Genomic DNA, 115,945 nt, shown 5'->3' on the forward strand with positions numbered 1-115,945 from the left:
AGAGTGGATTTCAACTCTGCTCTTGCCTGTCATCATGAAAAGAAAAAAAAATGTAAAAAGAAAAAAGGCAAGAGCTGAGGTCAGGCTGAGCTAGTTGCTGCCAGAGTCACCATGGATGACTCTGCTTAACTGTTTTAAAAAAGCCTCTAAAAAAGCGCCCTCTACAGGAGGAGGCAGGAGAACAACATGCCTCACCTACGTCAGGAATTTTTAGGCTTTTAACCCTTGCTTAACTCTGCTCGAGTGATCATAAAACTCCTAAAGTCAGACTAGATGAGGCACGTCGTTCTCCTGCCTCCTCCTGTAGAGGGCACTTTTTAGAGGCTTTTTTAAACAGTTAACCACTAAGCAGAGTCATCCACGGTGACTCTGGCAGCAACTAACTCAGCCTGACCTCAGCTCTTGCCTTTTTCCTTTTACATTTTTTTTCTTTTCATGATGACAGTGGTGAAGCTCTGCCTCCCCTGCATGTCCCTGGAATTGCCAAACGCCCCTTCATTGCATTAGCAGTCCAAACTTCAACCAAACCTGGGAGCTCAGATAACCTACCGAGCCAGCTATGGCCCCTACAACAGCCAATAGGATACATGTTCTTGTAAAGGAACAGGAAGTTCAAGTGCAAAGCCCAAGAGAATGTACAATCCCCCCACCACCACTCTCAACTCCATGTGTTCAGCTGCACCAGAACTATCCATGTGGTTTTGTTTCATGATCAAACCACCTTTTCAATTAGCCTCCATGTTTCCAGTGTTTTTCTCCTGGCTTGGAATTGAACCAGGTGGATTTTTCTTCCCGCACTATGATCTTGGCAAGACTGGCCCTCTGATGTCTCAAATCTTACAATGTTGGGTGCAGGTTAAGCAGTGCTAAGCCTTGGAGGCCATTGCTCTCACCTCTAAGTGGACCACTAGACAGTGAAGAGTTGGAAGAAATGTCAGATTGTTTGGAAGAATGATTTGATCTTCTCAGAAATTAAGGCACCTGGGTAACCCACAAATTGCAGTTCCTGAATCTTTGGATAGGTACTAGGAGCTTCTAAAATGAATATGTTGTCCTAGCCTTGTTCAAAGAGTAGAATGGTATCTATGGTAGCTCCAGTGGGTTGCTGCCAGTCGGTTTTACTACCGGTTTGCAACCCATGTGCAACCCGATCATAACCCACACACAACCTGCATGCAACCCACGCGCAACCCAAACAATGTAAATTGTTCTATCCGCATGTGCAGAACAATTTACAGTGAACTGTGCATGCGCAGTCACTAAAAACCAAAATGGCAGCTACCCAGCAGCAGAAAGGGAACCGGTTCAGGGACATGGCAGGCCTGGGTCGCTGCTGGTTCTGCAACCCAGGCCTGAATTCCATCACCGGTTTGGCTGAACCAGAATTCCACCTCTGGGTAGCTTGCCTGGGAATACTCTGCATCTTGAAGTTTGAGTTGACCCATCCTAAGCAGTGTTTCTCAACCCTGGCAACTTTAAGATGTATGGACTTCAACTCCCAGAATTCCCCAGGCTGACATTGATCTGGTCTAGTGATTCACAGCTTAGGTCTGGTTGCCCTAAGGATGAGAAGAATTTAACAGCAGTTAGGCCTGCTGTTACTTTCCCAACAAGCTGTCTGGGGAATTCTGGGAGTTGAAGTCCAAACATCTGAAAACTTCCAAGATTGAGAAACACTGACCTGGAGATATTTTGACTTCTGCCAGATCCTTCCTTCCTTCCTTCCTTCCTTCCTTCCTTCCTTCCTTCCTTCCTTCCTTCCTTCCTTCCTTCCTTCCTTCCTTTCCCCAGGCATTTAGGCCTGTCATCTCAAGTCATTTGGGAGTAGGGTTGCTAATTTTTATGGTTGGCTTTATTGTGATCCTTGTAGATTGTCCAGAGCCATTTCGATGAGATGGGCGGCTGTACACATTGTTTAAACCACTATTGCTAATCTTTCCATTGGTGTCTGCCTGGTTTGTAATCTGAACCTGTTGTGTCTAGTTCAACACATATTGGTTAAAGCCAATTATGATTTATAATTAACAGAATAATAGAGTTGTAAGGGAGCTTCCAGGTCTTTTAGTCCAAGCTCTGCTTAAGCAGGAGAGCCAAATGGCTGTCCAATCTCTTCTTAAAAACCTCCAGTTTTGGAAATCCCACAATCCACAATTGTATATAAATCAAGAATTGTCCCATTTTGGAGTTACAATAAAATACAATAGCAGAGCTGGAAGGGACTTTGTAGGTCTTCTAGTCCAACCCCCTGCCTAGGCAGGAAACCCTACATCACTTCAGATAAATGGTTGTCCAATCTCTTCTTAAAGACTTCCAGTGTTGGGGCATTCACAACTTCTGGAGGCAATTTCTGTTCCACTGATTAATTGTTCTAACTGTCAGGAAATTTCTCCTCAGTTCTAAGTTGCTTCTCTCCTCGATTAGTTTCCATCCATTGCTTCTTGTTCTACCCTCAGGTGCCTTGGATAATAGTTTGACTCCCTCCTCTTTGTGGCAACCCCTGAGATATTGGAACACTGCTATCATGTCTCCCCTAGTCCTTCTTTTCATTAAACTAGACATACCCAGTTCCTGCAACTGTTCCTCATATGTTTTAGTCTCCAGTCCCCTAATCATCTTTGTTGCTCTTCTCTGCACTCTTTCTAGAGTCTCCACATCTTTTCTACATCGTGGCAACCAAAACTGAATGCAGTATTCCAAGTGTGGCCTTACCAAAAGATTATAAAGTGGTATTGACCTTCCACGTGATCTTGAGTCTATCCCTCTATGTAGCCTAGAACTGTGTTGGCTTTTTTGGCAGCTGCTGCACACTGCTGGCTCCTATTTAAGTGACTGTCTACTCCAAGATCCTTCTCACAGTTACTACAATTGAGGAAGGTACCACCTATACTGTACCTGTGCAGTACCTGTGCTACCTGATCCAGGCGTAACTGCTGTTAAATGCTTCCCATTTCTAGGACAACCAGACTTCAGCTGTGAATAACTAGACCAGATCAATGTATAAACCAGCCTGGAGAATTCTGGAGGTTGAAGTCCAGACATCTTAAAGTTGCTGAGGTTGGGAAAAACTGAATTGCCAAAAAACGATTGCCAAATCTGGTGGCCCTCCACACCACTCTTGTTATCAACATAGCTGCCTTTGTCACCAACATCACAAGGAATATCTCAGTGATGACTAATCTTTTTGCCGTTGCGTGCCGAAAGCATGCGCATGGGCGTGGAAGCACACGTCTCATAGCACATGTGTGTGTGCGCCTATATCAATAATGCAGTACGTGCATGACATCCCCCCATACCCGCCCCCCTGCACAAGCGCACAACCCCCATGCACTCCCGCTCTCTCACGCATGCACATGCACCCCCCCTGCGCCCCATTTTGGCCCTAGCAGGCCTCCATGAAGCCTCCTGGGACCAAAACAGGGCGCGAGAGGGAATCACACCCCTCGCGCCTCTCCCTACCCCTGTGCATGCGCATGTGACCCTCACCCCACACCGCATGCACAGGTTCGCCATCACAGGAATATCTTATTCATTAGATGTGCAGCCTAGAAACCCATTTCACCTCTAGCAGCGAATGTGGAGAAAGTGAAACAGATAAGGAACATAAAATAATCATCTGGGGAATGTAACATTAAAGGGATGATGCCTGACTGGTTGTTTGTTTTACAAGCTGTAAAAACACAAACTTCTTTCCTCCTTCATTCAGACTCCTCTGAAAGTACTTCATGACAAGCGCCAGCTTCCTTTTGATCTAACGATGGCATTAAGGAAGAAACGGGGAGGGGAAAACTTTTTGTAAAAAGTCCCTTTTGCTTTGCTTAGTTAGCTCAGCACCAAGGGACCCCCAGGATTTCCAGGCAATGGAGATTAATTCCTTGCTCCCTCTGGACTTTCCAGTTTCTCTAAGATCTGTTTGGGTTCCTTCTATTTCACATTTGCAAAGTGATTTTGTGCATTGGAATTTTATCTTATTTCTACTGCCCTCGGTTGGGGCTTAGTCTCAATATAAGTGTGGGGAATGAACTGTATGTGTCTCTGAATATTGGATAAGAACTTTCATTCTCCCCAACTCTTCCTACAGATACTGGGCCTAATGAGGGTCCCAACCATTCCCACTCTTTGGTAAAGCAACTTGTACCCTTCGGTAAATGTATTCAAATTCTCTAGTTAATATAGTGTAGAGCAGGGGTGTCAAACTCAAGCCCCCCGGGCCGGATCTGGCCGGTGGGTGCTTAGATCTGGCCCATGGGGCTGCCTTGGAAATAGCAAAGGACTGGCCCATGGTGCCTCTGGCAGCAAAAATGGAGCTTGGGAGAGCTGCATGCTCTCCCACTGAGCTCCATTTTCATGGCAGAGGGCTGCAGGAAGCCGTCGCAGTAGGAAATGGACATTGAGCTGGCCACGCCCCACACCCCCACTCCCGAGGTCAAACACAACCCTGATGCGGCCCTCAATGAAATTGAGTTTGGCACCCCTGGTATAGAGTTTCCTGCCCAAGCAGGGGGTTGGACTTGAAGACCTACAAGGTTCCCTTTCAACTCTGTTATTCCATTCCTGTGATGGCGAACCCATGGCACGCAGAGACTTCTCTTTGGGCACGCCAGCCGTCGCCCCACCCCAGCTCCACCACACATGTGTGCGCGTGTGTCACCAGTCAGCCAGCTAGTCTTCAGGTCTCTGTCATGCATGCCCGACGTGGGGGCGCATGTGCTGGGGGTGCTCGCATTGCATTTGGGGGATTTCTGCACCTCATTTTGGGCCTGGAAGGCTGCCTGCAGCAACCTGGAAGCAAAAAATGGGGGGTGGGTGCATGCACAGGGGTGTGGGGCCCATCTGTGTGGGGAGCTTGCATTACATTTTGGGGTTTTGTGCATGCATACCCGCCCTTTGGGCACTCGGCACCAAAAAGGTTAGCAATCCCTGTTCTATTCTATTCTAATATTTCATTTGCTCTCAGCACACTGTGTGAAGCTGGGGATATAGTTTATGACCTGTGTTTCATAGATCTGCACAATCTATGATATGCTCGACAAACTGTGGTGGTTAAAACAAAAATGGCTTAATATATTTGACTGCAAGACATGTATGTATGTGTATGTATGTGTGTGTGTGTGTGTGTGTGTGTATGTATGTATGTATGTATGTATGTATGTATGTATGTATGTATTTTGAGTCACAACCCCTGGTATGCCCAAATATTTCTGTCTGGATGGTCTCTTGTCACGAGCCGATAGACAGAGAATGGAAGTTTACTGCTTCCATTCTCTGTCTATCGGCTCGTCACAAGAGACCATCCAGACAGAAACCCAATATTTTTACTGTTGCCTTTGTTACATTTGTGTTGTATTTGTGCTGATAAATAAGCTATATAGTCTCCCTTTATTTCTTTATCAGCACAAATACAACACACACACACACACACACACACACACTCACACATGTTTTCTGAGGTTTTTGCGGGTGTTAGTATGTAGGTCTTTGGTTATTCGGGTTTTCTCCTGCGTAATATTGGAGGTGTCTTGGCGATGTTTTGACGAAGTGTCATTCGTCATCTTCAGGCTTCGTGCTTCCAGGAGCAATGTGAGATCTCGGCTGTTTCTTCCTTTTAACTGCCAGTAAGGGTTTGAGCTGATTGGATGGGAGTTTGGCTGTGTTCTGATTGGGTGGGGGTTTGTGTTTCATGTAAGGATAAGAGGGGTTTAAAGTGGCTAATGGTGCAATTGCAGTCTGGCTTCTGGTCCTTCTGAGTGTGGGCCTGGTGTCATTAATCATATATATATACACACACACACACACCAGTGGTGGGTTTCCAATCCCATTCCAACTGGTACGGTTGGGACGGGACGGTGGCGTCCTCATGGATGCGCGCAGCACGCACCTGCATTCAAGCACTCTGCGATGCTCTGGCTGCTCCATGGAGCATCGCGCAGGTGCTGTATGTGCCATGCGCCTGCGCGGAAGCGTAAAAGCCTTTAAACTCTGGTAAGGAGCTCGGGCAGGCAAGTGGGCCCTCCGGAGCACCATACTGGAAGGGTATCCGGTGCTCCGGGCTGGCTCCGGTACGCGCGTACCGGTGCGTACTTTCAGCAACCCATCACACACACACACACACACAAACACACACATTTATACAATGTTTAGAAATATACATCGTAGAGTTAAATAAGAACTAAAATACACAAGTATGTTTATTTAAGAAAGGGCTAAGCGGAGCCAGGATAATACAGAAAATATAATGCAGAATTAGTTTGCTAACATTTAAAGCGCAACCAACCAAATTGTTCCCTGGAAGTCATTAGTACAATGATTATGATTTAATAATGTTTTATTATTTTTATCATTACAGGTATTTGCACTGCAGCTACATCTAATTGCAGTTCAAGGCCAATGCTTACCACTAATTGATTATCACGAGTGCTAAGGAATTCAAGGCTGTTTGTCTTTCATCTTTCACTTTTTATGTTCCAAATAAAGTCAATGAGGTTGAGGGAACATGACTGACAAAAGGAGGTGGCTGACACCCATATCTCCTGATATAGATCAGCTCTCTTTATTTAATGTTTCTTAACCTTGGCAACTTTAAGATGTTGGGGCTTCAACTCCCAGAATTCCTCAACAACCAGGGAATTATGGAAGTTGACGTCCACACATCTTAATGTTGTCAAGTTAAGAAAGACTGCTCTGGCTCTACATCACCAATCTTGCTGCATCTTTGGGCAGCATCGTTGACTCTCTAGAGATGTATACCTCTACTTCCTACTTACCTTCACCTACCTGGTGGCACATCCTGATTGAGTACTATACAGGTGCAAAATGCCCTATCCTTTCGTGACATTTTCTTGGAAGAAATATCCATCTGGTTCAGTTCCACATGGGGAGAAAGACACTGGAAACATGGAGGCTGATTGCAAAGATGGTTTATTGATGGACAAGACCACATGGGTTTGAGGTCCTGGTGCAGCTGAACACGTGGAGTTGAGAGACAGAGGTATTTATACCCTCCCTTGGGCCTTGCCCTTGAGCTTCCTGTTCCTGTGCAATAAATGTATTCTATTGTTTGCTGTAATCAGACTCCCATGTGGTCATGTGGGGTCAGTTTGTCTGAATCAAGTTGATTCACCCAAGCCTGCTGGGTGATGCAATGAAGAGCCATTCCTATTGTGTCTTAATGGCTTTCCTGGTTTGGATCTTGAGTGAGGGCTGATCCTAGCATTCTACCTAGTTCTTCCTTTGTTCAAAATATTCTGTCTTGAATGGATTACCAAATCTGCATTTTAGTTTGGTTTGAGGGCAAGGAACTGTGGCTCTGAGTTTCGGCCTCTCAAGATTTCTCTTTCTCTCTTGGGGGAAATATAATATTCTGCCTTTTTAATATTTCCTAAAATATTTCATTCTTCTAGGAGAGGGGTGGGTGCTAACTTTGTACAATTTGATAGCAGCTAAGTCCCTAAGCCAAGGAATTAAAAGACGCTTGCTCCTGGGGAGGAAAGCTATGGCAAATCTGGATAGCATCCTAAAAAGCAGAGACATCACCCTGCCAACAAAGGTGCGTATAGTCAAGGTTATGGTTTTCCCAGTTGTAATGTATGGCTGTGAAATTGGACTATTAGAAAGGCTGAGGGCCAAAGAATTGAGGCCTTTGAACTATGGAGCTGGAGAAGACTCCTGTGAGTCCCACGGACTGCAAGGCGATCCAACCTGTCAGTCCTAGAGGAGATCAACCCTGACTGTTCTTTAGAAGATCCTGAAGATGGAACTCAAATACTTTGGCCACCTGATGAGAAGGAAGGACTCACTGGAGAAGATCCTAATGCTGGGAAAGATTGAGGGCAAAAGAAGAAAGGGACAACAGAGAATGAGGTGGCTGGATGGAGTCACCAAAGCAGCCAACATGAGCTTAAATGGACTCCAGAGAATGGTAGAAGACAGGAAGGCCTGGAGAAATGTTGTCCATGGGGTCACGATGGGTCGGACATGACTTCGCAACTTACAACAACAACAAAGTCCCTCTGAGAATAGAGAGAGCCCAGCCAAACACGGATCAATTTTACTTTGTTTTTCAGATTATCTGGTGGAACCTACTTGCAAGGACTGGGGAGGAGAAACTAAGGCTGATACACACACTGAGGCTAAGATAGACAGACAGACACACACCCACACCCACACATACACACACACAGAGATGGAGGTCAGAGACAGGACAATGACATAATGTAAGATTTTCTGCCAAATCTGATTAATCTCCTGGACGGATGAATCCAGCCCATCTCCCTGCAGGAGTTTTCGGTAAATAACCCAGAAAGTGGAAATGCCATTCGGCTGATTTTTTGATAGCCTGAAATCCAGGAAGTCAATGAACTGATGTCACTTGCTACCCTCTTCGGTTAAGGGATAAGCCCTGGCATTTAAAAAAAAGTTCCCAGCAGCTGGTTTCTGTTGACATATGATGGAGAATGTGGCAAAGGCAGTTTTGAAGAACCTTTGGCCAGAAAGGGAATAGGCCATAAGGAAAAGCCAGTTGCAAGCAATAAACCACACCTGTTGGATTTTGGTTTGCCATGCAAGTTTAGGAGCTTGGCTGGGGAAGGTGCGTGTGCGTGTGCGTGCGTGTGTGTGTGTGTGTGTGTGTGTTGGTAGTGGTGGGGAATGTCAACCCAACCTTCTATTTTTTGTCGCATTCATGAGGTGCCAAGTCTGTTCCTCCCACCTGGAGGATTTAGTTGTTCTCACCTGGATGGCCTTGTGGCACCAGGAACCTCGGCATCACCTGCTGATATTTTGCTGGGCTGCAGGACGATTAAGCAGGCGGGCATCTCCTCCTCCTTTGGGGCCAGGCCAAGAAGGGTACAGTGTTTGCTCCCCCACCCCCCCACTCCCCAGTGCCTCCCGTGTACCCGATGGAGTTGGAATAAAACTCAGGGGTGGCAGCCTGCCCAGCTCCTTCAGCAGCTCCTCTTTCTCTGCCTTCTGCAATTTCTATGCAAATAGTAACCTGATGCCAGGACGTGCGGAGAGGCCTGTAACTGGCAGCTGGTATGGCTCAACCCGGTCCAGAGTTATTTGCCCGCTCGCCCTCTCGTTTCCCCAGCTCTGATGCGCCCCATGGATTATTTCCTGCTGAGAGGGTATTTTTGCCCATTGTTAGTGAAAGTGGCATTTAAACTTTCCCTCATTTCACCATCATCCAGGAAGCCCCAGATATATAGAGAGTTGTATGAGAGCAGCAGTAGCAGCAAACTCCCCCCCCTGTCCCACTCTCATGGGGAGGAAGTGCCAGTATCTGAGTCTTGACACCATCCATAGCAATAGTGTTTCTTCCTGGAAACATTTGGACAAAAACAGTGTCAGGGTTTTGGTTGAAGGCTTGGATGTGAAATGGCTCAAAATTCAAGACTGGAAGAACTGGTGCAGGGGTGAAATTCATCAGGTTCTGACAGGTTCTGGAGAACCGGTAGTGGAAATTTTGAGTAGTTCGGAGAACCAGCAAATGCCACCTCTGGCTGGCCCTCGTAGTGTGGGGTGGAAATGGAGACTTTGCAGTATCCTTCCCCTGCCATGCCCACCAAGCCACACCACGCCCACCAAACCACGGCCACAGAACCAATAGTTAAAAAAAAATTAATTTCACCACTGATCTGGTGGCTTGAATGGCTTGAACAGCAGGCAGAAATTCAACAGGGTATTAACTGGCTGCAACAGGAAAAGCTTTCCCTGTGGGGTCCTTGCTGCTTTCTGAGCTTGGACATTTCATTACCAAACTAGGCAACATCATCAGTGCCAGTTGGGACAGGGTTTGCTCTCTCTGCCTATTCCTACTAGTGCTGATGACGTTACGTAGTTTGGTGATGAAATGTCTACGAGAAAACATCTAAGCTCGGAGAACACCAAGGACCACCACAGTTCAACCCTGAACTGCAAATATGCTCTTCTAAAGTTTTGCCTGTTGGAGATCTGCCTGTCAGGGGCAACTCACTATGTGCAGCTAGAAATGTTTGTTTGTTTGTTTGTTTGTTTGTTTGTTTGTTTGTTCGTTCGTTCGTTCATTCATTCATTCATTCATTTCATTCATTTATTGAATTTATCTGCTGCCCCTCTCATAGCAAATGACTCTGAACCGAAAGTTGTCCCCATTGTGGAGTTAACCCTGGAGGCTGATCTTTCAGTCGGGACCCAGTTCTGAGGAAAGAATCGGCTGCTTTGCAAGATAGCGATCAATCTGCCCATCCTTAGTGCAAGATGAACAGACTGGGCTCCCTGCCACTTTCACACCCTTCTGATGAATAGTTGGAGAATTTGGTGGAAATGGCAAAACTGGCTACTTTGTTTACAGAAAAGAACATAAGTACTTTTGTTTTCACATGAAAACCGCTTCTGAACTTCACGCTTGATGTGGAAATGGCTTGTTCGTAATATTATGGAAGAGTAAAAGGCTGTGATTTGATGTTAATGCCTTATTTTACTGTAACAGAGAGAGGTGGAAGTCAATGTTTCCTTTTCTTTTTTCTTTTCCCTATCTTTCCTCACTTCCCTTCCCCCCTCCCGCTCCCCTGCCATTGTTCTTCTATTAACTTTCGTACTTTGTATTTTATAATACTCTATAACTTAATTTTTAAAAATGGAAAGAAAGAAAGAAAGAAGGAAGGAAGGAAAGAAAGAAAGAAGGAAGGAAGGAAGGAAGGAAGGAAGTAAGGAAGGAAGGAAGGAAGGAAGGAAAGAAGGAAATGCAAAGGGCTAGGATTGGTTGTCGTGCGCATTTAGGTCTCAGCACCTGCCTGCAGCATCCGAAGCCAGATCCTGCCTAAGAGAACCCAATCTTGCTAAAGGAACCTGAAGCATCCCGTCCGTTTGACAGCTCGTAACTATTTGGAGGTGAAATAATCTGCCCTATGAGCTTCGTGCATAGTTTTCCTTTCTTTCTCACCTGTCCAGGAAATTCAAAGCTTTCACTAGCAGCCCCACCCTTTCTCACACGCCTTTGCATCTCTGCCGGCACCCCCCCCCCCGCTGCTCCTGTTTTAGGAGCTAGAAAGAAGAATGAGGCTATTTACCCCCCTTTCTGCAATGGGAGTGTTTTCTATCAAGGGGAGGGACCAAGGGCTGGGAAATTTCAGAGGGGATAACACCTTGGGGACTGTCTATAAAGAGCTGACTCTTGGAAACTCATGTACCAACCAAGAGCTGCCATCTCCTCCAGCAAAGGGAGCTCCCGGTCTGAAGAGAGAGGGTGGGGGAGAAGGACAGAGAGGAGGAGAAAAAGCACCTGAGCATCTTTCACTCAGAAAGTTTTTTTTTTCTTTTGGAAGAAGATATACCTTCATCCACCATTAGGGGGTGACAGATAGGAGCTGGTCTTTGCGAGGGACTCAAGACGTTGGCCAACCTGTCTTGAAAGCTAGTCATGAGTCCGTGTTTAGGTAAGTCTTCAGGATGGTCAGTTTGAGGTTGATAAATCTGTGGGGCTTGCAAATTCTTTGGGGAATGGGTGGAAAACTTTGAAGAATGTTATGATTCTGCTGTTGGGGATAGAGTTGGTATCTTTAAAGTGAGGAGTATCTATTGCGATTCCCCCCGCCCTTTGATGAAGAAGGTGAAAAACTCAGCTTTCGGTTGTATCTTTATTACTTGAGGTGTAAATTCCTGAGACAACCTGAAATATTCGGAAGTGAACCTCCCAGGTGATTCCCCATGAGGAAAAGCCTAAAATAATATGCAAAAGCATTAACAATTTGCTGCTGCACATTAACAGTATTCACCAATTTCTGGTCTCACATTTCCTAAGGATAGAGGTTGTTCCTTGTGAGACAACATGGATGGAGTGGAGTAATGAGGGAGGGTTTGCAACCATGTTGGTTTGGTCCCATCTCTGGTCTTTGTGTTGATGGGAAGGCGTCTTATTGTTGCAATCTCAAGAAGAAGATAAAAGGAAGGTTCAGGAGAACTGCAAAGATTATCAGGGCATTGCATTTGGGTGGGAAGAGGAGGCTGAGTTTTGAAGAGGACTAAGGTTTCTGAAATCAGCCTCACTGGAGTTTGGCTAAGGCCCCAAGGTTTTTCAAAAGGATGACACTTGCCTTGATGCTCCTCCATCCTTAAAACATATGAAAAATGGTTGCTAAAACAAATGAAGAACGGTTGCAGGAACAAATGAAGAACGGTTGCAGGTATGTCTATTTAATGAAAAGAAGAATTAGGGGTGACATGATAGCAGCTCTTCAGTATCTCAGGGGTTGCCAGAAAGAAGTGGGAGTCAGGCTACTCTCCAAACCACCTGAAGGTGGGATAAGAAGCAATGAATGGAAACTAATCGAGGAGAGAACCAATCTAGAACTGAAGAGAAATTTCTTGACAGTTAGAACAATTAATCAGTGGAATGACTTGCCTCCAGAAATTGTGAATGCCCCAACACTGGAAGTTTTTAAGAAGATGTTGAATAGCCATTTGTCTGAAGTAATGTAGGGCTTCCTGCCTGAGCAGAGGGTTGGACTAGAACAGGACCCCCCCAAACTTGGTAACTTTAAGACTTGTGGACTTCAACTCCCAGAGCTGGCTGGAGAATTCTGGGAGTTGAAGTCCACAAGTCTTAAAATTGCCAAGTTTCAAGACTTCTGGACTAGAAGATCTCCAAGGTCCCATCCAACTCTGTTATTCTGTTATTCCTTCTTTCTATTGGTTCATTGGCCTTCTCTGGGCACCTTCCTTTTTCTTTATGATCTTCTGGGTAGTCAAAGATGAGCCTTACTACACGCAGAAATGGACAGACTGACTCTAGAGCCCCCCAAAAAGGGTGAGACGCAATATCACGAAATCTGGGACAAATGGTACCGATGGTTAAAAATGAGGGGGAAAGGCCAGGGCAGAAAAACACAGACAAGTTAAGCATGGGAAGATATGGTATTGATAATGTGTGACAGGTAGGAATTGGATATGTATTTGTATGATGAGTAATTATGTAAAAAAAAAAAAGATCGACAGATTATATGACTGACTACACACACTTATGTAATGTATATAAAATGTAATAGTTGTAAGATCTAATCACTATGTGGGAATGTTTATGCCAGAAATGTCGCACTATGTCCAATGTTTTACAGTCTTACTGAAGAGGGCAAACACATGGGTGGCAATGGCTCATTGGTTTTTTTCTCTTCCCCCCCCTCCTCCCCAGTTACAAGCCTCTGCCTAATTTGCGCAAGCCTGGTCCACGTTGTCTTTCCTGAAAGGAATGGTTCTTCTATTAACACTGTCATCCTGCAAACCTTCAACCTCGCTTCTCACCTGAAAGGCAACAGCTCCGTCCTCCTTGAGACCTACGTAAGTCATTGATCCTGAAAGATCTGGAGACCCTGAGCAGGTTGCATAGATTTTTCCATCCATAAATGTTTTTGGGGGGAATTCCAAACCTTCCTTGGGAATTGATTCTGTTCTCAGCACCCATTGGAACCAGGAAGCCTTGCCTGGTATTTAATAGTGACATCCTCAATTGATGCTAGGGAGGCGTGGCATTCACTTACCTTCCCTACTGGTTCGCAAGTGTGAGCGTGCTCGTGCTCTCATCAGTTGCTTGTGCCATGTCAGAACATGCACACCGTCTTCCGTGCACGCGCTCAGCCTAAAAAAAGGGGCCTAAATGGGATATCGTAGAGCCAGTGTGGGTGGGCGTGTCCACCTGTCATTTCTCATTGATTGATTGATTGATTTGATTTGATTGATTTTATTATATTTATATGCTGCCCTTTTCCCCCGAAGGGGACTCAGGGCGGCTCACAATTCAAATCAGGGAAGGGGGGTACAGACAAAAAATAAAAGACGAAACATAACAATACATAATTTAAAAACACGCAACAGTCATATCATTTGAGACGGGGGCAACAGCTCTTTAGCCCCAGGCCTGTCGGAACAGCCAGGTTTTAAGGGCTTTGCGGAAGGCCTGGAGGGTGGTGAGGGTTCGAATCTCCACGGGGAGTTCGTTCCAGAGGGTCGGAGCAGCCACAGAGAAGGCTCTCCTCCGGGTAGTCGCCAGTCGGCACTGGCCGGCGGATGGAATTCGGAAGAGGCCTAATCTGTGGGATCTAATCGGTCTAGTGGAGGTGATTGGCAGCAGGCGGTCTCTCAAGTACCCAGGTCCAATACCATGAAGGGCTTTATAAGTGACGACTAGCGCCTTGAAGCGTATCCGGAGACCAATAGGCAGCCAGTGCAGCTCGCGGAGGATAGGTGTTACGTGGGTGAACCGATAGGTGTTACATGGGTGAACTCATACCAGTTCGGGTGCACCGGTCAGAACTGTTAGAATACTGCCTCTGATGCAAGGTCCAAGAGAACAGAACAGCCCCCTATCTGTATGTACAAGTAGTCCTTGACTTACAACAGTCCACTTAGTGACCGTTCAAAGTTACGACAGCAATGAAAAAAGTTACTTACAACCATTTATCTTCGTTATAAGCCTTTGCAACATCCCCATGGTCATGTGATCAAAATTCAGATGCTTGGCAACTGGTTCGTACTTATGGTAGTTGCATTGTCCCGGGGTCATGTGATCCACTTTTGCGATCTTCTGACAAGCAAAGTCAACTTAAGAACAGTTCACTTAAGAACCGGGTTACTAATTTAGCAACTGCAGTGATTCACTAAATGAATGTGGCAAGAAAAGTTGCAAAATGGGGGCAAAACTCACTTAAGAAATTTCTTACTTAGCCACATAAATGTTGGGCTCAATTGTGGTCATAAGTCGAGGACTACCTGTACTAAGTGTGTCCACCATGAATGTTAGGGCGAATTCCCTGAGTTACATCCTGCAAAATTCCTTAATAAGAAATATGAGAACATTTGAAAAATCACTGCTCAGCAATAATTGTTAAAGAAACGTTTTTAAAAAGCCTATTCTCTTCCAGGCCCATTATGCTGTTAAAAAAGAGAATTTTGGAACCAGTATTAACTATGCAAAAACAATTTCCTCCATATATTTGTATTTATTTATCCATTCATAAACCACTTCAATCGAGTGTTCAAAAGCAATAACTGTAGCCAGTACAATTGTAATAACAACGAAATGCAATAATATACTTCTTTAAAAAACGCAGTGCATAATTTAGTAAGGTTAAAGGTAAAGGTTCCCCTCACACATATGTGCTAGTTGTTCCCGACTTTAGGGGGTGGTGGTCATCTCCATTTCAAAGCTGAAGAGTCAATGCTATCTGAAGATTAAATGCCAAAGGGGCACAGAACGCTGTTACCTTCCCACCAAAGGTGGTCCCTATTTTTCTACTTGCATTTTTTTTAGTGCTTTCGAACTGCTAGATTGGCAGAAGCTGGGACAAGTAATGGGAGCTGAGGCCATTATGTGGCGCTAGGGATTCGAACTACCAAACTGCCAACCTTTCTGATTAACAAGCTCAGTGTTATAGCCACTGAGTCACTGCGTCCCCCCCTTAGAAAAATTAGAAAGTGCACATTCCTAGCATAATCAAGTTCCATGGCATCCAAGTCCTAAAGTGGAGAGAAGCAAAAGTGGAGCTTCAAAAGGTCAGGAGACCTTTGTTGTCATAGGGGTCAGATGTCCCTTTAAAGAATGCCTGCTTTTGGCCTCTTCCCATTGAAGCTCTTGATGGCAAGGGATCTCCAATTGGCATTCTGTATGCCCTTAGACTGAGTAGACATAATTCTAGAGATGGTCTGGAAGATACCAAGATCTTGAACCAGATGTAGCTTTAGGGATGATAATCAGGATATTGACTTAAACTTGAAAACATCTTGGTAATTTCCTGGTTCTTGCTGCATGACGCATAAAGAATATTCAGTATACATATGGATCACCGCATTTTGCACCTATAGGTTGATAGGCCATCTTCAAGGGCAGCCCCCTATAAAGCAAATTGTGGTAATCTACACAGGAGATGATAACTGTGTCCTGCACCAGATACTGCTAATATCAATGCATTAGCCTAAGCTGAGCAAAGGTCCTTCAGCAGTAGTGCTGAGGCCATGAGGACCTCAGGTGTCTTCTCCATGGGGTGAGCACCATCCTGTTGAGAGTCCAGGATACTTTAATCCCAGATGCAGAGGGTTTCTGAATGAATATCTACCTCATCTTGCTTGGAGTGAATCGAAGCCTTTCTTTTCAGATCCTGAGAGTCTCCAAATTTTGAGTCAATGCTTCTTCCACATCCTTCTTTTGACCCAGAATAGAGATTTATAACTGGGTATAATTTGAAGGCAGATTGGTGACACCTCACTCCATATTGGTAGATAATATCTCCAAGTAGTTGTTAAAGAGGAGCGAAGAGATGAAGGAACACCGAGGAGCACTTAAGTGGTGTCTTCTTCTCTGGCTGACAACCAGCTTGAATCTTTCACTCGGGAAGGGTGTAAAATGGCAACTTCAAGCCCCAACCTTCATAGGTGGTCGAGGAGCACATTGATCAACAGTACCAAAAGCCGCTATGAGGTATACACGATAAGGATGGTCAGAAGTCTATCATCAAAGTCAGTGTTTCTCAATCTTAGCAATTTAGGGTGTCTGGACTTCAGTTTTCAGCATTCCCCAACCAGCATGTTCTCTAGGCATCTTAAAGTTGCTAAGGTTGAGAAACACATTTTAGGTTTTGTCACAAGTCATCCATGAGGATAAGCAATGTATTTTCAGTCCTGTCTCTTGATTGAATAGTATAGGATGCCATGTGTCTAGATCAGGGGGTAGGCAACCTTAAACACTCAAAGAGCCATTTAGACCCATTTCCCACAGAAAAAAAAACCCACCGGGAGCCACAAAACCCTTCCTGTGTATGACTATACACTGAGCAACCACAAAACTAGTATATATAGTTGAATAAACATTCTGTTTTCTTCTGAAACTTTTCTTGGATTTAAACATGGTTGGCCTACCGGGGATTGAAAAGCTCAATAAATCACGTGCCAGTGGGTGTCACATATTGGCAATTGTGACGCATTCTTTGGGCAACAGGGAGCCGCAGCAGAGGGATGAAAGAGCCATATGCAGCTCCAGAGCCGTGGGTTAATGACCCCTGGTCTAGATAATCCACATGTTACTTGACTGGCCCTACCAACGTTCACTCCAAGAAGAGGTTGGGTACAAGATAGGAAAACGTTTCTTACTCTTTCTTCCATCTTTCTTTTCATCAGAAAAAGGAAGGAGAAACTAGCTCTAACATGTATTTTGATTGACAAGGAGCCATTAGGTCAAGTGCTTCACACTTGAATTATAAAAAGCAACAATCCTCCTGTAATTGCTCAATACCTACCTTTTTGTCAGGAAATAACTCCAAGAAAGGGACTGACTCAGTAGTGGTGGAGCTCACGCAACTATTCATATGTTGTTAAACCACAATTTACACTGTAATCTACTGGGCAGCTTAGAGGTTACAGTTTGGCAAACTCTGAAGTGGATTGCTGTCATCATACATTCAGCGTTGGGAGTAAACATCAGTTCCTGAGAAGTCTGTAAATTGAAATTGCATTTCTGGAGTGTTTGTGTCTAACCGCAGTGATGCCAAAATCACGAAATGCATCTTGTGCCATCAGAAAGCAGGTAGCATTCTTTTGTAGTGGTGCCCAAATGTCATGCAAAGGAATCTGAAGGATAGAGGTTGTATTGTAAGGCATATTTCGTGCTCACTTATGTGCCTTTGGAGAGGTTGCCCTATAGGGCTACCAGGACCTTAGAAACTGGTCTCCAGTCAGCCCCTACGCCCTTCCAGAGTGCCAGTAGGACGTGCAAGACCGATCTTGCCTGACACCAAAAATACTAGGGCAAAGTGTAGATCTCCCGATGATGGAATCAAGTGAAGGAATAGAATAACAGAGCTGGAAGGGACTTTGTAGGTCTTCTAGTCCAACCCTTGCCTAGGCAGGAAGCCCTATACCGTTTCAGACAAATGGCTATCCAACATCTTCTTAAAGACTTCCAGTGTTGGAGCATTCACAACTTCTGGAGGCAAATTGTTCCATTGATTAATTGTTCTAACTGTCAGGAAATTTCTCCTCAGTTCTAAGTTGCTTCTCTCCTTGATTAGTGTCCACCCATTGCTGCTTGTTCTACCCTCAAGTGCCTTGGAGAATAGTTTGACTCCCTCTTCTTTGTGGCAGCCCCTAAGATATTGAAACATTGCTATCATGTCTCCCCTAGTCCTTCTTTTCATTAAACAAGACATACCCAGTTCCTGCAACCGTTCTTCATATGTTTTAGCCTCCAGACCCCTAATCATCTTTGTTGCTCTTCTCTGCACTTTTTCTAGAGTATCCACATTTTTTTTTACATCGTGGCGACAAAAACTGAATACAGTTAGCTATGGACCAACAACCACAATTGTCCCTGAAATGTCTGTTGCTATGTGGTGTCTCACTGTCGTTGTTAAATGAGTTTTGTCCCATTTTGCAACCTTTCTTGTCACAGTTGTCAAGAGAATTTGGCTTCCCTACCATGTTTGCTTGTCAGAAGGTGACTCTGCAACTGTCATAAATATGAGTCAATTGCCAAGTGTCTTAATTTTGATCAAATGACCATGGGGTTGCAACAATGGTCATAAGTGTGAAAAATTGGCATTAGTCACTTTTTCCACTGCTGTTATAACTTTGAATAGTCCCTTAATGAATGGTTGTAAGTCAAGAAATATCTATAGGGGAAAATCCTGGATATGTTGTAGGGAAAGCAGAACCTAGGATGGGTCCTCCCCCACACCGCCTGCAAGCCTCTCACTTGAGACCCTCTTGGGGGGGAGGCGCCAGTGGTGGGATTCAAATAATTTAACAACTGGTTCTCTGCCCTAATGACCAGCTGGGTAGGTGGGGCTCAGTGGTCATGTGACTGTGTGGGCGTGGCCAACTCAACATCATTTACGTCAATGGGCGCTTTGTCTTAATTAACCGGAGAGGCAGTTTCTGAAAGCAGGGCAATAAAGATTAGGCTAGAAACAACACCAGAATGTTTCTTTCCTGCCTTCCTTACAGGATTAGCCCTGCAAAGTGGAAAACTACAAAAGGAGATTTCTTCCAACAACTGGTTCTCCGAACTGCTTAGAAAGTTAACAACTGGTTCTCCCAAATAGGTGCGGACTGGCTGAATCCCACCACTGGGGGATGCCCAAGCTCAGGAGGTGGGCCCTGGTGTGCCTTTTTGGAGAGGATTCAGCTGGGACACATCTTCAGACTTATCAGCGAGAAATATTCCTCTCAATCGAATACTGTAAATAAATGATAAATGCACATGGGAAGTTTTGCGCTTCTGGGTTGAAGACAGTTGTGGGATTCAAAATTTGTTGCTACAGGTTATATAGGTGTGGCGTAGCTTGGTGCGCATGGAGTGGCCTGGTGGGCATGGAAGGGAAAGAATCATGTAAAATCTCCATCCCCTCCCCACTCCAGGGGAAGGTTACTGCAAAATCCCCATTTCCTTCCGATCAGCTGGGACTCGGGAGGCAGAGAATAGATGGTGGAGGAGCCAGACAGAGGTGGTATTTACCAGTTCTCCAAACTACTCAAAATTTCCACTACCAGTTCTCCAGAACTGGTCAAAACCTGCTAGATACCACCTTTGGTGGAAGACTTCTGTACCCAACAGAATGCCTTCCAGGTGTGCTAAACACTCCCAGAGTTCCCAGCCAGCTCTGTCTCATTCTTGGGATGTCAAATTGGGCACAGGGCTTCCTGTCCCAGTAGCAGGAGAAAAGCGAAGTGGGGGGGGGCTTCTGCAGCCACCAGAGCCCCCTTGGGGCTACACAGCAATGTCAAACCCTTCCTGTTTGTGAGAACTTGTGGTTTTGTAGAGCAACTTCATGTTACACGATGGCTCTATGTGCTATGGGGCTCTGTCACTAGAAGCTTTCAAGAAAAGATTGCACAACCATTTGTCGAGGATAGTATTAGGACTCCTGCTTGAACAAGGGTTTGGAGTAGAAGAACTCCAAGGTCCCTTCCAGCAAAAGGAGCTTGTGAAATTCTGTGGATTCTGTGGTTTCTTCCCCAAACCCCCATAACTTTAATCTTAGACTGTCTACTGTGGACCTCACCCCATTCCTCAGAGATCTGTAAGGGGCGTGCATAAGCACACCAGCGTGCCTACTTTCCCTGTCCTTCTGTCCCCAGTTATTTGTATCCATTATTTGTATTCACAATCATGCTTATACTTCTATCTGTTATCTTATACATACTTGACAAAGTAAATAAAAATAAAAAATAAAAAAGGAACAAAGAAAAAGGGAGAAGAGAGGGAGGGAGGGAGGGAGGGAGGGAGGGAGGAAGGAAGGAAGTTCGCTCCTGGAATTGTGGGTTCTCCATCGCTGGAGATTTTCAAGAAGAGATTGTCCAGGCATTTGTCCATAATGATATAAGGACTCCTGCTTTGGACAGGGGTTGGACTAGATGACTTCTGACTTTCATCCCTAGGATTCTATGATTTTTTTTAAAAATTCAAATTAATCATGTATTAGATAACATATGTAAGTATAAACATGATTTTGAATACATGAAATGGATATGAATAAAAGAGAACATTAGGACAGGGACAGTAGGAGCAATGATGCGCTTATGCACACACCTTAAGGTTGGACTAGATGACCTCTGACTTCCAACACTAGGATTCTATGATTCTATGATCCAATTTGTTATTGCCATCAGAACCACCCAAGAAAGGCTGGTTGTCACTAGCCTATTGTTCTTGTTAGTGTGTCTTGGCTTTGCAACACGATCAGGGATGGGGGGGTGGGAGCAGAAGAGAAACCCGTTCCCCTTCCAACCCGCCACCCATTCAATTGGCATTATTTTCATCCCGCAGAGAGTGGCTGGGTGCCCAACTATTTCCCATGCCTCATTTCTTCAAGGCCTCAGATACCAGACGGAGTGAGGTCATTACAACCTTATAACCTAGGCCCAGGCAGGCAGCCAAGATGCCTCCAGTATCCCTGTTAATTGCTCAAGGTGGAACTGTGGTTGAATGGTCTGGGAAACAACTAGGTCTGTTTCTGGGTCCTTCAGCCCACCCTGCGAGGAATTTCTAAGGGATGAAGAGGCTAGGAGGCTCTCCCCAACATTACTGAGAAGTGACAAAGCAGGCATCCACATCCTGATAACTCACTTACAATATTGAAACTTTTGGAAATCCCATCCTGAAGTAGACTTTCGTGTGTGTGTGTGTGTGTGTGTGTGTGTGTGTGTGTGTGAGAGAGAGAGAGAGAGAGAGAGAGAGAGAGAGAGAGAGAGAGAGAGAGAGAGAGACAGACAGACAGAGAGACAGACAGACAGGGAAAGAGAGAGATTCTGTAGATTTTGGCCATTTTCTTGGTATCTTTCACAGACCACTTGCAACAGTTCACTTAATGACCATTCAAAGTTACAACGGCACTGAAAAAAAGCGACATAACCATTTTTCACATTTACGACCTTTGAAGCATCATGTGATCAAAATGCTTGGGAACCGGTTTACACTTATGACCGTTGCTGTGTACCAAGGTTGTGTGAATCACCTTTGGTGACCTTCTGACAAGCAAAGTCAATAGGGAAGACAGATTCACTTAACAACAAGGCTACAAGCTTATCAACTGCAGTGGTTCACTTAACAACTTGAAACTGAAATTCCTAAAGTACGCACCCCCACCCCTCCGGCCCGCATGATGTTCTCCAGCGTTGGAGAAGTGTAATGCCCATTATCCACAACCTGATACCAAGATTAGTTTTAGTCACGGTGATGTAGAAAACATGGAGACACTCTAGAAAGAGTGCAGAGAAGAGCAACAAAGAGGATTAGGGGATTGGAGGCAAAAACATATGAAGAACGGTTGCAGGAACTGTGTATGTCTAGTTTAATGAAAAGAAGGACTAAGGGAAGACATGATAGCAGTGTTCCAATATCTCAGGGGCTGCCACAAAAGAAGAGGAATTCATCCTATTCTTCAAAGCACTTGAAAGCAGGACAAGAAACAATGGGTGGAAACTAATCAAGGAGAGAAGCAACCTAGAACAAAAGAGAAATTTCCTGAGTTAGCACAATCAATCAATAGAATAAGTTGCTTCCAGAAGTTGTAAATTCTCCAACACTGGAAGTTTTAAAGAAGAGATTAGATAACCATTTGTCTGAAATGGTGTAGGTTTCCTGCCTAATCAGGGGGCTGGACTAAAAGACCTCCAAGGTCCCTTCCAACTCTGTTATTTTATTCTATTTATTCTAACAGTGGTGGCAGTAGCAAAGGTGAGTTTGCAACCATGTCGGTTTGGTCCCATCTCAGGTCTTCGTGTTGATGGGAAGGAGTGTCTCTTGTTGCAACCCCCAGAAGAAGTGATAGCAGAAGGAAGGTCAGGAGAACTGCAAATGTTATCAGGGCATTTGGGTGGGAAGAGGAGGCTGAATTTTGAAGAAGACTTAGGTTTCTGAAATCAGCCTCACTGGAGTTTGGCTAAGGCCCCAGGTCCTTCAAAAGGATGACACTTGCCTTGATGCTCCTCCATCCTTAAAACATATGGATGCTAAAACAAATGTGTTGTCATATAACTCCTTGTGTAGGTGTGGCGGTCACCCATGGCCCAGTGCATAACAGGGCATGCGCAGCCACGCTGAACCACACAGGAAAAAACAAGTCCCAAAAGATAAAACATCCTGATCAGGATATGACCATATATAGACAGAACTTCCCTTAAGCAGTAGATTAGCAATTGTAGTTTGACAGGCTGTCTTAAATCACATGCTGATTGCTCCTCCTGCCTTTGTCCTATCTCAATAAAAGGGGCTCCCAGACCCCAATCTGGGTCGCCTAATCCCGAGAAAGCTCGTGTCCGTGTCTTTTCTCAACATTGGCCTCATGGGCGAACCACGGGTACTTCACACAAATGAAGAATGGTTGCAGGAATTGGTTGTGTCTAGTTTAATGAAACATGGGGAAGTGGCTAAGACGCTGAGCTTGTCGATCAGAAACGTTGGCAGTTTTCCCGTTCGAATCCCTAGTGCTGGATAAGGAAGTGAGCTCCTGTTACATGTCCCAGCTTCTGTCAACCTAGCAGTTTGAAATCATGTAAAAACGCAAGTAGAAAAATAGGGACCACCTTGGTGGGAAGGTAACAGCCTTCAGCGTTTAGTCATGCCAGCACATGACCGTGGAGACATCTTCAGACAGCGCTGGCTCTTCAGCTTTGAAACAGAGATGAGCACCGCCCCCTAGAGTCAGGAACGACTAGCACATATGTGCAAGGCGAACCTTTACCTTTAGTTTAATGAAAAGAAGGACTAGTGGTGACATGATAGCAGCTCTCCAATATCTAAGGGGCTGCTTAGGATAGGATAGGATATGGGAGAGATACTCACTTAACAACGGTGGCAAGAAAGGTCATAAAATGGGGCAAAACACACTTAACAAATGTCTCACTTAACAACAGAAATTTTGGGCTCAATTGTGATCGTAAGTTGAGGACTACCTGTATATTAAGTTTTTCAGTCCATGCAAAGTGAGCTTAAGGGTTCTTGGGTGGTCTTTGATTGAGCATCGAACCAACTCGTATTGGCTTATTTTCAACAAGGTGACTGGATTGTACATTCTGGAATCATAGCAACTGATAGAAGACCCCCAAGGACACATGGTAAAATAGACCATAGACTATAGGCTGGTTTTATTTCTCCGGTTCTTCCCCCTTCAGCTCCATCACCGTTTCGTGCCCACTGATGTTGTTTATTTTTAAAATTAGATTTTTACCCTGCATTTTGGTTAGGCGCTCAAGGCAATGGTCCTTAGCTGTGTCTCCATAGCATCTCTTTTGATCCACAGCCACAACAGAGAGACTAGGCTGGACATAGAGAAGGAGAACAGCTCAAAGTCATCCAGTGAATGCCCATAACTGAGAATGGATTAAAATCACTGTCTCTCCAAAGACACTCCAATACTTTTAACAGCACACCAAAAGAGATAGTTCTCTTTTAAGGTTTATTTTTGGGAAGATTTTTGCTCTATTTCTAGAAAACTTTTGAGTATTCTAATAATTTCTCCCAACATTCCCTTTAGTGGGCATGGAGTAGATCATTTGGGCTTTTTCACATGCCAAACCAGTAGTAATGCTGGCAGGAATCCACCCCTGACCAACATATATTATATGACATGGACAAACAACACAGTCTAGTTTGGATGTATTCATGTACTTGGTGAGAGAAACAAATCTTGTGAGTTTACCAGATGGATGGCATAGGGAACAAAGCTGTTACAGAATCTGGTAGTCCTTCTAAAATACTTCGAAACCTCCTTCCAGAGGGGAGCAAAGGGAACAGACTGTGAAGTGGGTGTGTGGGGGTCTCTAATAATGCTTTGAGCGCTAAGCGCATAGTGCTTATAAGCAGTATAAGCAGAATCTTCTTGGTTGTCCTTTCTACTCTCTGTATGGACTTTCTACCTGAGCCACTGCTGCCACCAAACCAAACAGTGATGCAGTTTGTTTAAACGCTCTCAATTGCGCCTCTATAAAAAGTGGCCAGGACAGAAGGAGAAAGACGTGTTCTCCTCATCTGACACAGGAAATGCAGATGCTGGTTTGCATGTGTATCATGGTCACTCTTATGTTTTCTCCTGATATCTGTATCATTCTTTTTCTTCCCAGCTCAGACACCAAGGTCGTCCATTTACAGATAAAGACTTCCAAGTCCAGGGACTAAGTTATGATGGACTGCCAGTGGCTGCCATTTCTTTCCGGGAATGGCGAATCCTCGATGATCTTGAACGTCTGGACAAGAACTACAAGGCTTATACCATTATCTTAGAATTCTTGCAGTTGGTCTGGGATGATCAATTTGAACTCAACCCCACCGAAGATGGCCTTCTAAATATGCTGAAAGATACCCGGATGCAAGTCCAGGGCCTTGTTAATAATTTGACCATCATCATATCTGCCTTGAGGGCCACACCGTCACCTGTTACTGACCCTCTCACGTTGGACGTAGTTAAAACCAACACCTTTGAGAAAAAAGTTCGGGGATACGTGGTGTGTTCCACGTATAAGCAATGGATCGATCGGACCGTACGAGATTTTAATCTTCTTGTGAAGACATACCCTGTTTAAGAGCTATTCGAAGTGTTTCGGGAGGGGAAGATAATTCTTACACCCCACTGTTTCTTACACTCCATTGCAGATTTCTCAGGGAATTTAGGTGTGGGCAGAAGTCAAGTACACCATAATGGGATTAATCTGCAAACCTTTTTGCTGGGTAAACTCAAGCTTCTGTTCTGGAAAAATCCCAATGTTCAAGTTTTCAGAAGAAATCAAGAATGCTCTGAGCTAATTGGTTGCCTCTCTTGGCTGTGCATGGTGCTGATTGGCTCTCTTGTAATGTTACTAACAGTCAATTCCGGAGCAAGATTTCTAGAGGCAAGCTGTTAATTGTCCTCATTGGTATTACGTTTCTTCTTAATTCCAGCTTGCTTCTCTCTTTGATTAGTTTCCAACCATTGTTTCCTGTCCTGCCCTCCGGTACTTTGGAGAATAATTTGACCACCCTCCTCTTCATGGCAGCCCCTCAAGTACTGGAATACAACTATCATGTCACCCCAGTCCTCTTTTCTTTAGACTAGCCAAACTCAAATCTTGCAGTCATTCTTCATATATTTTAGTCTCCAGGCTTTTGATTTTCAAGGTCTCAACATATTTTTTTGCAGTATGGTGACCAAAATTGGCTGCAGTATTTCAGGTGTGGTCTTATTAGGGTTGTTAAACCAACCGATTTTTCAACATAGCCCAGTTTTGCCAAAAATGCCGGGTTTTGCCAAAAAATGTTATAAAACTTGACCATACAATTCTGCAAATGGCTATAAGTAGGTGCTGATTGCTGAGCACCTCAAATTTGGACATGTGACCACAGAGGAGATCCTGACCATTGGCACTTCAGAACCAGGTTGTAAGTATCTCTAGGGAGATCTGTCATAACTTTGAATGGTTGCTAACCAATGGTGGTAAATTGAGGACTACCTGTATTCTCTGGTTTGAGGCAAATGTGTAACAAAGTCTTTCAAACCTCTCTTTTATGCTTATGCTGACATATTTTAAGAGGGTGTTTTCAAGCTCTTTGGATGGATAGCAGAGCGGGAGAGGTTGAGTTTTATTGCTAGCCAAGTTGGCATCTGAGGTTAGAGTGATGCCAAGCATTGATAGATGCCCACATGGACAAGGATGAAGAACTTAGCACTCACACAAATACACAGGGCAGGAGTCATACCACATGTTGACAAAGCAGATGGAAGATCAATTCCATTTGCTGAATCAGCGATTCTTGGCTACTAGAAGGCTTTTGATTTCAGTGGGTTGTATAAGAAGTTGACCACATTGTGTGAATTTCCTTTGCCTTCTCTTTCCCTACTTCAGTTTCCCAAAAGTGAAAATAATGGCCTCTACTATGTGACCAGAGTCCTACCCTGCCCCTTTGCATGTAAAGCATGTTTTTAAAAAGGGGATGCGGCTTAAATCATGTCATCGTAGATGCCATCTTGACTTTTTTGACTTTTGAGGTAGGTCTTCTTTAGTCATTCTGGGAATCCTGTTTGGAGTAAAATGCAATGACTGTTTCAACAACAACAAAACAACATTAATAATATTAATAATAATAATTTATATTAAAGAGGTATTTAGATGCATTATTTATATAGTATTTAATGATAGACCACAGAAGGGGATTTTGTCTTTACTTAAGCCTTCCTTAAGTCTTTACTTAGTTGAAGATGTTTTGGTATTTTGGAGAACAGTTACCATGAGCTAAAACGGTTCCAAAAACCAGCATGTGTAATTAAAAAAAAAAGAATGAAAAAACAATGGAAAAATAAACGGCAAAATGAAGATGGTACAAGAAAACATGCTTTACATGATAATGAAGTTCTATCATTTGATGTTTGCAGCTATAGTTACTGATACCGGATAAACCTCTATGCTTGTTTCAAAGTTGATATGGATTTTATACAAAAGTGCAGGACTGAATTCTCCAGAGCAATTCATGCACAGATTTGCTATCTAGGGTTTTGTTTTTGGTTTTTTTTACATTTTAAGATTTTTGCATTTGTAGAGATGAATTGATGAATTGACTTCATGAAACAGAATTTTTAAGTAACTTAAACAAATAAAATGTTCTATTTTTGATACCTGTGCAATTCATGCACAGATTTGCTATCTAGGGTTTTGTTTTTGGTTTTTTTACATTTTAAGATTTTTGCATTTGTAGAGATGAATTGACTTCATGAAACAGAATTTTTAAGTAACTTAAACAAATAAAATGTTCTATTTTTGATACCTATGTCTCCTGTACAATCTCCCAGTGTGTGTTTTCTATATTTGTACACAAAAATTTATTTTGTATAATAAATATACACATCTTAAAATGCATGCTGTGTCTTTCTTTGGGGAAGGTTTAGGCAAATTGGGGTCTTTGGTTAAGGAGAAATAATATTGTGGGGACAATCACTTCTGGTCTGTAAGTAACTGGATTCCCACAAGGTGGCAATGGAAATTGGGTTTTTTTTAAAAAAAACGTTTTGCTGCCATCTAGAGTTAGCTGGATATTTGCATCCTATTTTTTTTCTTTCCAATGCAATGGAAGGATCTGATTGTTTCTGAACCAACCAAGATCTATTTGGTTGCTGCAGGAATTGACTGACCAGCTTGTCATCTGAGATTTACATCATGGGTTGAGAGAGAATGGGCCAAAAATCACCCAGTCATGTTTAAGGCAGGACTAGAATTCACTGACTCCTGATGATGGGCCCAAAGTCACCCAGCCAGCTTTCATACCTAAAGTGGGACTAGAACGCATACTCTCCTGGTTTCTAGTTTTGTGCCCAAAAAATCTGCCTATTATATCCTGATTCTGGTAGCTAAAATCTCAGCAAAGAGGCAGCTGAAATAATCTTGCAAAATCAACTCTACAGAGAATACAAAGAGTATTTAAGTCTGGGTGTATACATGTCACACTATGACATGTATGATTCATGTAGTTGGAATTTCATGCAGTCCAATGATTTGTGTTTGTAAATACGGATTTATGTTTTCACATTATGTACCAACTGGGCCAGTATCGCTTGTTAAATAGGACTTAAAAGGAACTAAAATTCAGTGCAGTGTTCTTTCCCGCTTGAATGTGTGATCATGAGTTTCTTAAGAATTTAGCATGATTGGAATAAAATGCAATGTTGGCTAGATAGCAGATAAATTGTGGATTAATTTATCTGTGAAAGAGGCCTTAATTGCTCATAAAGCTTGTACATTAGAGGTGGTACTCAGCAGGTTCTGACCAGTTCTGGAAAACTGGTAGCAGAAATTTAAGTAGTTTGAAGAACCGGTAAATACCACCTCTGACTGGCCCCGCCCCCATCTATTCTCTGCCTCCCGAGTCCCAGCTGATCGGGAGGAAATGGGGATTTTGCAGTAACCTTTCCCTGGAGTGGGGAGGGGATGGAGATTTTACAGTATCCTTCCCCTGCCATGGCCATCAAGCCACGACCACCAAGCCATGCACACAGAACCAGTAGAAAATTTTTTGAATCCCACCACTGTATACATTACTAATTTATTTACTTTTCACATTACTATAACAATGTGCTACATTGTCCTAGAAATGTAGTGTAAAATGTAAGGGGCAAATTAATGGATTATCGTAAATCTTTGGCCAGGATTCTGTTTATATTTGGACAGGAATCAAAACTCAGCCAAAACAGAAACCTGGAAGCAATATTCTTGTGGTTTTCATGTATGTCTTTGCTCCTGCCTGACGTGAAACCGGTTTTCCTTCATGTTCCAGCATTGCCTGAAAAAAGGATCTGCATGAGGTTGCCCCAGGATATGAATAGCTGCCTAAGAGGATCTAGAATCATAGTTTTGTGGAGTCAGAAGGAATCAGAAAGGTTATCTAGTCAATATGCAGGAACACGTGTTATGCATTAGAGAGTTATTAACCTAATTTTGCGAAGCTTCTTCTCTGATAACATTGCACTGCAATCTAGGACATACAAAACCTTTGCCAGACCAATTCTCAAATACAGCGCATCTGCCTGGAATCCACACTGTATAACAGACATGACTATAATTGAGCGAGGCCAGAGATATTTCACAAGAAGACTCCTCCACTCCTCAGCTCCCAGTAGAATACCTTATGTCACTAGGCTTGAAATTTGGGACCTGGACAAATGAGAACTACACCGCCTATGGTCTGAGCTAAGCTTAGTACACACAATTGTCTGCTACAACATCCGATCTGTCAATGACAACTTCAGCTTCAACCACAATAATACATGAGCAAACAATAGATACAAATGCAAAGTAAACCGCTCCAAACTCGACTGCAGAAAAAACGACTTTAGCGATAGAGTGTCAATGCCTGGAATGCACACCCGACTCTGTTGTTACATCCTCAAACCCCCCAAAACTGTTAGATTGGGTAAAGGAAAGGCACACTCAGGCTTAGGCAGCAACAGAAGTCAACTATGTACAGTCCAGCGAAGGTTCAGTCTGACAGCAGCCCTTTTATAGGGAGCTGTCCAGGGGTGGGTTTCAGGCGGTTCGCGGCGGTCCCCGCAAACCGGTTGGTCAGCGAACCCGAAAGTAAATAACTTCCGGGAACGCCGAAGGATCCACCCGCCCGCCTGCGTTTCTTACCCGGTTTTGACGAGTTCTGCGCTTCCACGCATGCGCAGAACGCATACAGCGCCTGCGCGATCCTCCAGGAGCAGCTGGAGCATCGCACAGGCGCTAGTACGCATGCGTGCACTGCGCGTGTGCACGAGGACGCCGCCGGCCCCGTTCCAACCAAACCGGTTGGAACGGGGCGAGAAACCCACCCCTGGAGCTGTCAGACCCTAATCAGGTTGAATCAAGTTGGAACAGAGGACCTTGGTGGAAACCATTGAAACTGATTCTGGTATCTAACAAAAACTTCAACCTTAAACTCTCCACCGTGGAGCTCACCCCATTCCTAAGAGGTCCGTAAAGGGGGCGTGCATAAGCACACCAGCATGCCTACCGTCCCTGCCCTACTGTCCTCATTTATTCGTACTCATTTCTTATGTATATACATATACCTGCTTATACTTATGTTTATATCCATACTTACACTTGTTTTCTCATACATGCTTGACAAACCAATACATTCTAAATTCTAGCCCCTGATCTCTTCGCTGGCTGCTTTTAGATGGGAGAGAAATTAACCTGCCCTTTTGACTGACCACCTGTCAATCAAAAAAGTAGGGTAATTCTCCCCCTCCCCCCCCCCGCAAAAAAATTACCCACTATTGGCAAAACGGCATTTTAACTGGTTTCGCTGGCTGGTTTGCTTTTAGCTTTGGCTCTCGTTCTTGTTTTGTCAAGTCTTTTTCGACTTAGCAAAGCTTTTGTCTTTGTTCTTAAAACTGGCGGAATGGAAATACGTCTGCCGAATCCTGCTTGCTTTCTTGTTTGCTTTCTCATTTGCTTGCTTGCTTATCTCATGGCATTTTTCTTCTTTTCTTTCTCCAGCACCACTCTAAAGGGCACTTCCTCTACCAGAGGCCAAAAGCTCATTATCCTTGAAACGAGCTGCCTCTCGTGCAGTCAGCTCTGCGTCACTTCTCAGGAAGGGAAAGGGATGCCAATGCCCTGGCAGGCCTTTGAAAGAGTTTCCCCAGACTTGGAAATAAGTATCTTTTGTTCCTGGTGGGTGTGGGAAGAGAGGGAGGGCCCAAGCATCCAGCTTTCTTTTCCTTGGAATTGAATCACCCGCTCTTGAAATGATAAATAACAACAGCAGATGTGACTGGGGACGTTTTGCATCCCTGACGGATGGAAACATGAGCGGGGTGTGGAATTCAGGAAGGTGGTCTCTGAAACCCGGACCCCCCTAAGTGGTGGCATGCGGCTTCTCCAAATGGGTTGCCGTCTTCGATTCCTTTTGCTTGCCCGCTTCACAACTGTCCCTTCTTGCCATTGCCCACTGAAAAGACTTGGCCACTGCTGCCCCCTGATGGGTGAGCCTTGGCATGTTTTATCCTCAGCTCTCCCGGCCTTGGTGGCATGGGGGGAAAAAAATATCCATTTGGTTCAGTTTCAAGCTGGAAGAAAGACACTGGACACATGGAGGCTGATTGGAAAGATGGTTTATTGATGAAGCAGAACCACATGTGATTCAGGGACAGCTGACAAAAGTGGAGTCGAGACTAGGGGTGGGTGGGTTATACCCTCTTTGGGCTTTGTATTTGAGCTTCCTGTTCCTGTGCAAGAACATGTCCTTTGATATTCTATTGGCTATTGTCAGATTCCCATGGGGTCATGTCAAGGGTGAAATTCAGCAGGTTCTGACAGGTCCTGGAGAACTGGTAGCAGAAATTTTGAGTAATTCAGAGAACCAGCAAATACACCTCTGGCTGGCTCCAGAGTGGGAAGGGAATGGGGATTTTGCAGTATCCTTCCCCTGCCACGCCTACCAAGCCACGCCCACAGAATGCGTAGTAAAAAATTTGAATTTCCCCACTTGGGTCACGTAGGGGTTTGTAAGGGTTATTGCTGTCAAGAGGAAATGCAAATCCTAGGTGTTTGTCTGAGCTAATATTGTCAACTTTTTGTTTGTTCCTTATCTGTTCCAAGGTTTGTGACTTTGAAGTTTGGACTGGTGTGGGATGATGCAATGAAGAGGATTGTGTTCTAAAAGGGTGTTGGACAATTCCATTTGTGCCTAATGGCTTTGCTGCTGTGTTGGATCTTAGGTGAGGTGCTGCTTCTCATCCTACCATTCTGGCTTTGTTTCAAAATATCCTGTCTTGAATGGATTGCCAAATCTGCATTTCTAAAAACTGGCCTCCTCAGTTTCTGCTTGGGGGGGGGCATTAAGAAAGACTTGGGGGCTGCTTCCTGCTTCTAAAAACATGTTAGTCCATTTCTCCTTTAGAGAAATATAATATCTTGCTGCCTTTTTAAATATTCCTCAAAATATTTCATTCTTCCGGGGGTAGGCGCTGACTTTCTACAGTGGCGTGGAGTTAAACTGGAAGAGAGGGGGTCCCAATTCTGCCTTTGTGGGCAGAAATTCAACAGGGGCAGCTGATGTAGTGTTAAAATGGAAAAAAAAACCACAAGTGTTCACAGATGAAGGAAACCAAAGTTCACAGGAAATCTGGAATGGATTTCATTTCCCAAAAGCCACCTGGTCTGTGTTTTTTTTGTTTTTAACCTTTTTACCTGGACTGTTTTCCAACAAATAGGTTTAACCAGGAAATAGATGAATTGAACAAATCATGAATTCCCATTTGAAGTTTTAACAGCCGTTTTTATATATTGGCTTTTCTGGGTCTGGTGTATTTTTCTCCCAGAGCAAATGTATTTATCAGATAAGGAAGAACAATGCCAAATGTATCTTGTAAATAAGCTGAAATTGTTTATCTTTGGGTTCATATAATATGCGTCAGAATTGTGCTATGGCACGGACTTCTCAAAAAATGCTACAACCAGAAGAATACTTACGTTTATTTTTATGTTCTTTTTAGATTTAGATTTAGATTTATTTTATTTGTATGCCGCCCTTCTCCGGGAAGGACTCAGGGCGGCGAACAACTCAAAAGGGGAAAGGGGAACATAGAACACAATACAATAGTTAAAAATAGCCAAGAATCACACAACCACACAGGTCGAGCGGGGAGGGGAACTCATCAACCTAACAACGGCGGAAAGAAAAATTTTAAAATGGGGCAAACTCCCTTAACAAAAGTTTCATTTAGCAACATAAACTTTGGGCTCAATTGTGGTCATAACTCGAGGCCTACCTGTGTTTATGACGGTTGGCAAGCTTCCTGATCATGTGTCCTTGGGGATGCTGCAATGGTCATAAAGGACTTTTTTTGATGCTGTTTAAGTTTGGTGACTTAAATATTCATTGTAGGTCAATGAACATTTGTGGACATTAGACGTGGATAAAACACTTGATAGTCTCTCAGAGCTGCATCCAGATATTTAGGAGACCATGTTCTTGTCCTGAATCTGGTAACACCCCTCTTTGACACAACTTGGCATTGCTACCTATGTCTAAGATTGTGATGTTTTAATTTGAGGGTAGATCAGGGGTGAAATGTTACCAGTTCGGGCCAGTTCACTGGAACCAGTAGTAAAAAATGCTACTGGTTCGCAGAACTTTAGTAAAAAAATGCTACTGGTTCGCAGAACTATTAGTAAAAAATGCTATGGGTTCACAGAACTGGTAGTAAAAATGCTACTGGTTTGCAGAACTGGTAGTAAAATGCTACAGTTTTGCAGAACCAGTAGTAAAAAATGCTATGGCTTCACAGAACTGTTAGTAAAATGCTACTGGTTAGCAGAACTGGTAGTAAAAATTGCTATGGGTCCGCAGAACCGGTAGAAAAAAATGCTATGGGCCCGCAGAACTGGTAGTAAAAAATGCAACGGGCCCACAGAACTGGTAGTAAAAAATGCTACTGGTTTGCAGAACTGGTAGTAAAAATGCTACTGGTTTGCAGAACCGGTAGTAAAAAATGCTATGGGTCCACAGAACCGGTAGTAAAAAATGCTATGGGCCCACAGAACCAGCAGTAAAAAATGCAAGGGGTTTGCAGAATTGGTAGCAAAAAATGTTACGGGTTCACAGAACTAGCAGTAAAAAATGCTATGGGTCTGCAGAACCGGTAGCAAAAACGCTATGGGTCCGCAGAACCGGTAGTAAAAAATGCTACTGGTACGCAGAACTGTTAATAAAAAATACTAAAAAAAGTTTTAAAAGAAAAGTTCCGATGATTGCATGCTGCACAGCCAAAAACGGGTGAGGGGGGGGAGGTCTGGTTTTGCTCCCAGCAGGCTTCCTGAAGGCGGGTACTGAGAAAGAAAGAAGGAAAGAGAGAGAGAGAGAGAGAGAGAGAGAGAGAGAGAGAGAGAGAGAGAGATACAGACAGACAGACAGACAGACAGAAATAGAGAGAGAAAGAAAGAAGGAAGGGAGAAAATAACAGAAAGAAAAAAAAGAAAGGAAGGGAAGGAGGGAGGGAGGGAAAAAGGAGAGGAAGGAAGAACTACAAGACTGGCCCTAAACGCAGCTTTAGAGGATAATCCAGGGCTGGAAGTGACCTGGAAGTCATCTAATCCAACCCTGCTCCAGCAGGTCATTGTTAAAGTGAGCTTTTGTCTTTTGATCCCCATTACATAGTCACAAGACTCACCAAGCTACGCCTCACCAAGCCACACCCACAGAACCGGTAGTAAAAAAAAAAGATTTCACCACTGGGGTAGGTCATTTGGCCCCGTGACCCGTCAAAACCGCGCTCGACTAAGCCGCGCCCGATTAAACCGCGTCGCTGATGTCATCAACAGGGTGACAACAGCCAGCGCGGAGAAAGAAGGGCGCTTTAAATAGCGTTTTGAAAGCAAGCCGATTCAATTTAAGGTAAGGGTTAGGTTTAGGGTTAGCTTTAGGGTTAGCTTTAGGGTTAGGTTAAGGGTTAGGGTTAGGTTAAGGGTTAGGATTAGGTTTAGGGTTAGGTTAAGGGTTAGGGTTAGGTTAAGGGTTAGGTTTAGGGTTAGGTTAAGGGTTAGGTTTAGGGTTAGGTTAAGGGTTAGGTTTAGGGTTAGGTTAAGGGTTAGGTTTAGGGTTAGGTTTAGGGTTAGGATTAGGTTTAGGGTTAGGTTAAGGGTTAGGTTTAGGGTTAGGTTTAGGGTTAGGTAAAGGGTTAGGTTTAGGGTTAGGGTTAGGTTTAGGAGGGTTAGGTTTAGGTTTAGGTGTTAATTTTAGGTTTAGCGTTTACAGCGTGCTTCTGTCTCCGTGCTGTTGTCGCCCTCTTGGTGACGTCAGCTACGCGGTTTCGTCGAGCGCGATTTAGTTGAACGCGGTTTTGTGGTGGAACCATTTGGCCCGCAAACTAGAAGCCTCTAATTCTGCAGGCAGGCATCAGAAATTAGCTTGTGCTGTAAACTAAGGTGACCAATCGTCCTTCTTTAGGGAGGACAGCCCTTCTTTTGTAAGTTCTGTCCTCCCTCGAAAAATGTCCTCCTACATGTCCTCCTTTTCAGTATTTGAAGACTAATCTGTTACGCGTTGACGTATTGGTATTAGACATGACGATTTGTCAAGGCTCGGTATAATGCGGTATAAGATGCGATTATGAGACGCATGTGCTCCGCACGGGAGACCTTGAGAGTGAGCGCCGTGCACAAGTGGCTTTGTTTACTTCTTACTGAAACACGACATGGCACATATGCATGCAGTAGACTCACGGCACTTCGGCAATTGAATGACTCACGGTAATTATTTCTTTCTCAGTGAATATTCAATTACACAGAGGTAAGTACAATTCACGTTTTATTAATTCATTCTCTATTTAATAATTTCCAAATTTGTATAATTTTATTTACAAGTTTACACAACCCTGTTGTCAACAGAAGTATAAAATAATTTAAATTTTAGTGAAGTTTATTCACGTATGTTATTAAAGTTTCATAATTAATTATGAATAATTAATTAATTTTATTTATTCACAATGTGCTTGCATCGTTCGTGTAGCTTTATATTTTATTTAAAATTTTAAATTTCATTTAAGGGATGGAAAAATCAAAAAAGAGGAAATGCCATTTCAACGATCAATTGAAAAAGGAATTTCCATTCCTCATATCAAAGAAATATGCCATTGTTTTCTGCAATATTTGCAGAGGAGAATTTTGTATTGCAGTTGGGGGCAGAGCAGCTATAACAAAACACTTGTCCACCAAAATACATAAGCAATCATTAAGCAATAACAGGTTTTTTAAAAAACTTCAAATTATTCTGAAGATGAAAAACAGCTGCAATGGAGGGAACATTTGCATTTCATACCATAATTCACAATCAAAGTTTTCGTAGTGTGGATTGTACAACTAAATTATTGAAAAAAATTTCACAATGCTAAATTTTCATGCGCCAGGACAAAATGCGAGGCTATTATTAAATCAGTATTTAAAAATTACTGTGATAAAATACTTACAGCAGACTTGAAAATTGCAGCATTTGTAACGGTTTTATCTGATGCACCAAATCATAACGAAACCAAATTGTATCCAATACTAGTAAGATATTTCAATGTTACCAAGGGTATTCAAGTAAAAAAAATTAAATTTAGAATCCACTGAGGGTGAAATTGCTGAAATTTTGTCAAACCATCTATACAGAGTAATAAATGAAAACAAATTGAAATCCAAAGTTGTTGCGCTAACAGCTGATAATACAAACACAAATTTTGGTGGGTGAAGACGCAAAGGGGTGAATAATGTGTATGTAAAATTACAAGAATTACTCCAAAAGAAAATACTAGGAATAGGTTGTAATGCACATATTTTGTCAAATGCAATCAACCCGGCGTCATGTGCCATGCCAATTGATGTAGAAGTAATAATAAATACAATTTATTTGTTTTTTAGTCATTTTACCGTTCGTTTGGCTACTTTAAAACAATTTTGTGAAGAAGCGAATGTTGAGTACAAAAACCTTTTAGGATATTCAAAAGTTAGATGGCTTGCTCTAACACCTGCTGTAGAGCGTGTTCTACAATTATTTGAGCCTCTCCGTTCATATCTTTTAAGTTTAGACAAATGTCCTAAAATCCTGGAATCGTTCTTCAATAATGAAATATCTGAGATATTAATGTATTTTGTACATAATCAAGCATCTATTTTTCACAAAACGATTCAAAAGATTGAAGGTGAACACATTTCAGCTACAGAAGTTAGTCTTATTTTGAATGACTTTATCCTTCAATATAAATCTCGATTTGAAGATAAATTTCTTCCTTTAATTATAAAAAGAAAATTGTCAGACTTAGAGGAATCAAATCCAGGCATAACGGAAAAGTTTATCAAAGTAGTGCAGAATTTTTACTAAACATGTTTTCAATATATTGAAGAACGGCCTGAAATAAACATCACGGGAAATAACAGTTTTCAATGGTGTTTTTTGACTTCATCGCAAGTATATTGGACAGATATTGAATCTTGTGTTGAGTTTTTATCTAAAGAAATGCCAGACGTTAAAATAGATGACAATAGTCTTTTTGAAGAAATTAGAAGACTGAATGTATATTTAAATTCTGAAAAATTAATACAATGGGAAAATCAACACGTTGAAATTGATAAAAGATGGGTAGATATTTTCAGCCATTTCAAAAATGAACATATTCCATGTGAAAAATTATTTATACTTGTTCAATTTACATTGTGCTGCCCTGGAACTAATGCAGCAGTTGAAAGAGTTTTTTCAATTGACAATGATTTTTGGACAAGTGAGAAATCAAGATTTAATGTTGATACTCTAGCTGCAGCACTTGTTGTTGTAGGAAGTTATCACCCAGCCCTCTCCCAGAAAAATGAAATATCCTAGGAAATATTGAAAAGGCAGAATATTTCTCTGGATGTGAAAAGAAAGAAACATGTTTTAAAAGACAGAATAGCTGCCTGTAGTTTCCTGCCCATCCCCACTTTTGTCAATGGGCCATTAAGAAGGCCAAGCTAGTCCACTTTACATAATAAAGGCTTCTCCACTGCAGCTGCAGGGGGATGGGAGTAAAAGCATGATAATATTGGGCCTTTACTCAACTGACCACATGGCATCTGAGAACTCAACCAAACTTGGATTCAAAACACAGCCTAGAGAGTTGCCCCTGCATGGCCCCATGGGCGTCTGACAACCAATCAGAATACATTTCTTACACAGGAACAGGAAACAGAGGGGTGGGACTGAACAGGTTATAAAAAGCCTAGCAACCCCCTCCCTCAGCCCTTCTCTTCTTCTCCACCAATATTAAAGCATGTGATCATCTTTTCTGTTCAGGACTCAAGCCATGTGGTCCTGTCCACCATTAAACCATCTTTCCAAGCAGCCTCCATGTCTCCAGTGTCTTTTTCCCCACTTGGAGCTGAACCCAGAAGGGCATTTCTTTCATCACCGTAAAATTCAATATGAAGGATATTTCTTGTTCAGATATTTCCAATATATTGTTAGAAGATGATACATTGACAAAAAATATTAATTCAATGGAAAAGTACTCATTTAAATAATAATCAACAGGCATGTAAGCATAATTACAATATAAAATGTTACAAATGTTTTTATTATGCATATATCATACTATAGTGTATTATTGTTGCAGTGAATAAAATATTTCTTTTATTTATGATATTTTTTCCAATTTATTTGTCCTCCTTTTCATTGTAAAAAAGTTGGTCACCTTATGTAAACAGATGTGCCCCTTGGGTGGAAAGCAATAAATATATGAAATAAGGATTGAGGAGCTGTAGTTGTGGAAGTAATTATTCAGGAACTCCATAAATCATTACAACGTTGGCTTGTAGGAGTTGACTGTAGGAGTTTAGCACCCACCCTTCTCCTAGAAAAATGAAACATTCTAGGAAATATTTAAAAAGGTAGAATTTTATATTTCCCTGGATGAGAAATGGAGAAACATGTTTTTAGGCAGGAAACAGACTCACTCTTAATAGCCCCACCCTCCTCAATAGCCCACAGCAGATGTCCTCACTTAAGAGATAAAAATATAGCTAGGTTTATTCATAGACAAATGCTCCCACCCAAGATTCAACAAAGATAGGATTAGCCCTCTACCCATCTCACCACATGGCACCTGGGAAGGTTACATCATCCAGCAAGGCTCAACCAAGCCTGGACTCAGGACAGCCTACAGAGTTGCCCCTACATGGCCCCATGGGAGTCTGACAACCAATCAGAATACAAACTCAAATTCAAAAGCCCAGAAAGTGTATAAAACTCAGGTACTCTCAGCATCTCTGCCCTGTCATGTGATCCTGTCCACCATTAAAACCATCTTTCCAAACAGCCACCATGTTTCCAGTGTCTTTCTCCCCACTTGAAAGTGAATCCAGAAGGACATTTCTTTCAACCTGACTTTAATGGTTCAAGGGCATTCAGCAGGGATGGGTTCCTGCCAGTTCTAACCTCTTCTATAGAAGAGGTTCCACAAATCTACAGCAGTGGCGGGTTGCTGCCAGTCCGCACCGGTTCTCACGAACAGGTTCGTTACCGGACCCGGAAGTAAGTTCTGGAACGTCTGCCCCAGCCCTGTCGCTCGCTCGCCCCCACCTGTCTGGAAGCCACTCCATGCTCGCTCCCCCTGCCCATCCGCACTATCCTAGCGCCACTCACCGCTCACTAATTGGCTGGCTCACCAATCGTCCCACTTCAGCTGACTGTTATCTGCAGTTCAGCGGTTCTAAACTCACTGGCTCAAGGTTGACTCAGCCTTCCATCCTTCTGAGGTGGGTGAAATGAGGACCCAGACTGTGGGGGCGATATGCTGACTCTGTAAACTGCTTAGAGAGGGCTGAAAGCCCTATGAAGCAGTATATAAGTCTAACTGCTATTGCTATTGCTATTCCTGCTTGGCTTTCTATTGCTGCCTGCCGACTCCGAGGAGGTAAGTAAGCTGCATCTAAGCGCGGGGCAGGGGGGAGCAGCCTGCCACAGCCCTGAACTATAAGCGAGTCCAGTGACCTTTTGCGGCCTTGCAAGAATCCCAGGCTCGCTTATAGCGCAGGGCCGCAGGGCCGCCAGAAAGCACAGGGGCGGGAGCTTATGCATGGCCAGCGTCCTGGACAAGTTTGATGACCTCTCAAGGCCTTTGCAAGGTCCCCAGACTTGCCCAAGATGCCAGGCCACAAAAAAGCATGGGCGCAGGAGCGAGGGCGGGGAGCTTATGAGGCATGGCCGGTCTCCTAGAACTTCCTAGGTGCGGTACGGACAGTATTTTGCGCCGGCCGCGCTGCGTCCCCAAGCCCTCCCGTGCTGCGTTCTGCTGGAGCCAGACGGCAGCGACAACAGCAGCAGGAGGAAGCCGGAGCTTGTCGAGCCGCTGTGGCGAGGCATCCCCGGAGGAGCTGAGAGCCTTGAGAGAGTGTGAGTGTGAGCAAGTTCCACCTGAGGCAAGGTGAGAAGGCGCAGGGAGGGAGCTCAGGCGGCTGCCACAAGTTTGCTGTGGAGGAAAAAAAGGTGTCTTAGAATACTTTGAATGGGCGGTTGGGGGGAGGGAGGAGAAAGGAGGTGGGGGACAGTGGGATCCTTGCTGCTTTCTGAGCTTGGTGTTTTTTTTTTTACAGACATTTCATTACCTAGTTTGGGGTAATGATCCTTCTACCCATCAGTGCTAGAAGGGAATGGGGTTGGGGGGGAAGGAGGAGAAAGGACAAAAAGGAGAAAGAGAGGGAGAAAGAGGAGGTGGGGGAATAGTGGAGTCCTTGCTGCTTTCTGAGCTTGGTGGTTTTCTTACAAACATTTCATTACCAAATTAGGTAACATCATCAGAGCTAGAAGGGAGTGGAGTTGGGGGAGAAGGAGGAGAAAGATAGGACAAAAAGGAAAAAGATAAGGAGAGAGAGGACTGTGGGGTCTTTTGGTGTTCTCTGAACTTGGTGGTTTTTAATTATTTTTAGGGAATTTTTATTTATTTATTGTTTATAGAATGTTTGTTACAAGAAATGCTATTACTTTTTGCAAATGTTTTATTTGTGATGCAATATGTTGCTTTTAAGTGTGCAGGTTGGTGCATGGTTTGTGTCTCAAGTGGCTGCTTTTCTATAGGCATGCCAGGTTGGCGCAAGGCAGCTTTGCCAGATTTTGAGTATTTCTGTGTGATACCTGGTTGTTTAGGTAATTGTGAGGTGGTTGCTGGTTCTGTGAGCTTCCTGGAACTGTCCTTTATAATTTCCCACAATGCCTTGATGGTTTTTATTCCAGTGGCTTTGTCTTTCCTGTTCTTAGGGTTAGGGAAAAAAACTGGTTTCCTCTGCAGTCTTTTGGGGGGAAATTGTTATTTTTTGGTGTTTTCCTGGCAGTGTCATTGTTTGTATGTGTGGGTGTGTAATGTTCCACAGTTATCTACACATTAATAATGATCAAGTACTAATAATATTTCCTTATACATTTTAGTGACCTTTCTTTACATAATTGGTGTTTTCTTTCATACTTTTAGATTTCTAATTGCTGTTTCTGTTAGTTAGCAATTGATAAACCAAATCCCACGTGAAAAAGTATTCGAAGTTTCCTTGATTTTAATTGTCAATTTATTTATTCCTGCACATTCTAATATTTATTCATTTTCATATCTTTGTTTTTTCCACTGTTGTGCAAACACAATTCCAACAGCTGTTAACATGTGTAAAATTAAATATGTATTTATTCCCTTTGAAATACAAGTAGTAAGTAGTAACCTACTTACCTTCTGTAAGTAGCTCTTTTATTGTTTTGTGTACTTATTTCAATCTTATTTAAGTAGTAAATGCACAAAATAATAAATTTCCTTTTTTATATCTTCTTTTTGTAGATCATCCATTGGGGCAAAGAATTCAGTGACATCGTCTTGGCCACTCCCATCCGGTTACATGATTGCCAAGCCACTCCCACCCAGTCATATGGCTGGCAAGCCACTCCCACCCAGTCACATGGCTGACAAGCCACTCCCACAAAGGAGGCCACACCCACAGAGTAGGTTCCAATTTTTTTTGAAACCCACCACTGATCTACAGTGCCATTTAGAACTGGTTCCAACTCCCTTCCCCTGCCTGTCCGCACATCATCAAGATGAAGAGCGAGAGGAGGAATTCTAGGAGTTGAAGTCCACAAGTCTTAAAGTTGTCATGTTTGAACACCCCTGGGGAATTTTTTCTAAAGGGTTAGGGGTGCAAGGATCTTGTAACTTGACAGCTTTATGACTTGCACACTTCAATGCCAGAGTTCCTGAGCCAACATGATTGGAGGAGGAATTCTGGGAGTTGAAGTCCACAAGTCTTAAAGTTGTCAAGTTTGAACACCCCTGGGTTTTTTTCCCTAAAGGGTTAGGGGTGCAAGGGTCTTGTAACTTGACAGCTTTAAGACTTGCGTGCTTCAAATGCCAGATTTTCTGAGCCAATATTTTGGTTGCTAAGCAAGAGCATTGTTAAGTGAGTTTCATCACATTTTACAAATTGGCCATGCCCACCCAGTCATATGTCTGGCAAGCCACTCCCACTGGTCACATGGCTGGCAAGCCACTCCCACAAAGCAGGCCACACCTACAGAAGAGATTCTAAAAAAATTTGAAACCTACCACTGGTATCCAGGCAATGGTAGCAACAACTATTCTTAATTGCTTTTAATTGTCTTTATATTTAATGATCAACCTGTTGATATGGGTGGCTATGAAAATCAATTAAAATAAATCACACTTAATTATGGCTTAATAAGATGTGTGAATTAGAGATTTATTAACTCTGGGTAAAACATATTTTTAAAACTCTAATTTCAAATCCAGCTTAGCTCCCAATTACTGATACAGACCTATCATTCATTGATCTTCAGCAGATGACATTGTTTGGCCTGCCCAATTGACATGAGATTTCTTAGTGGTTTTCCATCCATATAATAATAAGATTCACCTTTATGTAGCTTTTGGAGAGCTGCCAGGATTAGCTAGGTACTCTCATTTAGGTGAACTTTTCAACATAGGAGACTCTGAAACTAATTTCTGGTTATTTTATTTATACAACCATGAAGATTTCTTGACACCAGAAGAGGTTGACTTCTTAAAAGCAAGTCAATCTAGTAAATCATATGTATATTGAAGCAGAAGGAGGAGGAAAAAAGACAAAAAAACCTATACATTCTACTAAAATACATTTATTACATTTATAAATTTAAGTTTTGTTCTGTATACAATACATATATAATTAGAAAACATAGAAATAAATATTTCTTTAGCTAGGAATATACATCATAGAGGAAAGAAGCTCAATAACTGGAATTTTAGTTGAAAAAGATAAAAATTCACAATGCTAATAGTCTTGGAGGAATTTGTAAAGAATATAGCAAACATTAAAACATAAGAAAATCCTCCCAACAGATGGTACAACCCTATGTGAGAACTTATCATTAAAAGAGGATAATGCTAATGAGAAAGAACCAGTATCAGTGAAGGACCATAAACTGTTCAAGTATTTTAACATTGATGATTAGTTTCTAAATATTTGGTATTATTTAGAGCAATGTTTCTCAACCTCAACCAGTTTAAGGTGGGTAGGACTTGTAATTTCTAGCCAGCATGCTGGGGAATTTCCTATGCTGGCTGGGGAATTCTAGGAGTTGAAGCCCACACATTTTTAAGTGGCTGAGGATGAAAAACACCGATTCAGAGGGGAGAATGGACTCATTTCAGAAAATCCAAACTTAAGCAAACTACTAAAACTCTATTACCTTAGCGAGCTGAGTTTGCTCTGTATTTTAAAAGTTGACTGAATTATACTTCTGTTAGGTAAGTGTTGTGAGAGTTGTGTTGGAGAACACATAAACCAGCATACAGAGACACTGCAGTTTAAATAGGCTTTTACTTTCGTGGAAATAGAGGTATCAGAGTCCATCAAACAGTCCAAGTCATACACAGATAAGACAGTCAGTCATCAATGTATTTCAGTTAAGGGATAATCCAAATAACATAGTCCAGTAACATATAATCAGTCCGGTACCCAAAGTTTGCTAACAGTTGCAAAACTTACAATAGCTTATGGCACTTTCTAACAGCCAGCTTCCACAACACTCAGATGAGATCAGTCCAGCATCTAACGAAACAGAGAGAGAGCTAACAGTCATTCTGGCTCCCTCTTATGGCCGATTTAGGAAAACAGCAACCAATCACATTGAGGTGGCTGGATGGAGTCACTGAAGCAGTCAGCATGAGCTTAAATGGATGAGGATGGTAGAGGACAAATAAGCTAAGTTGTCCACCACACAAGGTTGATGTGTCATTTCAGAGCTTTTAAACAACTCTAAGGTGTATACAGATAGTCCCTGCCTTATGACTACTATTGGGACCAGAACAGTGGTGGGTTGCAGGCGGTACGCCCCGGTACGGGCGTACTGGAGCCTGCCCGGAGGACTGGGTACGGTTCCAGTACGGTGCTCCAGAGGGCCCATCTGCCTACCTGAGCTTCTTACCGTGCTTTAAAGCTTTTGGTGCTTATGTGCACGGCACATACAGCGTCTGCGCTATACTCTGCCAAGCAGCTGGAACATTGCGGAGGCTTGCGGAAGCATCGTTTGCATCTACAATGCATGTGCATGCCGCACGTGGGAATCCGGAACCCACCACTGGACCAGAATTTCTCTATCTAAGCAGGGCAGTTATTAAATGCATGCCAGCTGAAAAAATGCCTGCATTTTGACCATGTGACTGTGGGAATGCTGCAACAGTTATAATGTGAGGACCAGCCATAAGTCATTTTTTTCAGGAGTGTTTTAACTTAGAACAGTCACTAAACGAAATGGTTGTAAGTCAAGAATTGCCAGTAATTGTTCCAACAGCACATGTATATAGATTCTTAATTGAAAGTCCTTGTTTCCTAATCGTACTGATCTGAAAATGTGCTTTCTTTGGGTTGTTAACTTTCAGCCTGGCTTGTGTAAAATATGTTAACAGCAGGAGTGAAATTCAGCAGGTTCTGACAGGTTCTGGAGAACTGGTAGTAGAAATTTTGAGTAGTTCAGATCACCGGCAAATATCACCTCTAGCTGACCCCAGAGTGGGGTAGGAATAAAGATTTTGCAGTATCCTTCCACTGCCACGCCCACCAAGCCATGCCCATAGAACCGGTAGTAAAAAAAATTGAATTTCACCACTGGTTAACAGTTGGGCAAACCACAGCCGTGCACTCAGGTTCAATAGCTGCAACTCCCTTTTAACCTGGTTACTAAATAAACCAATTTTCTTGGACAGCACATGTAATAAGCTGACCCAAGCTAGCCAATTTGCACAACAGGGTAAGATGCAAACAAACTAGCTTAAAGCTAAGCAAGTTTGAGTACATGGTCTGACAGTAAGCATTGGATTTGAAATTGACTCAGTGGTTAAAGGTGCTGCATGTTCACATTGGATATTTTGTGTGGATTGAAGAAAATGGATAGATTAAACCAAGGGTGAAATTCAGTAGGTTCTGACAGATTCTGGAGAACAAATAGCAGAAATTTTGAGTAGTTCAGAGAACTGGAAAATACCACCTCTGTCTGGCCCCAGAGTGGGGTGGGAATAGAGATTTTGCAATATCCTTCCCCCTGGAGTGCGGTGGAAATGGAGATTTTGCAGTATCCTTCCTCTGCCATGCCCACCAAGCCACGCCCACAGAACCGGTAGTAAAAAAAAAAGAATTTCACCACTGGATTGATCCGAGCCATTTTTAGTGAAATATGGGGAGTGTGTTGTGCATCCTCCACATTTCCAGCCCTGCCACTGGCCAATGCGGAAAGAGAAGCATTTTCAGACAGGATATTTCTTAGCTAATAAGGCAATGTCCTTTTCACATCTGTTGACCCAGTCTTGAAAGAGATGGCAAATGTTGTAGCCTGTGAGTTTCATAAAGAAGGCGTCGTCAGGTTCCAGACGCTCAGCAGATACATCTGGAACTGGCGTAATGCCCAGGGAACACATGATGGATTTAAGGTTACTCGCCAGACCCAGACATTGCAGGCGTGAAGAATCGAACTGACGGTGTAATTCATCTTCCAATGGATTCAGATCCATTTGCTGGCATTTCACACTGGCTAAGTACACCGGCAAATTGGAGAAGGCGGAGGTGTTTTGCTGCAGCCGCTCCTTGTCGGTGAGACCCAGCCAATCTGCGGGAGACAGAGTTGGCAGCGGGAGTCCTGGAAAGGGCTGAATGATTGGGTTGAAATTGGGGTCACCAAAAGGTGCCCCCTGGTGATGCACCTAAAACAGAAAAAAGCCAGACCATCAGTTCTTTGAAAGAATGGATTCTTAGATCTTCAAAAAGTGATGGACACAATCTAATTAGGACTAAATTGCAAATACTGTATTTTTTGGACTATAAGACGCATCGAAGTATAAGATGCAGCAAGATTTTGAAGAGGTAATTTTTTTTAAAAAGTTTTTGCACTCTGCAAGCATCCCAAAACCTCTGCATTCCTCATTTTTGTGAAAAATGGGACATGCAGAGGCTGCAAAGTGCTTCTGGGAGCTGGGGGCAAAAATGGGCCCATTTTTTGCAAAACACGGACTTGGGGAGGCTTGTAGAGTGCTCCTGGGGGTTGGGGGCAAAAACGGCCCCCTTTTTAAAGGAAAAAAAAGGTATTCGTGGGCTTTGGGAGGCTTGTACAGTGCTCCTAGGGGCTAGGAGCCAAAACGGACTCATTTTTATGCAAAAAACAGGGCGTGCATAGACTTTAGGAGGCTTGTAGAGTGCTCCTGGGGGCTGGGCGGCAAAAATAGCCCATTTTCCGCTTATTTTTGCCCTCCCCAACCCCTAGGAGCACTTTATAGGCCTCCCAAACTCTCAGCACGTCGATTTTTGAGAAAAATGGGATGCGCAGGGGCAGGGTTTTGGGAGGTCAAAAATGCTGTATTCAGTGTATAAGAAGCACCCAGATTTTCACACTCTATTTTTTGGGGGGAAGGTGCATCTTATACTCCGAAAAATATGGTAGTCCTTGACTTATGACTACAATCAAGCCGAAAATTTATGTTGCTCAGCGAGACAGTTGCTAAGCACGTTTTGCCCCATTTTACGACCTTTCTTGCCACAGCTGTTAAGTGAATCACTGCAGTTATTAAATTAGTAATCTGGATGTTAAGTGAATCTGGCCTCCTCATTGACTTTGCTAGTTAGGAGGTCGCAAAAGGTGATCACATGACCCCTGGGAAATTACAATCATTATAAATACATGCCAATTGCCAAGTGTCCTAATTTTGATCATATGACCCATGGGGATGCTGCAGCATTCCTAAGTGTGAAAAATAGCCATAATGTCACTTTTTCCAGTGCTGTTGTAGAAAAACACACAGTCCAACAGATTACACATCTTTGTCTGAGAAACCAAGAATTATTAACAAGCTGCCTCAATAAAGTATTCAATTCAATTCTTATTCTATTCTATTCCATCCCAATGGTACTACAGCTTTTACTTGGCTTATCAAGTAAAACATTTGTTTTGAGAAAAATGCCCGGGTCCTTCGTTCAGGAGATCCAAATCATTATCAATTTGCATTGACTAAAGTCCCTTCTTCTTTTCTACCTTAGAAGCTTTCTAAATTAAATAAAATACATTTCCCTCCCCTGCTGTAGACAGAGACCCACACCTTCCATTAATTTGTTCCACTTATCTTTAGGACTCACATAGATTGACAGCAATTGTCCTGAGCTGAATTTCATGCTGAGGGTGAGCTTGTGTGTCCTTTCAATCTCTACGGCTATTTTTTGCTGGGTCCAAGAGCATTCAGAGCACATTGGCAAATCCACTGCAGAGAGAATCAAGAGGACCATTAGACCCAAGAACTAGTAAATTTGTATCAATAACACTATGCATGTTGTCCTGCTTTTTTTTTTTTGGAAGGCCACAGAATCTGCAGAAGAAAAACAGAGTAGGTGGAGAGAGTTAAGAGACAGAATAAGGAAATCAATTCATCTTAAATAATAACTCAAATTTTAGAGTACAGCATCATCAGAAGTAAGAAAGAATGAAAAGTACTATAGAGCAGTGTTTCCCAAGCTTAGCAATTCTTAGATGTATGAATTTCAAATCCCAGCAGGCTAGCTTGGGGATTCTGGGAGTTGAAGTCTAGACATACTAAAGTTGCCAAAGTTGAGAAGCACTTCTATGCAGTACAGGTAGTCCTCAACTTACAACAGTTCATTTTGTGACCATGAAGTTACAATGGCACTGAAAAGAAGCGACATGATAGTTTTTTACATGTATAAACTGTTGCAGCGTCCTCATGGTCATGTGATCAGAATTCAGATGTGTGGCAACTGACTCCTACCTATGACGGTTGCAACATCCTGGGGTCATTTGAGCCCCTTTTGCGACCTTCTGACAAACAACGTCAACGGGCCCAACATGTTTCCAACTTAACTGCATTGATTCACTTAACAACTGTGGCACAGAAGTTCATAAAATGGGGCAAAATTAACTTAACAAATGTTTCACTTAGCATAAAAAACATTGGGTTCCATTGTGATCGTAAGTCGAGGACTACCTGTATCCACCTATAATATCAATGGCACCTATCCTGTGGAAGCTCATCTTGGGGCATTTCAAAGACAAATCCAGGGGATGCCTCCTATCCGGAGTTTAAAAAAAACAACAACCTTACAACTCCCTTATAAAAAGTAGACAAAAAGGGCAGCAATATTGAAGAAGTCTGAAATAAGTTTGAGATCCAAACAGTTTTCCAGAGGCAGCCTACAGAATTGTGAAGTAATGCAATAATGCTGAAGTTGCCAGTCCCAAAAATCACTCAGGCGGTTCTCTTGCAAACTTGGCAACTGTCATTAAATAAAGATCTTGGTCGACCGTTCAGCAAATATGTTCTCAGGGCAGCATTCAAAGCTGTAAAAAAAAACAAAAAAGGGCAGCCAGGTAGAAAATTCCTGGCCTTTTTGCATGGCTGTGTTTTCAAAAGAAACTCTAAAAGTGTATTTTTTAAAATCCTGTTAAGAGATATGTTATTTTATGCCATGCAGATGTAGCTGGCATGTAAACTCTTGAAAAAAATATAGACTTAATTCTTCTCTGGTTTGGAATGTACCCTCCTTCCCATGACCTGTTGGACACACCTGTAGATTTCAGCACCTGTTTTTTCTTTTTAACTTCTGTATCAATGTTCAAGGAAAAGGATTTTGAAACTGCAGGGTGGTTAGAAGAACCAGGAATGATTGTCAAATCATTCTGAAGTATACGACACTTGCTAAATACAGGATAGAAGGAACTTCTCCACTGACTCCAGGATATCTGTAAGCTTTAAGATGGGTGGACTCCAACTCCCAGAATTCCCCATCCAGTCTTAGTATGGCTGGGGAATTCTGGGAGTTGAAATCCACCCATCTTAAAACTGGTAAGGTTGAGAAACAATGCCTAACACTAACACAAGACACAGATGGAGCGTCTTTACTTCAGAAGTTGGGAATCACGAACTTTTTAGAAGAGTTAGAATTGCAGAGAATGGAATGAAGAGTAAAGAAAAAAAGGAGGATGATTGCCAAAGATTTACAGAAGACAGATCTATCCAGTGTCTAACTATAACTAAATGAAACTTCTGTATTCAAATGCACTGTAGAAAATAAGACCAGGGAGGTATATTTTAGAACTTCTCCACTGACTCCAGGATATCCTACAGCCGCTATCATCTGGTCCAGAAGCTTCTAAAATAGTACAGAGGAGGAACTTCTGTTGCCAGCCTGTTGAAGATTATCCTTTGAATGAAGACCCAAATCCCAACTAATTCATTGTTTTCTGTGCAAAACACGGGGAAAAACTCTGAAGTTGTGCTATGAAGTTTCACCATTTTTCCCCATCTCTCAGTAGAAAAACAGAAAAGGTTGATCCTATTAATGCCATTGGCTATTCTTTTTTTAAAATTCATAAACATTTTGAATACAGTGTATTGTCAGAGCGTACCATTTACAAAAAAGCAATGAAAGAACAGATACTAATAATGATAATAATAGCGTAATAGAACTAGATTTCTCTTTATATTGGTTTATTTGTAATTCTGTTGATTATATTAGCATATTTATAATTATATAAGTATAATTTAAATAATTTATATTTAATTCATACATAGCAATAATCTTTCCTCATCTAATTTCTACTCTTATCTTTAATCACTCGTAACGTCTATTCCATGTTAAGTAATATTCTGTGTCATCTTTGTCCTTTATTTTTAATCTGTCCATTTCTGCACAATCTAATATTTTCCGAATTGCATCCTTATCTAATGGAGGGTTCTCATTTTTCCAATATTGCAGATACAAGGCCATTGGCTATTCTTGACCCTTGGATGGATGGACAAGAACATTCATTGTTCCAGACAGAAAGGTCATTACATTATCTGGAGGACCAAGTTGGAGAAAGCTGACGTGTACAAACAGCAAAAACCAATAGATTTCTCTTCCTTCTTAATCAGAGTCCAAGTCTCCCACTGAGATAATTTCTATGCAGATTGTTTTATCTAACAAAGGCAAAATTGTGCCAAGCTCCTAATCTTTCCTTAAAATGCCTCCCTTTTAAGTTCCTTCGACTTAATTCCACTAAATTGCCAACTTCAAGACACCCTTATGCAGTTTAGTATAAAGTTTTATTTTTCCCTTTCACATACATTCACAAATATACATTCTTGTAAATATTATTAATATTTTCTGTTAACTATTGACATTTATCATAATCTTCTTGCAAGTATAGTAAACACAGTTGGGGTTATTTTCTTGCCACCCTGTATTTCCATCTTGTTTTGCAACAATCCTACTCTTCATTTTTTTTCATTTCATTTTCCTTTATTTGTATGCCGCCCTTTTCCCTGGGGGGACTCAGGGCGGCTCACAATTCAAAAAGGGAGGGGGGGAAAGACAAACAGTATTCCAATAATAATTTCCATCTTCTCAACGTCTGCCTTCTCCTTTCCTCCTCTCGTTCTTTTCTTCTTCCCCTCCCTTTCCCCCCACTACTCCTCTCTTCTTCTTCTCTCTCCTACTCTTACTTCCCTCCCTTATATCCTCTGCTTTATACTTTCTTCTTTTCCCTCTTCTTCCTCCCTCCTTTCCCTTGTTGACCTTAGTTATTTTCTTTCTCTGATGGATTATGCAGTTTGGAAGGACTCAGAATCATGGGTTACTGATGTAACTCCAAAGCTTGAAGGAAACAGGTAGCAACTTTTCAGATTAACATGTTTTATTAAATGTCATAAACATAAATGTCAAAGGATTTTTCATCGGCCAGCAATATAATGGCTGCATGTGTTTTTCCTGGTTACCTGGGGAAAGATATTTGTGGAACTGAGTAGTAAAACTTCTTATATAACTTTATTTGATAACAATGTTGTCCATTCTTCCTACCCTCATTTACAAAAAAGCAAGGAAAGAAATATTAAAACACATACTAATAATGATAATAATAGCTCTGGTTTCCCTATTAGAAAAAGACACCTCAGACCAGTTTCTCAACCTTGGCAGCTTTAAGATGGGTGGACTTCAATTCCCAGAATTCCTCATCCAGCCTTGCTGTGGCTGGGGAATTCTGGGAGTAGAAGTCCACACATCTTAAAACTGGCAAGGTTGAGAAACACTGCCTACCACCGAGATGGTGGTATGCATGCCACAGGTGGCATGTGGAGCCATTTTTTAGGGCATGCAAGGCATTGCCCTGTCAGCTCCAGCATGCACATGCTGGCCAGCTGATTTCAGCCTTCATTTTCAGCTATTTTTTGCCCTCCGGAGGCGTCCCTGAAGTGTTCAGAGGGTGAAAAACAGCCCTAAGGGCAACCCAGAAATCCGTTCCTGAACTTCCGGTTTGCGTGTTGGGCCGTTTTTCGCCCTCCGGAGGGCCTCCTAGGAAGCTTCTAGAACCTGAGGAAGGTGAAAAATGGGTCCATCACGCGAGGGCGGGGCTCGCACACATAGAATTATGGGTGTGAGCACGCCCATGCATAACCCTCCCTGTGCTCCCCCCGCTTTTGGCACGCGATGGCAAAAAGGTTATCCATCGTTGGCCTAACTACAATCAAGACACAGATGGAGCGTCTTTACTTCAGAAGTTGGAAATCATGAACGTTTTAGAAGTTTTAGAACTGAAACTAGCAGAATTCTGAGCTGAGAAGCAGAGAATGGAATGAAGCAGAGAATGTTTCATTCCATTGCAGAGAATGGAATGAAGGGTTAAAAAAAAAGGAGGAAACCTTGCCAAAGGTTTCAAATAGGACACAGCAGACAGATCTATCCAGTTTCTAACTATAACTAAATGAAGCTTCTATATTCAAAAGCACTGTATCTGACTGGAATAGACATAGAAAACAAGACCAGGGAAGTATATTTGGTTGGATAAAGGAAAATCCTACATTTGCTGAATTGCTCTGCTGTTTTATCTGGAAATACCAAATCTTCTTCCTGGCTATTCTAAATGCAAATTGTACATTTTTGTGCCAGGCATTCTAACTACCAAGCAATAAATGTCTTTTAAAATTACCATCCAAGATCAATGATTAACTCCACCTTCAAGTTGAAGATGTGAGGTCACCAGAGTCTTTACATCTCTTGATCTTTGAGGCGGGGGTGGTGGAGGCAGAAAGGAAGAACGAAGAGAGCAGAACATTCCAGAAGTTGGCTTTGGACACACTGACAAAATGTTGCAATTCAACACTAGACGGAGGCAATAGGTTAGGAAAACACTGCTATTGAGGGAGAAGGCTTTTCAAACACTGAGCAAACAAAACTATCTTTTTTGGCTGTGTGAACCAGGCAATGGGAGTTAACATGTCATGTGAATCCCTAGAAGTTGGCTCCTTCATTCTTAATTCACTCTGCAGTTCCTGCGGAAACCTGAATGTACAAAAGTCTAAGAGAAGGAACAAGAGATGCTTTGTTCACTTAACATCTTAAACCATGGTTTGCTTCACAGTGCACCAGTGGGTTTAGCCTACACTAGAAATCATAAACCCAAATTTACAGAAACCAAGCAAGCAAACATATCATTTGGATTATGATATTGGGTACATCCAGGGGTGGGTTTCTCGCCCCGTTCCAACCGGTTCGGTTGGAACGGGGCGGGCGGCGTCCTCGTGCACGCGCGCGGTGCACGCATGCGTACTAGCGTCTGTGCGATGCTCCAGCTGCTCCTGGAGGATCGCGCAGGCGCTGTATGCGTCCTGCGCATGCATGGAAGCGCAGACTCGTCAAAACCGGGTAAGGAGCGCGGGCGGGCGGGTGGGCCCTTCACCGTTCCCGGAAGTTCCTAACTTCCGGGTTTGCCGACAAACCGGTTCGCGGGGACCGCCGCGAACCGGTTGAAACCCACCCCTGGTGCATCCAAATGATTATGACTGTTTTCTCAGCTCAACACTATCAAAGTTCAGAATTCTTGGGAGATAGAGGGATGATGCAAAATTTATCATTAGCAAAAAGTTTTTAATTATTTGCAGAAGAAGATTTTTTTTAAAAAGCTATGAGTTATAAAGTTTTCCAGCAACAGTGCTAGAAGTTGAATGCGATATATTACCTAGAGCCCGGCAAATTAGCGAAGATTAAATTTTTACTATAGCTGGGAAATGGAGGTAGCTCCCCTAAGGTAATCCAGCAATAATTATGACATTAGGAACAGAATCTTGAGACTTTTGTTGCACATTTGATCTACTTCATGGCTGCTAAATTATGGTTTGTTTTAGTAAACCATAAATGGTTCAGGTCTCCTCTGAATAAACTTTTGCTCCTGGTTAACAAAATATTAAGCATAAATTTAACACAAGGCTTTGCAGCTTGGTAATGTGTGTGAATGCAGCTATGGTAGTACATGAGTTATGAGTGACACACACAGAAGCCAAACATAACAATCTTACATACATGAAATACATTTCAACCCAAAAAGCAGCGGGGCCATCTTCCTGCCAGCACTTGTGTCTCACTGACCTGGATTCATCCCACCAGCAAAAGATAATTTATAACAGCCATAATCCTTATCGGTATTTGGAGCTTTGCTATTTTCAAGAAGTGACTGCATGCCCTGACGTGCTTGCAGGAAAGGTAGTGGTTCTACGGGTAAAGTCCCCCCCCCCTTCCTAAATAACTTCAGAGAGAAACCAAAGCACAGGTCTCTGTCTGTTACAAAAAGCAATTCTAACACTCCCCTCACCACCCCGAAAATTGGTTATTGTCAAACAGTATCGGGAGGGAGAGGAAAGGAGCTCAATTCCCACGACTCTGTAAAGAGAAATTGAGTACTTGGCGGTCTCTACCATGAAAAACCAGGCTGTGTAACTTCGTTGACAGTTCAATAAGTGGAAAATGCAAGCAATAGGATCCGTTAGGGAAAGAATGCTTCACTTGGTGGTTGTGTGAATTCGGCCACCGAGCTGACAGAAGGATCCAATCTCCAGTCATTTTCACCCCAAGAATTGCCTTTTTGGTGAGGTGGGTGAGCATGGTCGGTCCATCCATCCATCCATCCATCCATCCATCTCTCCCCTTTGGGTTTCCCCTTCAGCCTGCCAGACGAACAGGGAACGAAAGCGGCCGATGGGGGGGGGGGGACTCCGCCCGAGAAGGACCCATCTGCCTTCCGCTAACCCCCAGCCCGCTTCGATTCGACCTTCGCAGCGCAACCTGAGCCTTTGGGATCGCGCCGAGCCGGCGTTGGTGGCAGCAGCTGGGACCCTCGCGATGCCCTTGGAGAGGTTGTTTCCTCGTGACTTTGTTGAGCGAGCTGTTACGCTTGCTGGGCACAAGATGGGAGCCCTCCAGAACCGGGCCAACAGCGGTGGGTAAACGCGAGGTTGGTTTCGAATCCTTTTGCAACCGAATTTACGCGCCCTCCCTTCCCCGGTCCCCCTTCGTGGAGGGAAACTTGGAGACTCTGAAGAAAACTTTGGAGAAGCACCTGCTTCTCCTCGCTTTCCTCCTCCCTTCCTCCCCCACCCCGCTTTTTTTGTGGACTTTTGCCGTACCTGACAGCACTTCCATCCTGCGACCCTCCCCGGCGCCGGTTCCCGCCACTTTGTGGCTCGTCCCGTTCCTCGCCGGACCTTTTATAGCTGCTCACCACGCCCCCTGTCCTTGCGCCGGCCCGGGGCTGGGGATTCCAACAGGCTGAGGTCACCTAACAGCCTGTCTCCTGCTGGATCCGCACCGGCGCCTGTCCTTTCATCTCTTCTCCCCCGCCCCCTCACCCTCACCCTCGCCCTCACGTACACACACACACACGCACACACCTCTGCTTTGGACAGGAATGTGAGGCTTGCTTAGACGGTGGGAAAAGGGCGCCGTTGGAGAGATTTAGGAAGAAAACTGTGGCGTCGTTTCTTTGCTAGGAGGGAAATGGAAATAGTTTGTTTTATTGAGCGGTTAACTGCGGATTTAAGAATTGTGGACTATGGACTGTAAGAATTCAAAGAATGAGACAAAGGACAGGAGGAGGAGGAGGAGGAGGAGGGGGAGGAGGGGGAGGAGAAAATGTTGACAATGTAGATGGTGTAGAACAGTGATGGCGAACCTATGACACGCGTGTCAGTGCTGACACGCGTAGCCATTTGGGGTGACACGCACAGGATTTCATGCGATTCATCCTCGGCTCCTGCACGGCCGCCGAGGATGAAAGAATCTGTGCTGGAGGAACGGGGGGGGGGGACGTGTGATCTCCCCTGCCCACACTCACTTACTGTATCGCCGCCGCCCCTTTCTGAGCGCAGGGGCTGCTGGTAAGGCGTGCGTGCCGTGCGCACACACGTCATCAGCGCGGCAAGGGAGGACCCGCAGGAGAGGAGCGCGGGAACAGTGCGCGCCTCTCTCCAGTCAGGCCGGCACAGAGAGTCTACTCCTGGGACTGTCGGTTACAACCACACCACAGCAGGGAACAGCGGAGTGCCAACGGGAACTGTGAGCGCCATTAGCATTGGCTATCTATAATTCTATCTGCTGTTACTGGCCCACTGATGGAGCACCCAAAAAATAAAAAACAAAGGTTAAGTAAAGGGAGTGGTAGTGGCAGTGGCCGACCCTTTCAAGAGACATGGAGCGAGATGAATGGCATTATAGAAAAAAATGGCAAAATTATGTTTTTGTCGAAGTGACACACAACGCGAGTTATGCTCGATTTTTTGCCGATTTTTGACACACCATGCCAAAAAGGTTGCCCATCACTGGTGTAGAAGATATAGAAGACATGTAGAAGATGTAGAAGAAGCCGTAGAAGTAGAAGATGTAGAAGACATAGAAAACACAGTAGAAGATGTAGAAGAAGACGTAGAATAATATGTAGTAGAAGATGTAGTAGTAGCAGCAGCAGTAGTAGTAGAAGAAGAAGATGTAAAAGAAGACATAGAAGAAAACATAGAAGACGTAGAAGTAGGTGTAGTAGAAGATGTAGTTGTCACACACACACACACACACACACACACACACACACACACACACACACACCTTTCATCTCTTCATCTTCCCTGAGCCCGGGTAGCGTAAAGACTCAGGGAAGATGGAGGAAGAGAAGAAATACTCTGTGTGTGTGTGTGTGTGTGTGTGTGTGTGTGTATGACATTGGCAGGCCAAAGATCCAAAAGAAAAGATGGCTGCAGGCCTGACAGCAGTAACAGTAGCAGTAGCAGTAGCAGTAGCAGAAGAAAAAGAAGGAGGAGGAGGAGGAGGAGGAGGAGGAGGAGGAGGAGGAGGAGGAGAAGAAGAAGAAGAAGAAGAAGAAGAAGAAGAAGAAGAAGAAGAAGAAGAAGAAGAAGATACCGTATTTATCGGCGTATAACACGCACCGGCGTATAACACGCACCCCCCATTTTAACACAAAAATTTGAGTAAAATTTTTTTTCATTAAAAATAAATGACTTGGAAGCTCGGAACTTAATGTTGGATTAAAATTTATAACATTAGAACATGAATTATAACATTAACTCCTCTTAAAAGGCAAATATGAAATGAAAAAACACCTCTTTGAGCAAAAAAACTTAATCAGAATCACTGCTTTTTGGAAAACCAAAAACCTCTTCCTCATCTTCACTCTCTCCCTCTTTTTTCCCTTCCTTCCCCCTTCCTCTTGCCTATCAACTTCATCCTCTTTGTCTTTCTGCTCTTTCCCTCTCTTCCCCTTTTCTTCCTACCTCCTTCCTTCTCCCTCCCTTCTTCTTTTTCTTCCTTTCTTCTTCCATCTTCCTCCTCCTTCCATTCTTTCTCCTTCCATCCATCTTTTCTCCTTCCATCTTCTCCCCCCCTCCCTTCTTCTTTTCCTCCCCCCTCCCTCCTTCCTTCCTCTCCTTCCCTTTCTCACACACAGGAAGGGGAGGGGGGCTATCTAGTCGCTTTCACAGCATAATTTCTTTATCTAACTTTTAAAAAACAGTGTGCAAATCAAACGAGATTTTCGTAACCTGCGAAGCACCAAGTTATATTATGTTGTTACAAATTCGCAGCTACTCCATTCTTTCTGATAGGGAACTACATTTCCCAAGATGCCTCAGGTCCTCAAAGCGCTGAACGCAGCTTTGCAATTGACTCCAGCGAGGCCTGGCAGCCGCCGGCTGGGGTGGTTGTCAGGGCGATGCGGAGCGGACGCGCCGTTTGTTACTGCTTCCAGCAATTAAGACGGAGAAGGGAAGCGACTGAAACGGACGCTGGCCTCGCTCTCCTGCTGCGGCTTCTGTTTCAGTAGGGAAGAAAACTTCCTTTCGCTTCCCGAATTTGACTGGGTCCCGGGGCTTCTGCCGGGCGGCAGAAGCCCGGGAAGCGAAAGGAAGTTTTCTTCCCTATTGAAACAGAAGCCGCAGCAGGAGAGCAGGGCTGCTGCCGGCCGTTTCACCTTGCGCAGCGAATTTGACTGGGTCCCGGGCTTCTGCCACCCGGAGTATCGGCGTATAACACGCAGGCAGGGTTTAAGCTTGCAATTTTAGTTTTAAAACTGCGTGTTATACGCCGATAAATACGGTAATCATCTTTTTCTTATGGGGGAAAAGTTAGTCTTTCAAGTAAATTGAATTTTTTTGGGTTGGGAAGAATCAAAAAAGAAAGATGGCAATATATTTTCTCTTGTGATAGTATACTTTTATCTGTTTTCCCAATGCTAAAAATAGAAACGGAAACAGCAGGAAAAAATATATAAACTGAGTGGTTTAAACTTGGATGGGAAAACACCAAGAGGTCATGGGACACCGGTAAGTCATAAAAAAATAAATTCCTGCACAGAATATTATCTAAACCTGTCTATGCTCTCACCTTAACTGAACTTGGTAGATAATAAAATTATCTTTTTATATTGTACTCACATCCTGCCTTTCACCCACATTGCTAAAGGGATTGGAGCAATGACTCACTATATGAAAACAAGATAAAATTGCAAATCCTAATCAATAACTTTTAATATGTTACCACAAAGTGGAAAGGGACCACAAAAAGCCATTCAAGGTTTTAAAAACAACATATTTTAATGGCAGGAGGTTTTCCTAGATTGCAGCCCATTTAATTAGATGCAGGAATGTAGAATTTTATGCCCCAATAAATTCAAATGCCTTTGAAATGCCACAAAATGTTTCTATGTAGTTCACCTGTCATGCCAAGCCCTGCCTTACTCATGCCAAACTGCATTAAATAAGGTTTCACATAGCAAAATAAAGCCAAATTAAATAAATCATGTAATTCCTTATGCCTGGTGTCATCTGTGAATCTGTTCAATGATGGAGTGTGAGCCTAGCCTTCCATGGTCATGCCATATTTCTCTCATTGTATAGATCTGTGTTTCTCAACCTAGGCAACTTGAAGATGTGTGGAGTTCAACTCCCAGAATTCCCCAAGCTGGAGAATTCTGGGAGTTGAAGTCCATGTATCTTCAAATTCCCACAATTGAGACCAACATAGACACTAAATGAGAGCTGCAAACCAGCGTGGCATGACAAAACCGCGCTCGACTAAGCTGCGCCCGATTAAACCGCGCTCGACTAAGCCGCGCCCGATTAAACCGCGTCGCTGACATCATCAACAGGGTGACAACAGCGAGTGTGGAGAAAGAAGGGCGCTTTAAATAGCGCTTTGAAAGCAAGCTGATTCAACTTAAGGTAAGGGTTAGGTTTAGGGTTAGGTTTAGGGTTAGGTTAAGGGTTAGGATTAGGTTTAGGGTTAGGTTAAGGGTTAGGTTTAGGGTTAGGTTTAGGTTTAGGATTAGGTTTAGGGGGGTTAGGTTTAGGTTTAGGGGTTAATTTTAGGTTTAGCGTTTACAGCGTGCTTCTGTCTCTGCGCTGTTGTCGCCCTGTTGATGACGTCAGCTACGCGGTTTAGTCGAGCGCGGTTTAGTCGAACACGGTTTTGTGGTGGAACCCAAACCAGAGGTGGTATTCAGCCAGTTCTGATGGGTTTTGGCGACCAGTAGCAGAAATTTTGAGTAGTTTAGGGAACCGGCAAATACCACCTCTGGCTGCCTTCGCCCTCATCTATTCACGGCCTCCTGAGTCTCAGCTGATTGATGTCCCAGCTGATCGACTGGGTCTTTTGTTACCCTGCACAGGACAATGGAGCTGGAAAGCAGGTTAGTGGGGTGGGGAGAGAACGGGGATTTTTGCCCTGGAGCAGGTTGGAAATGGAGATTTTACAGTATCCTTGCCCTGGAGTGGGGTGTTTTGCATCTTGGAGCGAAGGGAAGGGGACGCGACAAACGGGTCTGCAACAGCAACCTTTATTGAGAACAGAGTGACTACGATTCAACGTGGCGTGGTTCGCGCCAAACATTTATACCCGCTGGTTTGAACGAGGAGCCAATGGGCCGTCGAGTAGCTCGACCAATCGGGGCGAGGATTGAACCGGCTCCGCCCGGGAACCAATCAGAAGGGGGGTCCTTTATCCCCGCGCTTGTACTTCCCGCGCTAGTATTCAACACCCCTCCCCCCCTAGTCAAAGAGTTCCCTAGGAAGGGCAAACATAGTCTTGTAAATAGGTGGGACGGCGACGCTCTCGTCCCGACCTTCGTAGCTCCCCGGCGGTTGTCGTCGGGGGGGGGGCGCCGGCGGAGGTGTGTCTGTGGCGGGGCGGTGAATCTGCGATGGGCCTCGTGAGATGGCGCTGGCCCCCGGCCCCGTGCCCAATGTCCATTTGTCCGGGGCGTCTCCGTGGCAACAGGAGTGTCCGACAGCGGCCCCGCGCAGTCTGGTTGGGGTGTAGGTTCAGAGTCTCGATAGGGGCTTCGAGGAAGGGAGTAGCCGGGTGAGGCGCGTCTGTCCGAAAGGTTCGTATCGGCTGGTCCCCCGTTCCCCGGGTGGAGGCGGTCCGTTGGGGGGGGGGTCATCGAGGGTGGCTCGTGCTGAGAGTGGGTGTCTGAGAGGCTCGGGCCGTCTGTTTCCGTGGGGAGGCGTCGCCTTAATTGGTCCACGTGGCGCCTCCATTGTGTTCCGTCGGCCAGACCGACCCTGAAGGAACAGGGGCCGGTCAGAGCTGTGATGGTTGCGGGAACCCACCGTGGATCCCCAGAAAAGGAGCGGGCCCATACAGGATCCCCTAACTTAAATGCGTGGGAAGGGAGGGCCCCCAGGTTGTTCGGCCGATCCCCTGCGTAAAGTGGATGGAGCCTGTCTAGGGAGGTACGCAATCTCCTACCCATCAAGAGCTCCGCGGGACTTTTATTAGTCGTTGGGCAGGGTATGGAGTGCTGGCTCAAGAGGTAAGCTGCCACTCTTTCTTGCCAGTCGCCCTGGTCCATGCGGCCCAAGGCTTCTTTGGCTGAGCGAACTGCGCGCTCCGCCCGGCCGTTACTAGCTGGGTGATAAGGGGCTGTGGCTGCGTGTCTGATTCCTTGTTCGGCCAGGAATTCTTGGAACGTGGTGGAGGTAAACTGGGGCCCATTATCTGAGACTATCACATCCGGTAACCCATGGGTGGCGAACATCTTACGAAGGGCCCTCACTGTACTCTCTGCTGTGGTGGAGGTCATGATTACCAGCTCCACCCACTTGGAGTAAGCATCGACTACTATCATGAAGTTTCGGCCGTGGAAGGGGCCGGCGAAGTCAATGTGTAAACGGGACCATGGGCCTCTAGGGATTTCCCACTCCCGGGGGGCGGCTGTGGGGGGATTCGGCCTAGAGTTTTGGCAGATCCTGCAGCGGCCTACGTAGTCTGCAATTTCTGAATCTAGCAAGGGCCACCACACATAGCTACGGGCTAAGGCTTTCATTCGCGCTATGCCTGGGTGGTTTTTGTGGAGTGCGGGCAGGATTCGTGCCCGCAGGGCTGTGGGGATCACTACCCTGTCCCCCCAGACAAGACAACCCCCGTGTAGGGCGAGTTCTGCTTGTCGTGCTTTAAATGGTCGGAATCCTTCCGCTACCTTTTCCGTGGGCCAACCCCTCAAGACCCATGAAGCTACTTGGGATAGGACGGGGTCGGCCTTTGTGCAAGCTGCGACGTCCGCGGCAGAGACGGGGAGGTCGGATTCGGCGATGGACAAAATAGAGAGAGCGGGCACGTGGGCTGTGTCCGTCTCTGGCAGGGGGCAACGGCTCAGGGCGTCTGCGTGCCCTAGCTGCTTACCCGGACGGTATAACAGCGTATACGAATACGCCGTTAGGAACTCCGTCCAGCGTGTCATGCGGGGAGACAAAATGGGGGGGGGTTGGCTTGTCGCCTGCCAGTAGCCCCAGGAGTGGCTTGTGATCCGTGACAAGGGTGAAATTCCTACCATAGAGGTAGTCATGGAACCGCTTAATGCCGGACACTGCAGCCAGGGCTTCTTTATCGATTTGGCTGTAGTTCCGCTCCGTGGAGGAGAGTGTCCGAGAATAGAAGGCTATGGGGGCCTCTGAGCTGTTCGGGAGGGCATGGCTCAGGACCGCCCCTATGCCATAGGGAGAGGCGTCGCAAGTCAGAACTAGGGGCATCCTGTCGCTATATTGAATTAGGACTGCCGACGAGGTCAGAATGTCTTTTATAGCCGCGAACGCGTGCGCTTCACGGCTACCCCATTGCCAGGCCGCTGACCGGTCAAGCAGTCGGTGTAGCGGCTCAGCTAGCGACGCCTTGTGGGGAATAAACGGGGCGTAGAAATTTAAAAGCCCCAGGAACGCCTGCAATTCCGCCCTAGAGGTGGGTGCAGGTGCGTTTTTGATGGCGGCAACTTTGGAAGGAGTGGGGTGGATGCCTTGGGCATCAATGAGGAAACCCAAGAATTCTACTTTGGGAACAGCAATTTCGCATTTGCTGCGCTTTAGTTTCAGTCCTGCCTCCCTAAAACGTGTGAGGACCTCCCGCAGTATTTTCAGGAGTTCCGAGTGGCTGGGGGCTGCGACCAGGACGTCGTCGAAGTAGGGAACGACGCCTGGGAGCCCGTGGAGCAACCGCTCCATGAGGCTCTGAAAAATCCCCGGGGCAACCGAAACGCCGAATTGGAGGCGGCGGCAACGGAAAGCCCCGCGGTGGGTGACGATGGTCTGGGCTGTAGCCGCATCGTCGTCTACGGGAAGCTGCTGGTAGGCCTGTGCCATATCTAGCTTGGCGAAAATGCGGCCTTGCCCTAAGGAGTGGAGTAGGTGTTGCACTACGGGGACCGGATATGGATTTGCCTGCAGGGCCAAGTTGATGGTCGACTTATAGTCGGCACATATTCTCACCGATCCGTCGGGTTTGACCGGGAGGACTATGGGGGTTTCCCAACGGGCGTGATCTACGGGCTCGATTACCCCCTGCTCTATAAGCTTATCAAGTTCAGCGTCTACCTTTGCTCTCAATGCGAAGGGGACCCTGCGTGCCTTCAGCCTGATGGGAGCGACCTGGGGATCGAGGCAGAGGGAAATGGGGGTGCCCTTATAACAGCCCAATTTCCCATCGAACACATCTGCGAACTCGTCTAGAACGCTATCTACGGTGAGGGGAACTACCCTGTGCACCCCCTCTATGGTGAGGCCCAAGGCGGGAAACCAATCCAACCCAAGGAGAGCGGGCAGATCGTTCCTGACGATTAGAACTGGGAGTTTCCCCTTAAAGTCTCCGTATTCCACTCGGATGTGGAATATTCCTGCCGTGGGGATCCCCTTTCCCTGGTAGTCTAGGAGGGAGACCCCGACGGGGCGCAATTTGCTCTGGGGAACCCCGGGGCAAAGGCGGGAAAACAGGGCCCAAGATATGAGGGAACGGGAGGACCCGGAGTCCACCTCCATTCGACAAAGCTGACCTTCGAGACGGACGGCGGTGCTGATTTTGCGATCGCCGACGGGAACGTGGGAAGCCTGGTAGACCACGCAGTCGGTGTTGGAGGGCTGGTAGGTTGAGTGGCAGTCCTCAGCTCGCCTCGCAGGACGTGGCTGTTGGCGGCGTTGCGGTGCCTGGCGCTGGTCGCTGGGCTGCATGAACGATGGGGCTGGCACGAGAGCCCGGCAGATCCTGGCGAGGTGTCCTTCTCCTCGGCAGCGGCGGCAGACGGCAGAACGGAACGGGCAGGATGTGCGGCTGTGGCGGCCGCCGCATCCGCGGCAAGGTGCGTTTGAGGCTGGCTGAGCTGGCGTCGGTGGTTGCTGGTGTGGCCTCCGCTTCGGCTGCGTCCTCATTTGTCCGACGGTTTCCTCCTCCTCGTCTTCAGCAGGAGAGAGGTCGTCGACGAGGTTCGTCTGGGTGGAAGGCCCCGCGGCGGTTTGCGCGGGGGTTTTCGGCTGGAGGCGTTCGATGTCGGCCGTGGATTGTTCGGAGAGCTCCGCTGCTCGCGCGGTCTCCACGGCTTGCACCAAGGTGATTTTGTGGTTCCGGAGCATTCGGCTGCGCAAATGCGCGTCGCGGACCCCGCATACAAACTGCTCTACGAGGTTCTCCTCCAGGTCTGCAAAATCGCACTGGGCGGCCACGGTGCGCAAAGCCTCTAGAAACTGGCTGATGGATTCGTTGGGCTTCTGCACTCGGCGGCGGAAGGTGAAGCGGCGTGCGATCAGAGAGGGTGAGGGAGCGTAGTGGTTCCTCAGCCTGGACATCAGCTCGTCCCACCCGAGTTTGTAGGCTGGCCTCGGGGCGGCCAGGGCTCTCGCAGAGGCGAACATGGAAGGCTCACAGCAAGACAAGAAGAAACTGCATTTCTCCTCGTCGGTCTGTGCCTGGTTCCTCGATGCGATTAAGTAGCACTCGAAACGCTCCATGAAGCCGTCCCATGATTCTCCGGCGGATCCGAATGGCGCGAAAGGAGGAAGCGCTGATGCCATCGTGGTGTGGAGCCAGAGAGGGGGAGGAAGAGGGCGGAGAAAATTTTGCGTTCGCTGCCGGAGTTCTCAGCCTGAGATAACGTTCGTGCTGATTCAGACGCGGTGACAGCTGGCTTGTTCTAATTCGTGGTCGCGGGAATCGGAATCCCATCTTCGTCGCCAGTTTTGCATCTTGGAGCGAAGGGAAGGGGACGCGACAAACGGGTCTGCAACAGCAACCTTTATTGAGAACAGAGTGACTACGATTCAACGTGGCGTGGTTCGCGCCAAACATTTATACCCGCTGGTTTGAACGAGGAGCCAATGGGCCGTCGAGTAGCTCGACCAATCGGGGCGAGGATTGAACCGGCTCCGCCCGGGAACCAATCAGAAGGGGGGTCCTTTATCCCCGCGCTTGTACTTCCCGCGCTAGTATTCAACAGGGTGGAAATGGATATTTTGCAGTATCCTTTCCCTGTCACACCCACCAAGCCATACCCACCAAGCAACACCACGCCCACAGAACTGGTAGTAAAAATTTTTGAATCCCACCACTGCTGCAAATGTTATGCTATATAAAAGAGCCGATAGACTGACACCAGGAGAGCAGTTCTAAGAAATGATTCTTTAATTTAAATTTAAATGCATTAAAACATGAAGAATTCAGCCATCCTGCTGGGCAGCACTTCAGATTTGAGGGTCGAAATATGAATGGAGGAACAGAGGGTGCCCATTCATCTCCCAGTCTTTGTATAACATGGTTCTTTCCCTTGGGCAACTGTTCACCATCCAAAATCCACTGGAATACAGGTAGTTCTTGACTTACAACCACAATTGAGCCCAACTTTATGTTGCTATGTGAGACATTTATTAAGTGAGTTTTGCCCCTTTTATGATCTCTCTTGCCACTGTTGTTAAATTAGTAACACAATTGTTAAGTGAATCTGGCTTCCCCATTGACTTTGCTGGTCAGAGGGTCTCAAAAGAGGATCACATGACCCCAGGACACTACAATGGTCATAAGTATGAAACAGTTTGTCAGTGTTTGCAATAGAAATCAAATCCGGAAAACACAGATAACTGATTCAGCAGGATTCATTAACTCTTTATATACATAAAAAACAAATGTACAATACCAATAGCAGATTCTTCCAATGTGGTAGAGAGGAAAGATTGTAATAGTTCAGAGTTCAGAAAGCAGACAGACTGGTTTCAGTTTCAATTCTCAGCACAGCACTCAGAGCTTCAGGGCTAAACCATCCCCAGGCTTCAAACTGTTTCAGTTCCAATTGGTTGACCTTGTTACTAAGCCCTATTCATTGGCTGATCTTGTTACCATGTCTCTGCTGGTTCATGAATATTTTGACACAGTTGCAAAGCATCTGAATTTTGATCGTATGATCATATACATGCTGCAAAGATTGTTACTGTGAATAACGGTCTATAATCACTTTTTTCAGTGCCATTGTAACTTTGAGCGGTCACTAAATGAACTATTGTAAATTGAGGAGTACCTGTACAAGCAAATAAATAAGATACAAATCTCAGGCTGCCTTAAGGACCTATAGAGAGAAGGGGGTCAAGCTATTTTCCAAAGTGTCCGAAGGCCAAACAAGAAATAATGGATGGAAACCGAACAAAGAGATTCAATCTGAAAATGAGGAGAAATTTTGAGTGAGAACAATCAACCAATGCAACAGAAGTTGCCTTCAGACGTTGTGGGAGCTTCATCACTGGAGGCTTTCAAGAAGAGATTGGACTGCCATTTGTCAGGAATGGTGTAGGGCCGTGATAGCAAACCTATGGAACATGTGCCACAGGTGGCACATAGAGCCATTTGTCCAGGCATGTGAGGTGTTGCCCTGTCAGCTAGCTGACTTTGGCCTTCTTTTGAGGCTATTTTTCGCCCTTCAGAGGCTAGGAGCTTCTCTGAAACCTCCAGAATGTGAAAAACCAGCCCTATGGGCAAACCGGAAGTTTGGGAACATACTTCTGGTTTGCTTGTAGGGCTGGTTTTAGCCCTCTGGAGCCTTCAGGAGCCTTCCCTGAAGCCTTCGGAGGGCAAAAAATGACCCTACAAGCAAACCGGAAGTCACTTCCGGGTTGCTTGTAGAGTCGTTTTTCCCCCCCTCCAGAGCCTTCAGGGAAGCTTCCTGAAGGCATCTGAAGGCTCTGAAGGTCTAAAACCGGCCCTACGAGCAAACTGGAAGTACATTCCTGAACTTGGGATTTGCCCCTAGGGCCGTTTTTTTGTACTCCGGCGGCTTCAGGGAAGCTCCTGAAGCCTCTGGGGGGAGTGTTTTTGCCCCCCCGGCTCCTATAAAACCTCTGGAGCCTGGGGAGGGCAAAAAAGCACATCAAAAATGGGGGGAGCGCTGGTTGTGCGTGCTTGTGTGCTGGGGTCGTGTGCATAGCATTATGGGTGTGGCATGCCCGCGCACGACCATCCTGCGCTCCCCCTGCTTTTGGCACGCGAGCCACAAAAGGTTCGCCATCACTGATATAGGGTCTTCTGCTTGGGTGGGTAGTTGGACTAGATGACCTACAAGGTCCCTTCCAACTCTGTTAATTGATCAAGGATGATCAAGACACATGCTTTCGACATTTATACCTGTCAACTCTTGGATAATACCAAGCAGTCCTCTTGGGAACCCAGAAAAACTTCAGTGGGGCTTCAGGCCTGAATCTAAAGCTGCCAATGTTACCCCACAAGAAGGAAACGCATCCTGTGGATTGTCTTGGTAGCACTTTTGATCTCATTCTCTAGGGAACATTTAAAATTCCTATTTCTCTGTTGTTTCCCTATCTGAGCAACTTATTCTAAAGCAATTAAGTTTGAATGGCCTGATAGCTGGAGATTTTGGTAATATTGAATTCAGCCAGTTGGCTTTTTAAGGCTTATCCCCAAATGAGGGATTAGATATAGAGATAGTCCTCGGTTAACAACTAAAATTGACCCTAAAATTTCTGTTGCTACACAAGGAAGTTGTTAAGTGAGTTGTGCCTCATTTGATGACCTTTTTTTTTGCTACAGTTGAAGCTGTAGTGAATCATTGCAGTTTTTAAAGGAATCATGCAGTTGTTAAGTGGAACTGGTTTCCCCCATTGACTTTGCTTGTCAGAAGCCAGCTAGGAAGGTTACAAATGGTGATCACATGATCACGGCACAGCGCAACTGTCATAAGTACATGCCAGTTGCCAAGCACCTGAATTTTGATCATGTGAATATGGGGATGCTGTGATGGTCGTGTGAAAAATAGTCTTAAGTCACTTTTTCCAGTACCATTGTCATTTCAAATGGTCACACTAAGTAATGGTTGCAACTGGAGGATAACTTTATCTTTAGTTTCTTATGAGAAATTATTTTATTATGTTGTTACATTGGAAAAAGTTCTGAGAAGCTGTTTAACCAAGAAACGAAAGTGAAATATTGAAACTATTTCTATTGTTTCTTTATCTAGCAATTTGCTTAATTGTTTTAGATAAAGCCAAACCATTCTACTTATAAAATAGTAACACTAGCAGCTATCTATTTATATTTTTGGTTTATAGGTAATAAAAGCATAAAAGAATTTTCAACCTTCTGATCCAAATCATTTCCCTTTAGGAAAATCTTCCCTCTTAGGATTTGAGAATCTCTCAATTCCTCAACAATAATAAGTATAATTTTATCGTGGACTCTCCAGATCTTCTAGGCTGCAGAAATAAGGATAGTCATTCAGAGGAATGTCCTTGGGAAGGTCAAAAAAGTCAAGATTGCAGCCACAGCTGTGTGATCCAAGCCCATCTCTTTTTTATATGTGTGAGATTCCCATAGGTGCTTAATGATGTGCTGTAGAAATGTTAATTTTATTGGACAAGAAAGATCAAATACAAATGGGACAATGATAAATGACCTGCTGTGGATGTGATTGTTGTTGTTCTTGTTGTTCAGTCACTAAGTCACGTTTGACTTAGAGCCGAGGTGGCACAGTGGTTAAACGGGTGCAGTACTGCAGGCCACTTCAGCTGACTGCTATCTGCAGTTCAGCGGTTCAAATCTCACTGGCTCAAGGTTGACTCAGCCTTCCATTCTTCTTGTCCTACCCTCAGGCGCTTTGGAGAATAGCTTGACTCCCTTCTCTTTGTGGCAACCCATGAGATATTGGAACACTGCTATCATGTCTCCCCTAGTCCTTCTTTTTATCAGACTAGATATACATACCAAGTTCCTGCAACCGTTCTTCATGTTTTAATCTCCGATCCCCTAATCTCCCAAACTTTGCCCAAATTCAGGTTCATCATGTGGGTAACACTATTTAACTATCTCATCTTTTGTCTTTCCCTTCTCCTTTTGGCTTCTCTTTTTCACTAAAGCAGGATCTTTTCCTTCTCATTACATGGCCAAAATATTTGAGCTTCAGTTTCAGGATCTGTCCCTCCAAACAACAGTCGGGGTTGGGTTTCCTTTAGGATTGGCTGATTTGATATACCCGTATTTTTCAGAGCATAAGACACACCTTTTTCCCTCAAAAAGTGCCGATTTTGGGAGGTCTGCAGAGTGCTTTTTTTTTTTAATTTGCCTCTTCAAAATCTTGGTGCATTGAATACTCTGGTGCATCTTATACTCCAAAAAAAAAAAAAAATAGAATTGCAATTCAAGGGACTCTCGAGTCTTATCCACCACCACAACTTGAATGCATGACTTCTTTTGTGCTCAACCTCCTTATTGTCTGTAGGAAATTAATACTCACCCCTCTCCCAGAAAAATGAAATATTTTAGGAAATATTAAGAGAGCAGAATATTTCTTTTAAAACGGAGGCAGAAACTCAGCCCCCTCCCCTTTGTTAATGGGCCATTAAGACCTGGGTCACTCTATTCTACATAACAAAGATCTACCTTCTTCAGACAGAACCATAATAGGAATTGCCCAAAGCCCTTTCATTACAACATGACCCAGCAAAAGTCAACCAAGCTTGGGACTCAGGACAGCCCACAGAATTGCCCCTGCATGGCCCCATGGGTGTCTGACAACCAATCAGAATACAAGCTCAAATTCAAAGCCCAAATTCAAAGCTCTCTCTCTCTCCCCCTCCTCAAACCTCAAACCATGTGACCCTGTCTACCATTAAACCATCTTTCCAAGTAGTCTCCATGTTTCCAGTGTCTTTCTTCCCACTTGGAACTGAACCCGGATGGACATTTCTTCCAACAGGCCCAACTCTTATAGCCATGCATTACTATTGGGGAAATCATAACTTTGACAATATAGACAGCAAGGTGATATCTCTGCTTTTTGCTATGCTCTCTGATTATACGTAATAGTTTTACTATTTCAAAATTGCCATTATGTTGATTTTTCCTCTGCTTTCTGCTCTGTGACTGTAATCAAGTTTTGTGATGAGTTCACCCAGACCTACACTGATCCACTCCACTGAAGGAGTTACCAGGTTGTGTTGCCTGGTATGTCTTGAAGTATAATTCCTAGCTAGGAAAGATCTAAAATTTGAACGATCTTCTAACACTTAATAATGAATCCAATTTTGTGACAGTTCTGCTGGCTAATTAAGACTATTCCAATTGGTTTCTATTTTGGTAATACAAGGAAGGTTGTGTTTCCTTCAGCTTTGTTCCTTCTTTGATAAGGAAGCTTATTTATTCTTATCAGGGCCAGAGACAGATTTAATTGCAGTTGTATTTTCAAAACATGCAGAAACGCATAAACCCTCAGGGCAAAGCCATAATGATGCCTTTGTCCTGGCCAGTAGTCTCTTTTCCATTTAGCAAAATAACTGGATGAGCAGCGCCCTCTCCTGCAAATTAATCTAGTTTTGTTCTGGGTGAAAAGGAGCTGATTCCAAAGGAAGAATATATGGGAGTGAGATCAAAGGCAGACTCCCAAGTCTTGCTAAGCCCTTTAAAAACAGCTTTACAAATGCAGCGGCTACATCACAAATCTGCAAAAAAAGGGATGAGGACGTCACATACTTTGCTCATCCACAAACTACCCACTTGGCCAAACCTAGCATGCTGTCAGAACCCAGTTTAACCAGTTCCTGCTAGGACTGGTAGTCAGGGATGATGGGATCTGAATAGGACAAGAAGCAATGGGTGGAAACTAATCAAGGAGAGAAGCGACTTAGAACTAAGGAGAATTTTCTTGACATTTAGAACAATTAATCAGGGGAACAGCTTGCTTCCAGAAGTTGTGAATGCTCCAACACTGGAAATTTTGAAGAAGATATTAAACAACCATTTGTCTGAAGTGGTGTAGGGTTTCCCTACCTAAGCAGGGGGTTGGACTAGAACACCTCCAAGGTCCAACTATTCTATTCTATTCTATTCTATTCTATTCTATTCTATTCTATTCTACTCCACTCCACTCCATTTGTCTGCTCTGATGTACATTTCACATTCAGGACAGGGATGGGATTCAAATTTTTTACTACCGGTTCTATGGGCATGGCTTGATGGGTGTGGCTTGATGGGCATGGCAGGGGAAGGTTACTATAAAATCTCCATTCCCTCCTGATCAGCTGGGACTCGGGAGGCAGAGAATAGATGGGGTGGGGCCAGTCAGAGGTCATATTTACCCATTCTCTGAACTACTCAAAATTTCCGCTACCAGTTCTCCAGAACTGGTCAGAACCTGCTGTATATCACCTCTGATTCAGGGGAACTTGCTTTGCAAGTTCATCTAAGAGTTTAGCTGAGTTATTTTGACTCTAAGACTGCCCCAAACTGAAGAATTGGGAATTTCAGCTTCTCATTCAGTTTTTCTTTCTCCCTTAGATATACAGGTAGTCCTCAACTTACAATAATTCGCCTAGTGACCATTCAAACCTACAACAGCACTGAAAAAAGTGACATGACTTTTTTTTCAAAGTTATGACCTTTACAGCATTCCCATGGACACATGATCAAAATTCAAATGCCTGGCTACTGGCTCACATTTATGACAGTGGCAGTGTCCCTGAGTCATGTGATTCCCCCTTTTCAAGCTTCTGACAAGCAGAGTCAATGGGGAAACCATATTCACTTTACAACCGTGTTACTAATTTAACAACGGCAGTGATTCACTTAATTAACGTGGCAAGAAACGGGCAAAACTCGCTTAACAAATTTCTCACTTAGCAACATAAATTTTGGACTCAATTGTGGTTGTAAGTTGAGGACTATCTGCAGTAAGCAGTTGATCTGAATATTGTAGTAAAAGCCTATGGCTAGGAAGGTGAGAGGAATTCCTCAAAAGAAACTGCTTAAGACTGTAGAACAAAAAGGATCTCATGTATCCATCCTTTGTGGTCCTTAGAGTACTTCAACAGAGAGGGGAAAAATGGGGCCCTGTGTCACATTTTTGGAGTTTGGAAAGCTTTACAAGACACAATAGTCAATCCCAGACGCTTAAGACACCCATTACTAAAAGCTTTAAATGGTAACTTGGAGGAAGGGAAAAGGGGGGGGGGGAATGCTTAGATATTCTATTAATTGATTTTTTCTTTTAGAATATGTGATAAGATGTAATGCTACAGAAGATTTGTTGATATTGTCAATGAATGCCAGTAGGTGGTTGTGTTTTTGAATGCAAATGATAACAGATAAAAGCACGTTTAAATAATTTCAGTTAAATGAGAATGGCGGTGTATTGATAGTAAAATACATGAAGATTTTTGATGTAAAATGTACTATTCAATGGGAAGGAAATATATGTAATAATTATGATAGAAACGCAATAAAACTGTTTGTAACCAATCGACACGCTTTTGACAGGATATAATGAAGGATGATTCTTTTTTTCGTGTTTTTGTTTATTTAAAACAATAAAAAAATTAAAAAGACACTCATTACTTTGTCCTTTAAAAGTCCTCAAGTACAGGGAGTCCAAGTACAACTGTTAGTTTCAGTGGTGGGTTGCTAAAATGAGGACCCAGATTGTTGGGGGCAAGATCCTGACACTATAAATCTGTGATGGCGAAACTACGGCACGCATGCTGGAAGTCACATGCAGAGCCATCTCTCCAGACATACAAGCTGTCGCCTGTTGTTCTTCCAGGTTCCAGCGCACTGGCCATCTGGTCTTCGTGCGCGCAGGCGGGCCAGAAACTGGAAGATCCTCTGTTGCTCTTCCGGTTTCCAGTGCACATATGCACACTGGCCAGCTGGTCTTTCTGCACACATGCATGCTCTTCTGGTTTATGGCACACACATGCACACACATGCATGTTCCCATTTCGGCACTGCTATAAACTATTTAGAGAGTACTGTAAAGCATTATAGAGCTGTATGTAAGTAAAAGTGCTGTTAGCAATAGCAATAGTGCTTAGACTTATATACCGCTTTCCAGCCCCCTGTTTTACAGAATCAGCATATTGCCACCAACAATTTGGGTCCGCATTTGGAATGATAGAAGGCTAGTCAACCTTGAGCCTGGTGAGATTTGAACTGCCAAATTGCAGGCACGTGGCAGTCAGCAGAAGTAGCCTGCAGTACTGCTCTCTAACCACTGTGCCACTATGGTTATTGCTACAATGGCACTTTAAAAAAGTAACTTATGACCCTTTTCACACTTATGACCCTTTTCACACTTGCAGCATTCCCATGGTCACATGGTCAAAATTTGGACACTTGGTAACTGGAATGTATTTGTGATGATTGGTGTTTTATGGCCTTTTATGACTTTCTGAGAAGCAAAGTCAACAGGGAAGCCAGATTCACTTAACCATGTTACTAATTTGTTAATTGTTGTGATTCATCTAGCAACTGTACAAGAAAGGTCACAAAATGGGGCAAAACTCACTTAACAATTGTCTTGCTTAGCATCAGAGATTTGGGACTCAATTGTGGTTGCAAATCAAGGACTAACTGTAGCTTTCCAGAATTGGCCCTGGACCCACCCAGTATTGGTGGGAGAACCTCAAACTAACAAAGGTTGGATGTTTTTGACCAAAAGAGAGTAGGAAATGAATAGAGTAGAATAGAATAGAATAACAGAGTTGGAAGGGATCTTGAAGGTCTTCTAGTCCAACCCCCTGCCTAGGCAGGAAACCCTACACTACTTCAGACACATGGATGTCCAATATCTTCTTAAAAACTTCCACTTTTGGAGCTTCACAACTTCTGGAGGCAAGTTGTTCCATTGATTAATTGTTCTAACTGTCAGGAAAATTCTCCTCAGTTCTAAGTTGCTTCTCTCTTTGATTAGTTTCCACCCATTGCTTCTTGTCCTGCCCTCAGGTGCTTTGGAGAATAGCTTGATTCCCTCTTCTTTGTGGCAGCCCCTGAGATAATGGAACTCTGCTATCATGTCTCTCCTGGTCCTTCGCTTTAGTACACTAGATATGCCAAATTCCTGCAACCGTTCTTCATATGGTTTGGCCTCCAGTCCCCTAATCATCTTTGTTGCTCTTCTCTGCACTCTTTCTAGAGTCTAAACATCTTTTTTACATCGTGGCGACCAAAACTGGATGCAGTATTCCAAGTGTGGCCTTACCAAATGGTATTAACACTTTATCTTGCATCAGATAAACTTCAGGCCAAGTTATGGGCAAACTTGCCCTGGTTATCCTTCCTTCTTATTTTCTTCTTTCTTGTTTTTCTAAAAAAATATTTTTATAGTCAGGACACTAGGGTAGATATGTATAATAAGCAATTATTTTATCGTTTTGACTTTAAAACAATAATGTAGATTTACCCAAAGAAGATCCCCACTCTTGGATGGTAAAACTACTGAACTATTTTGCTGTATTGCTAATTGATCCTTCAGTTCTAATAAACATAATTTTTTACCCCCAGTGAATTTTCCCATAAAGCACGCAGCTCAAATATGTCACCTCTTTGGATCCCCAAGGAAGATGATAATGTAAAATAATCTCCTTCCGTTTATTTTTAAATTTTGTTTTACACTGATTGTTCTCCTGTTTTGCCAACTTCCTACCATTTCTCAGGATACCAGGCCGTTTCTCGAAAAGATGCAACTTTGTGTTCCTACTGTACACTTTCCAGCTCTCCCAGTCACTAGAGGGCGCTCACGAAGTTTGAAATATCTATTTTTTTTTTAAAAAAAAGCAACCTGAAAGAACTATATTATAGTTCTTCCGTTGGCGAACTGCTTTTTTTCCGTTTTTTTTTTTACCCCTCCTTTCTCCTCTTCCTTTTATTTGGGCAAAAGGAGAACAGCCAAAGAAGCCGAACACACACAGAGAGAGACGAAGAATGGTGGAGACCCAACAGAGGGAAGAAGTAGATGAAGGCTGAGATAAGAAAGATAGAGATAGAGAGAAGGGAAAAAAAGGAGGAAACACTAGAAAACAAGGGCAGAGAGAAAAACAACAACAACTGAAATAAACTGATGCAGGAAGATTGATGGATGGCAAGACAGAGACAGGTGGCAGGCAAAATTTGATGGATTAATAGCAAAGGGATGTGCATTCAGAATCTTTCCAGCATCCAATCATCTCTGTGAGCAAAAGAAGATAGGGGGTGCAGAGAAACCGATCAAAGAAAGAAAGAGGGAGAGAAATGGGATAAGGAGAACAAAAGAGCACAACTCAGAACTAGCAGCCCAAAGAGAAAGCTCCCGATCGTCTGCCCTCTCCATCCATCGCAGCTTTCCGACTCTCCAAACTTCTGATCTCATGTCAGGACGTGCCATTCGAGCCGAGACAAGGAGCCGGGCAAAAGATGACATCAAGAAAGTGATGGCTGCTATTGAACATGTCCGGAGATGGTGAGAACAATTTGGGGATTGGGGGGGGGGTGTAACCGGGGGAGGACTGGTGAGAAAGCAACAGGTTGCCCCGTGCAGTTCTGACTGCCTTTAGGAAGGTCCCAGGATGGCACAGGGTGGGTGATCTCAAAACATTTGGAGGGTACCACGAAGGCCTGTTTTGGGGGGAAGCGACTGCTGGTTTGGGGTGTTGATTATGGGTCTTTCCACCACATCTGCACAGCAGGTGTACTTCTAGATCAGTGTTTCTCAACCCTGGCAAATTTAAGACAGGTGGACTTCAATTCCCAGATGAAACCCACCTGCCAAGGTTGTAAAACACTAATCTAGATGGTTTGGAAGGTGTGCTGAAAGCAATTTGGACAGCCAGATGTTTTTCTATGGCTTTGATCTCAGTGCTATCTGCCCAGGAAGGTGGGGTAGGATGGTTGCACCCCGGATGACTGGTCAAATGTTGCTGTGTCCTGGAAGGGATCTCTAGAAATGGTTCCTCCTTCTCCCTTTTCCACCGAGCAGCTGATCCAAGTGCCTGATGTCATATTTTGGGTAAATTTTGCCTTGCGTGATGCTTCCCCTTTCCTCATCAAATTGTCACGCGAGAGGCGTTAGCTGCAGCCACATAACGGTTTGAAAGCCAGCAGCTTTTCCGGCTATGGGAGAATATCGTCTGGCTGCTTTCTGTTTCTATTGAATCTGAAATTATCAAAATTGTTTGTTTCTGCTTTCTGGTAAATGCGATCTTCAGTTTTGTCATGATTTCACATGACCTATGAAGTCCATACAGTTTGCCAGGAAGGCGAGAGAGAGAGAGGAAAGAAAGCTAAAGGAATAAGATGACGGGCCATGAAGTGGTATTGATATACTGCAGTGTTTTCAACCTTGGTAGCTTGAAGATGTGAATTTCAACTTCCAGAATAAGAGTTGGAAGGGACCTTTGAGGTCTTCTAATCCAACACCGTGCTCAAGCAAGAGATTCTATACCATTTCAGACAAATGGCTGTCCAATCTCTTCTTAAAAATTTCCAATGATGCAGCACCCACAACTTCTGGAGGCAAGTCATCCCACTGATCAATTGTTCTCACTCTCTGGAAATTTCTCCTTAGTTCTAGGTTGCATCTCTCCTGGATTAATTTCCATCTATTGTTTCTTATCCTGCCCTCAAGAGCTTTGGAGAATAGGTTAACCCTCTCTTCCTTCTGGCAGCCGCTTAGATATTGGGCGCGGTGGCTCAGTGGCTAAGACGCTAAGCTTGTCGATCAGAAAGGTCAGCAGTTTGGTGGTTCGAAGCCCTAGCACCGCCTAACAGTGAGCTCCCGTTACTTGTCTCAGCTTCTGCCAACCTAGCAGTTCGAAAGCATGTTAAAATGCAAGTAGAAAAATAGGGACCACTTTGGTGGGAAGGTAACAGTGTTCCGTGCTCCTTCTGCGTTTAGTCATGCCAGCCACATGACCACAGAGAAGTCTTTGGATAGTGCTGGCTCTTTGGCTTTGAAACAGAGATGAACACCGCCCCCTAGATTTGGGAACAACTGGCACATATGTGCAAGGCAGTGACGTGCGGTGAGGTTTATGGCTGGTGAGGCACTGACACAATTTTTTTTAGAGTTGTGGACTTGAACTCCCAGAATTCCACAGCCAGACATGCTCAGTTCCGATTTAAAGCGACAGCATTTGTTTTTCTCCTTTGTGAAATAAGTTTCCTTCTTTCTTTTTCTTTTTCTTCTCCCTTCCCCTCCTTCCTCCCTCTCTCCCTCCCTTCCCCCTCTCAAACACACACACAGATACACACACACACACACACACACACACACACAGAGTTGGATTGGAGGGAGTCAGGAAGATCACAGGAGGAGGCAGGAAGCCAGTCAAAGAGCCATAATGGAGCACACACACTTTTCCTCAGGAAGGATCCAGTCCAGCTTCACTGATTACAGGTTTGAAAAGACAACATGGCTCTGCCTGCAATCAAACTACACTTGGGGAGGGAGAGCACTTCCCTCTAGCCTTTGCCCAAAGCCCCGCACTAGGAGGATGAAGTTTGAATTCCTCCCTCTCCCTCCGACTCACACATACCTTTTCCAGCTATTTCAGAGAGGATTTCAACTCTGCTCTTGCCTGCCATCATGAAAAGAAAAAAAAATGTAAAAGGAAAAAGACAAGAGCTGAGGTCAGGCTGAGCTAATTGCTGCCAGAGTCACCATGGATGACTGCTTAACTGTTTAAAAAAGCCTCTTAAAAAGCACGCTCTACAGGAGGAGGCAGAATGACGTGCCTCATCTATGTCAGGAATTTTTCGGCTTTTAATCCTTGTTTAACTCTGCACGAGTGATCATGCACGCCAAAAGTCAGACTGGATGAGGCAATTCATTCTCCTGCCTTCTCCTGTAGAAGGCGCTTTTTAAGAGGCTTTTTTAAACAGTTAAGCACTAAGCAGAGTCATCCATAGTGACTCTGGCAGCAACTAGCTCAGCCTGACCTCAGCTCTTGCCTTTTTCCTTTTACATTTATTTTTCTTTTCATGATGACAGTGGTGAAGCTCTGCCTCCCCTGACTGCATGTCACTGGTGCAAGGGGAACCTTTACCTTTAGGTATTGGAACACTGCTATCCTGTTACCCTTAGTCCTCCACTTCATTAAACTGGACATATTTAGTTCCTGCAACCAGTCTTCATGTTTTAGCCTTCAGTCCCCAGGAGACTGGCTGGGAATTCTGGGAGTTGAAGTCCACATTTCAAGTTGCCAAGGTTTAAAAACAGTGTGTTGATTAGGTTCATCTTCTCCCTGGAAAGATATCTTCACACACTATATCCTTGGATTGTCAGAAAAATATTGGAAAATCAAGATAGATGGAAGAGGATTGTATGCTGTTGAGGAAGTTACATAACATTAGGATAATATTTTAAAACACCCCAAAGAAATTGCAGTATGATTGCTGTGTTCCTGCATTTGACAACGAATAGTCAAAATAGGGAGCGCCCTATCAAACCCTGCACCAGTTAATAGCAGTGTCACCCAGGGCAGCGTTCTAGGACCCACACTCTTTATGCTCTACATAAATTACCTTTGAGATAATCTTATAAGCAACTGCGACCTCTTCGCTGATGAGATAAAAATATACAAGACCGACAATGCTACTGCCCTTCAAAGCGACCTTGACTTTGTGTCTGAATAGTCAAAACAGTGGCAACTCCAAATCTCAACCAACAAATGCTTTGTCCTAAATATTGGTAAAAAAAAATCAGAACACCAAATACAAGCTAGACAGATACGACCTCGTAGACAACCCTCACTCTGTCATGGATCTTGGAGTACTCATAGCAAATGATTTAAGTGCTAGAGCTCACTGTAACAGCATTGCCAAAAAGGCATTAAGAGTTGTTAACCTAATCTTACGAAGGTTATCTTTCGGTAATATTGTATTGCTAATTAGGGCATACAAAACCTTTGCCAGACCAATTATTGAATACAGCTCATCTGTCTAGAATCCGCACTGAATATTGGACATTAATACAATCGAGCTAGTGCAGAGGTATTTCACGAGAAGAGTACTGTGGATAATTCCTCTGCTCGCAACAGAATACCCTGCACCACCAGGCTTGAAATTTTGAGCTTGGACAACATAGAACTACCCTGCCTATGGTTGGACTTAAGCGTAGTACACAAAATTATCTGCTACAATGTCCTGCCAGTCAAAGATTACTTCAGTTTCAAATGCAATAATATAAGAGCATGCAACAGATACAAACACAATGTAAACTTGATTGCAGAAAGTATGACTTCAGCAACAGAGTGGTCAATGCCTGGAATGCACTATCTGACTCCCTTGTTACATCTTCAAATCCCGATAACTTTAACCTTAGATTTTCTACTATTGATCCCACCCCATTTTTAAGAGTCTGTAAGGGGTATGCATAAGCGCACCACCGTGCCTACCATCCCTGTCCTACTGTCCCCATTTATTTGTACCCCTTTCATCATTCATACTCATGCTTATTCTTATACCTATTATCTTGTAAACGATTGACAAATAAAATAAATAAATAAAATAAATAAATACTTGGTTAGTGAATGAATAGGACTCCACTAGAAAATCACAGGAGTCTTAGCTAGTCTGGAAAATTGAGGGGGGGGGGTGGGATTTTCTGAAAGAAGACAAAAGTAGGAGAATGACTTCATTCTGAGAATACTACATGATTGCATTCACAAAGTTATCAGCAACTAGCGGTTAAGATTCTAGGTTTGTTGACCAAAAGGTTGACAGTTAAAGACCCAAGCACTGCGTGATGGGATGAGCTCCATTCTTGTTGCAGCTCCTGCTCACTTAGCAATTCGAAACCATGCAAATGCGAGCAGATAAATAGGTATCACTTTGTTGGAAAAGTAACAGTGTTTGGTGTACCTCGGTGCATAGTCACCCTGGCTACTTGACCATGGGAGTGTCTTAGGACAACTCTGTCTCCTTTCGCTGGAAATAGAAATAAGCAACCCCCCCTCCGCAATCAGAAACAACTGGACAGGGGGAAAACTTTACCTTTTTTAAAGTTCAGTTCAGAAAAGATTTTACTTTTTAAATCCAATGCCGCCAAAGGCAAGGGTGGGATTCAGTTGGTTTGGACTGTTCGGGCAAACTGGTAGCTGAGAGTGAACCAGTTTGCTCCGACGATCAGGGGGGGTCCGCCCAGACGCCCCTGCGCTTTACTTGCCTACATCCTCTCAGCTGATTCGCGCAGCAGAGCGGATTGCCACGCCTCCACTGTTTTATTCCCCAGAAGCAAGGTAGAAGGTAAGTTTTGTTAAAACTGCGCATGCGCACGGAGCATGTGATCACTGAACCGGTTATTAAACCGGCAGGATCCCACCACTGTCCAAAGGTCACAAGTGGAGAATCCATGCAAACTGTCTCATTTTATCCTACCATTTTTCTCTTTCTAGGGAAAAGCGTTGGGTGACGGTGGGAGACACCTCTTTACGGATCTACAAGTGGGTACCTATTATGGACCCTCGGGACGAGGTGAGAAAGAGGCTGGCTGGTTTCTCATGAGGACTTTTGCCTTTAGCACTTCTAGTTTTTGTTTTGTTTCCTTCTCTTCTGTTGCAGGAGAAAAGACGCCTGGGAGGTAGCAAAGAGCAGCAGCCCACCAAAGAGAGAAGGTTTTCTCGAAGCAACCCTGCTCTGCTCATGTTGGACCTGAACGGTAGATTTTGGGACAGGAAAGAGCATTTTGACAAGGGCCTTGTCAAATTTGGCATCCCAGCCCTTCCCTAATGTACACGATACAGACCTTGGCTTCCGACCGCAACAGAGCCCAAAATTTGTGTTGCTAAGTGAGACAATTGTTAAGTGAGTTTTGACCCACTTTATGACCTTTCTTGCCACAGTTAAGTCGATCACTGCAGTCATTAACTTAACAATACAATCGTTAATCTGGCTTCCCCAGATTTGCTCATCAGAGGAGCACAAAAAAAGGATCCTCACATGACCTCAGGATGCTGCAACTGTTGTAAATATGAACAGTTGCCAAGCGTCTGGCGACTATGATATAAATCAGTGACGGCTAACTTTTTGTCGTCCCATGCCAAAAGCATGCATGCACGCATGGATGGATGAGCGAAAACACATGCACACATGCACACACCCATAATGCAATGCACATGTGACACCCCTTGTGTGCCTTCCCCCCTTGTGCGTGCACCCATGATCACCCCCATGCCCCATTTTGGACCTAACAGGCCTTCCTGAAGCCTCCTCAGACCAAAAATGGGGCATCAGAGGATCACACCCCCTGCCGTGCTCCCCCCCATGCATGCATGCACAAGCCCGCCACCTCCCCATGCATGCACATGCGTCTCCTGCATGTGCCCCCGCATGCGTGACAGAGACCCAAAAATCAGCTGGCTGGCAGGAGGCGTGCGCTCTCATGCATAGTGGAGCTGAGCTGGGGCAACGACTCATGTGCCTGCAGAGAGGGCTCCATGTGCCACCTGTGGCATGCATGCTATAGGTTCGCTATCATGGATATAGTCATCGGCTTGCAACTATTTGTTTAGTGACCGTTTAAAGTTACAATGGCACAAAAATGTAATTTAGAACGTGTACTTTTGATGATTGGCAAGATCCCCATGGTCATACGATCAATTCAGGTATTTGGCAAGAGGCATGTACTGTATTTTATGGACTATAAGATGCACCGGGGCATAAGACGCACCAAGATTTCGAAGAGATAAGTAAGAAAAAAAAGTTTTTGTCCTTGCCGGCCCCCAGGAGCCCTCTGCAGGCTTCAGCAGGGCTGGGGAAAGGCAAAAATGGTTTTTTGTGAAAAATGGGTAGAAAATGGGCCATTTTTCGCCAAATGGAAGTATTTTCCCCTCCCCCCAGCCCTGCTGAAGCCTGCAGAATGCTCCTGGGGTTTGGAGGAAGGGAAAAACACCTCTGTTTTTGCGATAAACGGTCTTTTTTGCCCATTTTTCACAAAAATGAGATCCGGGGGCAGGGCTTCAGGAGGCCAAAAATTGCTGTATTTGCTGTATAAGATGCACCAACATTTCCACACACTCTTAGAGGGGAAAATGGTGTATCTTATACTCCGAAAAATACGGTATTTACAATGGTTGCACTGTCCTGGGGGTCATCTGATCGTCATTTGTGACCTTGCCAGCTGGCTTCTGACAAGTCAATGGCCAGATTTGCTTAACTGTCAGGATCCTTATCTTCGGCCTGGCGCCTTGCTGGGTTCCCTCCCCTCAAAGGGAAAGGGAGTGGGGGAGGCATTTGGGGCAATCCACAACTTTGTATCTAATGGTGGGAAATGGGGAGGTGATAACAGAAGTAGGCTAGATCACCAAACCGGCTTATACTAGAATCTTCAAGGCCTTTACCCTGAGAATGGAATGTTATCAGTTTCACACCACAGAGTTTCTCAAAACATCACGTCAGCATCACGTTGGCTGACCAGGGGACTGGTCATGAGGGGGAGGGATTGGGAGTTGGAAAGGATAGTTTTATTTATTTTGCACATAAACACCTGATTCCGCCTGACTTTGCTGCAATCAGTTTCTTTCAGTAAAAGTTCCTATGCTTCAAATAAATGGTTTTACTTTCCTGAGAGAGCAAACTGGGGCAGGTGTGACATTAAGAATACCGTGATTCACTTAACAACAGAGTGTTTTGCTTGCCAATGTTGACAAAAAAAAAGGTAGCAAAATTGGGCACAACTCACAACTCACTCAGCAACCGTATTCCTTAGCAACAGAAATTTTGGCTGTAAGTCAAGGACTGTACATTTCTGCTTTATGGTTCTGAAGCCTTTGGATTTTTAAATGCCGCTAAACGAAAGTTTTTGAAGGGATGCGGTGGCTCAGTGGCTAAGACTCTGAGCTTGTTGATGAGAAAGGTTGGCAGTTTGAAGCCCTAGCGCTGCGTAATGGAGTGAGCTCCCATTACTTGTCCCAGCTTCTACCAACCTAGCAGTTCAAAAGCATGTAAAAATGCAGATAGAAAAATAGGAACCACCTTTGGTGGGAAGATAACAGCGTTCCGTGCACCTTTGGCGTTTAGTCATGCCGGCCACATGACCACAGAGACGTCTTTGGATGGCGCTGGCTCTTTGGCTTTCAAATGGAGATGAGCACTGCCCTCTAGATTCGGGAACGACTAGCACATATGTGCATGGGGAACCTTTAACTTAAATTACAGTTTGCCTCACTTGGTCATTGCTGCTCAGAACAGAGTTTCACCCTTTTTCATTCCACCTCTTGGTTCCATCAGTAGATACTCAGGCCCTCATAAGACATCCAATGTACACTGCCTCTGGACCTGGAGTCTCCAGGCAGTGATGAAAAATTTTTTTTTCCCAATTTCCAGACAGAGCTTTTCATGGCCCTGTCTCTGTTTTCCACCAGATGAGAACAGCAGCCAGAGTTCTCTTTCGGAGACGTCCCTGCAGAAAGGAGGTGACACCAGCCCCACCCCTACCCCGGATCGAAGCCAGACGGTGACTCCCACCCTCTTAGGAGAGCTGAAGACAGAAGACTTGCAGCCACCTCTGTTGGGGCAAGAGGGAGGTAGGTTCATCTGGGGATAGATCTTGTGGCATTAAGCAACAGCCCATGTTGCCTTGTGTTATGGTCTTGCTGGACTTATTGGGGGGAAAGGGGAATGGGAGGGAGAGGAGGAGGAGACGAATGGGAGAAGGGGAGGGAGAAGGGGAGGAGGGGAATGGAAGGGAGAAGAGGAGGAGGGGAATGGGAGGGAGAGGAGGCGAATGGGAGGGAGAAGAGGAGGGGAATGGGACAGGGAGGAGGGGAATGGGAGGGAGAGGAGATGAATGGAAGGGAGAAGGGGAGGAGGGGAATGGAAGGGAGAAGAGGAGGAAGGGAATGGGAGGGAGAGGAGGAGGAGGGGAATGGGAGGGAGAGGAGGAGGAGGGGAATGGGACGGGGAGGAGGGGAATGGGAGGGGGAGGAGGAGGAGGGGAATGGGAGGGAGAAGGGGAGGGAGGAGGAGTCGAGGCAAATGGGAGGGAGAAGAGGAGGGAATGGGACGGGGAGGAGGGGAATGGGAGGGAGAGGAGGAGGGGAATGAGAGGGAGAGGAGGAGGAGGGGAATGGGAGGAAGAGGAGGAGGGAATGGGAGAGAGAGGAGGAGGAGAGGAATGTGAGGGAGAGGAGAAGAGAAATGGAAGGGAGAGGAGGAGGTGATGGTGGTAGAGAAGAATGGGAAGGAGAGGAGGAAGAGGATTTCTCAGTCTTTGCAGTTTGAAGATTTGTTTGACTTCAATTCCCAGAATTCTCCAAGCTAGGGAATTTTGAGAGTTGAAGTCCACACCTCAAGTTGCCCAGACTGAGAAACTCTGAGGTAAAGTCTAATACCTTTGGGAGACAGGAGAAAGCGCCATGCAAAAGTTAGATTTCAGGCAGCTGAGTCTGCAGAATAAATGGATCTGTGGAAAATGTCTCAGAAGGGATCCTCCCTAGTTACTTTCATTGTAAAGGCAAGGGGAAACAAGCATACTTTCAGACTTTCAAGATTCTGTTAATATAACTGTCAACTTCAAATCAAAGCTGGCAGAAGCCATTTTTCTATTCCCCGGTTGCCATACAGCTGGGAGGGGGAGGAGGAAGGAGGATGAAATGCTTTGCTAGACAAAACACAGATCTTTCTCGTGAGAACCAAGGTCATCTCTACAAGTGATGGATAGAGCTGAGGAGGAGTGCCTGGAGAGTCTGCCAATTAACCTAATTGGCCAATATTATCTGAGACTGTTGGGGAGGGAGTTATTTCTTATTTTAATTATACTGAAACCACAGGAAATATTTTGGGTTGGTTTTGCATTGGATTATGCCAATATGATGTATCCAATAGAGAAATTATTTCAGGAAATCTCTAGCATCAGAGTTCTGATTTGTCGGAACTATGACAGTAATCTTACATTAAAGTTAGAGCTAATACTTCTGGGCGTGCTTCTTATGTGGACTACCTTGCAAGGCAACTATAGAGCTGGGAGCATCTGGGCACAACACTGGTAGTCCTCGACTTACAACTACAATTGTGCCCAACATTTCTGTTGTTAAGTGAGACATTTGTTAAGTGAGTTTTGCCCCATTTTATGACTTTTCTTGCCTCAGTTGTTAAGTGAATCACTGCAGTTGATAAATAACCTGTTTGGTAAGTGAATCTGGCTTCCCCTTTGACCTTGCTTGTCAGAAGGTCCCAAAAGGGGATTGCATGACCTTGGGACACAGCAAAGGTCATAAATATGAACCAGTTGCCAAGAATCCAAATTGAGGGGAATGCTGCAATGGTCGTTAACTATGAAAAATGGTCATGTCACTTTTTTCAGTGCTCTTGCAACTTTGAACGATCCCTAAATGAACTGTTGTAAGTCGAGGACTACCTGTAGTCCTCGTGATTTGACCAAGATTGAAGCTAGTGATCTATCCTGGCTGACCCAGCAAGCCCCCCAGCACTCCCTGCCTGCACCCACTGATAGCAGCCATCCCGCCTCAAGCAAAATCATACTTTGAGGATCCATAAGGCTGAGCTCTGGAGGATAGATGAGGTTATTATCTCTTCAATCATGTTCAACTCTTCACAATTCTGTGGGCCAGGTCTCTCTATGTCTTCCAATCTTATGCTACTTCTTTGAGTTTTGTAGGCTTTTCCTGCTGTTAGTCTTGATGGTAATCCAGCCACCATGTTCCTTGACAGCAGTGGTGGTGCCTACTGGGAGCACCAGATATCGTTCTGTACGGTGCTCTGGCGGGCCCACCCGCTTGCCTGCCCTCCTTACCTGTATTTGAGCCAATCGGGGCTTATGCGCACGGAGTGTACGGTGCCTGCACAACGCTCCGCTGAGCAGCTGGAGCATCACAGGCAGTAGATACGCATGTGCGCGCTGTGCATGTGCTGCACATGTGAATGTGGTAGACGCCCAGCCCCATTGCACCATACCAGTTGCAATAGGATCCGGACCCACCACTGCTTGATGACATGGCTTCCTTTTATCCTTAACTCTTCCAAACATAATTTCTTTTTCAAGGGAATTCTCCTGTATGATGTGGGCAAAGTAAGGGAAGTCAGTTTCATAATTTGGCCTTCCATTGACATGTCTGGTGTGTTATACTCTCCCATATTTGCTTATTAGTCACCTTTGCAGCCCAAGGAATATGCAGGAGCCTTCTCCAGCACTATAGCTCAAATAAGCTGATTTTCTTCCTGTCTTGCTTTTTTAAGGGCCAACTTTCACAACCATAGGTAGCTACGGAGAACACGATAGAGCGGACTAACCTATATTTGGTCACCAGGCTGATATCCCTGCTTTTCCAAACGAGGCTAGCAGGAGAATAGACTCCAATCCCAGGAATTTGGGGTATTCCCCCTCAAAAGCAACTTTTCAAACCTCAGCTCAGCTGTTTTCCTTGCTGTGCTTCAAACTCTGCATTCCACCATGTTTTATTTTGCCCCCTTTTATTGGATCCCTGGTCTTTTTTAAAAATCATTTTAGTTGCATTGAGAATCGTACCTACAGCAGAGGTGGTATTCAGCCAGTTCTCTCCAGTTCAGGCGAACCGGTAGCAGTGGCTGTTGGAGGCTCCACCCACCCGCTCCACTGTAATGCATGAGCACTGCGCATGCGCAGATAAGGCAGTACACAAGTGCACTCACATTTGCAAACCAGTAGGGAAGGTAAGTGAATCCCACCTCACACCTTATGTAAAAATATCTAAAGCAGTGGTGGGTTCCGAATTCTGTTCCAACTGGTACGGTTGAAATGGCCCCGGCGTCACCCACATGGATGTGTGCGGTGCGCGCATGTGTCGTACTTGCCTGTGTTGCTTCCGCAAGCCTCTGTGACGCTCCAGCTGCTCGGCGGAGCGTTGCGCAGACGCCGTACACGGCATGCACATGCACGGAAGTGTCAAAGGCTTAAAGCACAGGTAAGGAGCTTGGGCGGGCAGGCGGGCCCTCGGGAGCACCGTACCGGAACGGTCCCCGGTGCTCCAGGCAGGCTCCAGTACGCCAATACTGGGGTATACCGCCTGCAACCCACCACTGATCTAAAGAGAGAAAAACCATTTTTAAAAGTGCATAATTAAAAAAAGAAAAGAAAAGAAAGGTACTCACTCAGCGGGTCACACACTTGACCTCGTATTTCTCTCGGAGCAGTGGAATTGCGATCTTGGTCTGAGGGGTAGTGAGATCTTACCCCTGTCATGGTCGGACCACTACCTACTGAGGCTTGACTTCCGGAGACCAAACCCCCACTGTAGGGAGGAGGAACCGACCAGATGGTTCTGCCCCAGGCGACTTATGGACCCTTTGGAGTTCCAGACGGAGCTTGGGGTTATTCCTGATACTCTCGCCCGCAGTCTGGCGGAGACTCTGGTTGCTGCCTGGAATTCGGCAGCGACGGAGTCTCTAAACTGGATTGCGCCTCTACGGCCGCTCCGAGGCAGTGGATCCAGGAGGGCCCCTTGGTTTACTGAGGAACTCCGGGAGATAAAGCGCCAAAAGAGACGCCTAGAGCACAAATGGAGATCCAGTAAATCCGAATCGAACCGAGCACTCTTAACAGCTTGCATCAGAGAGTACATCAGGGCAATCAGGACGTCAAAGAGAACACATATTGCCTCTCTGATTGCGTCCGTCGAGTCGCGCCCAGCCGCCCTGTTCAGGATAACCCGTTCCCTCCTAAATAGGAGGGATACGGGGGATCCTTTGCAGGGTAGGGCTGAGGATTACGTCCAATTCCTCGCGGACAAAGTTGCTCGGTTTCGGGCGGACCTGGACTCCAATCCTGCAGAACCAGCTGAGGCACTAAGGGATAATCTGGTAAACCATCGCTGGATTGATTTTCAAGCTGTTACCCCTGAGGATGTGGACAAGGCGATGAGAGCTGTAGGTGCCTCCACATGCGTGCTGGACCCGTGCCCCTCCTGGCTGGTTGTTAACAGCAGGGAGGTGACACGGGGCTGGATCCAGGCGGTTGTTGCCGCCTCCTTATGGGAGGGGGTCTTTCCCCCCACATTAAAGGCGGCGGTGGTGAGACCCCTCCTGAAGAAACCATCCTTGGATCCAGCCGTACTAAACAACTATCGTCCAGTTTCCAACCTCCCCTTTGTGGGGAAGGTTGTTGAGAAGGTGGTGGCCTTTCAGCTCCAGCGGTCCTTGGAGGAAGCCAGTTATCTTGATCCATTCCAGTCAGGCTTCAGGCCTGGCTACAGCACAGAAACCGCTTTGGTCGCATTGACCGATGATCTCTGGAGAGCCAGGGATGGAGGCCACGCCTCCATCCTGGTACTCCTTGACCTCTCGGCGGCTTTCGATACCATCGACCATGGTATCCTTCTGCGACGACTACGGGAGGTGGGGGTGGGAGGCACTGTCCTACGGTGGTTCTCCTCTTACCTCTCGGACAGGTCGCAGTCGGTGTTAGTCGGAGGGCAGAGATCGACCCCTAGGCCCCTAATGTATGGGGTGCCGCAGGGTTCGGTCCTGTCCCCCCTTCTTTTTAATATCTACATGAAACCGCTGGGAGAGATCATCCGACGGCACGGGATAAAATACCACCAATATGCGGACGATACACAGCTGTATCTGTCCGCCCCGTGCCAACTCAATGAAGTGATGGACATGATGAGCCAGGGCCTTGAAGCTGTTAGAGACTGGATGGGGGTTAACAAGCTTGTACTCAATCCAGATAAGACCGAGTGGCTGTTGTGCTTCCCTCCCACTAATTGGCCAAGTGTTCCATCTCTCAGGCTGGGGGGTCAAATTGTACGCCCCTCAGACAGGGTCCGCAACTTGGGAGTCCTCCTGGACCCACAGCTGACTTTTGAACACCATTTGTCAGCTGTGACCAGGGGGGCATTTGCCCAGGTTCGCCTGGTGCACCAGTTGCGCCCCTACCTGAACCGGGAGGCGCTCACAACAGTCACTCGTGCCCTTGTGACCTCTAGGCTGGAGTACTGCAATGTGCTCTACATGGGGCTGCCCTTGAAGAGCATTCGGCGACTTCAGCTGGTCCAGAATGCGGCCGCTCGAGCGATCGTGGGTGCACCTCGTTTCACCCACGTAACACCTATCCTCCGCGAGCTGCACTGGCTGCCTGTTGATCTCCGGGTGCGCTTCAAGGTGCTGGTTGTCACCTACAAAGCCCTTCATGGTATTGGATCTGGGTACTTGAGAGACCGCCTACTGCCAATTACCTCCACTAGACCAATAAGATCGCATAGATTAGGCCTCCTCCGAATTCCATCAGCCGGTCAATGTCGACTGGCAACTACCCGGAGGAGAGCCTTCTCGGTGGCTGCTCCGACCCTCTGGAACGAACTCCCCGTGGAGATCCGGACCCTCACCACCCTCCAGGCCTTCCGCGCTGCCCTTAAAATCTGGCTGTCCCAGCAGGCCTGGGGCTAATGACTTTAACCCCACCCGAATGGTATGACTGTTGTGCTTTTTTTAACAATGTACTGTCTTCTTGTTGTAACTTATTTGTCTTCCCCTTCCCCTGAAATGTGAGCTGCCCTGAGTCCCCTCAGGGAAAAGGGCAGCATACAAATAAAGTATACAAAAAAATAAAGTATATACAAAGAAATGGAATAACCCCCAACCTTCTTTTCAGTAGACAATCTTACAATCTTATCGCCCCTCCGCCTTCTTGGATGCTATACAAATCCCTTCAGTCCCACACTTAAATCCACATTTTTCCAGTTTCAAAGCTATAAATCACCATATTATTTTTTTCCTCCTTTCAACAGAAAAATCCCTATATGGTTTCCAGCCTTTAAAAAAAAGACTTTGTTTTTTTCTCCTCTGACCCAGTAGTTATCTTTGCCATTTCAGCAAATTCTGACCTTTTCACAATCCATTTCTCCATTTTTAAAACTCTGGTCTTCATCTAGGCTAAGCCTATGGCTAATTTTCCATTGCTGTCTTTAGTTTTAGGTAAAAAGGATTATTTGCTTCTAAAATTTGTGCCCTTTGTTTGCCTATCTCTGGAGTTCCATATGCAGAAGGCCCAGAAAACCTTCTATGTCTGGTAAACTGGCATGATGCTTTGAGAAATAGGTGTTGTGGCCTGCCGGTGAACAGCAAAGCTGGCAGCAGAGTCGCATAGTGAGATGGTTGGGGAGGAACATGGGCCAGTCCTGGAGGCTGGGGAAGGCTCAGCCAAGGGCTGTGCATTGGAGGCAGAGACAAGGCCGAGGCTGTCTTGCAGTGATCAGGTGCCTATGGAGCTAGATAGCAGTGAGGCAGAGGAACAACTGGAGCCTGTTCCCAGTGTGTGCATGTGCAGAGCTGCCAGAAGAAAAGAACGATTCAGAAATCAGGGTAGACTTGGGAATAAAGCCACAGGTGGAAGATGATTGTCTCCTCCCATAGGAAATAAAAGCGGAGTGAAAGGGGAGTGGGCATTTGCAGGAAATAATTCGGTCGGTCGGTCGGTCGTTAGATTCATTTCAGCAGTGTGAAAATCTGTCCGTGAACGTCAGAGACTCTGTGCCAAGTCTTTCGTTGCACAGCACCCCATTTGAGAAATATTTACATGGCAGCTTTCCAAGATAGATAAGGTCTGTAGTCATAAATATTCCTTTGAAAGACTGTTTGCCAGTCCTTGCTGAATGTGAATGAGAGGAATTCACATTTGTTTAATAAAAGGGGTTTTGTTGGGACCAGGACTCTGCCTCGTGCTTTTTGGGGAAGCCTAGGTCAGAACAATTTTTTTGTGTACTGGTATTCATTGACAATATAACCGTAATTGAGCCTGGAACTCCCCTCAAAATTGTTCAGTGAGGCATGCTCAATTTTACGACCATGTTTGCTGTGGTTGTTAAGCGAATCTAGCTTTCCCTAATGACTTTGCTTGTCAGAGGGAAAGTCACAAATGATGATCCTGTAACCCGAAACCCTTGTGACTACATGCTGGTTACCAAACATCTGAGTTTTTGATTATGTGGCCACACAGATCCTGTAAAGTGTGAGTAGTCTTAAGTCACTTTTTTCAGTGCCATTGTAACTTCTTGGAATAGCCTCTAAGTGAATAGTTGTAAGTCGACAACCTGTAACTCATTTTCCCTTCCTCCAGAAGTTCTTCCCAATTTTTAATGCTTAGCGAGAATGCAATTATGCTGTGATAAAATTCTATATTGTTCCACAGCTATATTTAAGCTTCTCTGTTCTGACCTAAGCTTCCCAAAAGCACAAAGCCGACTCCTCGTCCTGATAAAACTCCTTTTAAAGTGAATTCCTCTCCAGCAAAGTCCTGTCCAACAGCCTTTCAAGAGATTTCACAACTGCAGACCTTTATCAGGCTTGGAGAGCTTCCAGGCTGATATCCTCCCAACACCACTCTGTAGCAGACAATACTTGGTAAGAAGTCAGGAACAGATCTTCATCCTAATGAATTGAAGTAATTGTCTCCTACAAACTCCCCTTCCTTTTTGCTTCTCTTTATTCCCTATGGGAGTGGCCCTTCACTGTCCACCTGTGGCTTTACTCCCAAGTCGACCCTTGTTCCTTAGCTGTTCTCTTCCCCTGGCAGCTCTGCGCCTGCACACACTAGGAACAGGCGCCAGTTGTTCTTCTGCCTCACTGATGTCTGACTCAGTGGTGGGTTGCCAATTTTTTTACCACTGGTTTGGGCGTGATCCCCTGCATGTGCGCGACACTTCTGTGCATGCGCAGAAGCATCTGGATGGGTGGATGGAGCCTCCCGCCGCCGCTACTACTGGTTTGCTCAATCCAAACCGAACTGGGAGCAACCCACCTCTGGTCCGACTCCAAAGGCAGCTGATAACTGTCAGACGGCCCTGGCCCTATCTCTCATCTCTGCCTCCAATGCAGAGCCCTCATCAGAGCCTTCCCCAGACTCCAGGACTAGCCATGTTCCTCCTCAACCTTCTCCATGTCCGAATCTGCTGCCAGCTCCACTGGCCATTGGCAGTCCACAACACTCTCTTTCTTGCTGTGTTATCCTATCCAACTTTTCTACTGATTAGCTAAATTTTCAGTTTTGAACCTTAGCATAAATCTCTTCCCCAAAGTCTGCAAAAAGTAAATTTTGAGGATGGATGTTCATAAGATGATGGAGGACAGGGGAAAGAAAGGCTATATTTTTCAGAAAATCTACTGGGATTTGCCTGTTTTTGATTGATTCTTTTTCTGCGTACAGATTCTGGAATGCCCCTTCTTGAGGGAACCGATGACCCTCCCAAGCTTAGTAAAGAAGAACCAGATCTCATGGCATCTGATTTCCAGGTAATTGTGCTGATTGTGGAAAAAAACCTGAGAATTTGGGGAAGAGGGGGCGGAGGAAATAAAAAACTTCAAGATGGCCATCACCACGCTATCAAAGCCTCAGCCTTTTTTTAATGTGTGAAAATGAGGAAATTATTATGAACAAAATGCTATCAGAAATTTGTACTCACAATGAAGCAAAACCATCTCTTGGCTACAATACAGTATTGAACTTCATCCAATGGTGGGAGTCAAATTTTTTACTACTGGTTCTATGAGCATGGCTTGGTGGGCATGGTGTGACGGTGGGCATGGCTTAGTGGGCATGGCAGGGGAAGGATACTGCAAAATCTCCATTCCCTCCCCAACCCACTTATCCGCTTTCCAGCTCCGTTCTCCGTTCGGCTGGGACTAGGAAGGCAGTGAATAGATGGGGCGGGGCCAGCCAGAGGTGGTATTTGCCAATTCTTGGAACTACTCAAAATTTCCGCTACAGGTTCACCAGAACCGGTCAGAACTGACTGAATATCACCTGTATTCATCTCTGATCAGGTGTCTTTCAAATACAGTATTCTTTGTTCTGTCTTAGCCATTTTCTTGCTTTCTTTTGCATCCTACAATTTTAACAATTAAAAACTTTTTTAAAAAAATTAAAAATGATCAGTGAGATCTACCACTTTGGTGTTTTAAAATATTTAACGCCCTTTTGAATTCTATACAACTCACTTATGATAGTTTATGACACAATTGAGACCAACTTTTCTGTTGCTAAGCAGGTAAGTTTTCCCCATTTTATGATCTTTCTCGTCACCGTTGTTAAGCGAATCACTACAGTTGTTAAGTTAGCAACACGGCTGTGAAGTGAATCTGGCTTCCCCAGTGACTTCGCTTGTGTGAAGGTCAAAAGAGGGGATCAAATGACTCTGGGACACTGCAACCATCATAAATGCATGCAGGTTGCCAAGCATTTGAATTTTGGTCACGTGTCCATGGGGAAGCTGCAAGTGTGAAAAACAGTCATACGTCACTTTTTTTTAACGCTGTTGTAACTTTGAATAGTAATAGTGCTTAGACTTATATACCGCTTTACAGCCCCCTCTAAGCAATTTTCAGAGTCAGCATATTGTCTTCAACAATCTGGATCCTCATTTCACTTTCACTGATCTTGGAAGGATGGCAGACTGAGTCAACCTTGAGCCGGTCAGGATCGAACTCCTGGAGTGAGCAGTGAGTTAGCCTTGCAGTACTGCCTGCTCACCACTGCGCCACCATGGTTCTTAGTGAATGGTCACTAAACAAATTGTTATAAGTTGAGGACTACCTGTACTCCCATGGCCCAGAATTGCATATTCCAGTTTTTCTCTTGTTTTCCTGAAAAAATAAAAGAAGAGAATCCCTTCCCACAGAATTTCCAAAGCAGAATTTCTGAATATTTGAGATGCACAAATGTGGAATCAGATATTGAGCACAATGTTGTGGTTTTTCCCTTTATCTGAGAGACATGTTTAGGCTGGAAAATCTGAGATAGAAGGTGACCGTCAACTTTGAAACGGGTTGGCTTGTTGGAGCCATTTTCTCCGTTTCTCAGCTTGACGCACTTTGTGGGAGAGGAGAAAGCTTTGGAATGTCGGACCAGACATCAACAACTTACTATCTCGTGGGAACCAAGGTCATCCCAACGGGTGCTAGCCAGAGACTGGAAGGGGTTACCAAGGAAACACCACAACACCTAATTGGGCAATGTGACCTGTGACAAGGAGGGAGGGAGCTGCCTATTCTTTAACAATACTGAAAGTGTGGGAAATAGACAGAGCTGGTTTGGCATTTCAAAAGTGCCGAAATGACACACTCAATAAAGCAGTTCTTTGAGAGAGCTGAACGTCTCAGAATTGCTGGATTGTTTGGGACGAGGTGGGCTCAGTGAGCTTGTCGATCAAAAAGGTCGGCAGTTCAGCAGTTCAAATCCCTAGCGTCGCGTAACGGAGTGATCTCCCATTACTTGTCCCAGCTTCTGCGAACTTAGCAGTTTGAAAGCATGTAAAAATGCAAGTATAGGTTTTTAGTCATGCCGGTCACATGACCACGGAGACGTCTTTGGACAGCGCTGGCTCTTTGGCTTTGAAACGGAGATGAGCTCCACCCCCTAGAGTTGGGAACGACTAGCATGCATGTGTGAGGGGAACCTTTACCTTTACTTTACCTTGCTTGTCTTCTAGGCTACGGACAAAGCAACTTGCTTGGAACCCACCACAGCTGTGGAAAAACGAACATCTGAAGTGGAGGAATCTTTCTTGTTAGAAGGTCCCTCCCCGAAGCGGACCCGTACAGAGGAACAAGCTTTGCAGCCTACCCCATCTTCTGAGGTTTAACCTCAAGTTTCAGGCCTGTCCTTCCCATTTCTTCTGATAGATGGATCTATGTGGGAGAACATGACATAATGTTAGCTAAATATGGTGCATTCAAACCTCCTGTCTGCAACATGTGATTGCTATCGTACTTCCTGCTGCCCCCTTGTGACAACACTGTTTACATGAAGCATTCATGTTTTATGCATGCATGGAAATGAAACATGGTTGTGGGAGGGGAGGGCTAGAACCAAAATAAATCATGTAGACTTGCAGAAATGAGAAAAATGCTATTTACCTTACTTACGCAGAAATGTGATTTATATATTGGGAATATGAGTGAGTAAAAGTAAAGGTCTGTTTTAAAGCACACATTAGGAAGGTCAAAAACTTCCTAGATTCTACCTTCTAGCCTAGTTTTTTCAGCATGAAAGAGTAGCCTGTAGTTTAAAAGCAAGGCTAAAATTTTATATCCATTCCAAATCCAAATTTTGCCGCACCAAACACATATTTTGGGAAAAGAGCAAGTTGCACAATTTAATTATTTAATAATGCTAAAGCTTAGGGTTCAGGAAGCTTTAAAAACATACTGGAAAAGGCATGCAAGATATGATTCTCTTACGGACAGCCATTTGGCTGGCATAGGATCTCCTGCTTGAGCAGGGGGTTGGATGAGAAGACCTCCAAGATCCCTTCCAACTCTATTATTCTATGTTCTCTGTTTGCAGATGACAAATCCAATGCTGCTTTGCCAGCAGAGAAAACAGATTGAACTTTGATGTGAAGGCCCAAATGAGGCCTGGAATTAAGCCTCAATTGAAATGATTAACATTTGCTCTAAAGCAGGAATGGGCAACTATGGCCCCTTTATGAACCATGGACTTTAACTCCCACAATTCCTGAGCCAGACATATAGGAATTCTGGGAATTGAAGTCTACAGGCCAAAAAGGGACTATAGCTGCCCACCCTGCTCTAAAGACTTTTTATAGAGTATGCATCTGGGACACCGGGCTTTATATTCTGAGGAGAAATTTCCCCCTATAGTTATTTCTGTTGTTGAAAACTTGGGGTTGGGGTTTTAGAAAATCCAGGAGTCTTGTAGAATGTAAAAAAACACTAACCCACTTATAACAGAAAGATTTCCTGCTTTGATTCAGTTGTCACCTCAAAGATGCCCCATTTATGCCCAATGCAAAGACTAATTTGGTACATAAAGGCAAACAAGGCAGACCAACAGCTGGCCTTTGCTCAGGAGTTGAAGGATCCCAGGGGAAATGTGCAAAGCTATAATTTGTTGGATAATAACAGGCAAAATCAGGTTTGCTTATGGTTTCTCCTAAGGGATAATTTCAGCCAAATGAACATGTAGGGCTGAGGCATGTTTAAGAGCCACATTTATAGTGTCATGCTGTAATTATGTCATTTGCACCAACTGCATCATTCGAATCATTTGCAACCAGGTAGTCCTTGACTTATGAGAGAAATTTCACACTTTAGTATAAGTAGTCCTTGATTTACAACTATTCATTTAGTGACCGTTCAAAATCACAATGGCACTGAACGGTGACTGCTTTTCACGCTTATGACTGTTGCAACATCTCCATGGTCACATGATCAAAATTCAGATGCTTGACAACTGGCTTATTATATTTATGATAATGCTGTTTCCTGGAGTCATGTGATCACTTTTTGCTATCTTCTGATAAGCAAAGCCAATGAGGCAGCCAGGTTAACTTAACAACCCTGTTGCTAATTTAACCGGCAGTGATTCACTTAATAGCTGTGGGAAGAAATGTCATAAAATGGGGCAAAGTTTACTTAACAACTGTTTTGCTTAGCAACAGCAAAGTTGGGTACAATTGTGGAGATAAGTCAAGGACTACCTGCATAATCTTAAGTCGAGCACTGTCTGTAAAGCACCATGATGTGTGATGTCATACAGCTCTCACAGATACTAGTGGTGCAGAGTTGCAACTAGAGAATAAAAATAGTAATGCTTTCTAACATTTTAGAAAGGAAAAAGAACCTTGTAGATTGCTTACTAAGCATACAAAATTCATTAGAATTCATAACGTGAATGCATTTTTGTCCTTCGGGCTTTCTCTTCTTAAGATTGGCCAAATTTCAAGTGTATATATTTTCTCCAAGCATATTTGAAACACTATGATCCAGAAATTGTGACAATCCACACTGACAATCCATATAGACGAGATACACTTGTGTGCAAATGTATGTGGCATTAGGCAGTCATTCACCAATTGTGGATTTGCCTGAAGGAAGAGATGCCATTGTATCCATTCAATTTGACCCATAGGGTATAGTTGCATAATTTCTAAAATGCACCTGAGTTCTCAATGGAGGTTTTTCATGTGTGAAGTTATTCACACATCATGAATGAAGATATTCATTCATAAAAGGTTAAGGCAGTATTAGCTAGTGAAAGTGCAGTATTATTTGATTTAGCAATAACATGCTAGCATTTTTATATCTATGATTTTATAAGCGTTTAATTTTACATTGTAATTTTCACAGCTTATAAACTCTTATTCCTCATTCAGAAATCTGTGGTGATTTTTTTTTTGTCTTGAAAGAAAAAGTGTGTATTTCTTAAAACCAACATTTTTTGCATGCATGGAACATATTTTGCCAAGACTAGTTTTTAAATCACCTCTCATTTCTCAAATTCTGGAATAGGTAGGCCATATTTCGCAGGCCCTGGGTGAGCTCCGTCATAAAACTCCATTTTTGGACCTTTAGGGATAGCTAGAGGATGATGGCCCAATCTGACCCTAGGTTCTGCCTCAGTTTACCTTTTCCAATAAGTAACCAAGTTGGAAGATCATTTAAAAGCAATTTATTATCCTCTAATTCTGGAACGCCTCAAGCAATTCCAACTAAACTTGGTACACAGATGACTTACCCCTCTGGAGAAAAATATTGTGGGGATAAGACGCCCCAACACTCCTTGGTGTGTGTGTGTGTGTGTGTGTGTGTGTGTGCGCGCGCGCACGTGTGTTCCAGCATAACTCTGGAAAGCCTGGGCCTTTCAGGAGAGCGAGTATGGCATCCTAGAGGGGTAATTGTTCATGATGTCATGTGGGGGGGAAGGGAGCTTGATTTAGGCCTTTGATTGAGCATGCCATGGCCTAAGCAGATTGTTCACCCCCACCTCACTGGGGCGGCCCGATCTTGCAGGAAACAGCTTTGGCCTGTGTTTCCAGGATCATTCTTCACCCCAATTCAGGCCTAAGCTTCCCTCACGCAATAGGCCTACAAAGCAAAGGGAGCCTGATTAGGCCAGTACAGAGGCATTTGATTGACTGTGCTCCCTCACACAGTGGGCCTTTAAGGCCTAGGCTTCCCTCACTCAGTGTGACTACGAAATAAAGGGAGCCTGATTAGGCCTGTACAGAGGCCTTTGATTAGACATGCCACAGCCTAAGCGGATTGCACACCCCCACATCACCGCAGCAGCCCAATCTCACAGGAAACAGGTTTGGCCTTTGTTCCGAGGATCATCCTTCACCCAAACTCAGGCCTAGGTTTCCCTCACACAGTAGGCCTACAAAGCGAAGGGAGCCTGATTAGGCCAGTACAGAGGCCTTTGATTGAGCATGCTCCTTCACACAGTGGGCCTTTAAGGACTAGGCCTCCCTCACACACTAGTCCTATGAAGGGAATCTGATTAGGCCCCGTACAGAGGCATTTGATTGACTGTGCTCCTTCACACAGTGGGCCTTTAAGGTTTAGTCCTCACTCACACAGTACGACTACGAAACAAAGGGAGCCTGATTACACCAGTAGAGGCCTTTGATTAGACACGCCACAGCCTAAGCGGATCGCACACTCCCACCTCATCGCGGCAGCTCAATCTCACAGGAAACAGGTTCGGCCTGTGTTTCCAGGATCATCCTTCACCCAAACTTAGGCCTAGGCTTCCCTCACACAGTCGGCCTACGAAGTGAAGGGAGCTTGGTTAGGCCAGTACAGAGGCCTTTGAGTGTGCCCCTACCTCATAACTTTGGCCGGTGTTCCCAGGATCGTCCTTCGCCCCAAATCATCGCCGTGAAGGACGGGACCATCCCAACCAAGGCGAAACAGGTATGGAGGCCACAGAGGAGACCCAGGCCTATTTCAGCAGGGGGTGGAGGAGGCGCAGCATGGCCCAGCTCAGGGATTTATGTTCCAGTCCCAGGCCCAGTTTGAGAAAATGGTAAAATGGGTGGTAGTGGCAGATTTTCCTATTGTTGTGCCCCGAACCCTGTCCGCTCTAAAGAACGGCTCTGGCATTTTTTGGATGTCAAAAGGGCGCTGCATTTTTATACCGAGCGCACCAGACAGTTCAGGAATAGTGTAGCTCTGTTGGGAAGAGGTGAAAAATAAAATTTCTAATAAAGTTTTAAATTTCTAAATGGATGTAATTACTTCATAATTTTAACGAAACAATTTTGTTTTTTTCCTTAGCTTACTTGATTGTATTTCATAATAGATTTCATTGCTGCACTATTGCCTCCAAGAACCGTAGATAAGGCAGGAAAGAAGAGCGCATGGGAGGAAGAAGGGAGAGGGCAGGAATGATGGGCACTGGGGTAGCGGGAAGAAAGGCCCCTTTCAATGGCTCTGTCAGACAAAAGCTTTGAAGTCTATAAATACCTGGGTTATCAGCTAGTACTCTGATAAAGTAGGATCTCCCTATGAAAAGGAAGAACTTCAAGACCCATCTTACATTCCTTTTTATAGTTAAGACATCAGAGAAAATGCAAGAGAAAAGTTGATTGGACAGAACAAAAGTAACTTTTCCTTTGCAAAGATAATCAATTACATGCAGTCAAACAGGTTATATATTTGCATCCCATAAAATCACACATGTTCTGTCATCATAAAATGATGACAGAAGGGGCATACATTTTAGGATATTAAAAAGCAAAAAGTAGTCTCACAAGACTAACCAGATGCAAAATTAGTGCGAACAAGCTTTCTCTTATCAGGAGACATTATGCAGACACTACGTCAAGGTTCAGATTCCCTAATTAAATCATGAACCTCAATTCAAGCTTCAAAGGTTTATTAGGAGCTTCATGCTGGCACAGACCAGGTGGATCCAAATCTGATCTTAGTTAATTCGTTCTTTGCCTCCGATCCTGTTTCCCTCTCCCCACAATATGTGTCATCACTCACATTACCCAAAGAAGCAAGGTTGTAAAAGTCACTCCCACTGACCACTGGGTTTCCGTGGAGATGACCTCTGTGTATCCGTTGGAATGTGCCTTGTTTTCACTGAGATACCAGTTCCTGCAAGGTTCACTTTCCCATCCCACTTGCCTATGGCAACTTGAGAGCAGGTCAGGGATGCTTTGAGAGTTGACATTCAGCTCCCCTCACTTCCTGAAAGTGACCTGTCCAAAGCAAAGACAGTTCAAGTACAGGTATAGATTTTAGGGTTGCGTTTCCCCACCAGATTTGTTTGGGTTGTCCGCTTGGAATTTAGCTATGAGGCAGTCAGCCTGGATGTTTCTACTCTTTACCCAAGATGCCTCTGATAAGGGTTAGCCCTTCCACTTGAATAGGTATTGCAGCTGTCTCCTGTGCCACCTCGAGTCAAGAATTCATTGCACCTCATAATGGGTTTGTCCCTCTATGACCACCGGGTCCGGAGACTCATGGGGTAGTGGTCTCAGGGTTGGCATGACCACGGATTTTAAGACGCTGCTATGGAATACTGAGTATATCTTTCCTAGCAATTGGGGCAATTTTAATTGCACAGTGATTAGGTTATGAGTTCCACTATGGGGAATGGCCCCATGAACTTGGGCCCCAGCTTCTTACTGGGGAGTTTTAACCTCAAGTATTTTGTAGAAATGTAGACTCCACCCCCTGCTGGAATGGTCGTTGTGAGACTCAGTGTTTGTCTGCCTGTTTCTTATAGGTCTGCGCCATTTTAGCTAGTGCCATTTTAGCTAGCGCCTTTTTGACATTTCCCCATACTGCTTTTAGTGTCAAAAGACCCTGTCAACTTAATTGAGGAGAGGGGGGAACCCTTGGGTATTCTGGCATTGGGACAAAGTCCATGCCACTCACTATTTTGAATGGTTAGGCCCATGCTACTGTGAACAGCGAAAGGCAAGAGGTCCACTCAATTGGACTGCTGATAGTTCACATAACACCTCAGGTACTGCTGTATCATGGCGTTTAAATGTCCTCTCTCCCCCCTCCCCCCAAATTGGTAGTCGGATGAAAAGCTGAGCTAAGGCCCCAGGACAACCGAAAAGATTGCAGGAACTCCCTCCAGTCACTGTGGGTTTCCGTGGAGACGACCTCGGGCATATCAGTTGGAATGTGCCTTGTTTTGACTGAGATATCAGGAGGCTACAGGGAGGCATATTAGGCTTAAAACAAGGTGCAGGGGGGTCACGGGTATATTTGGGGGAGGGGTGGGGGATGTGGCACCCCCCACCCCGTTTTGGGTCCCAGGAGGCCTAAGTGTGGCGCCACATCCCACAGCCTGTTTTGTTCCCAGGAGGCAGCAGGGAGGCCTGCTAGGCCTAAAACAAGGTGCATGGGGTTGCGTGTGTATGTGTGGGGGGCAGGGGGAATGCAGCACACCCCCGGCTCATTTTTGATCTCAGGAGGCTACAGGGAGGCCTGCTAGGCCCAAAACAAGGTGTGTGTGTGTGGGTCATGCATGCATGTGCGAGAGGGCGGGGAATATAGGGGGGTCGCCAGAGGTGAATTCCTACCAGTTTGGCTGGCCACGCCCCTGAACCGATTCTATCGGCACTGCCATAGGCACCGGCATCTTGTTTTTTACTTCTGCGTATGTGGAGAAGCATTTTTTTTACCTACTGACCATGTGCATGTAGTGCACCCAAGTGCATCCATGAGCGAACTGGCAGTAAAAAGAGCCGAAACCCATCCATGGAGGCCAGGCACTGGAGGTTGTATCACGCATACATAGCATGATGAGTGCTGGCATGTGTGCTGGCATGCTGTCGTACACGACGCACTTTAGGGATGCGACGACAAAAAAGTTAGCTGTCACTGAACTAGACTATGGTGTAATATGGGGCTCTTGGCGGTTTCTGAACGTAATACAATACAATACAATACAATAGCAGAGTTGGGAGGGACCTTGGAGGTCTTCTAGTTCAACCCCCTGCCTAGGCAGGAAACTTGTTTTCTTGCAGTCCTTTCATTAGCCAACTAGTTAAATTTATCACTGATGCCAGCACAGATGATGTTACCTAGTTGAATAATGAAACATTTGCAAAAAACAACCAAGCTAAGAGAGCACCAAGGACCCCTTATGTCAACCCTGAGCTGCAAATGTTCTCCTTTATCAGTGTAATGGCAAAGCACTCTTTAAACAATGGAGAACAGGGCAGAAAACATCCTGCAGAAAACATACCTCCACAACACAATGCTTTCAGCAGTTCCAAGAAGGTTCCACACTCATCTGAATCACTCAAGTGACCCTCAGAACACAGACAACCCTTCAAGTGGCCTCAACAACTCTCTAAAAAGAACACAAACAACAATCTGTCTGCAAGGAATGTAAATCCTTCCATTCCTCACCATCCAGTCAGAGCTGAAGAAGCCTCTTGGATGTGAAAAGAAACATCCTCAAAGAAAAAAACAAGAGACTTCAGTTGCCTCCTGAAAAAGCACCTTTGGGACAATCATCACCTGAATGACTGAGAATCTCCATAGACATTAAAACAATTGCTACTAACCTGCCTTCCATTGAGGACCTGTATACGGCACGAGTCAAAAAGAAGGTTGTGAAAATATCTACGGACCCTTCATATTCTGGACATAAATTGTTTCAATTTCTGCCCTCAAAACGACACTATAGGGCACTGCACACCAGAACAACTAGACCAGTGATGGCGAACCTTTTTCACCTCGGGTGCCAAAAGTTCTGTTCCCAAACTTCTGGGTTGCGCGTTGGGCGGTTTTTCACCCTCCAGAGACTTTAGGAAGTCTCTGGAGGGCAAAAAAATCAGCTGGCCAGCGCGCTGCAGGTGATAGGGCAATGCCTTGTGTGCCCTCAGAAATGGCTGTGTGCCACCTGTGGCACACTTGCCATAGGTTCACCATCACGGAATTAGACACAAGGACAGCTTTTTTCCGAATGCCATCACTCTGCTTAACAACTAGTTCCCACAACATTGTCAATAATTTACTAAGAATGTATTGCTATTACTGGTCTCTTCCTTCCTAGTATTTCCTCACTTATGACTATAACCACATTGCTTGTATCTTTCAATTCTATAGGTTTTGTTTCCTAGTACGATTTGATAGCTTATTAGTAACCTTGACTATCACTAAGTGTTGTACCTTTTTATTCTTGATAAATGTATTTTATTCTCCTTATTACACTGAGAGCATTTGGACCAAAGACAAATTCCTTGTCTGTCTAAACACACTTGGCCAATAAAGAATCCTATTCTATCAGGAAAGGCCGAGGGGGCCATCTACCGATGACGGCTTGCCTTGCACGAGAGAGGGAGAGAGACAGAGAACTTGATAGTGTATGTATGTGTATGTGTCTCTGTGTTTGTGTGTTTGTTTGTTTGTGTGTCTGATTTCTGAGAAATTACTTTCGCAACCGGCCAAATGAATCATCTCGGTTGAATTGCGGATCCGAGAAAGTGAACGTTTGGAGCGGCAATTTAGGAACCGCTCAAAAATGCGAAACGATGAGCTGGGGCTGGTTTGCAGGAAAAAGGACCCTTGGCGGATCGGCTCCGTTTTCGCAAACCAAAACAGCCCGGGAATAGTTAACCCCTGACATTCCCTCCCTTCCTCTTCTCCACTTATCCCACCCCCGTTCCCACGTGCAGCAAGACGGAAGGGGAGGGCAGGCCGCGTCTTATCCGGAGGGGGCCATTGCGCATTTCCTGGGATTGGGGAGTTCCCTTCCTGCGGCCCCCGACGCAAGCAGAGAAGACCGGGCTTGAGCATGATTCACCGGTCCCCAAGGAGTCTCCCGTCTTCCAAGGGGGAGGAGGGAAGGTGAGCAACTCCGGCTTTCCTCCGGCGCAGGTACAACCTCATTCCCATCCCCCACCCCCTCCCAGCCCCACGGGGACGCGCGGGAGGGAATGCGCGGGCTCGCGTGGCAGGCAGCGGAGAAAGGAGCCGTCGGCGCCGAGGCTGCTGGAAAAGAGAAATCCCAGGAGCGCAAGAGGCATTACTGCCAAGGCTCCCTTTTCCCGCGCCTGCCCATCCCCTGGCTTGGACGGCTCGTTGCCCACGCGGAATCCCAAGCTTGCGATCGCCCAGCCGCGCCTCCCTCCCCGGAATCGGGCGGAGGTGAAAGCAAGGAACCGGGACGCCTTTCCCGCCGCCTCGCCTTTCCTCCAATGGAGAAGAAACGGCGGCGCCTGCTCAATCTCGTCCCCTGCCCGCTTTTCCGCACGCGACGTTGCGCCCTCTTCGCCCCTTTCCTCATCTCATGTTGGATCGGGAATCGAGCCTCTTTCCCCTTTCCTACCTTCCCGTCTCCCACCTCCCCCCCCCCCACTTCGCAGGGGGCAATACTGGAAACTGACCATTGAGATCGTTCAGGTTTTTTTTTAAAGAAGAGGCTGGAGAGCCGCTTTTCTGAAACGTTATAGGCAGAATCTGCTGCTGGAGCAAGGGGTTGGACTAGAAGACCTCCAAGGTCCTTCCAGCTCTATTCTGATTATTTGAGATCAGGCTAAGGGTATATATGTGCGTGTTTGTATGTGTATGTGTTTCTCTGTGTGTATCTTAACTTGGACTCCTCCTTTTCCTGTGAAAGCAGTTGCTAAGGTCGGGATTTCCATGTCATTTGCATTTTCTCATCTGCTACTAAATTTAGTTTTTCTCTGGAGCTGACCCATTTTTTTGGGTCCGGTCCCTTTGTTGCCTTCAAATTTGACCACCCCGGTGTGGAGTTAATAAGAACTTGATCCTTGAATTTAGAGAGAGAGAGAGAGACTTTTATCTTTGCAAAGGGGCTTCTTTGCCCACCTAGAAGTACAAATCACTAAGCAAGGCAGGCAAAGCAAAATGTCGGACTTACCACAACTTAAACCTGTAAATAGAAACGATCTGTCAGGTCTGCCATTTTCAGCTTCTTTCGCTTCGCTGGCATCCTGCCATAAAAGAGGGGGGGAGGAATTTGGGGGAAGCAAAGGTTGGACATGGGACTGAGTAGACAAATGTGTGTGTGTGGGGGGGGGAGACAAGCTGACTAGAGGTGTAAAAGTGGAATAAGTCGGTTGCCAAGGACACAGCCTGGGAATAGAATGGGAAACTACATCAAGAAGTGCCTAGCATCAGAGCTGTTCCCAAAACATTGAAAAGGAATACTATTGGACACTGATAAACTGGTCAAGAGGGAAAGGCCGTGGAAAGAGAAAAATGTGTAACCTTTGCATGGGAATACTCAGATCTAACTTAATGATAGACTTGCTCCGACTTAGACATTTAGGAAAGATTCTTGACTCCAAGTGTTAGGTTCTTTTACTAAAGTTAAGTGGTTACAGCAAAAGTAAAACTAGATCTGAGTATTCTCACACAAAGATTACACGGTCTGACACGATCCTTGGCTCCATTTCTTGAGAAAGATATAGTTTATTAGAGGCTAAGTGTATTGTGGTACAGGTAGCCCTTGACTTACCACCATAATTGAGCACAAAATTTATGTTAAGTGAGAAATTTGTTAAGTGAGTTTTTCCGCATTTTATGGCTTTTTTGCCCCATTTGTTAAGTGAACCACTGTAGTTGTTAAATGAGTAATGCTGTTGTTAAGTGAATCCGGCTTCCCCCTTTACTTTGCTTGTCAGAAGGTTGCAAAAGGGGATCACGTGATCTCAGGCCACTGCAACCGTCATAAATATGAGCCAGTTGTTGAGCATCTGAATGTAAATCACATTGTGAAAAATGGTCACAGGCCACTTTTTTCAATGCCATTGTGATTTTGAATGGCCACTAAACAAAATTGTTGTTAAACCCAGGACTATCTATATTGCAAAGCCAGAACTGAGAATCACATGCCAAAATTCCTAAGTTCTACTTTCCCCTCCCTTAACTCTCTCTCTCTCTTTGTCCATTCCAGTGTAACCAATTGGGTTCAGGCAAGATGTTTTTATAGCGTTCAGTCCAAGGGCAGTTTGGTATGTGGCTCCCCCCTTCCAGCTGGGTGATAGGGTGAGGCAGGATGTTCATTTCCCCAAACAATTCCCTCTCCCCAGAATTCCTGGCAGTTTGTCACCGCTTAGCAGAGAACCACATAAGGCGGCTGCCAGGGTTCCAAGTAGCACCCCCAACAAAAGAAAACTCTGAGGCTTGGATTTCCTCAAAGTTCCATTTTATTAGAGCTGTCATATTGGCATCTCTGGGGAAATCCGAATCTTAAAGTTTCCAGGTTTTCCCTGCACAAGTGAAAGTTCAAATCCCTGTCCAGCACTCACATGTCCATCACATGGCCCAATCAGGCACTGTCCCAACTGGAGATGCCTCCCTCCATGTGCAAGATAAGATGTCCTTGACTGTCTGAAAAATAAATTTTATTATGACTATATATCTCCCATACTCCATATAATTCCCCCTCCCATTTTCCCACAGCATTGAATTTTGCAGGCCCAATGCAAAAGATGGTTTCCAGGCCTGACACTGGGTTCCTTCTGAGCTGGGAAGCAATCAAGATGCGGAGGCTGGCTGCTTTTGGAAAAAAAAAAGATTTATTATTCCAAAAACAATACAAGGTTTGCTTTTGGGGGCACTGACCCCAGACTGATACTTTAGTGGGGGTTTTGTGTCATTTGAAATCCTTTGTGTTAAGATATGAGCTCACAAGAGTGTGATGTATAAGTTTTATAGTCACCGAGAAACAGGAAATCCAGGTGTGATATAGTTTTATGGTCTTAGGACTTAGAAAATATTTTGTCTGTTATCTCCCTCATCAGAAAAGATCTTCCTGGGCAGGCAGAGGTGCTAAATTCCCAAGGCTTTTAAATGTTGATTGGCTCCAGTGCCAAATTCACACCTATCAGTGATCTATTGCCTTTAAGGAAACATTGCTTTTTGTGAGTGGAGATGGGTTTCTTGGATTCCAGATCAGAAGGCTGCTAAAAAGAGGTAGATTCGAGGCATTTTAAGTTTTATCATATGCGTTCAGCATGTGCAATAACAATAGCACTTATTTACATACCTCTTCACAGTGCTTTTATAGCCTTCTCTAAGCTGTTTACAGAGTCAGCCTTTGCCCCCCCAACAATCTAGGTCCTCATTTTACCTACCTCGGAAGGATGGGAGGCTGAGTTAACCTTCAGCCTGGTGAGGTTCAAATTGCAGTCAGTCAGCAGAAGTAGCCTGCAGTACTGCACTCTAACCACTGTAGCTCTTGCAAAAACCTTTAGATTCAGTTCTACTTAATGGCTACACCAGTGGTCTTTCATGACAGCTCCACCCTGGAGAGAAACCATTTCAAAATCTTTGGGTTGGTGCGCTTCCTGAGCTGTGTCTTTTTTACACACACAACACACACACACCAGACTTTCATGGCACCTTTTCAACCTGCTTTGTGCCTCTTGTGTACCTCCATGCAGTCTCACTCACCCTCTTCTCATGGGCTCCCCTGCACTTTCATGCATCCTTTGCTGACTCTCACCGTCCCTCTTCCACACCCCTTGTGTATTCCTCCTGACCCACGCCACTCCTTTCATTCACCTTCCTGATCTTTGCAACCCTGTGTGGCCAACGTGCAGCCATCCTGACCAGCATCACACCTTCTTGCACATTTTCTCACACCTTTCCCAACACATTGTGTTTCTCATGCATCCTTCCTAACCTACCCTGCACCTCTTGTACGTCCCTCGCACTCTTCCTAACCTTTGTCATGCTCCTCATGTACCCCCTCCCAGGTCTGGATTGCATCTTTTGTACAACCCCCCCCCCCCCCCCGGAATGGTCTCACCCCCTCTCCAACCTGCACTATGCCTCTCATGCATTCTGTCACACTCTTTCACATTGTCTTACTCCTTCCCTGTCTTGCTCTATGACCACATTGTTTTAGCAACTGAAATTCTGGCCCAATTGCTGTTGTAAGTTGAGGACTGCCTGTATTTTTTTTTTCTTTGATTCACAATTGCCAACTTTTTCTGACCAGGTACATTTTCTCCCCTCTCCCCCCTTTCAGCTGGCTGGAAGAATCCTCTTTAACTCTTTTCTGGAGGATGTCTGTTCATGGGGCGAACATAAACTAAGTTCCGAAAAATCAGCAAGAGGTGACTACGACGGCTTCTCGAGGAATCCGACTTCCTATTAGATTCTAAGCCGATTGCTTCTTTTCTCCGCATTTCCAAAGCCAGAAATCTAAGTTAAAGTAGAAATGGAGAAGAGTTCGCCTCCTGTTGGGACGATTAAGGAATTCCTAAATTGCTCACCATCCTGGAAAGACCGTGTGGATCTAAATGGAATGGTTGTGAAGCCCCAGTACTGGGAAGTCTGGCAGCAGGTCCTTCTTCCGAGTCCACAGCACAAAGAGACAGATGCAAGCCCTCCTAAGATAATGCTGGATGACATTCAGGTTTGTGTGGTTTCCTCTGAAAATTCTCCTGATTCCTTTAAAGAGAAGGAGGCCAACACTGAAGGGAAAGTTGGAATTGATTGTGTGATTACTATTGAAGAAGAAATTGAAGTCCAAGGGAAGTCCTCACCAGAATCTAGGATTGAGCTCAGAGATGATATCAAGATTTGCACCGTGCCAGAATTACAAGATGAGGCCGCATTAATGGCCACAGATGGAGGGAAGACTAAGGACTTCACAAAACCTGTTAAAGGTAGAGGCTTCTCCAAAGTTGAAAAGGCCACTCAAACTGAAGTCACGCAGATGGAGATGACTAAGATCTGTGAGGACTATATTCAGAAGGCAGAAGGATCCAAGGACACCTTACGGGGCAATCACCAGGCCAATGTGGTTTCCCAAAACAAACCAAGAGATTCTGAAGAAGGGATGATCCATTTAACAGAACCTGACAGAATAGGAGAACTTGAAGAGGCAGCTTGTAATAATCTCACAGCTGGAGAAGAGGAAGAAGTGACAAGCATCTTGAAAGAAGGAGGCATTGCCATGGAGAGTGCCCGCCAGAGTTTTCGCTGGTACTGTTACCCAGAAGGTGAGGGACCCCGAAAAGCTTACAGGCAACTATTGGACCTTTGCCACCATTGGTTGAAACCAGAGAGACGTAGTAAGGAACAGATTCTAGAACTGCTGGTCCTGGAACAATTTTTGGCTACCTTGCCCAAAGAAATACAGAATTGGGTATGGCAGCAGCACCCGGAAAGTTGCGGTCAGGCTGTCGAGTTGGTGGAAAACTTTCTGACAGGACTTTCTTTGCTTGAGAGACATGGGAAAAAGGTGAGGGATCTTAAAGGCTATTGACTGTGAGGCATAGTGTCTCAATATTGACCCACTAAGGCCCCAATATTTAGGGGGTGATGGTGTTAGAATCACTATTTGCGGTTGAAAAACAACTTATCTATGAGGAAAGCGAATTACCAAAGAACAAAGATCAGGTCTTCAATTTTTCAGATTGAGGAACTCTGGAGAAGCAGGAATTTATATAGGGCGGTTTGCATTCCTATTGGATCATTTGGGTCATCTGACTCCTTGGAGTTCTTCAGTGTTCCCCAATGATGTGCCCTTGAGAACTCATTCATTTTTTTAACAGACTAACTGATAACCTGGCATTGTCCAGGTATTTATTTATAAGGGGAAAATGTCCAGACCAAACATAATTTCTAATGTTGGATTTTCCCCCTTACCAGAGGGACTTCCCTTGCGGAGTACTGTGAAGCTGTTACCATGGCAACTCCACAGCGCTGTACAGTAGAATCCACTTTAAGGCACAGCAGGCTGTATCTTAACAGAACACCCCCCCTCTGAGAGGTGTTAGGGGTGTCTTATCCTCACAGTATTTGTTTCCAGAGAGTAAGTCATCTTGGTTGAAATTGCTCGAGGCGTTCCAGAGTTATACTGGAAAACACACACACACATACACACACAGAGATTAACAGTTGGAAGGGACCTTGTAGGTCATCAAGTCCAACACCCACCCACCCTGCCTAAGCAGGAGAAAAAAAACATTTTGTGGCAAATCATCCTATTTCTAACAATTGATTCTTGAAATAAGGATGAGTAGCCATTCACCTTGGAGGGTTGATGTTGTAGGAAAAATAAGAGGATGAAGGCGTATTGGATATGTTCACGGCCTTGAAGTATTTATAAAAGCAGAATACCAATTAGCTGATATAACAGATGGGTGCGCTGATGCTTACAGTAGCCTTCACTGAGATGGTTTAATAAATTCATAAACAAATGACATTGTTTGAAAATTAAGGGGTTTTTCTCCCTTTCTCATGCTGCAGGACTATAATAGATAAATATGTATTCTTTGGACTTCTGTCAATATTCCTATTTTTTGTCATTGAAATGATTTGAGGAAATGTGCATGATTTAGTAATTCTGTCTTAGTATAAATAATATATATGCTATTCCTTAATTTGAATGCAAGATTTAAATCACATCTTTGTCATTTGGAACGTCGTAGTTTCTGCCTTCTCAAAGAATCATGACATGTCTGTGACTAAATTTGTTTAGTGACTGTTCAGAGTTTCAACAGCACTGAAAAAAGGGGCTTAGATCAATCCTTATGCTTATGACCGTCATACGATCCAAACAGTAACATTGAAGTTGAGGTGCTGGACATCTGGCATGTATTTATGATGGTTACAACACCCTGGGCTCATGTAATGGCTATTTGTTACCTTCCTAGCTGGCTTCTGACAAGCAAAGTCAATGGAGGAAGCCAGATTCACTTAACGACCATGTGATTCATTTAACAACTGCAGTTAATTGCTTAACGACCATGGCTCCCCCCTTTTGTTTGTTGTTACACATACATCTTTATGAACAAAAACGTTGTCCAGTGTTTTTTTTCTTTTTTACATCTTACCATGTACATAATCCATTTTACATCATAATTCTTTTCCAATTTCAGCTCTATTGTTTTCTTTCCATATTTTCCATTTTACCCTTATTTCCTTTTTAATACATCTACAATATCCTTAAGTGCCCCTTCAAAGTTAATCCAAGTTATCATTCTCTGTTTGATCTATTAGACTATTTTACTCCAATGAAAACCTCTAGCTGTTTTCCATTTTCCGTTCCTTTTTCCTCCATGTTCTTGTTCTTCAATTAAACCCTCTGTTACTCTTTTCTCTCCTATTCCCTGGTCTGAGTAATCCATCTATTTTTCTTATTTTTTCTTGCCATTTAAGGTTTCACAGACATTTTTAGCGCAACTCATTGTACATCTATGATCTCAATTTAATTAGTTTAACATTTTTTTTAAAAAGTGAATTGTTTAACAACCATGGCTGTAAAAAAATCATAAAATTTTGTGCGACTTGCTTAACAATCCACTTGCTTAGCAACAGAGAATCTGGGTCCCAATTGTCGTAAATCAAAGACAAACTGCAACAACTTATCATTCCCATGTTAAAATAGAATAGTATAACCGAGTTAGGAAGGGACCTTGGAGGTCTTCTAATCCAACCCCCTGTTTAGGCATATGCCATTTCAGACAAATAGTTATCCAACCTCTTCTTAAAAACCTACAATGTTGGAGCATTCATAACTGCTGGAGGCAAGTTGTTCCACTGATTAATTGTTCTCACTGTCAGGTTATTTTCTCCTTAGTTCTAAGTTGCTTCTCTCCTTGATTAGTTTCCAGCCATTGCTAAATGTCTGTGGAGATTCTCGGTCATTCCGCCCATTGCTTCTTGTCCTGCCCTCAGGTGCTTTGGAGAATACCTTGACTCCCTTTTCTTTGTAGCAGCCCCTGAGATGTTCTCAGCAGTTTCCTTTGGAAGCACAGGTAGTCCTTGACATATGACGACAGTTAAGCCCAAAATTTGCATTGCTAAACAATGCAGTTGTTAAGTGAGTTTCCCCCCATTTTATGACTTTATAGCCACAATTATTAAGTGAACCACTGCAATTGTAAAATTAGGAACACGGTTGTTAAGCGAATGGCTTCTCCCTTGACTGAAGCTTTTCAGAAAGTTTAAAAAATGGATCACATGATCCTGGGACACTACAACTGTCATAAATATGAGCCAGGTGCCAAGCAGCCAAATTTCGTTCACATGGCCCTGGGGATGCTGCAAAGGTCGTAAGTATGAAAAACGGTCCTAAGTTTTTTCCCCCCTCAGTACTGTTGTAACTTTGAAAGATCTCCAATTGGTTGTAAGTCGAGGGCTATCTGTACAGGATGGGGTCTCAATTATTCAACATTTGAATGGTTTCAGGCTCTGGTGACTTTTGAAGAGGTGTCCATGTATTTCTCAGAGGAAGAATGGAGACTCCTAGATGAATCTCAGAGGAAGATTTTCACAAAAGTGATGATGGAGAATTATGAGAATGTCCGAGAATTGGGTGAGAGTTGGACAGGACTGGGGAAGTGTAATGGGCTGGGAGAATAAACCTGAGGGACATGAGGAAGGGCTGAAGCCTACACCGGTGTTTCTTAACTATGACCACCTGAAGAGGTGTGGACTTCAACTCCCAGAATTCCCCAGCCAGATAAACCTAAGTCCAAGGCAGGCATGGGAGAAAGTCTCTTAGGATTGATCCTTCTGCATTCCCTCGAATGCAAAGTCAAGGAAGGAAGAAGCACTTGCAAGTTTCTGTTACTATGACCTCACAATAAGCTTAGAACAGTATTAGTAATGTTTACCTGATCGGGACTACTTTGAAGGACTGTCAGAAAGAGACTTATGTCATATATAATGTTTGTGGCCTAAACCTGGCTCACTTAACCAAATCATTTAATAACAAATTAAGCATGCAGATACGTTCAGCGTAGGCTTAGTTCTCTGCAAAGCATTGGCCATTTGTGACCAGTCCTAAGCAAAAGCAGAATCAGAGCTTATGTAGCTTTGGCCTGTTATATTATGAACACAAGACAAGATAGAGAGTGTGTAAATTAGGTTTAACCAGGCTAAGTTTGAAAGGCTTTTAATAAAGCCTCCCATGGAATTTATTTATCCTTTCCTACTAGGTTAACATAGGAGCTATAATTCTCTGAGATTTGATTAGTGAATATATGATAGCCTATCTTTTACCATCACAATAATAATAAGATCACTGAGCCGCAAACCATAGCCAGATACCTTCTAATTCCCCAATTCCCCTTTTCGGGATGGGGGAGGGGATGGCACTCGTGTGGGCTGCTCCATTTGCACAAACAATGGGCATTCGCTCATGCGAATGGAGCACGCATCCATGTGCTTGCCCACTGCTCTTGTAAGTGGGGATGCCACACGCTCGCCCGCTACTTCCAATAGCCGGGTTCCAAATGGTCAAAGGCCTAGTAGTGGGCTGTGGCCTGGGGGTTGGGGATCCCTGTTCTAAGGGAGAAACTGCTGATTGGTTCCTTCACCATAAGTTTGAGCCCTACAGCTAGTCTTGCCATTGAAAACCAGAAGTTGGATTTAACCAGGGGTAAAATCCACTTATCTTTGCTTCCGGTTCGGTAGCAATGTGAGCGCACATAGGACCTTCTGGGCATGCGCAGAGCGTCAAAATGACGTCTGGGCGGGTGGGCAGAACCTGCTACCGAGTGGGCTTATAAAGGTAAGCGAACAGTGGGGAAGGGATCCGCTATGCCATGTGATTTAGATTAGCTAGAAAGCAGGAAATCTTGTTTTCTAGCTAATATAAATTGCGCATCACAGCTGATTTTGGAAAAACCAGTTTGCCTGAACTGGTAGCATTTTTTTTACTACCAGTTCAGGCAAAGTGGTAGCATTTTACCGGTCCGAACTGATACATTTCATCCCTGAGTTTAACTTGTGCTGTTGAAACATTCTAATTTGACATGCAGGCAGGTTTGAGTTTTGTGTAAGTTGTTCTCCTGGATTATGGTCTTTAAGATGATTTGCTTTAAAAAAATAATAATAATTCTACTATTCCCCCCCACGCTCCCCTCTCTTTTTTTATTGGTAGGATTTCCCACCAACAATCCAGATCTCGTCTTCAAAATGGGGAGAAACAAGAACAATGAACTGTACATGGATAAAATTCAGAACCTTGAAGAAGGGGCTTCTCCAGAAGTCACAGGTGAGGAAAAGGTTGCTTCTGCTTCTTGATTTGATTTGCTTCTGTGCCCAAAATCAGGGAATGGGCATGGGGCTCCTTTGTGAAACAATGTATAATAGCAGGCGAGTTTCTCAACACCGGGAAGCCCACCCCCACTGGAACGTGTAGCAGCTACATGAGGGCATGGCACCTCTTCCAGGAGAAAAATCTTCAAAGCAATTGATATTTATTTAGCGTATGGCATGGAGCACATAGATAACAGTAATAAAATTATACAGAAGGCACCCATAATGCCATGGTACACGTATGATGGAAATATGTAACCAGTTTGGTAAGATTTGAAGAATTCAAGAAATTAAATATAAATTATAGATCACACTGCACTTGTGTCAGAAGCGGGAAGTGCCTCTGAGTTCAAAGGATTAGTTGAAAGGATCATTATGGCTGCCCTTGAGACGCACAGTCAGAGGCCCCTTTCATGTTCCCAGCAGGAACTGGAGCAAAGATGGGAGCTCATCCTACCCCAGGGCATCACACAAGTCTCAAAACACGGGCTTGCTAACCTCCAACCCACCATCCTAACCATGAGTGCCAAGATGCTCCTTTAGTCATAGATTAGATTTTAAAATATACTGATTCATATGAATATAATAAGTTTTCTATATATTAATATCCAGGCCATTTATCCAATTAAGCACACTATTTGTTAGTTAAGGGACGTGGCGGCTCAGTGGCTAAGACGCTGAGCTTGTTGATCAAATGGTCGGCAGTTCGGCGGTTTGAATCCTTAGCGCCGCGTAACAGAGTGAGCTCCTGTTACTTGTCCTAGCTTCTGCCAATCTAGGAGTTCGAAAGTACGTAAAAATGCAAGTAGAAAAATAGGAACCACGACACTGGCTCTTCGGCTTTGAAACAGAGATGTGGTTCACCCTCTAGAATCAGGAACGACTAGCGCATATGCGCCAGGGGAATCTTTATCTTTACCTTTATTTCGTAGTTGGAGAACTAACTGCTTTTCTTCCTCTTTAAGCTCTCAAATGACAGATAGTCATTGATAGATTGTAGAGCCTAGTTTTTTTTTAAATTAATGGTTTGCTACCGGCAGTGTTTTGCCGAACAGTATGGTGGTTTTCAGCAAAACTGTTGTAAAAGGAGGTTGTCAATGCTGAACTGAACCTTTCCTGATTCAGCTTTGCCACACTGTATGGGAGGAGGTTGGAATGTATTACTATACACAACATAGAGCTTTCTTGTGAGAACCAAGGTTATCTCCTTGGCGATGGAGGAAAGAGGAAAGGAATACAGGAGAAGCCTGCCAATTAACTTAATTGGCCAATGTGATTAATGACACGGGAAAGGGGTCATTACTGGTTTTAACTATACTGTAACCTGGGGGGAGGGGGAGTCAGAGTTGGCTTCCCTTCAAAGTTTGCCAATATGATTTACCCACTAAAGAAGTTCTTTGAGGAAGTCAGAACCTTTACAAAGATCACATGACTTCAGGATTCTGCAAACCGTTGTAAATGCAGCCTGTTTGCCAAGCACCTAGTTCAATCACGTAACTGCAAGGAGGGGTGACCTTCGAAATTGAGAATAATAGTAGTAAGTAGTCCCTTGGTAGATCCGTCGTAAGTTTGAATGGTCACTAAGCAACTGGTGATAAGTTGAGGACTGCATGCATGTGAAGGTAGAGGTCTATCAGGATCTAGTTTCGTGTTGACTGGAATTTCAGAGTATCAACCAATGGAAAACTACTCCAGGCTGAATATAATTCCTACTTTTTCCTCCCCCTTTAAAGGAGAGCTGGAGTTTTCAAATGAAAAGGAAAAGCTGGCAACCCGGACACAAAAGGATATGAAAGATGTCTTGCCATCCAGGCCAACGTCTCCAAGACCTCTCAAGAGTTGTGATGCCACTGTCAAGGGTCACTCTCCCAGAAGGCAGAGGGCAAGGTCCCTTTTGCAGCAAACCATGCCAGGCTTTGCATGCCCAGACTGTGGCAAGAAGTTCTTTAGCAACTCGGACATGGCTCGACACCAGTGGCACCATGCCAGAAAGCAATCCTACCAGCATGGAAGTTGTCCCAAGAGCTTCGCCAAGCCCTCTCAACTGGCCCAGCAGCAACATCGTCAGCCCGGAGAGTGCCAGTGCTCCAAGTGCGGGAAGCGCTTCACGGATGACTTTGGCCTGGCGCGCCACCAAGCGATCCATTCTGCCAAGCGACCTTTCCACCGCCACCACAGGGGCTTCTATTTTAACTACAACCTGCGCCAGAACCAGAACCAGCCAGCAACCACGGCAGATTCCCTTTTTCACTGTCCTGACTGTGGTAGGCAATTCACTCGCCGCTGTAACCTTATCCAGCATTCTCGGATACATCAGTGGCAGCCACAAGGGAAGCAGGAGGTGCTCCTTTACCCGGGAGGCCAAACCCAATGAAGCGATGGAGGGTTAGGTTGGGCATTGCGCATAGCAGCAGAGCTGGGGTTCTCTAAAATAAAGAGGTTGGTGAGCTTTGGGTAGGGGATAGTGATGATGGCAGAATTTATTTTTCTTCCTAACAATTTCCTGCAAGGATAGAGTCTGCTCCCCCCCCCCCCCCCCCCCCCCAATAAACTGAGTGTTGATCTGTGGGTCGCTGTAGGAACCTGCCTATGCCTGACATCTTAAAGCCATGATTGCAGATGGAGCGAGAGATTTGATGGTGGAGATGATGACTCTTGACTCATCCAGGATGGAGAGCTGTTGCACCAGATCAATTGGGTGAATGTTCTAATCTAAATCTCCAATCCACTAATGAGAATCTTCTGAATAATCCTCTGCAGATGCTCAGTAGAAACTCCAGCTTTTCTCAAGGCCAGGCAACCCATAATGAGGAAACATCCTGAAGCATCTCGGGAATGCTGACACTCTTTTAGTTTGTCCAACTTAGCAACCCAGGATCAGTTTGCTTGTGTTTTTGTCCAACTGTACTACGCAGGTTTGGATTGTCTGCAAAGTTTTAGTCAGTATTCAAATAATGACCATTGAGAACCTAGAGGACCATCAAGTGATTTCTATGGACAAATATCCGTTCTGGTGGTAACAAATGTGAATAAAGCTGCAGAGACTATTCTAGCACTAGTAAGCCTAAGACTAGTTCCATGTTTTGACATTTGCTTCTGTACAGAATACCTTTGTCCTCTCACCTGAATCTGTGCCAATGATCTTGTAGTTCATTGTTTCTAAATCTTGGTGGCTTTAAGATGTGTGGACTTCAACTCCCAGAAATCTCCAGCCAGCCTTTTAAAACCAACAAGGTTGAGAAACACTGTGGTAACCTATCTTGACTAGTGAAAAGATTCTGGGCAAGTTAGACTTCAGGAAGTCTTGGTTATAATAGGCTTGAAATACTTGACA

General features: G+C 44.6%; 4 protein-coding genes across 9 annotated transcripts; 3 read left to right on the forward strand and 1 right to left on the reverse strand.

Moving 5' to 3' along the window:
- Positions 1 to 12,747: 12,747 nt before the first annotated feature.
- On the forward strand, positions 12,748 to 25,035 carry CTF1 (cardiotrophin 1). The gene is made up of 3 exons (XM_032236282.1): positions 12,748 to 12,781; positions 13,163 to 13,308; positions 24,577 to 25,035. Exons 1-3 carry the CDS (start codon positions 12,748 to 12,750, stop codon positions 25,033 to 25,035), a joined length of 639 nt encoding a protein of 212 aa, XP_032092173.1.
- A 20,040-nt stretch (positions 25,036 to 45,075) lies between these two features.
- On the reverse strand, positions 45,076 to 54,500 carry LOC116522702 (cardiotrophin-1-like). Its single transcript, XM_032237718.1, has 3 exons — positions 54,432 to 54,500; positions 47,122 to 47,243; positions 45,076 to 45,698 (listed from the first exon to the last, which is right to left on the reverse strand). Exons 1-3 carry the CDS (start codon positions 54,445 to 54,447, stop codon positions 45,246 to 45,248), a joined length of 591 nt encoding a protein of 196 aa, XP_032093609.1. The 5' UTR covers positions 54,448 to 54,500; the 3' UTR covers positions 45,076 to 45,245.
- A 19,179-nt stretch (positions 54,501 to 73,679) lies between these two features.
- Positions 73,680 to 94,938, forward strand: BCL7C (BAF chromatin remodeling complex subunit BCL7C). Its single transcript, XM_032235182.1, has 6 exons — positions 73,680 to 74,323; positions 79,257 to 79,335; positions 79,423 to 79,519; positions 82,224 to 82,385; positions 90,998 to 91,083; positions 93,279 to 94,938. The coding sequence occupies exons 1-6, from the start codon at positions 74,232 to 74,234 to the stop codon at positions 93,429 to 93,431; spliced, it is 669 nt and encodes a 222-aa protein (XP_032091073.1). The 5' UTR covers positions 73,680 to 74,231; the 3' UTR covers positions 93,432 to 94,938.
- Positions 94,939 to 102,252: 7,314 nt separating this feature from the next.
- Positions 102,253 to 115,679, forward strand: LOC116520807 (zinc finger and SCAN domain-containing protein 23-like). Of its 6 annotated transcripts, none has more exons than XM_032235176.1 (6): positions 102,255 to 102,453; positions 105,007 to 105,146; positions 106,580 to 107,800; positions 110,755 to 110,881; positions 112,454 to 112,567; positions 114,345 to 115,679. In XM_032235176.1, the coding sequence occupies exons 3-6, from the start codon at positions 106,772 to 106,774 to the stop codon at positions 114,983 to 114,985; spliced, it is 1,911 nt and encodes a 636-aa protein (XP_032091067.1). In that variant the 5' UTR covers positions 102,255 to 102,453; positions 105,007 to 105,146; positions 106,580 to 106,771; the 3' UTR covers positions 114,986 to 115,679. The 6 variants fall into 6 exon arrangements, with proteins under 6 accessions (XP_032091072.1, XP_032091067.1, XP_032091068.1 ...); XM_032235177.1 differs by having other exon boundaries at positions 102,255 to 102,423; XM_032235181.1 differs by lacking the exon at positions 110,755 to 110,881 and having other exon boundaries at positions 102,253 to 102,453; positions 106,580 to 107,558.
- Positions 115,680 to 115,945: the final 266 nt, after the last annotated feature.

The sequence above is a fragment of the Thamnophis elegans genome, chromosome Z (assembly GCF_009769535.1).
Source record: "Thamnophis elegans isolate rThaEle1 chromosome Z, rThaEle1.pri, whole genome shotgun sequence".
Classification (NCBI taxonomy): Eukaryota; Metazoa; Chordata; class Lepidosauria; order Squamata; family Colubridae; genus Thamnophis; species Thamnophis elegans.

What these genes read in the sequence shown, in the direction of transcription:
- LOC116520807 (XM_032235176.1), top strand. Translation starts at nt 106,772, where the DNA reads ATGGAGAAGAGTTCGCCTCCTGTTGGGACGATTAAGGAATTCCTAAAT. An exon ending in TTGAGAGACATGGGAAAAAG is followed by an intron (nt 107,801 to 110,754) that starts GTGAGGGATCTT and finishes GAATGGTTTCAG; the next exon opens with GCTCTGGTGACTTTTGAAGA. An exon ending in TGAGAATGTCCGAGAATTGG is followed by an intron (nt 110,882 to 112,453) that starts GTGAGAGTTGGA and finishes TTTTATTGGTAG; the next exon opens with GATTTCCCACCAACAATCCA.
- LOC116522702 (XM_032237718.1), bottom strand. An exon ending in GACAATTGCTGTCAATCTAT is followed by an intron (nt 45,699 to 47,121) that starts GTGAGTCCTAAA and finishes TTTCTGTTTTAG; the next exon opens with GTGCATCACCAGGGGGCACC.
- CTF1 (XM_032236282.1), top strand. Translation starts at nt 12,748, where the DNA reads ATGGACAGACTGACTCTAGAGCCCCCCAAAAAGG. An exon ending in TCTAGAGCCCCCCAAAAAGG is followed by an intron (nt 12,782 to 13,162) that starts GTGAGACGCAAT and finishes CCTCCTCCCCAG; the next exon opens with TTACAAGCCTCTGCCTAATT. An exon ending in CCGTCCTCCTTGAGACCTAC is followed by an intron (nt 13,309 to 24,576) that starts GTAAGTCATTGA and finishes TTTTCTTCCCAG; the next exon opens with CTCAGACACCAAGGTCGTCC.
- BCL7C (XM_032235182.1), top strand. Translation starts at nt 74,232, where the DNA reads ATGTCAGGACGTGCCATTCGAGCCGAGACAAGGAGCCGGGCAAAAGAT. An exon ending in TCTGTTGGGGCAAGAGGGAG is followed by an intron (nt 82,386 to 90,997) that starts GTAGGTTCATCT and finishes TTCTGCGTACAG; the next exon opens with ATTCTGGAATGCCCCTTCTT. An exon ending in TCATGGCATCTGATTTCCAG is followed by an intron (nt 91,084 to 93,278) that starts GTAATTGTGCTG and finishes CTTGTCTTCTAG; the next exon opens with GCTACGGACAAAGCAACTTG.